We start from the raw sequence: 144179 nt of genomic DNA, 5'->3' as shown, positions 1-144179 counted from the left end.
ATTTTTTGTTTGAATCAGAGTGATTTTTTACAGAGTATGATTTATCCCTCCCTAAGACAAGATACTTGTATCTACGTTGGCCATTCTTTTTATGAAACAAAGCAGGACCAACTCTTTCAACTTTTAGTTTGGAATAGGGAATAATTGTGTAAAGTGTAGAAAAGTCAAATGTGTTAATACTATTGCAAGATGAAAGAGTCTTAGTTGTATGAAATCTAAAAGATCTTTGGAATTTTTTAGTTATCCACATTTGAATCACGCCACCGCTAGAATAGGTAGTTTCACAATAACTTTGAAACCCGGCTTTGATTGCTGATAAAATTGATGTTAACGATATAGAAAGAGGTTTCGTGGAGCACTTGAAAGACTCATTAAACTGTATGTACACGTAATTTACATGTTCATTACAAAGAATTGAATTGAAAATGTCTCTGTAAACTTTTGTATCAGTAAGGCGCAGAACAATTCATAATTTAAAATAAACAATTTGGGGGAAGGGGGTGGTATATTTATGGTTTAAATTTCATTTTTTTTAAAAAAGAAAAATATATTTATTTCAGGAGGGAAGTGAGAAAAATCGTCAGATTCCATTCAAAATTAAGGGCGGAGGACTCAAATATGGAGTTTAAAAATGTTCCTGTATGTTATTGAAACAAAATTGTTTGTTTTTTATTAAAGTAATAACAAAATTGGTTGTCTCACGAAGATGAATGGTCAGTATCTTAAGAACATCGTTCTATTGATTTGGAGAACTTTGAAAGTTTTTAAGATGACACTATTACGCAGCCTAATACAGCGTAAGAATAGGCGAAAAAAAGATTTTGAAGACGATTAGCTGATTGATTGTTGGTTACTGAACATCCAGTGGCAAATATTTCATGCATGTTCAAGACGAGAACAAATTCACAATAAATACATTAGGTAGGTCCTGAACTTGAGGTCGTCCGGCTAGAAGAAAAAGATGTACATGTGTGCAAAAAGTGAAATAATTTTTGCGCTAAATAGATAAGCCGTACACGTGTAAATTGAATATTGATTATTCCATCAGCAAAAAATCCCCCTCCCACTAAAAATCAAATGGTCAACTAATGCTATTTAAATCAAATCATGTTTAAAACTGAGCAATTTTTAAGGTTTTGTCGTATCGATTGGTAAATAACTAATTCATAATATTATTATAATCATTTTTATCCAATTTATGTAACTAATGTTAAATATTCATAATAAAATCCACGTTCTTAATATCTAGTTTTATGTACACTTTACCCACACATGGCCTATATTGACTATCGACTGCATCCAGTCAAAACCTGACTTAAACTACATGATTTTTATCAATAGGAACGTAATAGAGGTTAGCTTAAGTGTTGTGTACATTTACAACACATCGAGTTAATCTCAGTGTGAACACGCCTAATAGGCCACGTTCAGATAAACTGATGACAATATTCTTTCCCTCAATAACTCACAATTTAGTGATTGCTTGCATCTCGTATTTTCAAGATTTTGTAACGGTCACCATTAAGAATTGTTTGGCAGATACGATATGTCGGGTCTCGACTAACGAGAGACATGTCTTCGGTGGCATGGGTCTTAAGACAACCGGAATTAGTGTCCTATTTACTATGGTGATTACTGAGTCTAACTTCGCATTGTGGATGGTATAAGAATAGCAGGAGATGCTTCCAGCAGCGCCTGTATATACAGTATATATCTCCATATGTATACAATATTCCAGAACTTGCATTCCCTGTTATGATTTTCTTGACAGAGGGTTGCTGCTTACAAAGAAGTTTTTGAACCAAGAGTTCTAAGTGGTGAAGATGAAATCATCTCTTGAAAAAATTTATCGAACGAAATCAAGAGTTGGTTGACCGTTATGAAATATCTATTTTAAAGATGACAACGAATATGTTCCAATTGTCTTAACCATAATCCCGTCTTTTTTCCTCGAATGTGACCTACCGAATTAGACTTATCACCGACTCTGTACTCACATGAGCAACACGACGGGTGCCAGATGTGGAGCAGGATCTACTTACCCTTCTGGAGCACATGAGATCATCCCCTGTGTTTGGTGGTGTTTGTGTTGCTCAATCTTAAGTTTTCTATGTTTTGTTTTATATACTATTATTTCTCATTTGGTCGTTTTGTGTTTTTTGCCATGGCATTGTCAGTTCGTATTAAACTAATGAGTGGTATATTTCGCCTCTCTTTTATCATATTGACACAACCGACCTCGATCGATCTGGAATTTTGCGACTTCTTCGAGTTTTTATCTTAGTTATCAGCAATACCTGTGGATACAATTTTTCAGATACAATATTTTAAGTATTCAATCGTTAGTTGTATATACAGTAAAATATAATTAAAATGTTATTGTAAAGCACAATCGCGATCAGTTAATATGTATATATAACCTATTAACACATGGAAGAGTTATGTATTATTATTGTTTAAGTTATTATATGGTTAATTTATTTTACTTCTTTGGTATCTTTCGCCTCTCTTTTGTAACACAATTTCTGTAAACTGTGAAAGCCCAGACAGATCATGCGAAATCTGATTTCCGAAATTCAATATCAGACGTTCGAAATTCGAGATTGAATATATGAATTTCGATAATTAAGATTTGAAATTATATGGTTTTATATGGACTTCAGCGCAAGCAATTAGAATAAAGAGTCTATCTTATGAATGTATTTTATACCAATGAAATATCTTTTCACATAAATTATGCGGTTTCGCCCATTGTTGAGGGCCGTACGGTGACCTATTATAATTATCAACTTCTATGTTTGTTTATCTCTGGTGGAAGGTTGTCTCATTGGCAACCATACCAGATCTTCTAAATTATATATATATTAAACATCACAAAAAATACACTATTTACATGTAAAAAAAATTCTAATCAAGACACCGATGACCAACTTTTATGCGAAATCTGATCTTAATAGACCTCAGTTTTTTTCAAGGTTAAATAATTTTTTCCCTTTTTCAAGACAATGGTTTTACCAGTTTACATCCCAGCTTTCCACATGAACAATAATATGCTAGGAGATAAATTGATTAGTAGATATATTGCTCAACGGTAAACAAACAAGGACATTTCTCAAGTTCTGATGGCAGTACATAAAATATCGATAAGTATTTCGCAAATCAACGTATTTTGAGAAGTTTTGATTGAAACGCCGCAAAGTGAAAGGTCCACTCCTTGGCATTATTGGTACAATCTACAAGATAATATAAAAAAACACAATGGACAATGTCTAGGTTACCGTGCCGTTTGAAAAGGTTTTTTCTTCTGAATTAGGGTTTTGTTATTCCATGGAAAAGTGTAATAGTGTAATAGAACGTTTGCGTATGATAGATCCGGACAGTGTAACTAGAAGAATAAAAGGACGGTTAATAAGACGTCGATGTACGACACTTGGGCCAAACATCGTGTGGCATTTTGACGGCTGTTTGTCTTTTTCAATTTTTAGCCATGGCGTTGTCTTATGAATTGAATGTCCTTTTGGTATCCTTCGCCTCTATTTTTCTCACTCTCTTCTACGACAACCAATATATGGTGCAATTGATGGAATGAATTAGGTATTGTTTTATGTCTTTGAATCCTGTCAATTTTTGTTTTATTTGTTAGAGTGGGTTTCTGAAAAGATAACCAACTGCATAATCAATAGAAGGTGTCTGAGAAGATGATTCGGAAAATTATGGTGGCCATGTTTAATTTAGGATCGGTACCAAAAATCACAAACTCATTAAATGAGGTCAAACCATGCATTGATATTGTCAAATTCGGTTCTCATTACCCCTGTGGATTTATTTTAGAAGTATGTTAAATATAGGTATCACAAACTTGTCAAAACATTCACTACATTTTATCATCGGTGCAAGGACATCATTCGTAAATATAAATCAACGTGCAGACATCGTATACGTTCAGGTATTTCACATTCTATCTTTTATGGTAATATTCTTTACAAAGCACAAAAATTCTGTCATTCACCTCAAAAGCTAACCAAACCTTTAGACAGACTTATTCAGAAGGGATATAGTTACGATACTGTTGTCAGGTCATTAAAGATGGCACTTTTGGGAATTTACATTGATTCACTCATAGAGTCTTTGCATCGGAAATAAAAACATTTCTTCTAAAACCTGTTGTTGGCATGATACAGGTTATGTTCTTTATATTTTATGATGGTATGATACTAAACTCCTAACGGGAAGGAGTGTGCTTGATTTTCATATGATGAAGATATTATCTTTCGACCAGTTTAATTGAGGTCTGGAGCTGGCATGTCAGTAACTGCTAGTAGTCCTTAGTTAATTTATGATGGTCATAGTTATTTTGCTTAGTTTCTTCTGTTACCTATTCTAACATCGGACTCGGACTTCTTTTGAACTGAGTTTTACTGTGCGTATTGCTGTGTTTTTGTTTATTCAACATTGGCTAGAGATATAGGGGAGGGTTGAGATCTCACAAAATATATTTAACCCCGCCGGCATTTTTGCGCCTGTCCCAAGTTAGGAACCTCTGGCCTTTGTTAGTCTTGTATGTTTTTTTTTTAAGTTTGGTTCATTTATATGTTTCGGAGTTTAGTGTGACGTCCATTTTCGCTGAACTAGTATAAGTTATTGTTTAGGGGCCAACTGAAGCCCGTCTCCGAGTGCAGGATTTTCTCGCTGTTTTGAAGACCCATTGGTTGCCTTGGGCTGTTTTCTGTTTCTTGGCCGGGTTGTCTATTTGACTAAAATGTAAGTGTTTGCAAAATCAATTTTCTCAAATGAAAGATTATCACGACAGCCACGTGAAAGAAGAAATGGATACATTTAAGGAATTACTGTAATTTTGTTTTTCTTCATATGAAGAAATAACATAAAAAATGTGGTGCACACTGAATAACCCGCGTAGCGTGTTTTTTAAAAGTGTGCACCACATTTTTGAGGTTATTTTGAATAGACAATAAAAAATTTGAATAGACAGAAAAAAATATTACAGTCAGTCCTTATAATCTAATTCTAAATTCCATTTTTAAGGAGTAAATCATGAACAAATGTTGATGACGTCACGGTCACATGACAAAATTATGTCTATGAGCTGATAGACAAAAACCTTTCAGCCAATCAGAAGACGTGTTACATCTAAAATTAAATTATACAGAAATGGCTATAAAGCAGACACCAAGTGAGGGCAATGGCTTCATCTGATTCATCATTGTTTGTTAAAAATTAGTATAGCTTAATCATTGAAGTTGAATGATTAAAAAAAAATTCCTTACAAGTTCTAACAAAGAGGTGACCAGAAACACAATATGTTTTTCCCACAGAACATGTATACAAACTGTAAGTTAATAGAAGCACACAATGATGATTGATAAGATATGTTTAAAATTTAAGAAAAAAAATAGAAGCACACAAACATGTTTAACCACGCCATATTCTTAACGTGCCTGTCCCATGTCAGACGCCTGTAATTAAGTGGTTGTCTTTTCGTTCATATTTGTTTTTCGTAAATTGTAGTGTTATAAATGAGGCCGTTTGTTTTCTCGTTAGAATTGTTTCACATTTTTTATGTAGGGGCCTTTTATCTACGACTATACGGTATGGATTTTTCACATTGTTGAAGGCCGTACGGTGATCAATAATTGCTTATATTTAAGTAATTTGAACTCTGGTGGATAGTTGTCTCATCGGCAATCATAACACATCGCCTTATTTTTATGAAGACGAAAAATGTACGAAATTTCCAAAACTTTTATGGGATTTCAGTGATGACGAGTGAAGGGTATTTCTCAGTGTTATTTGCCCATCAACACCCCCCCCCCCCTCCCCCCCCCCCTCCCCTTTTGTGGTTAATGTTGATAAAAGCGGGATATCTATCAGTCGCTTCATTTTGTTAGCTTTTTTCTGTTAAATGATATTTTATTGGTCTTAAAATTTTCAAAAACTTAGAAGCTTTCAACTGAATAGTTCGTTGGATATAGAATTTCGAATCTCGGATCGCGAAATTATGTCGCATATTATCTTCATCAAACATCATAGTACGCTTAGCTATTGGAAGATTTTAGGTCAGATTTTATTTCAACTTAGAAATTAAAAGTAAATGTCAAAATGTATTTATGTAGACAGGAAGTACCATTCATTTATTAAATTACCATACATAATTTTGGATTGCTTTTTAAAAGAGGACATTAGATCCTATGTCACTTTGAGTTTAATGTCACACGTAAAGACAAATGTCAAAGGTCATTAGGAAGAGGAAAGTTTTTCCATCGCAGAGTTCAACCTAACACCAATCTTCATCATATTTCGTCTAATGGTTTTATAACGGCTGATCTAAAAAATGTCTAAAATTTGAGACCAAAGCTAAGAAAAACATTTTAAGTTCATATCGAAACTAATAGAAACCATAGAGCTCCATTTTTGTATCATATCAAAATATTTATAGACTGGAAAAAGCAATGTTCTCCTTCGCGCTATAGGAGCATAATAAAATGAACGATCCTCTTTGGTGTTAGGGCGTGATATTTTGAAATGCATATACATTGTATGGTGATTAATTATAACATAGCATCTATGAACTAAATAGGTGAATTTGCGGAATTCATTTCATGTAGTTAGTAAAAATAACATCACCTCGAATTCCTCTGTTCGGATATGGCTCCTCCAATATTTCCACATGTGATATGACTTTAGCATCATGCATTATTCTTAATCAAACAAACTTTGATGAGTTCTTTAACCAATGGCATATCTGAGTGAAAAATTCTTACTCTTACACTTTCAATGTTACATTAGAAACTTTTTAAAATAGATTCAAACTTTCTACATCATTATTCGTTGATACTATTCACTTTCAAATAGCACCAATTATCAAGTTGAGTTCTTTCACTACGTTTGATCCATATCATTTCCATTACCAGAAATACTTTAACTATACGCTGATTTCTCACGTCATTTAAACGTTTTATAGGCTAAATGGATCCCTGTATCTTTGAACTGATAAAGTAATTGTGACTGCTTGACAGTTTTCAAACACCGGTCTTTATTCTTATGTACATAATCCAACCCTGCATAATGAAATATATTAATTTTATCATTTAAAAACAGTTATCGAAGCAGTCATAAGGAAGTTATCCCCATTATCATACCTTACATTAAATAGTAATTATTTGATTGGCTAATACGGAATCACGTGTCATAGTTTAATTTCGATGTTTTTTCCAAAATTGGCAGGAGCGGTGAATAACCCCGACAAATTGAAGCCTCCATCGAACAACCCATTTTTTCCCCGGTGAATAACCTTTGTCGTCCCTAAATGATCACAAGTTTAAAACTCCCTTTAAAGTATGACGTCACTTAACGTCAGATACACAAAAGCAAGTATGGCAGCGTCCAGGTTAGGAGCCCATCAAGTGACGAAGAAACAAGATCAAACAAGGCTTGGAAATTCGTCTAGTGCCGAGGATATTTCTTGTACAAACGGCCCTTTTCAGGGCCATCTATATTTTACAGAAAGAGTCTACCTTTGTTGTACATACGAGAAATGTAATTGTTAGACACAAATTAGTTTTCTATTAATGTAAGTGTTTTGACAATCTGTTACAAGATTTTACACTGACTTGTTTGTTCGGTATAATAAAACATTTATGGGCCAAGTTGAGTCGGTGAATGTCCAAAATTGTCAACCCTAGTAAAGGTTATTCCCCTCGGGCTAAAGCCCTCGTGGAATAACCCCATAGCCAGAAATTAGTAGTACTTTTGCTAATTAATATTCATAATATGTAAATGAGAATTGTACCACGTGATAATAGTTTGAACTGGACTGGCTTGATATCATTAAAATCTTTAAAACACGGATATTATAAGTTGCCCGTCACAGAGTCCTTGTTTATAATCACTCTGATACTTCCGTAAAGTTGTCAGGCGGTCAAAATCAAAACAGTGAACGCGAATTTAGTGAATTTTTCGTATTTTCGTGAGTTTATTCTTCTTGAAATAGAGGCATTTTAACTTTACGTGGGAACCTAGAGTTCAACGACTACACATACAAGGTTTGGACTTGCTTATTCTTTGGACATTCAAGTTTCAAGTTTCACCCCGGCAACCTGTATTTCTTATGACCTTGTTAGCCAATTTTCAACACGAAGTTTCCAAATTTGACGTTTCAGCCATTTTAGCCTGTATTTTATACTGCAATGTTAAAAGCCTCTCGCTTCGATTTTTAAAATAGCTCAGGAACCTTGATTTTTGCAACGACAGTCATTATATTTTGTTTAAATGGTGTATATTGTTGTGTATATTTATTTTCTGCCCCGGCAACCTGTCTATCACTTAAATCAAAGTTAAAACAGACATTTTTTCAAAATTCCCTATCATTTCAATATAATTTCCGTGACCCGTATCCGATTTTTTTAGTATAATATTCAAATAAGCAAAGTGGCGTTGATTTCTGGATATGCTTACTCGGGTTGACAATTTTGGAGCCCGAGGGGAATAACCTTTACTCGGGTTGACAATTTTGGATATTCACCTCCTCAGCGGGCCATAATATTGTATATTAGAATATTCATCCCTTAGCTCAACGTACTGACGTCAGATTTTATGCCCAACAAACGCACAAATGACGTCAAATAACGTCACATAAAACTTAACACTTTGACGGAAAGATAAAGATTGGAATCAAGCGTATTCTTCAAAAAGAGAAATATTCACTTGTTCAATAACAATGATTGTGTTAACAAATCATAATTGTGATTCTCACTTATATGATCTTTAGGGACATTTGCCTGAATCAATAAGATCATTTGCTTATTAGTAGCCTCTATGATTTCTTGTTATTCCTACTATGGAAACCAAACATGATAAAAAAGAAGCGAATAAAAGCTCACATTGTCACGAAATAGAAGTTCCTTCGTAATATAAGCTCCAAGTGAAATAAATATTCTGTAATATTATTTCCACTGGAACAAATATTACAGTAGTTGTTCCTTACGGAATAAAAGGTATAGAATATTTTTTCCAACAGGAAGATATTATGGCATTGTTTATAAAAAAAAATCCGGGGGACTAATGTTAGTTTGAACAAATATACGTTGACAACATAAGCAGTTTTTTTAAACTCGATTAATTTTTTGTTGTTGTTTTGTGTTTTTAGGATGGTTGCTGTGTTGTTAGCTTGATTTCCTATCGATACCCAATATTGTCTTTTATTCATCAAGTTGTGATGATTTAATTAAAAAGTTGTTAATAGAATTTTTCTTGAATCGATAAACATCAATATAGCTTTCAATGCAACTGAATAAGTCGTTGAACATTGTTACATCTGTATTTAAATGAATGAACTTATTTCGTTCTACAATGCGTGTAGTAGTACAATGTAACATGCATCTCAAAAATGCTGACTTTAAGCGGAAACTATTAAGTCATTAAATTAAGTATGAATAAAAGTAGCTGAATGGTACAGCGCCACAACCCCAACAAAAACCATCCCCTAGATGTCAGCAGACGATCCTCAATAATTGACACGTGTCAATAACGCATGTCGAGCTCTAGGTCACCCCAATTATGAAAAAAAAAGTTGTGAATGTTATCAAAAGATCTACAATCAATACTTCATTCCTTAGTTCAATAAGGGACAAATCTTTCAGTTCAGTTATATTACCATCTTCAAAATGATTAACTTATTATCTGGTTTGATCCATATGACAATTTGAACCATAGTGATTACTTTGCGACCGTCAGCCCGCGTCATATTTTTTCATCTAAATTCCCCATTACGTTCCGGTCGGTTATAAGACATTGTCACGGTATGCAATCTTTGGTTCTAATTCCGAATTGGCAAAAGTCTTTTCTTCTTTAAGACTACAACATTAAATGCTTTGAAACTTGAGACTGACGATTGAAGACCCTTATTTAACAAACGATCCTCATTGTACCTTAATGGAGGAGAAATCTGTTAAGCCAAGCTTTGAAGCAATGATACATAAAATCCTCGTTTGAATCCATCTGGATGAAATACATTGCCGCCAGATTCTATATTTAATCAGCATTTCTTGATTTTGAAAAATCTTATCGTTCTGATTACATTGTGAAATGTATAAAAAAAAAGTCAAGGGGTTTGATAATGAAAGGAAACTATAAACGCATTTCATTTTAAAATGATTCGCTGGCAAACACCGCGGCAATGTTGTCAAATAAATCCCCTTAAAATCCTATTGGAAATAATATTTACACCTTCTGTGAAACTATATGCGTAGCAATTTTTAATTTTGACCAAACTTTTTATGAATGAATTATCGAGTCTTTACAAATGATTCTCGTTTGGTTTCGAATGGATAAGAAAAATGGCAATCAGATGCAATCTTTAATTCTGATTGGAAAATATAAAAAAAAGTCTCCTCTGGAACGACCGTGCAAAAAGTTATGAAACTTTAGAACTTTATTTTACAAGAACCACTGAACAGATAAATAGAAAATATCATATAGTTTGATATGGTGTGTGTTATTGATGCAACCAAATCATATGACATGTATTTCTTAAATAACCCAACAATTTACGCTCGAGACAAATAAGATAGTGCTAGTTTGTGTCAATACGTACGTCGATATCTATAATGTTGGAAAAACAGGAACATTCTACTACCTTATTACACAACGTAAATTGACATAAAAAAATTATACCTCTAATAATATATAGCATTTCAATATCTTTATCACATGCTGTAGAGAAAATGTTTCTATCATTGTAATTACAATATGACCTTTTTCATGTCATGATATTGTAAGAACAATTTGAGCTTGTCTAATGATTTAACAAGAGGAACAAAATTGGATGTCATTGTCATTACGGACATGGTATTACAAATATAATTATAACATAAAATATTGCTCAAGGTTTAGATAATTAATCCCTTGTCTTTCCATTTTTGAAAGAATTGTGTTATTTCCGTAACATAATAGTTTGTCTGATAAGTATGAAATATAACTGCAAATATTTAAAAAAAAATATTCTCAATGTAATATGTCTTATATATATATATAACATTTTTCACGAACAACAATCCTTACTTTCAAATGTAACGAATCTTTTTGAGAGAAATAGTATCTTCTTATTAGGTCTTTCCCCTTTTCCGTGGAAGAATCTTTAGATTTGGTTGTGATTATTATTCTTTGTTCTGCTTTTTTGTTTCTGAAATATCGCTTTTGTTTCGCAACATGTCGAAAGGTATTTTTTATATGATATCAAATAATTATTGCGCTTTTAAAATTCATGTTTTTTTAACCCAACGCTTTTCCATATGAGACTTATCTCCCCGTATACTGTTTTTCTTGTTACTGGCGTAAAAGATTTCGCTTAATTTATTTCTGAAAATGTTTGTTACTTGCTCAGGATGATCTGTAATATACCGGTCCGGTTACATGTAAATTGAGTTGTTTTACTTTTTTTGTTTTTCATGAGCGGTATATTGATGTAATTCGTAAACCATAAGTCATAGCGACCTAGAGGCTTTCAATATGATGTTCTTGTTACATAAGGGGGAAATTGAGGTCAAGGTCAGTAAAGACATGTTCAAAATTTAGAAATTTGTTTGTTATCGCAACTCATCGGAAACCGTAATATAGTTATCGATTTAAGTTTTTTTTTGGCAAATTGTAAGTTGACATGACTCAACCTTACGTACTTGGGGACAGGACAACTTTTTTGCCGTCCCCTTTTTTCCAAAATCCGTTATTTTTTCTGTTTTCCATTATTTTCAATTATTTTCGCGTTTTTCTGTATTATACGAACACAAATATACAACAAATAACTTGTATTTGCTATTTACTATCGATTCCAAGATTAAGATCCACAGCGGTCACTGATATATTATAAAGAGAGAGCTGCTTATCTCTCTCATTTCGAAGAAAAGAACAACTTACTACATATTTTTGGAATCTGTGCAAGATAAGTTAATATCTTCTGATACTGTTTTTTTTTTTTATTATATCGAAGGTTATTTTTTGGTAATGAACTAAAACGTTTTGCATATCTGTATGAAAGTTTATTTAAACATGAATTATCAACATGGGAGGTGGAAAGACCTTCAATTGTTATCTGAAAAGTTGTTTTTTTTTACATCATAGTTTATTTAAAATATGGTGTAACCAGATAGTCGCCACTCGACAACAAAGCAATAATACTATTTTCTGAGATAGCCTTTGAAAGTTCAATATATTTTATTGAAGATAAGGTTCCATTTGTTTCACCTGGTAGGCAAACCTGAACAATGAAACCAATGTAAATATTCAGAGGAATACAAGCCTTGTTTATTTACTTTAAGTTTATGAGTATCCAACTTTCAAATGTATACATTACAAGAGAAAGACCATGCAAATAATACCTTAGAATACAGATATTAATGGACTCTGTGAAAAATAAATAAATAAATTCACATGTTAATACAATATTCACGTATTCTCAAAAACCACTTACTTCACACCTGATCATACTTTTCCGTGTAAATCTATTCTAACATATATGACTCAATTAAGAGCACATCTCTATATACTTTACAATCAAATCAATTTGGGGCGAGTTATAATTGTTAGACTTTCTGGTTTTCTGGTGGTGATCATAATAATGTTTATTACATTGCTGTTTATCATTGAATTTTATAATTTTGAAACAAATCCCCACTTTGTGTAAAATTTCCTCACTGAATTCATAACTTCGCCTTTTGATTATTTTCAGAATGTTGAACGGCGTGTAAGGGCTGATATATATAGCATATTGTTTCTGAAGGCTGAAGATATCATACTCGCATTCAGACGCTCTACGACAATTTCTCACTCGTCGTTTAATGACAACAAAAAGAACTCTTATGAGCAGAATAGAAATTGCTACTCCAAAAAGTCCAAACACATTTGATTGGTAATAAGACCTTGTATATTTACACCATTATAATGTTCTGAAAAAGATTTAAACAACTCAATTATATAACATGTAAACACACAAATTCAATCATGATATATAAATAAAAGAAGATTCGAGCAAATCTCACTTAGATAGCCACCAAAAAACACAAATAAAAAAAATAAACATCTATGTTTAGTTATTAATTTTCTGATTAAAACAAACTGATATAATGTATAAGATTGTAGCGTAAACAGCCATGCAGTTGATTTGTTAAATTTCTTTTCTTCATAAGTTAACTGCTGTATCTACTTCGTCAAAACTTGGTTTTTACTCGAATGTAAAATGTACCGTTAAGTATGATATATTCAAATGTAAATGTCATTGAAATTAAATTTCAAATTCAAGATTTTGTATTTTTTTGTTTACAATACGTAAGAAATAAGGTTATGTTGTTTGATTGCAAAAGAGACAGAGGCAGAATTATAATGAAGAAGACAACTATACAGCAGAGTCCAAATGACGGGGATTTATGCAATTATAGGTCACAGTAAGGCCTTCAAGAATGAGAAAACCTTAAGCGTAAAGTCAGCTGTATAGAGCCCCGTCATTACAAAATATTAAACAATTAATACGAAAAAAAAAAAAAACAACAGCCTGATTTATGACAAAACAATAAACAAAATAAACAAGTATGACAGACCGTAATCAATGACAACCACTGAAGGCTCCAGACTTGGAATAGACACGTGTAGAATGTTATAACAGACATCAACCAATGACAACTACTGAATTAAAGGCTCCAGACTTGGAATAGACACGTGTAGAATGTTATAACAGACACCAACCAATGACAACTACTGAATTACAGGCTCCAGACTTGGAATAGACACTTATAGAATGTTATAACAGACATCAACCAATGACAACTACTGAATTACAGGCTCCAGACTTGGAATAGACACGTGTAGAATGTTATAACAGACACCAACCAATGACAACTACTGAATTACAGGCTCAAGACTTGGAATAGACACTTGTAGAATGTTATAACAGACATCAACCAATGACAACTACTGAATTGAAGGCTCTAGACTTGGAATAGACACGTGTAGAATGTTATAACAGACATCAACCAATGACAACTACTGAATTAAAGGCTCCAGACTTGGAATAGACACGTGTAGAATGTTATAACAGACACCAACCAATGACAACTACTGAATTACAGGCTCCAGACTTGGAATAGACACTTATAGAATGTTATAACAGACATCAACCAATGACAACTACTGAATTACAGGCTCCAGACTTGGAATAGACACGTGTAGAATGTTATAACAGACATCAACCAATGACAACTACTGAATTACAGGCTCCAGACTTGGAATAGACACTTGTAGAATGTTATAACAGACATCAACCAATGACAACTACTGAATTACAGGCTCCAGACTTGGAATAGACACTTGTAGAATGTTATAACAGACATCAACCAATGACAACTACTGAATTACAGGCTGCATACTTGGAATAGACACGTATAGAATATTATAACAGACACCAACCAATGACAACTACCGAATTACAGGCTCCAGACTTGGAATAGACACGTATAGAATGTTATAACAGACACCAACCAATGACAACTACTGAATTACAGGCTGCATACTTGGAATAGACACGTGTAGAATGTTATAACAGACAGCAACCAATGACAACTACTGAATTACAGGCTCCAGACTTGGAATAGACACGTGTAGAATGTTATAACAGACATCAACCAATGACAACTACTGAAGGCTCCAGACTTGGAATAGACACTTGTAGAATGTTATAACAGACACCAACCAATGACAACTACTGAATTACAGGCTCCAGACTTGGAATAGACACTTGTAGAATGTTATAACAGACATCAACCAATGACAACTACTGAATTACAGGCTCCAGACTTGGAATAGACACGTATAGAATGTTATAACAGACACCAACCAATGACAACTACTGAATTACAGGCTGCAGACTTGGAATAGACACGTGTAGAATGTTATAACAGACAGCAACCAATGACATCTACTGAATTACAGGCTCCAGACTTGGAATAGACACGTGTAGAATGTTATAACAGACATCAACCAATGACAACTACTGAAGGCTCCAGACTTGGAATAGACACTTGTAGAATGTTATAACAGACACCAACCAATGACAACTACTGAATTACAGGCTCCAGACTTGGAATAGACACTTGTAGAATGTTATAACAGACATCAACCAATGACAACTACTGAATTACAGGCTCCAGACTTGGAATAGACACTTGTAGAATGTTATAACAGACATCAACCAATGACAACTACTGAATTACAGGCTCCAGACTTGGAATTTACACGTGTAGAATGTTATAACAGACAGCAACCAATGACAACTACTGAATTACAGGCTCCAGACTTGAATAGACACGTGTAGAATGTTATAACAGACATCAACCAATGCGAACTACTGAATTATAGGCTCCAGACTTGGAATAGACACGTATAGAATGTTACGGGGTTAAACATGGCTGTGAACGCTCATCCCTCCCTGTAACCTAGAACAGGGAAGTTACAGCACAAAGTAACAACAAACTGTAAAATAAGTTGGAAATGGCTTGATTCGTCAGATTGGCACAAAGCACAAAAAAAAAACTAACATAGCAACGAAAGACACAAGGAACTGATCTAACAGTACTCCGACTTACTGAAAGTTTAGTAGTTAAATGATATTCTTACAATACGTATCTCCGAGTTTGGATTGAGCCCAAAAAAAGCATATAGATGTGTCAAACATTTTGTTTAGCTTTTTGCCCCTGTTCAATCATTATTATACAGCTACTCATAAACTGGAGTCAGAAATATAGAGATAGGTATCAAATGATTTTTGCAACCTTGAGATCGATGACTAGAATGTAGTTTTTCCTTCATAAATATTAGACAAAATAAAAAGCAAGATTATACAACGTTGGCTTCAATAGAAAGATGTTTCTAGCTCAGATTTTATTTCTATTATTTGGTCGTCATTTAAAGTTTTCCACGATACAACATTTATCATTGCAATCTGGGGGCAGCATATCAATCACACGGTCTTTGGCATTCTGATTATAATTATCTAACACTGATTTTCGCAAATCGTATACACTCTGACTCATATGACTCATGATTGTCACTTTTGTTCGCTACAGATTAACTGTAATACCTACTGCTGAACTCACTGTCACATGATTTGTTCTGTTTGTCATTATCGACCATTGTTATACTTTGCAGTAGATGGATGTTAGATATTCCTGGCTGATAGAACCTCCACACCTCCCCCTGTTCGTTGAAATGTTTTACAAAAACATGTAACATTTTCAATTGTGTATCAAAATCCCTTCAACAGCAATATTCTGTGCTGAATATCATTTTGATTTTTGATTTTTATGGAAAAATGTTAGATTGGTTCAAAATGATTTAAGTTTGTGATATAAACTCGTCTATACATACATTCCAGTAAGATTAAGTTTGTGATATAAACTCGTCTATACATACATTCCAGTAAGATTAAGTTTGTGATATACACTCGTCTATACATACATTCCAGTAAGATTAAGTTTGTGATATAAACTCGTTTCTCTAATTCTTCGGCAATTTATCCCTCTCTGCACCCATTGTATAAAAAAAAAATTTAATCAACGTGTGATTCGTTTGATCTCAGTTCTTCATTGGTTAAAATCCGATTATGACGTCGAATTTTCTTGCTTTCCTTGAAATGTCCTATTGTGACGGCATGAAAAAGGCGACCATGCCTGATGACGTCACATAGAAAGAACACATCTTTTTGCAGATCATTCGAAAAGAAGGAATAAATTTGCCTGCGTATTGTTTGAAAATCATTAGAGAAACAGATTCCACCACCAAATCTCGTGTAATACGATATTTATCCACTCTCGGCAATTAAATTTTAAATATTAAAAACGCTCGGCGAGCCTCGCGTTTTAAATTTGAAAATTTAACTGTCTCGAGTGGATAAATATCGTATCACACTCGATGCAGTGGTAGAATCTATATCTATACATACATTCCAGTAAGATTAAGTTTGTGATATAAACTCGTCTATACATACATTCCAGTAAGATTAAGTTTGTGATATAAACTCTTCTATACATACATTCCAGTAAGATTAAGTTTGTGATATAAACTTGTCTATACACAGAGGCGGATTTAGAGGGGGGCCCATGGGGCCCGCCCCCCCCCCCCCTCTTTTGTGGGAAAAAATTGGTTGATTATATAGGGAATCACTGAAGCATGACTTGAGCGGGGCCCCTCTTAGGCAGTCAGTGGGCCCCCACTTATGAAAATTTCTGGATCCGCCACTGATACATACATTCCAGTAAGATTAAGTTTGTGATATAAAACTCGTTTATACATTCATTCCAGTAAGATTAAGTTTGTGATATAAGCTCGTCTATACATACATTCCAGTTAGATTAAGTTTGTGATATAAACTCGTCTATTATACATACATTCCGGTAAGGTTAAGTTTGTGATATAAACTCGTCTTTACATACATTCCAGTAAGATTTGACAACTGTAAGATTAAGACCCTGTGAGTAAAACAATTACAGCTGAAATCCACCTACCAATAGGGGTTACAGATATGTATTGTTTATTTATTAATTTTATGCTTTCGTTTGTTTCGCTCTTCTTTCATTCTTTATTTCGGGGTGGGAAAAATAGGGGGGGTCCTTCCATCTTACATAAAACTAAATAAGTACCTACGATAAAGATACAATAATTTATCTGATAATTAACATACTACAAGTCTTATGGTTAGTTTTTCGTTGGACTACTGTTTTAGGTAAAATTCATGAACGTACATGTCCCAAATACCCTTTTCTTCGTGTACCTTAAACAATCGGCTTTAACCAGGCTGCAAATATTAAAGCAAATAATGTATAGCGAAAACTAAGTATATTACAATAACTGGTCACATATTGTTTATCTTAAAAGTGTCTTCAGGCTGCCGTTTCATAAAACAATCGTTAGCGTACGTTTAAACGTTAACCAAACGTAACGCTAAAATTCCGTTTCATAAAACAATCGTACTTTGCGATGGTCGTACATTGCGTGTGAATCGCGAACGTTATTTACGTGTGGTTAAACCTGTCGCAAAGCGATCTTTACATAAAAGATGGCCGTCGCCTTGCATACTTTGAGGCACAACCGACGCCGAATCTTTAGACGACACAGGGTTTTCAGGGAAGGATTGAAATCATGGACAATTTAAATGACACATATATCATATCTCGCTATACCGTCTTGGTAGATAGGGCATATTTGAGTTTTCAGATACACTTTTACCACGCCTTGAAAGGACGACTTTGATAAATATCTCAAAACCTCCGTTCACACAGACTTTCGGGTAAAGTAAAAGAGAATTTGCGTGCTATGTACTTACAATTTATATGTATAACAAGTTATTTCAACAAAACAATCAGAAATATCTGGACCAAACCATTTGTTGGTGATATATGAACAAAAACATGGATAAATTAAATTCTTATAAATGTTTACTGTTGACGCTACTAAAAGGTGTCTTCTGTCACGTCCGCGTTTTGGCAGGGAGTGCTTGTTTGTCCAATTATAATAACTCCGGTTGAAATATTAATAATATTTTGTTTTTAATTTTTATTCCACGAGGGCATTTGAAACTATCTAAATCTGTAGCTGTTAGCAAAAAAAAGCAGCACTCTTTCAAAAAGATATGGGAAGGGTATGAGGGTATATTTATAAAAAAAACAAACTGTGACAATGTCAGATATTTTGATACTGTGCGGGATTCAACATTATTCGTTGGATACCAATGTTCATGGCTTTTGTGGGTACAGGTGGACCAATAATTTAAGTCAACGAATTATTTTTTTTCTTTAGGGTTTGTATGCATAAATTGGCAAAACCACGAAATAAATATCAATAAAATGCATTTTTTCCTTAATCCACGAACATTGATAGCCACGAAAATAAATTAATCCACAGTAGTTGACCTTCCAAATGACAGAAACAAGTGCCTGTGATGTACACGGATATATTTGTTCCTTACCTACACAACAGACGAAAAATATAAATAAAATTGGAACTTGAACAATCAAATTTCGGGTGTGCAACAATACAGAACGGTACTAACTTCCCTTAAAATGGTTTCAATAGTTATATATAATAGAAAATAGCTTTTGCAAATGTTATTATTACTATGAAAATGAAATGGTAGTACTACGATAGCCAAAGAACCTTAATACTGGTGCCTTAAAGTTTTAAAACAATGAGAAAGGAACGATATAAATAATTTAAAGAAAGCCATTTAGTTTAAACATATCTTATCTGCAAAAGTAGCAAAATGGTTATAAATATGAACAAAGAAAAAATATTTTATAATGACGATAACCGAAAAGGAATACATGTTATCAAAAAATTCGGAACCCTTTGACTCGCGGTTTTATGCTGCTGTCAGCGTAAAAGTGTAATGTTAACTAAAAAAATAGTCCAATTATCAGTAAACTACAGAATTAAAAAAAAAATTCTAAGATGGATACTGTCGTTTGGTCATAAACAACCTTCTGTCCAATTTCATGAAATTATACGAAGGGTTGACAAAGTTATTGATGTCTCAAACAAACTTTAACCACAGAGGGTCCACAGACTGTACCGAAATGTTGACCCCGACGCCGACGACGTAATCTATTATCGGTATGTCCCGCTTTATAAATAAATTTCGCAGGCTTGACAAAAAGGGTGGAAATATGTACATGTAAAATGATAAGACTGGTCTGGATTGGAATGAGAGAAATTAAGAATTGATCATTTTAATTGCATGTTTTGAATCGTTGTGTAATTCTGACATAAGATTGTAGAGACTCAAAAATGTATACATATTTACAAGAGAGTTGTCTCATTGGCACTCGTACCACATCTTCTTATATCTATTTTGCTGAAATGTAAGGTCTCCATCAAAAGCCAAGTAAAGCTCAAATGATATAGTATACATTTGTACATCTGTCTAATTAATAAAATTTCTCTCGCTTCATTGTGAAAATGGAACTAAAAAATGTGAAAACATTATTCAGCCGGCGAAAGCCATGTAAAAGAGGGTCGTAATGGGGATACCTTCATTACGATTAATGGTAAAAAAATTGCATGACCATTTTCTTAATGACGATAAAAAAAAATCGACTGCTTTTGACAAATTTTTTTTCTCCAAAAATAACGGTAACAAATAATTATTTGAGATCTCTGAATCTCGAGAATACGGTGGCAATATGCGGCTATGAAAAAACGAGATAACTATCTTGTGGGAACGACGTATTATCTTGAGAGAACGAGATAACTATCTTGTGGACACGGCATATATCATCTTGAGGGAACGAGATAACTATCTTGTGAGAACGACATAATATCTTGAAGGAACGACATAATATCTTGAGGGAACGACATATCATCATGAGGGAACGAGATATCTATCTCATGGATACGACAAAACATCTTGAGGGAACGAGATAACTATCTGTGGAAACGATATAATATCTTGAGAGAACGATAGAACTTTCTTGTAGGAACGGCATAGCATCTTGAGGGAACGACATAACATCTAAGGGAACGAGATACCTATCTTGTGGTTACGACATAATATCTTGAGAGAACGATATAACTTTCTTGTGGGAACGGCATATCATATTGAGGGAACGACATAGCATCGTAAGGGAACGAGATAACTATATTGTGGTAACGACATAATATCTTGAGAGAACGATAAAAAAAACTTTCTTGTGGGAACGGCATAGCATCTTGAGGGAAAGACATAGCATCTTAAGGGAACGAGATAACTATCTTGTGGTAATGACATAATATCTTGAGAGAACGATAACACTTTCTTGTGGGAACGGCATAGCATCTTGAAGGAACGACAAAGTATCTTGAGGGAACAGTATTTGTTTCTTACATGGCAGCATTCTGCCACCGTACGATAAGGATATTTTGACGAATCACGATAAAACTTTAACCATTTTGTCGCTAACGCGACGTAAGCCGAAAATGACCGTTTGGCGCCTGACGGTAAAGTGCATCGCTACCCTCATTAAAGCCATCGATGTCATTAAAAAGGTATTAAAAATTTTTAAAAAAAGCTATAAATGTTTATGTTCTCTATTTAATAAACGCAATGTGGGAACGCAACTGTATGTTTTTTTTTATATTGTGGTCATTCGGGAGACTGTCAAGCGGGGCTCCGACATTCGAAATAATTTTCGGATACGTGTTTTTTTTTTCCATTATTATCTCTGGGGCTTACTTGTAATGTATATGAGAAAACTTTTGTATCTGTCATTAATATTCAAACATTGAGGGGTGCCGAACCCATTCTTAAAGCAAGAAAACAGGGGGGAAATTGAAATAAAACTAAGAGCTCCGACCCAAATTATGGAAATAGTTGTGTTCGTTCAGCTGAAGTTTTGACTTTTAATAAAAGAATTGTTTTCAAAATTTTTAAGGTGTTTAAAAAGAATTAATATATAGTTTTTCCTCAAATTTAACTTTAATATGTTTACACTCACAAATAGTTCTAAATCTTTAAAAACACATGTCACTAAATATTTTTCACTGTACGGTCACTTGTCGGTAAACAACTTTCGACTGTATTATCACTTTGATATGTAATGTCGATTGGGTGCAGAGTCATGATTTTGGATAGAGTATGCATGAAAAAAAAGTTACAAAACAGTACAACATAAGAATGAATTATAAAGATATATTGAAAATGGTTCAACTCAACAAGGCATAAAAAACCAACGATCAAAAAGATAAAGTACCGATTGATCATGACAGTTACTGAAACTAGTCTTACACCAATTATAACTTATAAAACTCACGTGTCCCCAGACTTTAATATCACTCAGTAATCATCAAATTATTCTGAAAATTGATATGTCAAAAATAGTCTAGATCGAAAAGATATTTAGTACTTGTTTTTTTGCAGCTTTAACATTTCACATACAGTCTAAAATAGGTTAGCCTATGTCATCACTTGACGTCCGTCGTCGTAAATTATTTTAAAATTCTTCTCCTCTGAAATAACTGTTCCAAATACATCCAACTTTAACTGGATGTTCTTTATAGTTGTGTCTAGTTTATAAATTCTATCCGGGGATTTCATACATAAAAAATTGCCACCATTGCCAAAAATTAAACATAAAAAGGGGGGGGGGGTGGTTTTTTGCTTATATCTCGAAACCTTAGCACTGCCATGAAATAAACAAAATATTTGAATCGCCGTGGATTCGATTCTCAACAAGTTGAAACCAAAGAAGAAAGTTGGTATTTGCTGGTTCTCCTATTAGTATGCAGCATGTGGGTGTATTAGTAAAGATTGGTAGGTCCATATATGTCGCCCTAGTAAATTTCGGGGTCAAGATTGATATCTCATAATTAAAGGTTCTAACCTGAACATGCACACCTCATGTTTTATCAAACATGAATAAAACTGAATCCTATCAGTTCCTTTTGTGGTATTCAAAATTCTTTGCGTGTATTATATCTGGAACACACATTCTAGGAGTTGCGAGGTGGTAAATTGCATGTGGCTTAATTACAATCAATTATAGTTCGAGTTCAAGTTCGAGATGATCTTCAAGTTATATTTCGAGTTACTTTCCAAGTTAAACTTCGAGTTCTAGTCAAAATTCCAGTATCAGCAACATTCGAGTCATCTTAAATTATGTTTGAATTCTTTACAAATTGTTGTTACAAATTAGCAAATACGTGATTGCAAGAATATATGGCCATATTAAATACATTTTATTGTTACATATGTAAATAGTTCTATCATGCCCACGGGGTATAACCGCCGTACGATTGATTCCGGAAGTTAATCGCTGCATCGCGAGGTTGGCAGATAGACCATCCTAAAATTTTCACCGAACTTCAAGACTAATTGACGTACTGTTCAGTTAAGTATTAAATTTTTATAAAAACATAGTTTGCTGATCCTGACAGCATTCTATATTACTAGAAGATGCCCGCAAAATCGCAGTACAATTAGGCAAGAGTTGAAACAAAGCAAAACTCAATTTTCGCGGGTAGTACGCCGACTGAGCATACACGAAAGCGTATAAGACACGGATTGATAAAGGTCTTCGAATTTTGATATTTACTAAATAAAATTGTCGTTTTCTGTAGAAAGAAGATTGTTTCAAAGAAAAATAAGTACTACAAAACACTATATGTATACGTCATGTCACAAATATTTCCGACTTTGTATGGTTTCAGAGGAGTTGCTGCTCAATGAAATCAGTCTCTTCCTTGAGTAGTATAGATTTATATTACACGAACACAATGTGACTTTTTTTAAATATTACTTGTAATGATCGTAGGCTATGCGTACCCGCAACCGATTTTAAATAAATCGTGTGTCATGCAAAAATAAATCGTGTGTCATGTGAAAATTTCCAATTAATCTAGGACTTGCATGAATTATTCTGTAATAAATAGGAAACAATTTTATTAAGTCTACCTCGTTGGAGGAAACATTTAAAATTGGAATTTCTTGTACTTGGAGTCTTTTTTAACTCTCAGTCGTTTACTAGCATACTTTTCTCCAACGACAAAGAGTGCGATATCCGGGGATTCCCGTTCTAAAAATAAATAGCGATTGTCTAACGATCGAAAAATCTAACGATTCGTCTACGTATGCTTTATGAAACGCACGTAAACGTAATCGTTATGTAGTCGTTAGTCGCACGCTAATATTAACGTTAGTCGTTATTAGCGATTGTTTTATGAAACGGCAGCCTGGTATACAACATACAACATACATAAAAGTAACACAAAAACATCGAAACAAATGACCGCCGGCGAGTTATTGGGTATACAGTATACGTAAGGGTGCAAACAAAAGTAGATTTTGTGAAAGTTGGGGAATTTGAAATTATAATTTGGGCGAAAAAATTCCCTTATAATTTGGCGAAAAAATGACGGTTTTAATTGTGATAAAAAACCCATGATTGAACAATGACTGAAAAAAATCAGATTGGATATTAATACAGCCAATCTGAGAGATGTCCGTTTAGAACACAGATTATATACATTTCCATTGTTTGGAGTTAGTTTGGAATAGCATTATTCTATTAATCCATCGTCAAAAAGAACCGTCTTTGTAATGACATACAACAGTGCGTGCATATTACGGGGAAACATGGCTGTTCGAATTTCATTTTTTTTTTTAATAACAGCATTCCATCATTCTCATGCAGGTTCACCAATAAGGGGGGATATGTTTAGGTCACACTTTTAATATTGGTTAATGAGTTCGTTGGCCCCCGATTTTTCATAAAATGGATACCAAAGATTTATAGTTTCCTTAGAAAAAGGGGAGGAATAATGATCATTGTAATCAGTGATCATTTGCAAAGGTTTTTTTTTTATTTTGCAATAAGTGGCCGTGAACGTTATCAGTGAGTACTATCTTCATTAAATTTTTCCGGTCGTTCTTAAAATCTTTGACAAATCATCATACTGTAGTGCAAGGTTATTTATCATGCATTGCATCATGTGCAAAAATAATATATGCAAGTGGCTGAAGTCAACGTTTATTCTATGTCTATAACATCCGTGCACATGTAGCACATATTTTCAGTGAAACCGAAAGAAAAGCGAGCTTAATTCTAATCGTGACGATTTCGTCATATAATAAAGTGCGAGCTTACAACGACAACATGTGTATATTGTGGACAATGGGAGGTAACTCATAAATTTTACATTAGTTATGTCCTCAACTAGAAATTCAGGAATTTAAATTCAAAATATTTTGATTGCTAATAGTTCGTCATGATACGCTACTTCATTTTAAGGTAATACAATTTTGTTTACTATGCAAAGGGATTCCGACCTTGTGCTCACTTAGTTTTATTATTGTCAAACTAACTATTCCGTGGAAGTTTTGTGAAAGTATGTTTTTTTTTGTCTTCAAAATAAACAATAATAAATATCATGCAAGCTAACAAATTAAAGAAAATGAAATCTGACTAATCTTGAATTTCTAGCAATAGCAAATGTAACCCCTTTTCAAGGTAAGCTGCCTAAAAAGTGGCGGTGATAAGAAACCAAGGGGTCATATAAAAACATAAGTCGAAGAAAAACAGAAAACGCTATTGCCAAATGAAAAACAACGAAGACATAAACAACAATCAACACAAAACACACATAAAATTAAGATTGTGCAACGGTCACCCCATCAAAAAGCGGGAGTGAACTCAGGTGCTCCGGGAGAGTAAGTAGTTTCTATTCCTTTAATTGTGTTCTTTATGGCAAGTATAATTTAATTCTTGTCTCATTTGTTGATGTTACAATCGAGGATTATAGGACGTGATTGTCGCTAAGACAAGATGAACATATCGTTGTCATCAACCAAAGAATTGTTGGTTTCACCTTTTCCATTAAGAACACTGAATTGGTTTAATAGTTTCCTTAAGCAGCAACCCTTTATATCAAGGAAAACGAAAGCTCTAGAATACCACAGGGAAATACATACACCATATGCAGGCGTTGCTAATTAAAATGTTGCTACATAGATATGGAAAGTGTGCAATAATATCTCTTATCTCGCCTACCACAATCTTGATAGTTCGCTTCTGTAAAAACAAATCTTAGTTCCTATCTAAAACAAATTATATATATACATATATATAAATATCAAAACAATTGAGGGAAGCATTTAATTATTTAATTGGGCGAGAAAAAAAAAACCCAAAAAATCAAAAGAAAAAAACTGATCTGAATATAATTTTGTTTGATTACAGAAATTCTCCTTGAACATTGTAATATCAAAAAAACTAGTAATTAACGTTTTAATAATTAAAAGTGAAATAGAAACTATCTTTCTATGTAAACCTAAACCAAACATGACATAAATGTGTCTTTATTTGCTTAAAATATCCAGGATTTTAAATATCAAAACGATAGAACAGAGGCGGATTCTTTTATGTTGGAGGGGGTGGGGTTATCGAAATATTCTTCTTGAGTGGGTGTGGCGAGAAATATTTTGTGGTAAAAGTAGCTAAAACCGCCTAAATCCACCCTGACAACAATCTACAATCACCATAATTCACAAGAAAACGAGATTGAACACGAAAACAAGTAGAACAGAGACAGATCTCTATCTGGTGTACACAAGCTGACCCTCCATATTAAAAAAGAAATCAAGCGAATGTTATGTCAACGGTTGCTGGGAAAACTGGTATTACATTCATATTAGTCAATCAAATATATTCATTTTCTTGGGATCCCATGTAATACGCGCGCGGTAGTACGGGTCGGGGGCCTTGACCGTTTATGCATACTTCGGCAAAATTAGGATTTCGAGCAGGATAAGTAAATTTCAAAGATGAAAGCACCCTGCTACATCCACTCAAATCATGGTTCAAAAATCTATTCACAGGTTTAAAAAGCACAACATTAAAATCCTTAAGAACGGAATACAATGAATAACCGGTATATATCTGGTCTTGCCAAGTATTTATATGCTACACATCTGATGTATTCCTTCCTTGTAATTTCATCTCTTCTATTTGTTGTAATTGCCAACTGTTGACGAAATCCATCTTTTCTTTCTCTGGTTTGCGTACAGACGTGGGCATTTCAAAAGTTCTACTGTTGACATTAGTAACGGTCTGGATTTTCTTGATGACATCCATAAAGACATATATGTTAGGGTGGTGCGAATAGATTCATCTGGGGGAAGGGATGGTAGCCCAAAATTTTACAATAGCCATTTACCAGGGTCACTTGATTTGTCTTTGGCACTCATACCACATCTTCTTAGATCTATTTATACTCTGTGCTTAGCCAAACAGACTGGATTTTACTCCTTATGTTTTGAGCAAGATCAAACCGACAACAATCTATTTGGAGGGGACAACAGTTATATACATGTTATAACCGACAATTCATAACATATATATGGCTAACGGAAAAGGTTTAGAATGATGAATAAAAAATAACATTCACATGAAATTCACCTGTACACAATCGGTACAAATGAAAAAAAATTGCGCAAATGAAAGATCGATTTTTTTTAAAAATCGGCGCAAATGTCATACGCCCATAGTCACCCTGTATAACCCCGATACAAATAAATCCGGACGTTGATGCGTTCGAAGTGATAATCAGTACAACAATTGGGATGACAACAATTTCGAATGCCTTTCTAGAACTTATGTGGGAATCTCTCAATGTGTCTATGTACATGGTAGTTTATCTAATCAATTATTATACAGTTGTTGCATGTTTCAGATTGTGTATAGAACGTTTGATAAAACTGCTAGACGCAAAACGCACAGACATGGTGCAATTTTCTAAGCTTTATGAGGAAAACAATGTTGAATATCTGTTCTTACATAAACTTTTGCGTAGCAATACTTTAAGCAATAATAAATAACTACACTTTAAATTACTAGGTGCATTCAACTGTTGTATATACACACAGAATATACACGATATCATACTAAAGTTTCCTCTTACTGTACCATTCGTTTCACGTGTGTCATGTTCGTTGCTCTTTTATAAATAATCAATGTACAATTCGTTGACAAAAACCGTCACAAATCCCTTACTTTTTAAGGTATTCGAGATGGCATCAGCGACCCTTTTTCTGTGTTTTATTGTAAATTTTATTTGTAAACTTTGTCGAAATAGTAGACAATAAAGTTATCAGTCTTTCAAGGCCAACATTGAAAAGCACACATCTGACGGCAATTTTTCAAATGAAGAACTAGGAATTTCAATGTTATTCCAGATGAAAAAAAAGTTTCAAGAAATATATAATAGCCAATAAAAGTTCTATAACTCTTACTTATCACAATTTTACTTTTCACAATTTGAGGCCCTTTCAAATGCAGATTTTGGTCGAAGTTAGCTAAAAAACGAAAGCAGACGTAGGATCTCGATGAATATTGTATGTCAAATGAATTAGATCATATTCCAACTGTTTTATTTATATATATATATATATAAAAATGTAGATGTGGTGTGATGACCAATGAGACAACTATCCACCAAAGTTGAAATGAAGTGGATGTAAGCAATCATAGTCCATCGTACGGCATTCAACAATGAGAAACCCTATACCGTATAGTCGGCTATAAAAGGCCCCGATATAAACAAAAAGTGAAACAACTAAAATGAGAAAACTAACGGCCTACTGTATAACTAAATAATTAACGAAAAACAAATATGACAGACATACCTTTGTACCACAGGCTCCTAACTTTGGAGAGGTAAATAAATAATGCGGCGGGGTTATACATGTGAACTCTCAACCCTCATTCTAACTCATTCTAACCTGGGACACTGGTGTAACTTCACAACATGATAAAAAAAACACTGCACAAATCAGTTGCAATTGGTTTGACTCAAAATTCGATACGAGGCACAAAAACATCTAATATAAAACAATACACATGAAGAACCGAAATAAGAGTACTTGTAGTTACTGATAGTTATTTCGGAGCCAATTACAACTAAAAGATCAATCATGTTCAAGACTAAAGTATCAATCAGTATATGTCCAATGGATTTAGACCAAAGACGTCATAGCAACGCATAAACTTTTGCAATGCCAAAAAAAAAAGTAAACAGTATCGAGAGGATGTACGAGCTCATGAGTTCTCATAAGAGTGCATATTTAGTAATATTTATTTAGTTATGCTTTGATTTTTCAAACACAAATTCAATGTTAGTACCGATAAAACTATATGTAAAGATTTTACTACTGTTGATAAACTTTCCTTTAAGAATATTCTAAAGATTAATTAGTTTACTCGGATCTTGTCTAAATTTACGGGCTATTTAAACAACATCTCCGTAAAAATTGGGGTATGATATTTCGTTTTTTAAGAAGTATTCGACAGGTACAACCAAACTTTCTTACCAAATCTTTATTATATATGAAAGAATTTGGTAAGGTCTATTCTCATCTTGTGTTTTAACACCACTGTCTTAGTTTAAGCAGATGATTGACTTGCAAACATGTTAAACCAACCGCATTATGTACTGATGACCACAAAGAATGAATTGGGAATACAGATATGGTCACTTTGGTCTTCTTCCGACCGGCAGGGAAATCCTCGTCAAGTTGTTCGTCAAGCTGTGCGAGATGTACAAGTACGCAGCATCGTCTAGTCAGAATGGGAATGTTATATATAATGCCTCGTGTAGAGAGAGTGCCACGCTCTCTGTACTTAAAGAACCCTTACAACAACTCTATGAGAGGTCCGAAGTGGCCTGTTGCAAGGCAAAATGTGTGTCTCTATCCAAAATACCCTCCTTTTATCCAGTGGCAGTCCAAACTTCCCGACGTAATTCTGGACAGCCCACCATTACAGAACCTATACCTAGTGTATACATTGTTAAATTGTGCTCATGTGGACGTTAAGCAACCAACAATTAACCATTACGTACCGGTGTCATTGACAAAGAGGGCTCCAGAAAATTTTCACCAATACGAACTTTGAAAACGTTTCATATCTTATTGATAATTATAAAGACATGATAGCATCAACAGACCAAATGTCTACGGTTAGGTAGATGATTGATGTTTTACCCAACCGCATTATGTACCGATGACCCCAAGGGTAACTGGGGAGCATGTATATCGGTAGTAAGACTCTCGCTCAAGTGTCGCGTCCGTTTGGTTGTGTTGAGTGTCTTAATTAGCGGTCATGCCGGTCAGATTTTGGACGTTTACTCCGATACCTCGTGTATAGAGTGCCATGCCGTCTGCACGTTATGAACCATTGCAACAACTCTTTGAGGGGCCCACAGGTGGCATTTTGCAAGGCTTAATTTTATTTTCCAATGCCAGTTTTAATCCGCCCCAACCACCACCACCACCTCATCCCAGGAACATATATATTGACATTAGATATACTGTTCCCAGCTCAACCCGATCAACCTTTATCATAGGACCTACATATTGTATTTATTGTTAATTAATAAAGTACATGCATGAAATATTTGCCATATGACGCTAGGAAACCAACAATTAATCATATTGCACGTGCATCAGTCAGTCCATTTAGTCATTTCTGTCCTATTTTTTAAGTTGAAAAAATATGTAGGAACTTGAGCTTCCTATTTAAATGCTAACATTCTTATCTTGCTGACAACTTTAAAAATGGCAAATGTTTGGAAAGTCACGTTTTGTGTTTCTAAATGCTTGTAGTTGCTAACTGTTGTAAAATTGAATTTGTATTTCACCACAAATACAACCACACTTTAGTTTTGAATGATAGTTCACTCGGACTAAACAAGTTCGGCTAACAAAAATCAAGAAATACTGAATTTGTCGGGGTTCTTGATATCCACATCCTAGAGAACAAAGCCCATTATAATGTTAGGCTATTAAGAGTCGTGGGTTCTTCAGATTGAAGCTGTTTTTGTGGGTTTTTTTTTTATGAAGATAAGAGTTTAAAAAGGATAAGAAATCAAAATTTGAATAAAATTCATATGGGTGGCTAAATATTTTAAGATGCTTATAATAATCAGAACGAGTGACAAATCATTTGGATATTGGTATCCCAGTAGTATTGCATGACCCCCTTGAATCTGCCTCTGAGATTCAGGCCACGAGACTGTGAACCATTGCAGGCGGAAACCCAGTTGAAATTAAACAAAAGAAATGGAACTCTTTGTTAGAGAAGGTAAAAAAAGAAAAAATGGTATATTTAAATTGTTTACATCTGTTTAGATGCATCATTTAGGATTTTATGCATCTAATATAAGTGTTTTTACTTGAATTATAATATTGAGCTTCGAGATATGTGTAAGGGAACGACCATTTAACATCCAGGTGGGGGGGGGGGGGGGGGGGTGGGGGTGAGGGGTTATGTTTTTTTTCTAAAAAAAAATATTCTGATCCCTAATTCGGTGAAAAAAATATTCTGGTCAAGCAGATGACAAAAAAATTTATTCTGAATGCAAATTCCCCCATATCTTATAGTGTTAAATTTTGAAAAAAAATAATCTGATTGATCGCGTCGAAAAACTAAATATATTTATTTCTGGTTTAATAAAAAAAAAAAAACCATAACCCCCCATCCCTTTTGAAGTTAAATGGTTGCTCCCTAAAGTTTTATATCATTGACAAATTTTAATTAAACAGGCGATTTTGGCAGGTTCAAATCGAAGTGGATCTATTTTGTGCATAAGCATAAATTTCGTCGAAAAAAATTCCTCAGAAAGATTATAGATTGATCTTTCTAAAGCATTAATTTGCATCTCTGCCCCCGGCGATAGATTTTTTTTGGAAAAAAATCCCCAAAATGGGCAATAATTGCATCGAAAAAAAGAAAGTCGGGTGCACCTTTTCATGTTCGGGCTTCTTTCTTGAAAACGTATAACGCAAAAATATTTGAAACATCATCTCGCTTCAGATTCTATTATTGTTATATATTTAGGCTACAGATTGTTTAAATAACATTAAAAATTCCCAGTAATAAAAAATAAAATATATGGGTCAAGTGAAGAGTCATAAAAACAGAGTAGGTGTGTTCGAATAACAATTTTTTACTAAAAGTACTTGACGTTGGACTTTTCAACTGGATCTTAAAAATGCATAACTTCAAAAAAACTTCATTTTATGTGTGTGTTTTCTACGGTTATTGGTCTTCAATCTCTGAAATTTTTTAGTCTGCCTTCCACGAAATATTTAATTAGAATTTTTTTAAATGTTTTTGAACTTTCGAAAATTCCACCAGACAACCGTTCAGACAATAGTTTTAAATAGATTGAATGCAGAAAAGTACATAAAATGATGCTCAGTAGCTAGTAGATACATTTGTCTTATAAAATACAACTGGCATACAAGGATCGTAATGGTGCTATGTGGATAAATTTATCGATTATCAAGAGCTAAATTGACAGCGCGTCATCCGTAGAATGGCTGCCAGTTTTGTAAAAATTGACTGGCGTGATGGGGAAATAATTTTGACGAAGTAGAATCCTGCCTGATTTGGTGTATTCAATTGCTGACCAGGAGGAAACCCAGTTGAAATCAAACAAAAGAAATGGAACTTTTTGTTAGAGAAGGAGAAAAAAGCCAAATTGGTATATTTGAATTGTTTACGTCTGTTTCTATGGGCTTTAAAAGTTTAATAAAAGTGCATAATTTAGGATTTTTTGCATCTTATATACATGTTTTGACTTAAATTATAGTATGGAGCTTCGAGACAAATTTTCATAAAACAGTCGATTTTGGTAGGTTCAAATCCAAGTGGATCTTTTTTGTGCATAAGCATAAATTCCGCCGAAAAAAATCCATAAATACTATTAAATAGATAATAGATTCATCTTTTTAAAGCATTAATTTGCATCTCTGCCCCCGGCGATAGTTGTTTGGGGAAAAATCCCCAAAATGGACAATAGTTGCATTAAAAAGAGAAAGTCGATTGCATCTTTTTATGTTTGGGCATGTTTGATTCAACTGTTATGTCTTGAAAACGTTTGAAGCAAAAATATTTGCTACATCATCTCGCTTCATATTCTATTATTTTTATATATTTAAGCTACAGGTTGATTTAATAAAATTTAAAATTCACAGTACTAAAGAATGAAATATATGGGTCAAGTGAAATACCTTTCTAATGAGTCATAACAACAGAGTAGGTTGGTTCGTATTACAAATTTTTAATAATAGTACTTGACGACAGACTTTACAACTGGATCTTAAAAATGCATAACTTCAAAAAACTTCATTTTTTGTGTGTGTTATCTAGGGTTATTAGTCTTCCGATCAGACAATAATTTTAAGTTGACTGAATGCAGAAAAGTACATTAAAAGATGCCCAATAGCTAGTAGATACATTTGTCTTTTAAAATACAACTGGCATATAAGGATCGTAATGGTGATATGTGGATAAATTTATTGGTTTTCAAGAGCTAAATTGGCAGCGCGTCATCCCTACATGTCCATTTTTACGATTTTAAAAATTGACTAGCGTAATGGGGAGATAATTTTGACGAAGTAGAATCCTCACTGTGACTGCCATGTTTTGCTTTTTTTCATTTCTTGTGGTAGTATAGATAAGATCTTTTGTTTTATTATTTTTTAAAAAGCTATCATATTTTTATCCTATACGTTCCTATAAGGTGTGGGATTTGCTCATTGTTAAATGTTTTTTGGTAAACATTTAGAAAAATGCTATCAAATTGGCAGTCGGACGCGTATATCTGTCGAGCAATTGTATTTTCCTACCAACTTGCCCTTCCAAATAGATAATGAAACTTCTTACGTGTACAAAATACCTCCAAGAGTATTTCAAAAAAACAACGGATAGTATATAATGCTTTATGCATGCTATGGTGGTAAATTAATTTTTTTAACTTGTATATATGTTAAAAACACATGAAAGCATACTTTAATACGTACAAAGTTCATTTAACAAATACAATATTGTCGCAGCGAATCGAACAGTACAAAACAGTGTAACGATAACGAACCGTACACAATATGAAAACAAAGACACGTTTAAACATGCATTTCTTTGTTTCTAGGTAACAAATAAACCTACGATCTTAATTAGTTTGTTAGTTTTAAACATGATATTTTTGAAAATGTATGTTTTAAAAAATATGAGGCACGAGAAACTTAAAATTTTGATCATCTAAAAATAGCAAGCATGCTTTTATCAGTGGCATGGTCGTGCGTTATTTAATATTTCCCTATAAAAATATCACATATTTGAAATACCTTGCAGTAAGTAATGAGGAGTATGGCAAAGAATATATTCGAGCAAATTATCCGAAGAATAGATATTGGACTTTCTTTAAAATTGTAAATTCTTCACTGTCTGAACTCAGTGGTACACGGTGTGTTCGATCCGACCGCGTCAACGTCCGGGTTCATTTGTATCGAGGTTATACGGGGTGATATTAGACAATGAAAAAATGTCCCAAATGTATCCGTTCGTTTGCAATTTTACTGCCACTGTTTCGTTAGTAGTGCGTAATTTGCATTGAAGCATTTTTTAAAGATGAATACCATGTATATTTTTTTTATAAATTTGATAGTTTATTCGCTAGTGTATAAAACCGTTGTGGTTAACTGTTCTTTTTTGTTGGATCTTTTTTTACTTCCTTTTTTTTTGGGGGGGGGGGGGGGGGGGGGGGGGTTGTATAGAGAGTACATAAGTTTAATTCATATAAATAGAAAAAAGTAAGCATCAGTAACGGGAATGAAATGATGAATTGTAAACAAAAGACACTTTTTAAAATATATAGAAAAGATAAGCAATTATTATCTACAAATTTGCATTAGCATGGAAAAGGATTCACCATATTGAACTAACGACACGAGAATTCACACAATCGAAGAAGTAATAAAACCATATCACATGTTCAATTGGAAAACAATTAATCGAACAATTTCACAATTTGAAGTAATTTTATGAGATTGGACATTGATACGAATCTATATCCGCTGCGATGACAATTTTATTTTTCTTACAGCTTGAAGACAGTTAATTGCTAAATGACTCTGCAGCTACGTAGTTTCAATAAGATTCAATTAGTAACAAAGAAAAGAATGTATATTATTTGACCAAATCTGTCTTTCAAGCTGAGAAACGGAGAGGAAATGGGGGTTATAAAACTGTCACATCTAACTAGGCTGCTGTTTTTTTCAAAGTTTGTGATAATCTCAAATGACGAAAGCTTAAAACTTTAAACTAGATTATTTCATATGATGCAATAGAACGATTAAACGTGAGGTTTTCATTTCTGTTTTAATGTATGTATAGCAATCATTAATATCTAATCTAGCTATTTTATACCAAAAAATATGTCTAAACTCCTCTCGAAATGTGATAGAAAAAAAAGATCTCCAATGAACACCAATTCTGAATAAATCAATACATCGAACAATTTATATGCTACTTTTTAATACTGAAATAGATAACAATACATTATATTAATGTCTTGAATATTTTAACAAACAAATTTTATAAATCTTTTAATATTTTTTTATAGGCAGTGGCTATTGTTACGGCTCTAGGTAAGCGGAAGTAATTTTTTACAGTAAAAATGATTTAGTTTACAGATATGCAATTCAAAGAACTGATTCTTATTTCAAAATCTACTTTAATTGAAATATTTTTGACTAATTTTGTTAGATTGTATCATGTGTTATCAAACTTATATGCAATGCGATTTTTAACTTCTATTTTTTTTTTTTACAATATACTGTTAAAAAATCTGAGATTTTATTTTTATGCATACATGTATCATTAGACAGTGACTGATTTTAGAAGTTATTTAGACATGAACTACATGTTTTTATACGATTTCACTGATACAAATCGATGCTCAATAATTTTATTTTTATTTCTTTTAACAATTTCCTTATTTCAAGCCGATCGTTCAAGACCCTCATGTGTAGTCAGGTCTTTAAAGCAATCAAGACAACCAAACCTTACGTTGGTTTTACCCGTGTATATTCAAGTAAGCATCTACGACTAGCTTGCATTTCAAATTGTAAATATCATCAATATTAAAGTCATTAAAAGACTATTTTCAGTTGTTGCATGTCGAATTATCATACAAAATAACAATGAAAATTCATTGCATCTCCAAAAATGATCGCATTTATAGTTAAAATGAATCGCCTTCAGTATTCAATATTATGGATTCAGTTGCTTTAATTAATTTTTGGACTGTGATCCTGTGATTATACATTAACAAGTTAAATTCAAAAAAAAAAATTGTGTTAAAATATACTTTCAAATCAATTATTTTGTATTTCCATTTTCCAAAAGTGAACAATCACAGTTTTTCCCATCATCCTTAATACAATAGACATACTCATGGCAAGCCGTTTTACTATTTATTCTAACTTCAAGATATCTCATAAACTTTATTAGATATCTTATATAATTTATAAGATATCTAATATAATTTATGATATATCTTATATAGTTTATAAGATATCTTATATATTTTATAAGAAATCTTATATAGTTTATAAGATATCTCATATAATTTTCTTTATAAGATATCTTATAAATTATATGAGATATCTTTTAAACTATATAAGATATCTTATGAATTATATAAGATATCTTATAAGGTATATAAGATATCTTATTGATTTATATATTATATAAGATATCTCACATAATTTATAAGATATCTTATATAAAATTGAGAATGGAAATGGGGAATGTGTCAAAGAGACAACAACCCGACCATAGAGCAGACAATAGCCGAAGGCCACCAATGGGTCTTCAATGCAGCGAGAAACTCCCGCACCGGAGGCGTCCTTCAGCTGGCCCCTAAACAAATATGTATACTAGTTCAGTGAAAATGGACGTTATACTAAACTCCAAATTATACACAAGAAACTAAAATTAAAAATGATACAAGACTAACAAAGGCCAGAGGCTCCTGACTTGGGACAGGCGCAAAAATGCGGCGGGGTTAAACATGTTTTTTGAGATCTCAACCCTCCCCCTATACTTCTAGCCAATGTAGAAAAGACAAACGTACAACAGTACGCACAGTAAAACTCAGTTTAAGAGAAGTCCGAGTCCGATGTCAGAATAGGAAAAAAAGAAAATAAACAAAATGACAATAATACATAAATAACAACAGACTACTAGCAGTTACTGACATGCCAGCTCCAGACCTCAATTAAACTGATTGAAAGATTATGTCTTCATCATATGAATATCAGGCACAATCCCTCCTGTTTTATAGTTTATAAGATATCATATAAATTTTATAAGATATCTTATATAGTTTATAAGATATCTCATATAGTTTATAAGATATCTCATATAGTTTATAAGATATCTCATATGATTTATAAGATATCTTATATAATTTTCTTTATAAGATATCTTATAACTATATAAGATATCTTATTAACTGTATAAGATATCTTATAAACTATTTTAAATATCTTATAAACTATATTAGATATCTTATAAAGAGTGTTATGAACGTTTAATTATACTTTCATAGTTTTGTTTAGCCGAATATATTGTTCCCGGCAAAATTGACAGTTTCCTATTTTGCGTTACGAAATTCCGCCAACATGTGGCATTCGAATAACATCTTTTGTTTTCCAGTTTGTTATTAAACATATTTATTCTATTCAATAGCTTTTCGAAATACCTTAGCCAGGTTTTCTAAATAAAATAACAACTAAGCTACTATTTCAAGATAGTTATTATTATTATTACTATAAATTACTACAAAGAATGAAAGTACAATATGTTTAACGGTTTTCTGTGATTTTCGTGCGTGAAGTATTTACCTATTAAGTTTCTGTAAAGATGAGTTCAAATTCGCTTTGCTATTCTGAAAATCCCCTTTTTATAATACTTAGCACGCCTTATCCTTGCGTGTAAGAAAATAGGTCGCTACCGGTCAAGGTTAACTGTGTGTATTAAAACTAGCGAGTACGTAAACATTATATTGAAGGAATGGACAATTTAATCCGACTTTACACAGATTTGGGAATAAAAAGCAGGTAAAATGCAGTTACTACGGAAATGTAGTATTAATAACAAACTAGAAAACAAAAGATGTTATTCGAATGCTACATGTTGGCGGAATTTCGTAACGCAAAATGAAAACTGTCAATTTTGCCGGGAACAATATTTTCGGCTAAACAAAACTATGATAGTATAATTAAACGTTCAAAACACTGTATATAAAATATCTTAAAAGTATATAAGATATCTTATATCATATGTAAGATATCTTATATAATTTATAAGATATCTCATTTAATATATAAGATATCTTATAAAAATCGAAATATATAAGATATCTTATATATAATATGAGATATCTTGAAATTCGAATAAAATAGTTAAACGGCTTGCCATACATACTCGCATACGACAGTGACGGTTCCTATGACTTTTCTTAAGTAATGACATGTTTGATAAACGCACTTATGACAAAGATACGTCCTATTAAAATGATGACCAAGTAAACTCAAGTAGACACAGGTAGATACTTTAATTTATTAAACTATCATTTTCGAACAGGATAAACCCCAGTGCATATAAATTGCGAATCCAGTTAGTTCATTTTCCTAATTTAGGACACATAAGTAGGTGTCTTAAGGTGGTCTTAGAATGGTCATAAACTTAAGGAAATATTTTATGATGATTAATTTGTAAACAAATACGACCGCCACCTATATATGGATCCCCATTTTTCTATATATTTGTCTATTTTCACTCATTTACTGTGTTTTTGCTTTTATTCAAAAGATATTTAAAAAATAGTATATACATGACACTCCTTGTTTGTGTGTGTGTGTGTTTGTTTGTTAGCGGCAATAAGTGAAATTAGGCATTAAGCTTAAATCCTAGGCAATAGGCTAACGCCTAGGCATTAAGTTTTTGCCTGAAATTTTCAGGCATTAAGCTTATTTCCTGAAATCTAATGAAGATTATTCAACCTATTGCCGAACGTCATTTCAGGCAATAATTAAGTTAAACTTGGGAATTTTGTTTTATTTTCCAAATACATGTACATTCGGTGAAATATACTTTATGTTTAATATTTTCAAAATCATATTTCCAAAATTGATATACATTCATTTTAAAGATCTTCAATTGTTAGTATTCAAAGCAGAACTAATATTTGTATTTCTTTGTGGTATTGCAAAAATAATAGTTTTAAACAAGTAATTACGTCTAATGGAAAAGGGGAAATTGAAAATTCTATCTGAAAGTCATTTCAAGAAAATTCGCTCTAAACTAATCGACCCGGTTGAGCTGGTTACAACTGTAGATATAAATTTTTGCCAGTCACATTATCTTTCCATCGGTTTTATTTAATATAAGTAAATTTTTTCAAATACCCATTTAGTATTTTTCAATTCTTGATCTGGATTATTAGCATTTATGGGATAACAAATTTCTTGAACCTTTGCGGAATATAAATTTGAATCGGGGAAATCAAAGATCATATGCTCAAGGCAATAGTACAATGATCATTTGGCAAATATTAAACTTTTGGCACCAGAAAAGAAGGCAGCTACAGACTATATATTACAACTAAAAATAGTACGAAATAGTTACCATAAGAGTAAACTAAAGTAAACAAGAATGATGAGGAAAATTGTATAGTTTATGTTTTTTCTAAAGGAGCTGTATGGTATTTTGGGAAAACACACAAAGAAAAAGGTAAAGAAAACCGCTAATAATTGCTTTGTAAACCATTTCCATGATTCCATTGTACTATTTCTTCCATTTTGTTAAAATTGTAACACGATTAAAAGTGCAAAGGGAAGGGGTAGTAGTAAAACCCATTTTATCTAAAGAGTTGTACGAGCGCATTGCATTTGCGCCAATTTTTACAAAATCCAATCTTTCATTTGCGCCACAAGGTTATATTTCATTTGCGCCAAAAAATATAGATAACATTTGCGCCATTTTACAGGTAACATATACAGCAAAAGTTTAAAGTATGTAAAACAGATTTTTTTAGAGTATTCCCCCTGTGTAACTAAGTAAGTTCATACTCATTTTTAATATGAAACTGAGAGTCACTTAGGTTTAAAACTATATAGTGTTCACGTGTTTAAGCTAGGTGTCAAGATGGAAATTGCCAATTCTGAGACAAGCAGGCCGTTAGTTTTCTCAATTGGATTGTTTCATTTTTTTCATGTCGGGGCTGTTTCTAGCCGACTATACGGTATGTTTTTTTTTCATTTTTGAAGGCCATACGGTTGCCTATCGTTGCTTTCATCCACTTCATTTTAACTTTGGTGGATAGTTGTCTCATTGGCAATCATACCACATCTCATTATTTGTATATAGAGAAAACACATTTTTATGACCACACATATCGGTTATCCAACGTAAAGGAGTACATCCGAGCCGTTTCTAACAAGTCTTGTGTCAGAACAAACTTTTGGTTTTATCCCAGTGTAAATAGTGCTTTCTTTTAGGTTTTATGATCTCGTGAATTTGTGTTCTAACATTATTATAAAAAGTCTTTTAAAAGAACGTTTCATTTTATATTGTTTTCATTATGGTTACGATAACTGATTTCGGATGAATATGTTTTATTATGCAATCAAAAACTGTGTTTTAAAGTTATTCTTAAAATTCTCTTGTGAATAAAACTATTTTTTCTACTATTTACCTGTATTTACCTTTATTATTGGCGCAATTGAATGTTTTTATTTTGGCGCATATAAAATATGGTTTGTGCCGCAAATGAAATAATATTTTGGCGCAAATGAAATGCCAATTGGCGCAAAAGCAAAGCACCGGAGTTATACAAAAGAGGATGGGTTGATTTAATGGATTTTCAATCAAAGTCATATGGAAACTATATTGTTTTATAGTGAACAAAGATCACATAACAAAATTTTATATTGTAAGAGCTCTTACAGAACGTCAAAATGTGCTTTTCAAAGGGAGCTTCTATTTTCTTTAATTGATGTTTCAACAATATTTGATGTGCAACATAAACAACAAAGTCATTAATTAAGGTCGTGAATTTACAGCTTTGGCTATATCCGAATTAATGCTAATAACAAATAAATTCCCAGACAATTTTCTATCCATATTAAAAAAAAAAGATGTGGTATGATTGCCCATGAAACAACTTTCCAACAAGTTTACATATATTTTAAGAGATTTATTCAATGACTTTTGTTATCAATATTTTACTGATGATTTTATTTCAAGTAATTGACATTTAAAAACTTTAGTTCTTATTATTTTATCATGTACCAAATGATTTTTACTTTTCATTAAATTTAACATTAATGCCTGGAAATCATTTTCAGGATTTAAGTTTAAATCCTCGGATTTAAGACTAATACCTAACATTTTTAGGCAATAGGCTTACTGCCTAGGCGTTAGCTTATTGCCTAGGATTTAAGCCTAATGCCTAATTTCACTTATTCCCGCTAACATATATATATATATATATATATAACACATTAAATAAATGGAAATTGTTAAATGTTAAAGAATATTTACTTTAAAAAAAAGTTCAGAAAAAGGGGTCCATTCTCCAAGCAGATGTGATCCGTAATGAAATAATTTATGTATTCCGTTTTTTTTTTATGAAAGATGCACGAGATTTGCCTTTGAACTCTGTAAAATATAAAACCGTGACATTTCGAATTAAACTCACTCAAAAATATATAATGATTGACACCGATTGTGTTTTATTCATTTTGACTGTTTAGGTGTCAGACCCCAAATTCACTCCCTTTAAAGTTGTTTCTGTGGTATTAAACATTAAAACAAAGCTTGTATACTACCCCCAAAAAATTGTCGCAATGAAGGTTTAATGAAATTATTTGATTTTTACCCGTTTTATCTTTGCATCATTCCATGTATGTGGTAAATACCATAGCCTAATGTAAATAGTGCATAAACACCCTAATCCCATAAATTGTCTTAAATGAAAGTTTTCTACTTAAAATTATTGACCGATATGTAATAAAAATTGTTTCATTGTCATAACTGAATTAATGATACATTAAAAGTCCATTACTGACACCTGATGAAAAAAGGGGGTCAAAATTCCTTGACACTTCAATACCTTTATTTTTTTATACTAAAGTCATTGTTAAGGTTGTGTAAAGTCTTTAAATCAGTAAAACAAACAAGGAAAAATCAACCAAAATTGATCTTGATTGAAAGTTTCTATTGCTGTAGTCTGATATTAATTTCGTGTATTTTCTATTAAAGTCAAACATTACAGCCAGTTTAAATTGAGCTGTCAAGTCGAATTATGCTCAGATAGTTTGTTTTTTAAACTACAAAATGACCAAGGATTAATAATAAAAAAAAAACAAAAGACTTCTGATAAACCGCCAATTCACGCTCCAATTTAGAACGTATGTAAAAGAAGCCCTACTCTGACACAAAATAGTGCTTTTGATGTCATTGTTTACTTAAATTGATCAACAAATTTGCAGAAATGAAACTTTTGTTGAAAGAGAAATATATATTTTAGACCATTTTGAGCAGAAATTACCTTGTCTATGAGTTTGGATAAAAAATTTAGGATCAATACGCATTACTTTTCATGGAACATCAGAATATATCCACGCTCAGGACGTTGGATGTGCCAATCTTCTATGACCATTATATGACTTTTTAGTGGCCATTAGAATTAATCCACGCTCAGAACGTTGGATGTACCAATCTTCTATGACCATTATATCACTTTTTAGTGACCATCAGAATTAATCCACGCTCAGGACGTTGGATGTGCCAATCTGCTATAACCATTATATGACTTTTTAGTGGACACCAGAATTAATCCACGCTCAGGACGTTGGATGTGCAAGTCTTCTATGACCATTATATGACTTTTTAGTGGCCATCAGAATTAATCCACGCTCAGGACGTTGGATGTGCCAATGTTCTATGACCATTATATGACTTTTTAGTGGACACCAGAATTAATCCACGCTCAGGACGTTGGATGTGCCAAATCTTCTATATCCATTATATGAATTTTCAGAGGCCATCAGAATTAATCCACGCTCAGGACGTTGGATGTGCCAATCTTCTATGACCATTATATCACTTTTTAGTGGCCATCAGAATTAATCCACGCTCAGGACGTTAGATGTGCCAAAAAACTATAACCATTATATGACTTTTTAGTGGCCATTAGAATAATCCACGCTCAGGACGTTGGATGTGCCAATGTTCTATGACCATTATATGACTTTTTAGTGGCCATTAGAATTAATCCACGCTCAGGACGTTGGATGTACCAATCTTCTATGATAATTATATGACTTTTTAGTGGACATCAGAATTAATCCACGCTCAAGACAATGGATGTGCCAATGTTCTATGACCATTATATGACTTTTTAGTGGACACCAGAATTAATCCACGCTCAGGACGTTGGATGTGCCAATCTTCTATGATAATTATATGACTTTTTATTGAACATCAGAATTAATCCACGCTCAGGACGTTGGATGTGCCAATCTTCTTTGACCATTATATGACTTTTTAGTGGACACCAGAATTAATCCATGCTCAGGACGTTGGATTTGCCAATCTTCTATCACCATTATATGACTTTTTAGTGGACATCAGAAATAATCCACGCTCAGGACGTTGGATGTGCCAATCTTCTATGATAACTATATGACTTTTTAGTGGCCATTAGAATTAATCCACGCTCAGGACGTTGGATGTGCCAATCTTCTTTCACCATTTTATGACTTTTCAGTGGCCATCAGAATTAATCCACGCTCAGGACATTGGATGTGCCAATCTTCTATGATAATTATATGACTTTTTAGTGGCCATTAGAATTAATCCACGCTCAGGACGTTGGATGTGCCAATCTTCTTTCACCATTTTATGACTTTTCAGTGGCCATCAGAATTAATCCACACTCAGGACATTGGATGTGCCAATCTTCTATGATAATTATATGACTTTTTAGTGGCCTTTAGAATTAATCCACGCTCAGGACGTTGGATGTGCCAATCTTCTTTCACCATTTTATGACTTTTCAGTGGCCATCAGAATTAATCCACGCTCAGGACATTGGATGTGCCAATCTTCTATGATAATTATATGACTTTTTAGTGGCCATTAGAATTAATCCACGCTCAGGACGTTGGATGTGCCAATCTTCTTTCACCATTTTATGACTTTTCAGTGGCCATCAGAATTAATCCACGCTCAGGACATTGGATGTGCCAATCTTCTATGATAATTATATGACTTTTTAGTGGCCATTAGAATTAATCCACGCTCAGGACGTTGGATGTGCCAATCTTCTACGATAACTATATGACTTTTTAGTGGCCATTAGAATTAATCCACGCTCAGGACGTTGGATGTGCCAATCTTCTATGATAACTATATGACTTTTTAGTGGCCATTAGAATTAATCCACGCTCAGGACGTTGGATGTGCCAATCTTCTATGATAACTATATGACTTTTTAGTGGCCATTAGAATTAATCCACGCTCAGGACGTTGGATGTGCCAATCTTCTATGATAACTATATGACTTTTTAGTGGCCATTAGAATTAATCCACGCTCAGGACGTTGGATGTGCCAATCTTCTTTCACCATTTTATGACTTTTTAGTGGCCATTAGAATTAATCCACGCTCAGGACGTTGGATGTGCCAATCTTCTATGATAACTATATGACTTTTTAGTGGCCATTAGAATTAATCCACGCTCAGGACGTTGGATGTGCCAATCTTCTTTCACCATTTTATGACTTTTCAGTGGCCATCAGAATTAATCCACGCTCAGGACATTGGATGTGCCAATCTTCTATGATAACTATATGACTTTTTAGTGGCCATTAGAATTAATCCACGCTCAGGACGTTGGATGTGCCAATCTTCTTTCACCATTTTATGACTTTTCAGTGGCCATCAGAATTAATCCACGCTCAGGACATTGGATGTGCCAATCTTCTATGATAATTATATGACTTTTTAGTGGCCATTAGAATTAATCCACGCTCAGGACGTTGAATGTGCCAATCTTCTTTCACCATTTTATGACTTTTCAGTGGCCATCAGAATTAATCCACGCTCAGGACATTGGATGTGCCAATCTTCTATGATAATTATATGACTTTTTAGTGGCCATTAGAATTAATCCACGCTCAGGACGTTGGATGTGCCAATCTTCTATGATAACTATATGACTTTTTAGTGGCCATTAGAATTAATCCACGCTCAGGACGTTGGATGTGCCAATCTTCTTTCACCATTTTATGACTTTTTAGTGGCCATTAGAATTAATCCACGCTCAGGACGTTGGATGTGCCAATCTTCTATGATAACTATATGACTTTTTAGTGGCCATTAGAATTAATCCACGCTCAGGACGTTGGATGTGCCAATCTTCTTTCACCATTTTATGACTTTTCAGTGGCCATCAGAATTAATCCACGCTCAGGACATTGGATGTGCCAATCTTCTATGATAATTATATGACTTTTTAGTGGCCATCAGAATTAATCCACGCTCAGGACGTTGGATGTGCCAATCTTCTATGACCATTATATGACTTTTTAGTGGCCATTAGAATTAATCCACGCTCAGGACATTGGATGTGCCAATCTTCTATGATAATTATATGACTTTTTAGTGGCCATTAGAATTAATCCACGCTCAGGACGTTGAATGTGCCAATCTTCTTTCACCATTTTATGACTTTTCAGTGGCCATCAGAATTAATCCACGCTCAGGACATTGGATGTGCCAATCTTCTATGATAATTATATGACTTTTTAGTGGCCATTAGAATTAATCCACGCTCAGGACGTTGGATGTGCCAATCTTCTATGATAACTATATGACTTTTTAGTGGCCATTAGAATTAATCCACGCTCAGGACGTTGGATGTGCCAATCTTCTTTCACCATTTTATGACTTTTTAGTGGCCATTAGAATTAATCCACGCTCAGGACGTTGGATGTGCCAATCTTCTATGATAACTATATGACTTTTTAGTGGCCATTAGAATTAATCCACGCTCAGGACGTTGGATGTGCCAATCTTCTTTCACCATTTTATGACTTTTCAGTGGCCATCAGAATTAATCCACGCTCAGGACATTGGATGTGCCAATCTTCTATGATAATTATATGACTTTTTAGTGGCCATCAGAATTAATCCACGCTCAGGACGTTGGATGTGCCAATCTTCTATGACCATTATATGACTTTTTAGTGGCCATTAGAATTAATCCACGCTCAGGACGTTGGATGTGCCAATCTTCTATGATAACTATATGACTTTTTAGTGGCCATTAGAATTAATCCACGCTCAGGACGTTGGATGTGCCAATCTTCTTTCACCATTTTATGACTTTTCAGTGGCCATCAGAATTAATCCACGCTCAGGACATTGGATGTGCCAATCTTCTATGATAATTATATGACTTTTTAGTGGCCATCAGAATTAATCCACGCTCAGGACGTTGGATGTGCCAATCTTCTATGACCATTATATGACTTTTTAGTGGCCATTAGAATTAATCCACGCTCAGGACGTTGGATGTGCCTATCTTCTATCACCATTATATGACTTTTTAGTGGCCATTAGAATTAATCCACGCTCAGGACGTTGGATGTGCCAATCTTCTATCACCATTATATGACTTTTTAGTGGACATCAGAATTAATCCACGCTCAGGACGTTGGATGTGCCAATCTTCTATGACCATTATATGACTTTTCAGTGGCCATCGGAATTAATCCACGCTCAGGACGTTGGATGTGCCAATGTTCTATGACCATTATATGACTTTTCAGTGGCCATCAGAATTAATCCACGCTCAGGACGTTGGATGTGCCAATTTTCTATCACCATTATATGACTTTTTAGTGGACATCAGAATTAATCCACGCTCAGGCTATCGTTTCACAAAGAATCGTACGATTTACCTTTACGATTAAACTTACGTTAAGCGTAAGATTTTACCTACGAGTGTTTCACAAAGGTGATTGTAAACGTAACGTAAACGTAACTTAAGGGCATACGATACAGCTTTGATCCCATTTTGAAATTTTGATGAAAATTTGCATATAGGCTATTTTTTACCTGATTAAATCAAATATGAAATAAAAAATATACCATCATGTGCTACTTTTTGAGTAAATTGAGGTTGAGATTTCAGATATTTCCTCAAAATTCGGATTTGTGGACGTATTTTTCCTTTCGACAGAAATACATAACTTTTTTGTTTAAAAAGATAAACACAAGCTGTTTTTTGTTAAATTATTTGTAATTTCTTTTTTATATAAATGTTCTATAAATTTGTACATTTTATTTTTACAATTAACTCATATTTATCAAATGTTCATGAATGTAGAAAAATAACGTCATTTTTTGCTGTATATTTATGAAATTTAAAAAAAATGCACTATTGACTTATTCATGAAAATTGGTATACATAATCTTCATACGTAATCAAACCAAATGTCACTTTAAAAAAGAGGGGTCCATGAACTCGTTTTCAAGTTAAATCAGTTTGAATGATAAAAATCAGTCGAAAACTGCATCTTTTCCCGATAAGTCACAGTTTGACGTCGCGAAAATTACAATTTACGTTAGCAACGTCATTACCTCCCCTGTAACTGTATCGTATGCCCTTAAACTTACGATTACAATGAAAATTGGGTGCTTTCTTCACAGCCGCGTTCATGTTTTAAAAAAAAGAATCGTTCTTTCAAAATCAGGAAGAAAATTCATATCATCGTAGTTTGAAATGGTTTGTTTGTATGGTAAATAGGTTTTGTGAGGTAAACATGGTAAGTATCTCGTCTAGTTTAAAGATGTTTTTTGCTTTGGTTTTATTAGAAAAAAATGACTGGTTGTGTTTTTTTTCAAGCCGAGCGTCTGTTTTTGATGTTGTTGAAGAATGATGAAGTCATAAAAAAAACCCAGACAAATTCATTAGGACTTCGACATTTCTTGAATCCAAATCAATATGAATTTCTAAATTGTTAACACGAAATTATAAGTATCTTCAAATGTTAATAATAAATGAACTGGTATAAAATTCGTTAAGCCTTGTGATTCTATTGCATGTCTAGCCTCTTTTAAAAGAGGAACATACTGACAAGACAACATTTAGACTTGTACATGTAAAAAGTATCTGCATATTTTCATTTCATCTATTATAATGCTATGTATTTACTACTGTGTCATCCAAAAATATGGTCATCAGAAAAAAAAAAAATTAAAGCGTTTGGTAAAGCATTTTATTTTTATTTTTATTATTTCCTATATTGTTCTATAAAAGAAACATTGTTCCTAAGTAATTCGATAAAAAAATATACATTAAAAAGTAAACGTTTTTTGAAACAGTAACAACACATTATTTACTAAAAGGATCTATTATATGTTCCTCTCTTGAACTCTGATTAAACACAAGATATAGATTAGGCCTTATTGAAACCTCCAATGACCATGGAGTCGATAAACTTTTATAACGGATAGTTAATTCAGCTAGGTCCTGAGGATTATGTTAATGTGTGATCAGTCAGGGGCGGATCCAGCCATTTATAAAAAGTGTGTGGGGGTCATAACCCAGGCTAAAGGGGGGTTCAAACTATATGTCCTCATTCAAATGCATTGATCGTCAGAAAAAAGGGGAGTTCCAATCCCCAGAACCCTCCCCTTGATCCAGCACTGTCAGTGAACTTGATTTTTTGAGTTACATATACAGAACATAAATTTGTTAAATGGTGGTAAAACATATTTGCATTTGTAATGCCCTTCTTTACTTAAAATATATTTTGAACCCCCTTGAAATATGTAAACTACTTATTTATGTGCCAAAAAATGATCCTCCCGCTTTAAATTTATAAAAAAAAATTGAACCCCCCTTTTCCACTTACAGAAAAAACTTGATTCCCCCTACATTTCGACCAGCCCCCCTCCAAGGTAAAAAAATGAAAAGTCCCTAAATGTCTACGTATTTTTTACTAATTTTTTTTTTGTATCTGGGGGTTGTAGTTTTCCAAGAATTTTTATTCATTCGAGTCATGTTAATTGATTTTTTTAATTTGTGTATCTATAAAAGGCGAAACTTAACTCCCGCTGATGCACACCCGTTTGCCTTAATTACTTTACGATTGTGCTATGGCCGTAATTCAATGTAACTATAAAAAGAGATATCAAGAATATAAAAGGGTCTTCGCGGGGTTTGACTTTCCTTCTCATCTGTTTTATTATTTTTTTTTTTTTTTTCTATATTCTTTTTAAATTTTGCACATTATTCTTAATTCTGTACATTATTCTCTGTCCTTATTATTCTGGCCTATTTTTCTCGATTCTTTATTTTCTTAATCCATTTTCTGTAATGTTAGCCCCTTATATTTTCTATTCTATAAAATCCATTCAGACCCTCTATAACTCTTTTTTAATTACAGAACCAGTCAGCAGTTTGTTGCTAATCATTAATATGAAATAAATAAATCGATGCATTAACAAGAAACGGTGCATGAATATGTGTCCATAGAACACCAATCCCCCATTCGCACTACACATATCCATGTTAAATTTGCATATTTTGTTAAACAGTTCTCTGCATCATGAGTTTCATTTTGATGTGATCTCATAGTAACTTAAACCCAAAATTTGACCTCACACACGCTTTAACTGACATTTTATTGTAAACAAAAACTGTCAATTTAAATCTTGGTCAATCCATAAGGACAAGTGGCGATAAGGGTCTTTTTTAGACTAGTCGCAATTTTCATTTAATTTTTCATGTTGTAACCGTCGGGAAATCGTGACACTCTTGAATTTATTTTATATAAAATTGAGAATAGAAACGGTATTCTGTTTGTAGCAAGATGTATAATGGGGGTGGGGGTGATAAAGGCGAATAGGACATGTACTTTTTAAGTATTACACAAACTTAAGTGCATACGTTTTGGAAATTGTTTTTATATTCTAATTATTTTTTCGAATCAAACTCGAAGGAAAATGTCAAAGATACACAAAATCTCGTAGTATTCAAGAGAATTTTGTAACGTAATAGGGGCCTAGATGGACGAGTTGTTTAAGTAGATCAACTACAATGTTCACTCTGAGCCTTTCAAGACTGCTTGTGGCTGTATTTTGACCTCAATTGACCTGGATTCGCACAGAGTAATAAAAGTGGCGTTAAACATCAAATAAATCAATCTCAATATAACGTAACGAACATAAGAATCTCTTATGGAATACGATATATATCCTTTGGTTTATTGAGAAATAGTTCATCATTATATTTGTTTCATAATCTCATACATCTACGCCATATCTAAATTCTTTAAATGATATTTACACATTTTGTCTCGTGCTATAGGTGGAGTCCATAAAATGATTTTTTTCCTGCATGAGGAGGGTACTTTTACATTTCTGTCTTAACAATTGTCGTATATGACAAATGTATGAACTAATATACGTTTTGTCTGTCAACCCCCAATGAATCGACTGCCGGTGTAGATAAGATTGAACTGCCTGATCCTCTCTCGTCAGGAAGTAAATCCCTCGCTGAAGTGGTCGTCAGTTCGGATGTGGTGGATGTATACATACGCAGTCATGTCTGCTTAATATGGAAAACGATGCCCCGTCACACAGTGCATACAAATTTCACACTCTCTGAACAGTTAAGATTCTTTGTTATTACACAATTATGGGTCTGTCGGTGGCAGAATGCAAGGCAAATTTTTTGTCCTATCTAATATTTGATCTTTTAAAGAAATGCATTTATACTTGCCAACATACCTTGCAAAATTGACATTTTTCCCGTATGCATGAAATTTTGCCATTGTACAATTTCCTGCCAAGTATTATAACAAAATATGTTGATGCAATTTACGGGATTATTTGTTAATATCTTTGTTTGTTATTTGTTGGCGTTCCCATCAATGTGTTTTTTTTATACATAGAAGAACAATTATCGACGATGTTAGGGACTGTCTTAAAATTGTCGAAAAATTTTTTGACAAAGACAACCATATTTTTATGTATAGGAACAGTGAAAAGGATAAATCGAGAGGAACATCATGTTGAATAACGGAAAACATACAACAATAGCGAAATGAATATTAGTTCGAGCTGTTATATAACTACTATATAATTACAAAGAGAGGGAAATTAGGGGCTGCCTTGGTAAATTATCAAGTTGCTTCATTTTGATTGGAGGCTGGTCATTTGTAACTGAAGAGTGAATAATAATAATAATTAGTATTGAGAACTTGATGAGGAGGGGTGAATTTTTATGTCTTTGAAAGTGGGGACTTGAATTTATTTTCTTTCATCAAGGTGGGAACTTGAAAAAATAGAGAAATTCCAATGTTTCCTTCCATCCACTTGAATGCTTAAAAATAATAATCTCGTCACCTTAACAAAAAAAAAAAACAAAAAAAAACAGATTTAGGATTTTAAAAAATCGGATTTTCATGCCTACAACATTCTTAATTTGAAAATAAAATTTTATAGGTATAAACAAAAGCAATCACATTATGGCAAAGTGAACGATCATAATTTTTTTCAATTAAAACTAGAATTATAGAAATGTGTTTAATCATAAAGAACCTAATTATTGAGTACGGGGTTGTAGCATACATTTTATACCTTTTAAAAAAACGCGAACCTGATAGAGCGCATGGCAACTGGTGTATTTACATTGAAACTATGGATTCATACCATTAAATTCATGTATTCAATTATTGTTTTCTCAATTTCTAAACTGTTATTTGTTTCAAATAATCGTAATGTATTTACAAAAAATTCTATTCAATAAAGGGCACCGTCAACCGCGGAAATAGTGTATAACCACAGGACCACAATAGATAGGGAATGATGGCAATTTTAGCTTAGCATAAATATTTATTGTTAACTTCATATAAACTCCGTGTAAAACGTGAGTGATAGTATGACATAGATTTGAGAACTAGTAAATAAGCGTTTCTAATTTTCTTGTGTGAGAATATTTTGTAGAAATTGTAGTACAGAGTTATGTGCATGCACGACGTATCCCTTCATGAGTTATTAAAACTGAAAGTACATTCATGTATCCCTGGCTGTATAGTGCTGTGCTAGCTCAATCACTTATAAGTTTTAATGGTCAATTATTTGGACTTTTGGAAGCAAGGACAAGGTGCTCGATCGTTTAATTTAAATGAAAAGAAACTCAAATGTAGAAATGGTTTTACGATTATTTCAGAAATTAAACAAATTCAGTTACTTATGATTGGGACAAAATAGTATGAATACATGTATTCTTGTTAACTAATGGAACTTAATTTTATATGAATTTGGTTAAATATACTTACCATGATTTACTATTATAAATATAGAATACGTTCTGCGTTTTAGTATGTTCCCAATCGCAAAAACATCGAGGAGACCGAGATCTTTAAACATCCGGTATGTTATGAAATCTACTCACTCGATTCAAGGTAAGTTCAGTTTTATTTTTTGCGTTCAAATGAACGGATGTTCTCATCGTAATTTAATATATAACTAGTATAACTTGTCAAAGTTTTATAATTACATCGTTTTCAACGATATGGACGGGTCTTCTTTGTACGAAGACACGCAGGAAAGTATTACTATGAAACCTGTTTCACCAAAGTCTGCAAGCACAAGCAAAGAGCCGGTGAAAACAACAGGTAAAAAGAAAAAGGTGTCAAAATCGGAAAAAATGCAGTCCGAATATGACAGAAAACTCCAAAGTATGGAGAAGAACTTTAATTGCAAGTTAGACAAACTTTTTGGTTTGTTAGCATCAAACAATCAGAATAGGGAATCATTGCTCAGATCTGATTTTGTGAATATGGGTAACCTCCCGTCTGGGGAGAGTAGGCCATTAATTTCACTAGAACCAAACTTGGACCAAAATCTGGGGTCGCCAAGAGTTTCTAGAAACCAAGATTTTGATAATAGATCAGAGATATCTATACATGTACACCAAACTGAAAGGCATGATTTAGATATGAGATCAGATTATGATAGTGGGTCTGGAGGTAGTCCAGTTAGACAACCCAATGATGAATTTATTTTACAAAATGACAATGTAAATAATCGTAAATGTGAACGATTTATTAAACATGTGCAAAACTCAAATGAAGGTTTTCCCCTGAATGAGAATGTTGAGTCTGAACAAGGGCAGGCAGTCAATAAGAATGTTAACTTTTTGCCAAAATATTTAAAGAAGATATTGCTAAAGAAAAATCTAGTCTTGGATTAGTGTTAGACCAGGCACAGGTACATATATTGGAAAATTCCTGGCGTTCTAAAAACCCAGAAAGAATTTCTGCTTACAAAGAGGAATACAAGAATGTTTTCCCTATTCATGATAGTTCGGTCGAATTTTTGCAAGTTGCAAAATTAGACGACTTATAATTACTTGAACCCATGTTGAGACAGACACATGGTGAAAAGGCTGTAAAATCTTGGGACAATCACAGGCAACTGTATTCACAACCACTCAAACAGATAGAGAAATTGGGTTTTCAGGGGCAATTGAGTGCAAGAATGAACATTATTTCTGTTCTCTATATGCAACAAGCTCTAGGTTCACTTTTACAAACTCTTGAGAGTGATGATTTTGAGAAAGATGAAGTTTGTCAAACTATTAAAGATGTTTTTGCCATGTCGACTAAAACACTTGACCAAGCAGGCCGTACAGGTGCCTTTTTACATTTGGTCCGTAGGCAAGCTGCAGCTCAGGATTCAGGCTTAACAGGGTTGAAAGATATGAACAGTAAATGCCAATATCTACCGCTTACAAATGATGGGGTATTTGGCAAAGGGCTTGAAATAGCTTTGGAAAAGCGCAAAGAGCAAAAAGAACAACTCTCTGATCTTTTACCAGAATTCAGTAGAAAGAGAAAGTTTGAAAATAATGCTCGTGAAAAGGGAAACAATAAGGTTTCCAGGTATTTAGTGTGTCAGGTGGGCAAAACATTAAGAACAATAATAATGTGAAATCAAATTCTAATGCTACTAGTACATTTCCCAACTATAGGAAACCTGCACAGAATTTTCAGAAAGACAAGACAGCATCAGCACCTAGACAGAGTGGACAAGATGCAAACAAGACCGGCTTTAAGTCTGGCAAGAGTGCTACACAGTCCTCATGGGGTTCTTTTCGGATCCCCAAGAGAAAGGATAGCTGACTCAGAAGTAAGTTTTTTAATGTGTCCAGAGATACCTGTAGGGGGTCGATTACAAAAATTTCTTCAAAATTGGGAGAAAATAACATCAGATCAGTGGGTTCTCTCAATTGTAAAAGAGGGATACAAACTAGAATTCATTCAAAAACCTCTTTGGACGGGGATAAAAAAGACATTTGTACAAAAAGACCATCTAGGTATTTTTATGCAAGAAATAAATGCTTTATTGGAAAAAGACGTAATAGAAAAGGTTCATTTTTCACATTATGTAAAAGGTTTTTACAGCACGTTATTTCTAGTCCCAAAGAAAAATGGGAAGTTAAGAATGGTGACAAATTTAAAGCCCCTAAACAGTTATCTCAAGAAAATTCATTTCAGAATGGACACTATGCCAAAAGTAATAAATTTAGTGAAACCAAACGATTGGGCAATATCTCTCGATCTATGGGATGCATATTTTCACGTCCCAATTTATTAATTTCACAGACAATACATGAGGTTCTGTGTTCAAAACCAATGTTATCAATGGAAAGCAATGTGTTTTGGTCCAACTTGTGCACCACGAATTTTCACAAAAATTGTATCAGTGGTGGCAGCATATCTCAGAGCTCAGAATGTGAGAATGGTGGTATATTTGGACGATTGGATGATAATCAATCAAGACAAAATTCAATTATTAAAAGATCGAGAGAAATGTCTCAATCTGATAGTCTCACTAGGTTTCATAATAAACAAAGAGAAATCAAGTTTAATATCAAGTCAATCAGTGACTTACCTAGGGGGAGTTTTTCATCTACAAAAGGGAATAGTAGTTCCTACATTAGAGAGAATTCAAAAATTACAAATGTTAATTCAGAACATGTAGAATGGGAAGACAATAGCTTTCGATTTTCTTCGGATTCTTGGTGTGATGGCATCATGTATAGAGTTGATTCCAAATGCACGTCTATACATGAGACCAATACAATTACACCTTTTAAGTTTTTGGAATCCAATTTGCAGAGATATGACATTGGAAATTCCATTTACTCAACATCTAAAATACCATCTATTATGGTGGACAAATTCAGTGAACACGCTGAAAGGCCGATCTTTAGTATCTCCAATATCCACTGTTACAGTCACGACAGATGCTTCCAAAAGCGGTTTTGGGGGTTATGTTGGGAATCAATTATTCCAAGGGGAATGGAGTCCACAACAGAAAGAGTGGCATATAAATTGCTTAGAAATGAAAGCAGTTTACTTGACAATGAAACATTTCATGAGTCTGTTAGAGAACAAGTGTGTTCTCATCAGAAGCGACAATACAAGTGTTGTCCAATATATCAATCGCCAGGGAGGGACAAAATCAACCAGTCTTTGTCTTTTAACTTGGGAATTATGGCAGATGGCCATTCAGAACAAGATAGTTTTGAAGGCAGCACATATAATGGGCAAGAAAAATGTGTTGGCAGATCAATTAAGTCGAATAAAAATACGACAAACAGAATGGACATTGAACAAGACAATTGTCAATCAAATATTTCATCATTGGGGTACTCCAGTGATAGATCTATTTGCGTCCTGGGAGAACAAACAGACAGAGGTTTTCTGTACATGGATTCCTCATCCCATTGCACTAGCTTTGGATGCATTAACAATTCCATGGGAGAACATGTTTGCCTATGTGTTCCCTCCAATTTGTCTGATTCCGAAGATATTAAGGTATATGAGGCAGTTCCATTGTCGGATTATCTTAATAGCACCTCAGTGGCCAAGGAGACAATGGTATCCGGACATTCTACAGTTATTGATAGCTCCTCCTATCAGACTTCCACAATGGGAGAATTTATTGACTCAGCCCAAAACCCAAATTTGCCATCCAAATCCTCAAATGTTGAATTTAACGGCATGGCTCCTTGACAGAAACTTCAAAGCAGGAGGATTTTCTGAATCGGCTAGAAACTTGCTCAATGCATCTTGGCGAAAGGGTACAAGAAAAGACTATATTACAAAATTCGAAAAGTACAATAGCTGGTGTGGTGAGAAACAAATTGATCCCTATACAGCTACTTTAAATGACAAATTAAAGGTCAAAGGTCATTCAACAAGAGCAATTGCTCCGAGTTGGGCTTTATATAAGGGAGCTTCTACAAGATCGATTTTAGATGCGGCAGATTGGTCATCTGAATCAACTTTTGTAAGATTCTATTTACGAGATATAGATTCTGACAAAGTATTACAATAGACTTGTTAATAGAACCTGTATCACAAAGAAATTATTGTATATAAAGATAAAAAAAGTTTTACATAATTTTATTTTATAAAATTGATATGATGTTGATACAGTTTTATTTATGGACAAATGTATATAGTGCATGTATACAAAGTATTACATAATGTTTATTATATAATTTTTTCAGGATGATGACTAGTAGTATCCTGTAAATTTGGTGGAAGTTTTTTATTGGGTGACAGTATTTTACATTTTAATGGAACTGTATTTTGGTGTGTTTCTTCTGAGGAATATTTCTTCCTATCCAAGAAATTTATCCGCCACCTGCTCAGCACTGCTTGTTAATCAGTGAGTATTCTATATTTATAATAGTAAATCATGGTAAGTATATTTAACCAAATTCATATAAAATGGTAATTTTTGAAATCTCAAGAAGAGATTTTATATGAATTTATAGGGTTAAATATACTTACCAGGAACCACCACCAACCCGATATAAATTTCTTTTTGGTGTATATTGGTTATCCAAATAAACGCCAATTAAAACTGAACTTACCTTGAATCGAGTGAGTAGATTTCATAACATACCGGATGTTTAAAGATCTCGGTCTCCTCGATGTTTTTGCGATTGGGAACATACTAAAACGCGGAACGTATTCTATATTTATAATAGTAAATCATGGTAAGTATATTTAACCCTATAAATTCATATAAAATCTCTTCTTGAGATTTCAAAAATTACCATTTTCTGTAAGAAAATTTGATGTTGTTGATTTTAACCAAATGCCAACAGGTTAAATCACTACGATTTGACTTACAACTGCCTGTTAACACTCGTAAGTTTACGATCAAACTTACGATAAAATTCTACTTACGATTATTTATGAAACGGTCAAAAACTTGCGATTTGACGTACGACCGACGTAAGATCTAAGATTGTCGTACGATTTTTTGTGAAACGATGGCCAGGACGTTGGATGTGCCAATCTTCTATGACCATTATATGACTTTTTAGTGGCCATCAGAATTAATCCACGCTCAGGACGTTGGATGTGCCAATCTTCTATTACCATTATATGACTTTTCAGTGGCCATCGGAATTAATCCACGCTCAGGACGTTGGATGTGCCAATGTTCTATGACAATTATATGACTTTTTAGTGGACACCAGAATTAATCAACGCTCAGGACGTTGGATGTGCCAATCTTCTATGAACATTATATGACTTTTTAGTGGCCATCAGAATTAATCCACGCTCAGGACGTTGGATGTGCCAATCTTCTATGACCATTATATGACTTTTCAGAGGCCACCGGAATTAATCCACGTTCAAGACGTTGGATGTGCCAATCTTCTATGACCATTATTTTATATGACTTTTTAGTGGACACCAGAATTAATCCACGCTCAGGACGTTGGATGTGCCAATCTGATATAACCATTATATGACTTTTTAGTGGACACCAGAATTAATCCACGCTCAGGACGTTGGATGTGCCAATGTTCTATGACCATTATATGACTTTTTAGTGGCCATCAGAATTAATCCACGCTCAGGACGATGGATGTGCCAATCTTCTATGACCATTATATGACTTTTTAGTGAACACCAGAATTAATCCACGCTCAGGACGTTGGATGTGCCAATGTTCTATGGCCATTATATAAATTTTCAGAGGCCACCAGAATTAATCCACGCTCAGGACGTTGGATGTGCCAATCTTCTATGACCATTATAAGACTTTTTAGTGGCCATCAGAATTAATCCACGCTCAGGACGTTGGATGTGCCAATCTGCTATAACCATTATATGACTTTTTAGTGGCCATTAGAATTAATCCACGCTCAGGACGTTGGATGTGCTAATCTTCTATGATAATTATATGACTGTTCAGTAGACATCAGAATTAATACACGCTCAGGACGTTGAATGTGCCAATGTTCTATGACCATTATATGACTTTTTACTGGACACCAAAATTAATCCATGCTCAGGACGTTGGGGGTGCCAATCTTCTATGACCATTATATGAATTTTCAGAGGCCATCAGAATTAATCCACGCTCAGGACGTTGGATGTGCCAATCTGCTATTACCATTATATGACTTTTTAGTGGCCATTAGAATTAATCCACGCTCAGGACGTTGAATGTGCCAATGTTCTATGACCATTATATGACTTTTTAGTGGACACCAGAATTAATCCACGCTCAGGACGTTGGATGTGCCAATCTTCTATGACCATTATATGACTTTTTAGTGGCCATCAGAATTAATCCACGCTCAGGACGTTGAATGTGTTAATGTTCTATGACCATTATATGACTTTTTAGTGGCCATCAGAATTAATCCACGCTCAGGACGTTGAATGTGTTAATGTTCTATGACCATTATATGACTTTTTAGTGGCCATCAGAATTAATCCACGCTCAGGACGTTGGATATGCCAATGTTCTACAACCATTATATAAATTTTCAGAGGCCACCGGAATTAATCCACGCTCAGGACGTTGGATGTGCCAATCTTCTATGACCATTATAAGACTTTTTAGTGGCCATCAGAATTAATCCACGCTCAGGACGTTGGATGTGCCAATCTGCTATAACCATTATATGACTTTTTAGTGGCCATTAGAATTAATCCACGCTCAGGACGTTGGATGTGCCAATCTTCTATGATAATTATATGACTGTTTAGTAGACATCAGAATTAATCCACGCTCAGGAGGTTGAATGTGCCAATGTTTTATGACCATTATATGACTTTTTAGTGGACACCAGAATTAATCCATGCTCAGGCCGTTGGATGTGCCAATCTTCTATGACCATTATATGAATTTTCAGACGCCATCAGAATTAATCCACGCTCAGGACGTTGGATGTTCCAATCTTCTATGACCATTATATCACTTTTAGGTGGCCATCAGAATTAATCCACACTCAGGACGTTGGATGTGCCAATCTGCTATAACCATTATATGACTTTTTAGTGGCCATTAGAATTAATCCACGCTCAGGACGTTGGATGTGCCAATCTTCTATGACCATTATATGACTTTTTAGTGGCCATCAGAATTAATCCACGCTCAGGACGTTGGATGTGCCAATCTGATATAACCATTATATCACTTTTTAGTGGCCATTAGAATTAATCCACGCTCAGGACATTGGATGTGCCAATCTTCTATGACTATCATATGACTTTTTAGTGGCCATAAAAATTAATCCACGCTCAGAACATTGGATGTGCCAATCTTCTATGATAATTATATGACTTTTTATTGAACATCAGAATTAATCCACGCTCAGGACGTTGGATGTGCCAATCTTCTATGACCATTATATGAATTTTCAGAGGCCATCAGAATTAATCCACGCTCAGGACGTTGGATGTCTTAATCTTCTATGACCATTATATCACTTTTAGGTGGCCATTAGATTTAATCCACACTCAGGACGTTGGATGTGCCAATCTGCTATAACCATTATATGACTTTTTAGTGGCCATTAGAATTAATCCACGCTCAGGACGTTGGATGTGCCAATGTTCTATGACCATTATATGACTTTTTAGTGAACACCAGAATTAATCCACGCTCAGGACGTTGGATGTGCCAATCTTCTATGACCATTATATGACTTTTTAGTGGCCATCAGAATTAATCCACGCTCAGGACGTTAGATGTGCCAATCTGCTATAACCATTATATCACTTTTTAGTGGCCATTAGAATTAATCCACGCTCAGGACATTGGATGTGCCAATCTTCTATGACTATCATATGACTTTTTAGTGGCCATTAGAATTAATCCACGCTCAGGACATTGGATGTGCCAATCTTCTATGATAATTATATGACTTTTTATTGAACATCAGAATTAATCCACGTTCAGGACGTTGGATGTGCCAATCTTCTATGACCATTATATGACTTTTTAGTAGACACAAGAATTAATCCACGCTCAGGACGTTGGATTTGCCAATCTTCTATCACCATTATATGACTATTTAGTGGACATCAGAATTAATCCACGCTCAGGACGTTGGATGTGCCAATCTTTTATGACCATTATATGACTTTTTAGTGGCCATCAGAATTAATCCACGCTCAGGACGTTGGATGTACCAATCTTCTATGACCATTATATGACTTTTCAGTGGCCATTGGAATTAATCCACGCTCAGGACGTTGGATGTGCCAATGTTCTATGATCATTATATGACTTTTTAGTGGACACCAGAATTAATCCACGCTCAGGACGTTGGATGTGCCAATCTTCTATGAACATTATATGACTTTTTAGTGGCCATCAGAATTAATCCACGCTCAGGCCGTTGGATGTGCCAATGTTCTATGACCATTATATGACTTTTTAGTGGCCATCAGAATTAATCCATGCTCAGGACGTTGGATGTGCCATTCTTCTATGACCATTATATGACTTTTTAGTGGCCATCAGAATTAATCCACGCTCAGGACGTTGGATGTGCCAATGTTCTATGACCATTATATGAATTTTCAGAGGCCACCAGAATTAATCCACTCTCAGGACGTTGGATGTGCCAATCTTCTATGACCATTATATGACTTTGTAGTGGACATCAAAATTAATCCACGCTCAGGACGTTGGATGTGTTAATCTTCTCTCACCATTATATGACTTTTAAGTGGACATCAGAATTAATCCACGCTCAGGACGTTGGATGTGCCAATCTTCTATGACCATTATATGACTTTTAAGTGGCCATCAGAATTAATCCACGCTCAGGACGTTGGATGTGCCAATCTTATATGACCATTATATGAATTTTCAGAGGCCATCAGAATTAATCCACGCTCAGGACGTTGGATGGGCCAATCTTCTATGACCATTATATGACTTTTTAGTGGCCATCAGAATTAATCCGCGCTCAGGACGTTGGATGTGCCAATCTGCTATAACCATTATATGACTTTTTAGTGGTCATTAGAATTAATCCACGCTCAGGACATTGGATGTGCCAATCTTCTATGACTATTATATGACTTTTTAGTGGCCATTAGAATTAATCCACGCTCAGGACATTGGATGTGCAAATCTTCTGTGATAATTATATGACTTTTTATTGAACATCAGAATTAATCCACACTCAGGACGTTGGATGTGCCAATCTTCTATCACCATTATATGACTTTGTAGTGGACACCAGAATTAATCCACGCTCAGGACGTTGGATGTGCCAATCTTCTATCACCATTATATGACTTTTTAGTGGACATCAGAATTAATCCACGCTTAGGACGTTGGATGTGCCAATCTTCTATGACCATCATATGACTTTTTAGTGGCCATCAGAATTAATCCACGCTCAGGACATAAGATGTGCAAATCTTTTGTGATAATTATATGACTTTTTATTGAACATCAGAATTAATCCACATTCAGGACGTTCGATGTGCCAATCTTCTATGACCATTATATGACTTTGTAGTGGACACCAGATTAATCCACGCTCAGGACGTTGGATGTGCCAATCTTCTATCACCATTATATGACTTTTTAGTGGACATCAGAATTAATCCACGCTCAGGACGTTGGATGTGCCAATCTGCTATAACCATTATATGACTTTTTAGTGGCCATTAGAATTAATCCACGCTCAGGACATTGGATGTGCCAATCTTCTATGACTATTATATGACTTTTTAGTGGCCATTAGAATAAATCCACGCTCAGGATATTGGATGTGCAAATCTTCTATGATAGTTATATGACTTTTTATTGAACATCAGAATTAATGCACGCTCAGGACGTTGGATGTGCCAATCTTCTATCACCATTATATGACTTTGTAGTGGACACCAGAATTAATCCACGCTCAGGACGTTGGATGTGCCAATCTTCTATCACCATTATATCACTTTTTAGCGGATATCAGCATTAATCCGTGCTCAGGACGTTGGATGTGCCAATCTTCTATGACCATTATATGAATTTTTAGTGGCCATCAGCATTAATCCGTGCTCAGGACGTTGGATGTGCCAATCTTCTATGACCATTATATGAATTTTCAGAGGCCATCAGAATTAATCCACGCTCAGGACGTTGGATGTTCCAATGTTCTATGACCATTATATGACTTTTTAGTGGACACCAGAATTAATCCACGCTCAGGACGTTGGATGTGCCAATCTTCTATGACCATTATATGACTTTTTAGTGGCCATCAGCATTAATCCGTGCTCAGGACGTTGGATGTGCCAATCTTCTATGACCATTATATGAATTTTCAGAGGCCATCAGAATTAATCCACGCTCAGGACGTTGAATGTTCCAATGTTCTATGACCATTATATGACTTTTTAGTGGACACCAGAATTAATCCACGCTCAGGACGTTGGATGTGCCAATCTTCTATGACCATTAGATGACTTTTTAGTGGCTATCAGAATTAATCCACGCTCAGGACATTGGATGTGCCAATCTTCTATCACCATTATATGATTTTTTAGTGAACACCAGAATTAATCCACGCTCAGGACATTGGATGTACCAATGTTCTATGACCATTACGTGAATTTTCAGAGGCCACCAGAATTAATCCACGCTCAGGATGTTGGATGTGCCAATCTTCTATGACTATTATATGACTTTTTAGTGGACATCAGAATTAATCCACGCTCAAGACGTTGGATGTGCCAATCTGCTATAACCATTATATGACTTTTTAGTGGCCATTAGAATTAATCCACGCTCAGGACATTGGATGTGTCAATGTTCTATGACTATTATATGACTTTTTAGTGGCCATAAGAATTAATCCACGCTCAGGACATTGGATGTGCAAATCTTCTGTGATAATTATATGACTTTTTATTGAACATCTGAATTAATCCACGCTCAGGACGTTGGATGTGCCAATCTTCTATGACCATTATATGACTTTGTAGTGGACACCAGAATTAATCCACGCTCAGGACGTTGGATGTGCCAATCTTCTATCACCATTATATGACTTTTTAGTGGACATCAGAATTAATCCACGCTCAGGACGTTGGATGTGCCAATCTTCTATGACCATTATATGACTTTGTAGTGGACACCAGAATTAATCCACGCTCAGGACGTTGGATGTGCCAATCTTCTATCACCATTATATGACTATTTAGTGGCCATCAGAATTAATCCACGCTCAGGATGTTGGATGTGCCAATATTCTATGACCATTATATGAATTTTCAGAGGCCATAAGATTAATCCACGCTCAGGACGTTGGATGTGCCAATCTTCTATGACCATTATATGACTTTTCAGTGGCCATCGGAATTAATCCACGCTCAGGACGTTGGATGTGCCAATATTCTATGACCATTATATGACTTTTTAGTGGACACTAGAATTAATCCACGCTCAGGACGTTGGATGTGCCAATGTTCTATGACCATTATATGACTTTTCAGAGGCCATTAGAATAAATCCACGCTCAGGATATTGGATGTGCAAATCTTCTATGATAGTTATATGACTTTTTATTGAACATCAGAATTTATCCACGCTCAGGACGTTGGATGTGCCAATCTTCTATCACCATTATATGACTTTGTAGTGGACACCAGAATTAATCCACGCTCAGGACGTTGGATGTGCCAATCTTCTATCACCATTATATCACTTTTTAGCGGATATCAGAATTAATCCACGCTCGGGACGTTGGATGTGCCAATCTTCTATGACCATTATATGACTTTTTAGTGGCCATCAGCATTAATCCGTGCTCAGGGCGTTGGATGTGCCAATCTTCTATGACCATTATATGAATTTTCAGAGGCCATCAGAATTAATCCACGCTCAGGACGTTGGATGTTCCAATATTCTATGACCATTATATGACTTTTTAGTGGACACCAGAATTAATCCACGCTCAGGACGTTGGATGTGCCAATATTCTATGACCATTATATGACTTTTTAGTGGACACCAGAATTAATCCACGCTCAGGACGTTGGATGTGCCAATGTTCTATGACCATTATATGACTTTTCAGAGGCCACCGGAATTAATCCACACTTAGGACGTTGGATGTGCCAATCTTCTTTGACCATTATATGACTTTTTAGTGGCCCTGAGAATTAATCCACGCTCAGGACGTTGGATGTGCCAATCTGCTATAACCATTATATGACTTTTTAGTGGCCATTAGAATTAATCCACGCTCAGGACGTTGGATGTGCCAATCTTCTGTGACCATTATATGACATTTCAGTGGCCACTGGATTTAATCCACGCTCAGGACGTTGGATGTGATAATGTTCTATGACCATTATATGACTTTTAAGTGAACACCAGAAATAATCCACGCTCAGGACGTTGGATGTGCCAATCTGATATAACTATTATATGACTTTTTAGTGGCCATTAGAATTAATCCACGCTCAGGACGTTGGATGTGCCAATCTGATATAACCATTATATGACTTTTTAGTGGCCATTAGAATTAATCCACGCTCAGGACGTTGGATGTGCCAATCTTCTATGATAATTATATGACTTTTTAGTAGACATCAGAATTAATCCACGCTCAGGACGTTGAATGTGCCAATGTTCTATGACCATTATATGACTTTTCAGTGGACACCAGAATTAATCCATGCTCAGGACGTTGGATGTGCCAATCTTCTATGACCATTATATGAATTTTCAGAGGCCATCAGAATTAATCTACGCTCAGGACGTTGGATGTGCCAATCTTCTATGACCATTATATCACTTGAAGGTGGCCATCAGAATTAATCCACACTCAGGACGTTGGATGTGCCAATCTGCTATAACCATTTTATGACTTTTTAGTGGCCATTAGAATTAATCCACGCTCAGGACATTGGATGTGCCAATCTTCTATGACTATTAAATGACTTTTTAGTGGCCATTACAATTAATCCACGCTCAGGACATTGGGATGTGCCAATCTTCTATGACCATTATATGACATTTTAGTGGACACCAGAATTAATCCACGCTCAGGATGTTGGATGTGCCAATCTTCTATTACCATTATATGACTTTTTAGTGGCCATCAGAATTAATCCACGCTCAGGACGTTGGATGTGTTAATGTTCTATGACCATTATATGACTTTTTAGTGAACACCAGAATTAATCCACGCTCAGGACGTTGGGTGTGCCAATCTGCTATAACCATTATATGACTTTTTAGTGGCCATTAGAATTAATCCACGCTCAGGACGTTGAATGTGCCAATGTTCTATGACAATTATATGACTTTTCAGTGGACACCACAATTAATCCATACTCAGGATGTTGGATGTGCCAATCTTCTATGAACATTATATGAATTTTCAGAGGCCATCAGAATTAATCCACGCTCAGGACGTTGGATGTGCCAATCTTTTATGACCATTATATCACTTTAAGGTGGCCATCAGAATTAATCCACACTCAGGACGTTGGATGTGCCAATCTGCTATAACCATTATATGACTTTTTAGTGGCCATTAGAATTAATCCACGCTCAGGACATTGGATGTGCCAATCTTCCATGACTATTATATGACTTTTTAGTGGCCATGCATTAGAATTAATCCACGCTCAGGACATTGGATGTGCAAATCTTCTATGATAATTATATGACTTTTTATTGAACATCAGAATTAATCCACGCTCAGGACGTTGGATGTGCCAATCTTCTATCACCATTATATGACTTTGTAGTGGACACTAGAATTAATCCACGCTCAGGACGTTGGATGTGCCAATCTTCTATGACCATTATATGAATTTTCAGAGGCCATCAGAATTAATCCACGCTCAGGACGTTGGATGTGCCAATCTTCTATGACCATTATACGACTTTTCAGTGGCCATTGGAATTAAGCCACGCTCAGGACGTTGGATGTGCAAATGTTCTATGACCATTATATGACTTTTTAGTGGACACCAGAATTAATCCACGCTCAGGACGTTGGATGTGCCAATCTTCTATGACCATTATATGACTTTTTAGTGGCTATCAGAATTAATCCACGCTCAGGACGTTGGATGTGCCAATCTTCTATGACCATTATATGACTTTTTAGTGAACACCAGAATTAATCCACGCTCAGGACATTGGATGTGCCAATGTTCTATGACCATTATATGAATTTTCAGAGACCACCAGAATTAATCCACGCTCAGGACGTTGGATGTGCCAATCTTCTATGACTATTATATGACTTTTTAGTGGACATCAGAATTAATCCACGCTCAGGACGTTGGATGTGCCAATCTGTTATAACCATTATATGACTTTTTAGTGGCCATTAGAATTAATCCACGCTCAGGACATTGGATGTGTCAATCTTCTATGACTATTATATGACTTTTTAGTGGCCATTAGAATTAATCCACGCTCAGGACATTGGATGTGCAAATCTTCTGTGATAATTATATGAATTTTTATTGAACATCAGAATTAATCCACGCTCAGGACATTGGATGTGCCAATCTTCTATCACCATTATGTGACTTTGTAGTGGACACCAGAATTAATCCACGCTCAGGACGTTGGATGTGCCAATTTTCTATCACCATACTATGACTTTTTAGCGGACATCAGAATTAATCCACGCTCAGGACGTTGGATGTGCCAATCTTCTATGACCATTATATGACTTTTTAGTGGCCATGAGATTTAATCCACGCTGAGGACGTTGGATGTGCCAATCTTCTATGACCATTATATGAATTTTCAGAGGCCATCAGAATTAATCCACGCTCAGGACGTTGGATGTGCCAATCTTCAATGACCATTATACGACTTTTCAGTGGCCATTGGAATTAATCCACGCTCAGGACGTTGGATGTGCCAATGTTCTATGACCATTATATGACTTTTTAGTGGACACCAGAATTAATCCACGCTCAGGACGTTGGATGTGCCAATCTTCTATGACCATTATATGACTTTTTAGTGGCTATCAGAATTAATCCACGCTCAGGACGTCGGATGTGCCAATCTTCTATGACCATTATATGACTTTTTAGTGAACACCAGAATTAATCCACGCTCAGGACATTGGATGTGCCAATGTTCTATGACCATTATATGAATTTTCAGAGGCCACCAGAATTAATCCACGCTCAGGACGTTGGATGTGCCAATCTTCTATGACTATTATATGACTTTTTAGTGGACATCAGAATTAATCCATGCTCAGGACGTTGGATGTGCCAATCTGCTATTACCATTATATGACTTTTTAGTGGCCATTAGAATTAATCCACGCTCAGGACATTGGATGTGTCAATCTTCTATGACTATTATATGACTTTTTAGTGGCTATTAGAATTAATCCACGCTCAGGACATTGGATGTGTCAATCTCCTATGACTATTATATGACTTTTTAGTGGCCATTAGAATTAATCCACGCTCAGGACATTGGATGTGTCAATCTTCTATGACCATTATAAGACTTTTCAGAGGCTACCGGAATTAATCCACACTTAGGACGTTGGATGTGCCAATCTTCTATGACCATTATATGACTTTTTAGTGGCCATGAGAATTAATCCACGCTCTGGACGTTGGATGTGCCAATCTGCTATAACCATTATAATTATGACTTTTTAGTGGCCATTAGAATTAATTAACGCGCAGGACGTTGGATGTGCCAATCTTCTATGACCATTATATGACATTTTAGTGGACACCAGAATTAATCCACGCTCAGGACGTTGGATGTGCCAATCTTCTATTACCATTATATGACTTTTTAGTGGCCATCAGAATTAATCCACGCTCAGGACGTTGGATGTGTTAATGTTCTATGACCATTATATGACTTTTTAGTGAACACCAGAATTAATCCACGCTCAGGACGTTGGATGTGCCAATCTGATAGAACCATTATATGACTTTTTAGTGGCCATTAGAATTAATCCACGCTCAGGACGTTGGATGTGCCAATCTTCTTTGATAATTATATGACTTTTTAGTAGACATCAGAATTAATCCACGCTCAGGACGTTGAATGTGCCAATGTTCTATGACCATTATATGACTTTTCAGTGGACACTAGAATTAATCCATGCTCAGGACGTTGGATGTGCCAATCTTCTATGACCATTATATGAATTTTCAGAGGCCATCAGAATTAATCCACGCTCAGGACGTTGGATGTGCCAATCTTCTGTGACCATTATATCACTTTAAGGTGGCCATCAGAATTAATCCACACTCAGGACGTTGGATGTGCCAATCTGCTATAACCATTATATGACTTTTTAGAGGCTATTAGAATTAATCCACGCTCAGGACATTGGATGTGCCAATCTTCTATGACTATCATATGACTTTTTAGTGGCCATTGTATTAATCCACGCTCAGGACATTGGATGTGCCAATCTTCAATGATAATTATATGACTTTTTATTGAACATCAGAATTAAATCACGCTCAGGACGTTGGATGTGCCAATCTTCTATGACCATTATATGACTTTTTAGTGGCCATCAGAATAAATCCACGCTCAGGACGTTGGATGTGCCAATCTTTAATGACCATTATATGAATTAACAGAGGCCATCAGAATTAATCCACGCTCAGGACGTTGGATGTGCCAATCTTCTATGACCATTATATGACTTTTCAGTGGCCATCGGAATTAATCCACGCTCAGAACGGTGGATGTGCCAATGTTCTATGACCATTATATGACTTTTTAGTGGACACCAGAAATAATCCACACTCAGGACGTTGGATGTGCCAATGTTCTATGACCATTATATGACTTTTTAGTGGACACCAGAATTAATCCGGGCTCAGGACGTTGGATGTGCCAATCTTCTATGACCATTATATTACTTTTTAGTGGCCATCAGAATAAATCCACGCTCAGGACGTTGGATGTGCCAATCTTCTATGACCATTAAATGAATTAACAGAGGCCACCAGAATTAATCCACGCTCAGGACGTTGGATGTGCCAATCTTCTATGACCATTATATGACTTTTCAGTGGCCATCGGAATTAATCCACGCTCAGGACGGTGGATGTGCCAATGTTCTATGACCATTATATGACTTTTTAGTGGCCATTAGAATTAATCCACGCTCAGGACGTTGAATGTACCAATGTTCTATGACCATTATATGACTTTTTAGTGGACACCAGAATTAATCCATGCTCAGGACGTTGGATGTGCCAATCGTCTATGACCATTATATGAATTTTCAGAAGCCATCAGAATTAATCCACGCTCAGGACATTGGATATGCCAATCTTCTATGACCATTATATGACTTTTTAGTGGCGATCAGAATTAATCCACGCTCAGGACGTTGGATGTGCCAATCTGCTATAACCATTATATGACTTTTTAGTGGCCATTAGAATTAATCAACGCTCAGGACGTTGGATGTGCCAATTTTCTATGACTATTATATGACTTTTTAGTGGACACCAGAATTAATCCACGCTCAGGACGTTGGATGTGCCAATCTTCTATGACCATTATATGACTTTTTAGTGGCCATCAGAATTAATCCACGCTCAGGACGTTGGATGTGTTAATGTTCTATGACCATTATATGACTTTTTAGTGAACACCAGAATTAATCCACGCTCAGGACGTTGGATGGGCCAATGTTCTATAACCATTATATGAATTTTCAGAGGCCACCAGAATTAATCCACGCTCAGGACGTTGGATGTGCCAATCTGCTATGACCATTATATGACTTTTTAGTGGCCATCAGAATTAATCCACGCTCAGGACGTTGGATGTGCCAATCTGCTATAACCATTATATGACTTTTTAGTGGCCATTAGAATTAATACACGCTCAGGACGTTTGATGTGCCAATCTTCTATGATAATTATATGACTTTTTAGTAGAATCAGAATTAATCCACGCTCAGGACGTTGAATGTGCCAATGTTCTATGACCATTATATGACTTTTTAGTGGACACCAGAATTAATCCATGCTCAGGACGTTGGATGTGCCAATCTTCTATGACCATTATATGAATTTTCAAAGGCCATTAAAATTAATCCACGCTCAGGACGTTGGATGTGCCAATCTTCTATGACCATTATATGACATTTTAGTGGACACCAGAATTAATCCACGCTCAGGACGTTGGATGTGCCAATCTTCTATGACCATTTTTTGAATTTTCAGAGGCCATAAGAATTAATCCACGCTCAGAACGTTGGATGTGCCAATCAGCTTTAACCATTATATGACTTTTTAGTGGCCATTAGAATTAATCCACGCTCAGGACGTTGGATGTGCCAATGTTCAATGACCATTATATGACTTTTTAGTGGACACCAGAATTAATCCACGCTCAGGACGTTGGATGTGCCAATCGTCTATGACCATTATATGAATTTTCAGAGGCCATCAGAATTAATCCACGCTCTGGACGTTGGATGTGCCAATCTTCTATGACCATTATATGACTTTATTGGCCATCAGAATTAATCCACCCTCAGGACGTTGGATATGCCAATCTTCTATGACTATTATATGCCTTTTTAGTGGCCATTAGAATTAATCCACTCTCAGGACATTGGATGTGCCAATCTTCTATGACCATTATATGAATTTTCAGAGGCCATCAGAATTAATCCACGCTCAGGACGTTGGATGTGCCAATCTTCAATGACCATTATACGACTTTTCAGTGGCCATTGGAATTAATCCACGCTCAGAACGTTGGATGTGCCAATGTTCTATGACCATTATATGACTTTTTAGTGGACACCAGAATTAATCCACGCTCAGGACGTTGGATGTGCCAATCTTCTATGACCATTATATGATTTTTTAGTGGCTATCAGAATTAATCCACGCTCAGGACGTCGCATGTGCCAATCTTCTATGACCATTATATGACTTTTTAGTGAACACCAGAATTAATCCACGCTCAGGACATTGGATGTGCCAATGTTCTATGACCATTATATGAATTTTCAGAGGCCACCAGAATTAATCCACGCTCAGGACGTTGGATGTGCCAATCTTCTATGACTATTATATGACTTTTTAGTGGACATCAGAATTAATCCATGCTCAGGACGATGGATGTGCCAATCTGCTATTACCATTATATGACTTTTTAGTGGCCATTAGAATTAATCCACGCTCAGGACATTGGATGTGTCAATCTTCTATGACTATTATATGACTTTTTAGTGGCCATTAGAATTAATCCACGCTCAGGACATTAGATGTGTCAATCTTCTATGACTATTATATGACTTTTTAGTGGCCATTAGAATTAATCCACGCTCAGGACGTTGGATGTGCCAATGTTCTATGACCATTATAGGACTTTTCAGAGGCTACCGGAATTAATCCACACTTAGGACGTTGGATGTGCCAATCTTCTATGACCATTATATGACTTTTTAGTGGCCATGAGAATTAATCCACGCTCTGGACGTTGGATGTGCCAATCTGCTATAACCATTATAATTATGACTTTTTAGTGGCCATTAGAATTAATTAACGCTCAGGACGTTGGATGTGCCAATCTTCTATGACCATTATATGACATTTTAGTGGACACCAGAATTAATCCACGCTCAGGACGTTGGATGTGCCAATCTTCTATTACCATTATATGACTTTTTAGTGGCCATCAGAATTAATCCACGCTCAGGACGTTGGATGTGTTAATGTTCTATGACCATTATATGACTTTTTAGTGAACACCAGAATTAATCCACGCTCAGGACGTTGGATGTGCCAATCTGAAATAACCATTATATGACTTTTTAGTGGCCATTAGAATTAATCCACGCTCAGGACGTTGGATGTGCCAATCTTCTATGATAATTATATGACTTTTAAGTAGACATCAGAATTAATCCACGCTCAGGACGTTGAATGTGCCAATGTTCTATGACCATTATATGACTTTTCAGTGGACACCAGAATTAATCCATGCTCAGGACGTTGGATGTGCCAATCTTCTAAGACCATTATATGAATTTTCAGAGGCCATCAGAATTAATCCACGCTCAGGACGTTGGATGTGCCAATCTTCTGTGACCATTATATCACTTTAAGGTGGCCATCAGAATTAATCCACACTCAGGACGTTGGATGTGCCAATCTGCTATAACCATTATATGACTTTTTAGAGGCCATTAGAATTAATCCACGCTCAGGACATTGGATGTGCCAATCTTCAATGATAATTATATGACTTTTTATTGAACATCAGAATTAATCCACGCTCAGGACGTTGGATGTGCCAATCTTCTATGACCATTATATGACTTTTTAGTGGCCATCAGAAAAAATCCACGCTCAGGACGTTGGATGTGCCAATCTTCAATGACCATTATATGAATTAACAGAGGCCATCAGAATTAATCCACGCTCAGGACGTTGGATGTGCCAATCTTCTATGACCATTATATGACTTTTCAGTGGCCATCGGAATTAATCCACGCTCAGAACGGTGGATGTGCCAATGTTCTATGACCATTATATGACTTTTTAGTGGACACCAGAAATAATCCACTCTCAGGACGTTGGATGTGCCAATCTTCTATGACCATTATATGACTTTTTAGTGGCCATTAGAATTAATCCACGCTCAGGACGTTGAATGTGCCAATGTTCTATGACCATTATATGACTTTTTAGTGGACACCAGAATTAATCCATGCTCAGGACGTTGGATGTGCCAATCTTCTATCACCATTATATGACTTTTTAGTGGACATCAGAATTAATCCGGGCTCAGGACGTTGGATGTGCCAATCTTCTATGACCATTATATTACTTTTTAGTGGCCATCAGAATAAATCCACACTCAGGACGTTGGATGTGCCAATCTTCTATGACCATTAAATGAATTAACAGAGGCCACCAGAATTAATCCACGCTCAGGACGTTGGATGTGCCAATCTTCTATGACCATTATATGACTTTTCAGTGGCCATCGGAATTAATCCACGCTCAGGACGGTGGATGTGCCAATGTTCTATGACCATTATATGACTTTTTAGTGGCCATCAGAATTAATCCACGCTCAGGACGTTGGATGTGCCAATCTGCTATAACCATTATATGACTTTTTAGTGGCCATTAGAATTAATACACGCTCAGGACGTTTGATGTGCCAATCTTCTATGATAATTATATGACTTTTTAGTAGAATCAGAATTAATCCACGCTCAGGACGTTGAATGTGCCAATGTTCTATGACCATTATATGACTTTTTAGTGGACACCAGAATTAATCCATGCTCAGGACGTTGGATGTGCCAATCTTCTATGACCATTATATGAATTTTCAAAGGCCATTAAAATTAATCCACGCTCAGGACGTTGGATGTGCCAATCTTCTATGACCATTATATGACATTTTAGTGGACACCAGAATTAATCCACGCTCAGGACGTTGGATGTGCCAATCTTCTATGACCATTTTTTGAATTTTCAGAGGCCATAAGAATTAATCCACGCTCAGAACGTTGGATGTGCCAATCAGCTTTAACCATTATATGACTTTTTAGTGGCCATTAGAATTAATCCACGCTCAGGACGTTGGATGTGCCAATGTTCAATGACCATTATATGACTTTTTAGTGGACACCAGAATTAATCCACGCTCAGGACGTTGGATGTGCCAATCGTCTATGACCATTATATGAATTTTCAGAGGCCATCAGAATTAATCCACGCTCTGGACGTTGGATGTGCCAATCTTCTATGACCATTATATGACTTTATTGGCCATCAGAATTAATCCACCCTCAGGACGTTGGATATGCCAATCTTCTATGACTATTATATGCCTTTTTAGTGGCCATTAGAATTAATCCACTCTCAGGACATTGGATGTGCCAATCTTCTATGACCATTATATGAATTTTCAGAGGCCATCAGAATTAATCCACGCTCAGGACGTTGGATGTGCCAATCTTCAATGACCATTATACGACTTTTCAGTGGCCATTGGAATTAATCCACGCTCAGAACGTTGGATGTGCCAATGTTCTATGACCATTATATGACTTTTTAGTGGACACCAGAATTAATCCACGCTCAGGACGTTGGATGTGCCAATCTTCTATGACCATTATATGATTTTTTAGTGGCTATCAGAATTAATCCACGCTCAGGACGTCGCATGTGCCAATCTTCTATGACCATTATATGACTTTTTAGTGAACACCAGAATTAATCCACGCTCAGGACATTGGATGTGCCAATGTTCTATGACCATTATATGAATTTTCAGAGGCCACCAGAATTAATCCACGCTCAGGACGTTGGATGTGCCAATCTTCTATGACTATTATATGACTTTTTAGTGGACATCAGAATTAATCCATGCTCAGGACGTTGGATGTGCCAATCTGCTATTACCATTATATGACTTTTTAGTGGCCATTAGAATTAATCCACGCTCAGGACATTGGATGTGTCAATCTTCTATGACTATTATATGACTTTTTAGTGGCCATTAGAATTAATCCACGCTCAGGACATTAGATGTGTCAATCTTCTATGACTATTATATGACTTTTTAGTGGCCATTAGAATTAATCCACGCTCAGGACGTTGGATGTGCCAATCTTCTATGACCATTATATGACTTTTTAGTGGCCATGAGAATTAATCCACGCTCTGGACGTTGGATGTGCCAATCTGCTATAACCATTATAATTATGACTTTTTAGTGGCCATTAGAATTAATTAACGCTCAGGACGTTGGATGTGCCAATCTTCTATGACCATTATATGACATTTTAGTGGACACCAGAATTAATCCACGCTCAGGACGTTGGATGTGCCAATCTTCTATTACCATTATATGACCTTTTAGTGGCCATCAGAATTAATCCACGCTCAGGACGTTGGATGTGTTAATGTTCTATGACCATTATATGACTTTTTAGTGAACACCAGAATTAATCCACGCTCAGGACGTTGGATGTGCCAATCTGAAATAACCATTATATGACTTTTTAGTGGCCATTAGAATTAATCCACGCTCAGGACGTTGGATGTGCCAATCTTCTATGATAATTATATGACTTTTTAGTAGACATCAGAATTAATCCACGCTCAGGACGTTGATAGTGCCAATGTTCTATGACCATTATATGACTTTTCAGTGGACACCAGAATTAATCCATGCTCAGGACGTTGGATGTGCCAATCTTCTATGACCATTATATGAATTTTCAGAGGCCATCAGAATTAATCCACGCTCAGGACGTTGGATGTGCCAATCTTCTGTGACCATTATATCACTTTAAGGTGGCCATCAGAATTAATCCACACTCAGGACGTTGGATGTGCCAATCTGCTATAACCATTATATGACTTTTTAGAGGCCATTAGAATTAATCCACGCTCAGGACATTGGATGTGCCAATCTTCAATGATAATTATATGACTTTTTATTGAACATCAGAATTAATCCACGCTCAGGACGTTGGATGTGCCAATCTTCTATGACCATTATATGACTTTTTAGTGGCCATCAGAATAAATCCACGCTCAGGACGTTGGATGTGCCAATCTTCAATGACCATTATATGAATTAACAGAGGCCATCAGAATTAATCCACGCTCAGGACGTTGGATGTGCCAATCTTCTATGACCATTATATGACTTTTCAGTGGCCATCGGAATTAATCCACGCTCAGAACGGTGGATGTGCCAATGTTCTATGACCATTATATGACTTTTTAGTGGACACCAGAAATAATCCACGCTCAAGACGTTGGATGTGCCAATCTTCTATGACCATTATATGACTTTTTAGTGGCCATTAGAATTAATCCACGCTCAGGACGTTGAATGTGCCAATGTTCTATGACCATTATATGACTTTTTAGTGGACACCAGAATTAATCCATGCTCAGGACGTTGGATGTGCCAATCTTCTATCACCATTATATGACTTTTTAGTGGACATCAGAATTAATCCGGGCTCAGGATGTTGGATGTGCCAATCTTCTATGACCATTATATTACTTTTTAGTGGCCATCAGAATAAATCCACACTCAGGACGTTGGATGTGCCAATCTTCTATGACCATTAAATGAATTAACAGAGGCCACCAGAATTAATCCACGCTCAGGACGTTGGATGTGCCAATCTTCTATGACCATTATATGACTTTTCAGTGGCCATCGGAATTAATCCACGCTCAGGACGGTGGATGTGCCAATGTTCTATGACCATTATATGACTTTTTAGTGGACACCAGAATTAATCCACGCTCAGGACGTTGGATGTGCCAATCTTCTATGACCATTATATGACTTTTTAGTGGCCATTAGAATTAATCCACGCTCAGGACGTTGAATGTGCCAATGTTCTATGACCATTATATGACTTTTTAGTGGACACCAGAATTAATCCATGCTCAGGACGTTGGATGTGCCAATCGTCTATGACCATTATATGAATTTTCAGAAGCCATCAGAATTAATCCACGCTCAGGACGTTGGATATGCCAATCTTCTATGACCATTATATGACTTTTTAGTGGCCATCAGAATTAATCCACGCTCAGGACGTTGGATGTGCCAATCTGCTATAACCATTATATGACTGTTTAGTGGCCATTAGAATTAATCAACGCTCAGGACGTTGGATGTGCCAATTTTCTATGACTATTATATGACTTTTTAGTGGACACCAGAATTAATCCACGCTCAGGACGTTGGATGTGCCAATCTTCTATGACCATTATATGACTTTTTAGTGGCCATCAGAATTAATCCACGCTCAGGACGTTGGATGTGTTAATGTTCTATGACCATTATATGACTTTTTAGTGAACACCAGAATTAATCCACGCTCAGGACGTTGGATGGGCCAATGTTCTATAACCATTATATGAATTTTCAGAGGCCACCAGAATTAATCCACGCTCAGGACGTTGGATGTGCCAATCTTCTATGACCATTATATGACTTTTTAGTGGCCATCAGAATTAATCCACGCTCAGGACGTTGGATGTGCCAATCTGCTATAACCATTATATGACTTTTTAGTGGCCATTAGAATTAATACACGCTCAGGACGTTTGATGTGCCAATCTTCTATGATAATTATATGACTTTTTAGTAGAATCAGAATTAATCCACGCTCAGGACGTTGAATGTGCCAATGTTCTATGACCATTATATGACTTTTTAGTGGACACCAGAATTAATCCATGCTCAGGACGTTGGATGTGCCAATCTTCTATGACCATTATATGAATTTTCAAAGGCCATTAAAATTAATCCACGCTCAGGACGTTGGATGTGCCAATGTTCTATGACCATTATATGACTTTTTAGTGGACACCAGAATTAATCCACGCTCAGGACGTTGGATGTGCCAATCTTCTATGACCATTTTTTGAATTTTCAGAGGCCATAAGAATTAATCCACGCTCAGAACGTTGGATGTGCCAATCAGCTTTAACCATTATATGACTTTTTAGTGGCCATTAGAATTAATCCACGCTCAGGACGTTGGATGTGCCAATGTTCAATGACCATTATATGACTTTTTAGTGGTCACCAGAATTAATCCACGCTCAGGACGTTGGATGTGCCAATCGTCTATGACCATTATATGAATTTTCAGAGGCCATCAGAATTAATCCACGCTCTGGACGTTGGATGTGCCAATCTTCTATGACCATTATATGACTTTATTGGCCATCAGAATTAATCCACCCTCAGGACGTTGGATATGCCAATCTTCTATGACTATTATATGCCTTTTTAGTGGCCATTAGAATTAATCCACTCTCAGGACATTGGATGTGCCAATCTTCTATGATAATTATATGACTTTTTATTGGACATCAGAATTAATCCACGCTCAGGACGTTGGATGTGCCAATCTTCTATGACCATTATATGACTTTTTAGTTGACACCAGAATTTATCCACGCTCAGAAGTTGGAGGTGCCAATCTTATTTAACGATTATATGACCTTTTAGTGGCCATCAGAATTAATTCACGCTGAGGACGTTGGGTGTGCCAATCTTCTATGACCATTATATGACTTTTTAGTGGCCATCAGAATTGATCCACGCTCAGGACGTTGGATGTGCCAATCTGCTATGACCATTTTATGTCTTTTTAGTGGCCATCAGAATTAATTCACGCTCAGGACGTTGGATGTGCCAATGTTCTATGACCATTATATGACTTTTTAGTGGACATCAGAATTAATGCACGCTCAAGACGATGGGTGTGCCAATCTTTGACTATTATATTAGTTTACTTTTCAATGTACACCAGAATTAATCCATGTTCAGGACGTTGGATGTGCCAATCGTCTATGACCATTAAATGAATTTTCAGAAGCCATCAGAATTAATCCACGCTCAGGACGTTGGATGTGCCAATCTTCTATGACCATTATATGACTTTTTAGTGGCCATCAGAATTAATCCATGCTCAGGACGTTGGATGTGCCAATCTGCTTTAACCATTATATGACTTTTTAGTGGCCATTAGAATTAATCCACGCTCAGGACGTTGGATGTGCCAATTTTCTATGACCATTATATGACTTTTTAGTGGCCATTAGAATTAATCCACGCTCAGGACGTTGGATGTGCCAATCTTCTATGACCATTATATGACTTTTTAGTGGCCACCAGAATTAATCCACGCTCAGGACGTTGGATGTGCCAATCGTCTATGACCATTATATGAATTTTCAGAGGCCATCAGAATTAATCCACGCTCAGGACGTTGGATATGCCAATCTTCTATGACTATTATATGCCTTTTTAATGGCCATTAGAATTAATCCACGCTCAGGACATTGGATGTGCCAATCTTCTATGATAATTATATGACTTTTTATTGGACATCAGAATTAATCCACGCTCAGGACGTTGGATGGGCCAATCTTCTATGACCATTATATGACTTTTTAGTGGACACCAGAATTAATCCACACTCAGAAGTTGGAGGTGCCAATCTTATTTAACCATTATATGACCTTTTAGTGGCCATCAGAATTAATTCACGCTGAGGACGTTGGATGTGCCAATCTTCTATGACCATTATATGACTTTTTAGTGGCCATCAGAATTAATCCACGCTCAGGACGTTGGATGTGCCAATCTGCTATGACAGTTTTATGTCTTTTTAGTGGCCATCAGAATTAATTCACGCTCAGGACGTTGGATGTGCCAATGTTCTATGACCATTATATGACTTTTTAGTGGACAACAGAATTAATGCATGCTCAAGACGATGGGTGTGTCAATCTTTGACTATTATATTAGTTTACTTTTCAATGTACATCAGAATATATCCACGCTCAGGACGTTGGATGTGCCAATCTTCTATAACCATTATATGACTTTTTAGAGGCCATCAGAATTAATCCACGCTCAGGACGTTGGATTTGTCAATCTTCTATGACCATTATATGACTTTTTAGTGGACATCAGAATTAATCCACGCTGAGGACGTTGGATGTGCCAATCTTCTATGACCATTATATGAATTTTAAGTGGCCTTCAAAATTAATCCACGCTCAGGACGTTGGATGAGCCAATCTGCTATAACCATTATATGACTTTTTAGTGGCCATTAGAATTAATCCACGCTCAGGACGTTGGATGTGCCAATCTTCTATGACCATTATATGAATTTTCAGAGGCCATCAGAATGAATCCACGCTCAGGACGTTGGATGTGCCAATCTTCTATGACCATTATATGACTTTTTAGTGGACATCAGAATTAATCCAGGCTCAAGACGTTGAATGTGCCAATCTTCTATGACTATTATATGACTTTTTAGTGGACATCAGAATTAATCCACGCTCAGGACGTTGGATGTGCCCATCTTCTATGACCATTATATGACTTTTTAGTGGACACCAGAATTAATCCACGCTCAGGACGTTGGATGTGCCAATCTTCTATGACCATTATATGAATTTTCAGAGGCTACCAAAAATAATCCACGCTCAGGACATTGGATGTGCCAATCTTCTATGACCATTATATGACTTTTTGGTGGCCATCAGAATTAATCCACGCTCAGGACGTTGGTTGTGCCAATCTGCTATAACCATTTTATGACTTTTAAGTGGCCATTAGAATTAATCCACGCTCAGGACGTTGGATGTGCTAATCTTCTATGATAATTACATGACTTTTTAGTGGACATCAGAATTAATCCACGCTCAGGACGTTGGATGTGCCAATCTTCTCTGTCCATTATATGAATTTTCAGAGGCCATTAGATTTAATCCACGTTCAGGACGTTGGATGTGCCAATCTTCTATGACCATTATATGACTTTTTAGTGGACATCAGAATTAATCCACGCTCAGGACGTTGGATGTGCCAATCTTCTATGACCATTATATGACTTTTTAGAGGACATCAAAATTAATCCACGCTCAGGACGTTCGATTTGCCAATCTTTTATGACCACCATATGACTTTTAGTGGACATCAGAATTAATCTACGCCCAGGACGTTAAATGTTCCAATCTTCTATGACCATTATATGACTTTTTACTGGACATCAGAATCAATCCAAGGTTAGGACTTTTGATATACATACCTTGTATGAGCATATTAATACGACTTTTCGATAACAAAATAAATCCACACTCAGGACATTGGTTGTGTATATTTTCTATGACCATATCATACTTACCAGTCGATAACAGAATCTCTTTGCACATGAATTAGGCCGTTAGTTTTCTCGTTTGAATTGTTTTACATTTGTGATTTCGGGGCCTTTTATAGCTGACTATGCGGTATGGGCTTTTTCTCATTGTTTAAGGCTTTACGATGACCTATAGCTGTTAATTCCTATGTCATTTTGGTCTCTTTTGGAGAGTTGTCTCATTGGCAATCATACCTCATCTTCTTTTTTTATTCACAGTATATGACTTTATAGTCAATTTTTAAAGTACATCAGAATAAATCCAAGCTCAGGACGTTGGAAAGGCGCACCTTTTATGGTCATAACAGGACTTTTCAGTGGACATCAGAAAAATCAAAACTCAGGATGTTGAATATGCATCCCTGCTATGAACATTCTATTACTTAAAATTATAACAAATAAACAGTAGTCCTCTCAATAAATCCACCCTCAGGACGTTTGGATAGTATACATATGATGAACATTTATGGAGTGTTTAGTGAAAATCAAAATAAATCCATGCTGAAGACGTTGGTTATACCTTCTATTAGCGGTATTGACCTTTCAGTCGAAATTTAAAAAAAACCAAATCAAGCTCAGGAATGTTTCAAATACTTGTAGAAAAAAGTCATAATTTTGTCTACCCTGATTGATTTTTTTGGCATAGAAAATAGATGATCGAGAAGGTATAGTTGTTTGTACATTGTATATGGTATATGAGGACATACTATAAGATTGTTCAGATATTTTTGCCAAAGGACGATTTCAAAATATACATTTAAAAATTATATTGAAATTTATAATTGTTTTAGAAGAAGAAGAAGATTTACAAAGGCTTGCATATTTATGCTGAAATCGCTGTCAAGTCACGGTATTTAATACAGTATATATTTGTTTTCTTTCTTTGTAATTTTAAATATTACATAACATCTTTTTCGATTACAGTTTGGTTGCTGTCTCATGGAAACTTTATTTAGAGAGTTATTTAAAAAAAAATTATAAAACCTCATGTTACTTCACACATGTTAAAATCTCTTGTTATAAGCCGTCAACCTAAAACTTATCTAAAGCGAGATAACTATGACACATCTCAAATATATAATACAGACACAGTTATCTCTCCTTGGCGTCCTCTCCGTGGACTAACGTGCTCAGCGATGACGACACGTCCCCAGCGATGATTAGCTGTTGACCCCTTATCCTTATTTTGCTTAACTAACATTTAAACAAGTTCAAGTGTAAGATAAAGATTTGAGTGAATACGTCGCACACATTGCAATCGATATAGTGACCACGGAGCCGAAAGTGACAATAATGGCCGATCTTGTAAGACCCGACCTACAGAACTATTCTCCAGCGTCAAATCTGTCTTTAAATGAAGAAATTCGGAAAAGATTAGCTGCAGGAGAAACCATATACCACTTTGCTTTCGGTCAGTCACCATTTCCTGTCATTGAAACAGCTGTTGAGGCCCTGAAGGAGTACGCAGGAGAAAATGCTTATTTGCCAGTTGCAGGTAAAATTGATTTTTATATTTTTATTAGACGTGTTAGGAAAGTCAATACGATTTTGACGCTGATGTTAAATACCAATACCACTACAGGCTATTGTGGGGACCATCTCAAAAAGCCCAGGTAGTCATCCATTAAGGTTACCTGTATGGGTTTGTTTGATAATTCTGAGATGATTTTTATACAACTAGATAATACATTTTTGTAACAATTTACACCGAGGAGGATCCAGCACAAAACAACACGATAATTATTAATATTATCATAAAATTGCCTTGATTAGTAATAATGATCGAATACGTTTAAGATCGTTGTTCCCCCATTTCTTACTATGTTGATGAACGACTACAAGAAAAATCTGCAAAGTGATCAAAATAAATGAATAAAAAAAACACTGTAATCAAATCACATCCGAATCCGATGTTTACTCTACGTCAATCTTTGTTCAAAATGGTCGCTTATTTGAAATTTATTTAAGATATACCTTTCAAAGCATTTATACGGGATCTTGCTCCTTTTTTTCTTTTTTTTTTTTTTTTTTGGGGGGGGGGGGGGGGGGAGGGGGGCATACGGTGACCTCTAGCGGCAAAAATTTGCGTCATTTGGTAGATAGTTGCCTACTTTGGCAATCATACCACATCTCCTTAGTTTACATCATTTTCCAGTTTAGAGAAATGTGTAGCTTAAAATTCTAATAAAAAACCTAGAAATTTGTGTACTTGACAATTAAAAACAAGAATGTGTCCAGAGTACACGGATGCCCCACTCGCACTATCATTTTCTATGTTCAGTGGACCGTGAAATTGGGGTCAAAACTCTAATTTTGCATTAAAATTAGAAAGATCATATCATAGGGAACATGTGTACTAAGTTTCAAGTTGATTGGACTTCAACTTCATCAAAAACTACCTTGACCAAAAACTTTAACCTGAAGCGGGACAGACGGACGTACGGACGGACGAACGAACGAACGGACGAACGAACGAACGAACGAACGAACGAACGAACGAACGGACGCACTGACAGAAAAACATAATGCCTTTCTACTATCGTAGGTGGGGCATAAAATAAAGGAATGAAACAAAAGCTATTTCAATTTGATAATCTTTATCTTTTTATTCTATCTAGAAAGGTCACTCTGGCAATTTAATGTAATGCTAAAAGCGACAATACCTAAAACAAAACCCGTTAAAATGTGTGAATTAATTATTCTTATTCACATTTTAACTGACATTTTCTTTCAATTAACTTTTGTCAGTTAGTTTTTCGGACAGAAGAGGTTATAGCATGTTAAATTTACGTTTCGGTGAAGGGTCGGAATTTTTTTTTCTTGGTAACACAGCTTCCTCCACCAAAAAAACAGAATACCACGATTAAATTGAGATATTGTTGAAAATGGCTTTCATGAAGAAGTTAATTTTATTATCTTTGGGTCTGAAGGATATTTTGATAATGGAATATTCGTTTTCACCTCTTGCAAAGCCTGCTAAATTATATGTCGGGCAATTTTTTTTTCGAATTCCATCATTTTGTTCTACCTAATATTCACTATACTCTCCGCTTTCTAAATTGGACCGTATATAGTGATGGTTGGATGGGTCCATCCGTCCATTCTTTTTTCCTTCTGTATTGCATTCATACCGGAGATAGTAGTAAGCAATACGAATCAATTACGGCTCGTGGAAAGTGGTTTTTTAAAACGATGCTCAGCAAGACAACCTTACATATTCTACTCATATTACTTAATGTATATATTTGCACTTGTGGCCGTAAAATCCGCCATTTCCATTCTTGACCCTTACATATTTTTTTTAAAGTTTTGTTTTGCACTCCCAAATCAAACAAATACAAATGAATGTATGAAGATCTACGTAAGGTCAATGCACTTCTTAAAAAAATTGGAGTCGACGTTAAAGCTAAACTATTATACAACTCAGGGATACCTTTCAATGCAATTGCACTTTGAGAAAGTCCACACTTAAATCTTGTATCGGTATTGGTATTTAACATCAGCGCAGTATTTAAATCCCTTTCCTAACACGTCTATTAAAAACTTATGTGATGAAATTTTCTTTCTTACATTGAGGCGCATAATTTTAGCCGGTATATACATTACTTGCCTTATTGCATATTTAATGAGTATGTCGCTTCTATTATTAGAATATTATTCTCGTTATCAAAAGTACTTAAAGGGGCAGTTAGCTGTCAAACTCATGTTCACCGATTTGACTCAAATTCTCATATTTGATTTATAACCATGTAAAACATTTATCCAAATTATAAAAAGTCTAAAATAAACAAATTACAGGGCATCGATAAAATGTAGCTTCGTTTCGTATGTATTTTAGTCTTGACGCCATCTAATTAACTATAGAGTTGACGAATACCTCCGATGGTCATATAAGCGATATAAACATAAATATACTAAGATATAAATAGAAAGTGAACTCGTGTTACTGTATTTTTCTAGGTCTGTTTAATTTCATATTATAGATTAAAAATATATGTTAATCATCGTTTTTACCTGTGTAAGAATGATTTTTTTGTGGATCGAATCAGTAAATCAAATGATTTACCTTTGTTTCACTTTCAATGTTGACATTCTTTTCCTTTAAATAACTTAACATGCACAATGCATGCGTTATCCATCTCTAGCTAAGGGGTTAAATTGAAGTTCACATGAATACGGATTCAATGAGGTCGAATTATTCACTTGCAAGTGAATAATTCATCATCAATGTTTCTTAGCTTATTTTGACCAAATTGAACCATACTGGCTGCTAAAAGCGAATTATTATTTCACTTTTTCACTTTCATTAATGATTGAACAAAAAAAAATCATACTTTAGATTTTTTATATATCTCGTAGCTAGTGCTCCTTTAAAACTAACAATTGGCAAATGTTTTTTCTATATACGCATGTGTATTCTTTTTCTTCTTCCAGGTAAGGAACCGGATTCAAAATTGAATGTTATTGGATCCGCGCGAAAACTTTACGCAGTGTCGGGCAACACAAAAAGTTCTCTCTTGGCTATTTACAAATTACATTTAAAACGTTCGCAATATTATACAATTAAAAATTATGTACAACTGGTGTTTCCTACTTCCTTTCAGAGCATGCCTTAAGGGCAGCTCTGAATCCCTCAACGGTGTTGGCCGATGAAACTGATGTTGGTAAGTTGTTCCAATCCCTGATGGTCCTCGGGAAGAAAGATTGGCCGTAGGCGTCTGTACTTGTTCTTTCTTGGTAGAAGCGGTTTTTACCTCTGGTCCGGTTATCATTTGGGGTTAAATATTGGTGACGGTCTATAAGATCATGCTGGATCTTGAATAGCATGCATAGTCTGTTTGTTTTCCTCCGTTCTTCTAAGCTTTCCCATTTTAGATTTTTGACCATATTTGTGACACAGCCAGGTGTTCGGTCTGTGTAGTTGTTATTCACAAATCGTGCTGCTCTTTTCTGTACCTGTTCAATTGCCTTGATTTTATGTTGGGTTGTTGGGTCCCATACTGTGCATGCATATTCCACTGCAGGTCTTACCATGGATACATATGCAGCTGCCTTTACAGGTTTTGTACAGCCTTTGAGATTTCTACGTATAAATCCCAACGTTCTATTACCTTTGCCTACTGTATTGTCTATGTGTTTGTCCCAGGTTAGGTTGTTGCTGGTGGTTACTCCAAGATATTTGCTCGCTTCCACTGTGTCTAGAGTATGACCGTGTAGTTGGTATGATGTTTGTATCACTGGTCGATTTTTTGGTGATATTCTAATGACAAGGCATTTTTTGCCATTGAAACTCATCTGCCATTTGTTTTCCCAGTCTTCCAATGCTGATAATAAGTCTTTCTGGAGAAATTCACTGTCTGCTTGGTTGGTGATGGTACGAAAGAGAAGGCTGTCATCCGCGAATAATTTGGTTTCTGATGTATATGCTGTTTCTGGCATGTCGTTAATGTAGGCCAGGAACAGTAATGGACCAAGGACTGTGCCTTTGGGTACACCAGAGAGTACTGGTACTTGTGTGGAGACGGCTCCCTCAAGTATTACGCTCTGCTTTCTGTTATGTAGGAAAGAGCGAATCCATTTGTTGGTTTTGGGGTTGACGCCATAGTATGCCAGCTTGTGTAGTAGGCGGTGATGTGGTACCTTGTCAAATGCTTTTGCAAAGTCTAGCAGGATGATGTCTACTTGGCTGCTGCTTTTTAATTTTGATGCAATGTCGTTGATGGTTATGATGAGTTGGGATTCACATGATCGTCTTTTGCGGAATCCGTGTTGTGCATCAGTTAGTATTTTATTTTTGTCAAAGTGGTCCATGATGTTGCTATGTACAATATGTTCTAAGACTTTACATGTGATGGAAGTTAGAGATACTGGTCTGTAATTAGATGCTAAGTGCCTTTCGTCTTTTTTGAAAAGTGGAACTACATGGGCATCTCTCCAATCTTGCGGGACTTCGCCAGTGTTCAGTGATGCTTGGTATAGGTCTGTGAGTATAGGAGCAAGTTGTTCTGCTACTGCTTTAAGTATAAAGGATGGTATTGAGTCAGGACCAGTAGCTTTGTGAGGTTTCAGGTTTTTTAACAATTTGTGGACTCCGTTGGTGCTAATTTTTATGTCCTTCATGGTGGAGTATGGACTTCTTCCTTTATCTGGGAAGTTATTTAGGTTTTCTTTGGTAAATACTGACTGGAATTGGTCGTTTAGAATGTCAGCTTTGCTCTTGTTGTCACTTTGCAGAAATCCCATTTTGTTTTTTAACGGTGCCACTCCTGTCCATTCTTGACCTTTGCTCTTGGTGTAAGACCAGAATTTCTTTGCGTTATCTTTATAGTCGGAGCTGACTTCTTCCATATATTTCTTGTTGGCTTGCCGGACTTCCCACTGAATTTCTTGTTGTAGTCTTTTATACCTATCCTTGTCTCTTTTCTTTTTAGTTTTCCTAGCCTTCTTGTGTGCTTTTTGTTTTTGGTTAATTTTGCGTCTAATGGTTGTATTAATCAATGGATGAGTGTTTCTTCCTTGAGTCATTTTTGGTGGTACTCTTTTCTCTATGCTGGTTTGTACAGCTGTTTTGAATGCCTGCCATAATGACTCAACGCTTCTATCTTTGATATTTTTGAAAGTAGTTATGAAGTTTTGTAGGTCTTCCTTTATTTTATGTATTTCAGCTTTTTTCCATAGGAATATTTTTCTTCTGACTGGTTTAGGTTTAAGTGGTTTGCAAGCCATATCTAGGACGATGTCATGGTCGCTGTTTCCTATTGATGGTAATGGTTTGCATCTTAATTTAAATGATGGATGAGAGGTAAGCAATAAATCTAAGGTGTTCTCTTTGCGTGTTGGAAAGTCCACAATTTGTTCTAGCCCGTTGTCCGCTACAAGTTCTAAGAAAGCCTGGTTGGTTCTGGTAGGATACTGTCGATGTTCTATAGTTTGTTCCGCCCAGTTAATATCTGGTAAGTTGAAATCACCACCAATAAGGAATATATCTTTTTGATGTTTTGCTCTGATGTTATTTATTTCTTCTTTCATTTTATTCGATAGGTGTCGTCTGTTTTATCAGGTGGTCGATAAAATGCGCCTATAAGTATTTTCTTTTTTTCCTTCTAAGTTAATAGTGCCAGTCAGTAGTTCTATATCTGTGCTTTTTATGATGTTACCCAGCTGTAATGTTTGTTTAGCTGCTATCATTACCCCTCCGTGGGAGTCTTTTGGGCGATCTCGGCGTTCCGTGTCATAGTGGAAGTAGTCTGGTATGATCTCACTTGATTTGATGTTTGGATCAAGCCATGTTTCCGTGCCTATTATTACGTCTGGCTCAGTTGACTCGATAATTGCTTCAAGTAGTTTACCCTTTTTTCTGAGACTTTGAAAATTGATGTTTAATATTCTTAACTGCTTTTTAATGGCTGGCTTGGTTTTAGTTGGTTTTGGTGATGATGTCATGATCGGTATATCTGTGCTGAAAGATGTTGTGTTGAATGATGGTGAATTAATGCTTGATCCTGATGTTGATGGTATTGATGCTTCTGATATACTGTCTGCCATTAATGGATTGGTTGATATATTTAGTGTTGAGTGCTTGCTGTCATCTCCATTTGGTAAAAGATATATTTTTGTTGAAGAATTGTTTGGTTTGCAGCAAGATGGGCAAGTCCATGTGTCTTCGCTTTTGCCTAGGTTGCTGTATTCCGATGTTGACATACTAATGCAGTTTCTGTGTGTCCACTTGTCGCAGTCGTCACAAGCTATGGATTCTATTTTACATGCTTTTTGGCATATCGTGCATTGTAATAGTAAATGGTTTTTTTTTTTTTCTATATACGCATGTATTTAGTTAATATATGGTGAATTGGTAAAACACATATTTATTTGAAATGTCTTTGGTGTAGACGGTAATAATTTGTTAAAAATGAACTACAAAGAAGAAAAAATTATACGATTGTTAAAATTGTACCCAGTAACCGAGTACTTGTGAACTGAATAGCCAACTCTTAGTTACCATTACATATACAGCTTATCAGCTTTTTTATACCATATACACTGCATTTTACCTATCTGTGTCTTTTGTACAAAAGTCAATATTTTTATCACGTTTGGGTTTATTACGTTTGTTTAAAATGTCCTTGTCGTTAATCGGATACACATATTGAATTAAACACAGATATCAGATTGAATACAGGCTTAAGAAATAGTTATCAACTGGTATCCATAAGAAAGTAAATACGCGTAAAAATTTGTGTGATCACATGTGGAAGTAAGAATCAGTTACTAACATATACTGTACGCATATGAAATAAAATGCTGTTTTGCCGGCGTAAACACATGATAAAAAATAAATAATACAAAACAACGTGTCAAGAAATAACAGTATTTACCAAAAAAAATTGACCATGCAACAAACCACACCATCCACAAAAGAAACACCGGACTGCTCCGGAAAAAAAAAGACGTAAAATCACATGGTCCAAATATAAAAATAAGATGTGTTACATGATTGCCAATGAGACAACACTCCACCAGACACCAAAATACATAGAAGTTAATAACTATAGGTCACCGTTCGGCCTTCAACAATGAGCGAAACTCATACCGCATAAAAGACCCCGAAATGACATTTATTAAAACAATTCATAGAGAAAACTAGTGGCCTAATTAATGTATAATACATTAAACGGAAAACAAATAAGATATACAGCAACAAACGACAGGCTTCTGATTTTGGACTGGTACATATAAATGTGGCGGGGTTAAACATGTTTGAAGATGCCAACCCTCTCCTGACCTGGAACAGTGATGTGCACAGTACAATATAAGAACAAACTATAAATATCAGTTGAAAAGGGCTTAACTCATCAGATCAATACAAAGCATATATAAACACAAACAAAAACACAAAAGACACAAAGTACAGACCTGAGAGTACTCGCAGTTACTGAAAGCTAGTTTAAAGCCAATAACAACTGATTAAAAATCATGTGTCTTAGACTAAAATAGATCTATTAATCAGTACACATCTTACATCCAATAGATTTAGTGTATAATAAAGACGTCATTAACATTCGGAGAAGAACACGACCTTGTATCGACATATTGTAGCCTGTTTTGGTACATATAAATAAAGTTACGGTAAAGTTCAAAACGGACTTCAAATGGGCCCAGTAATCCTTTATTCTTATGTCATTAATAACTGTCCATTTTGTGGAAGCATGAAAAACGATAATGACCTGCACGTTTTATGATTTTAATTTCAGGAACATTGGAACTTCGGCAATCGATAGCGAAATTCCATAAACACTTCGAAGATTTAGATATCGATCCAGACACTATTATAGTAGCCCCTGGTAGTAAAGAACTTATATTTCTCCTGTTACAGATTTTTAATGGAGGTAGGATAGTGATTAAAAGTTGAATTTTGTAATTTGTATCAACAAATTTAGTTTATTATGCAATGGAACGACTACTAGTATTTCACTTTAAAAGTGGAGAATGGACTATTTTTCAGACGGAATACTTTTTCCCTCTCTCCCAAAGTACAAATCGGAGAAGTGTTTTTATATTGCGACAATCCGATTTAAAAAAAAAGATGGCAACGGTACTGTTATTCCTATTTAAATGCAATACTCTAAAAATAAAAAAAAATAAACATTTGTAACATCCCGGAAATGTCTATTATATAAAGTATCATTGAGATGTGTTATGAGTGACAATTACACAACTGTCCAAATGACGTGGCTATAATCATCTATATAGGAAACCAACCGTATGACCTTCAGCAATAGGCAACACCACACCGTATAGTCAGCTATAGTCAGCTAGTAATGGCCCCGGGATGGCAAAATGTCGGAAACAATTCAAACGAGAAAACCAACGGCCCGATTTGTTACAAAACATTTAACGAGAGACAGTAACCAACGACAACCACTGAATTACCAGGCTCCTGATATGCACATTAATAGTTTGTCAAGATAAGCTAAATTCTGAGCGCTCAAACCTCCCCAACCATTGGACAGCGTTGTAACAGCACAACCTAAGAACAAAGTGTTAAAATCAGTTGGAAATGGCTTAATCTAACAGATCAATTAACATAAAAACCAAAGACAAAAGCAATTTCAAGCTAGTTCAAAGCCAATTACACAACTAACAAAGAAATAATTTTATCCAAGACTAAAGTATCAATCAGTACACATTCAATGAATTAAGTGTAAAGACGCCATAAGCTGTATGAGAAAAGCATGACTTTATCATCCATCTAAATTGTAACTGAAGAGATTGAAGTGACTGTCATCATGAAGGATGACACTATTTTTGCAGCTCTCTTTCTTTTAAATAATTCATTTCATTTGTCACATTCATTCCTAACAACGGGAACACTTTTAAAATAAAGTAAAAATTACAATTTGTATCGAATCAAGAGATCACGCTGAAGAATTTATATGAAGAAGACTCTTTTATTATTTTATTGTTCAAATACCAAATAAAAAAGGCAAATCTAGTAAATTGTATTATTGATTACGCAAGACGTAGTTTAAGTTAGTATTAAATTTTTGTAACCAGTATAAATGTTCAACCTTAAATTTAAGATATTTATGCAGAATGCATTTTTAGATACTAAAAACATACAAAACAAAAACCAATCTAATTAAAATTAAATCTCCGCACTCGCTCACAAAAGAACAATATCGATCTTCACATTCATCATTAGCCATTTTAATGTTAATGCAATCATAGAATCCTAAAAAAGTAAAATAACAAAAATACCGAACTCCGAGGAAAATTCAAAACGGAAAGTCCCCAACCAAACGGCAAAATCAAAAGCTCAAACATATCAGACAAATGGATAACAACTGTCATATTCCTGACTTTGTACAGGCATTTTCTAATGTAGAAAATGGTGGATTAAACCTGGTTTTATAGCTAGCTAAACCTCTCACTTGTATGACAGTCGCATTAAATGCCATTATATTGACTATGATGTGTGAACAAAACAAACAGACATAATAGGTAAAAATGTCAAATATAGGGGTACAAAAGTCAACATTGTGTTATAATCTTAATCGCTATGAAAACAAACAAATATGTAACAAATAAACACAAAAAGGCATATAGACAAAGCAAAATAAGCAAAAATGAAAGACAAGAATACAAAAATTTACCATAGCACAATAACACAACGACGGGATGTATAAGTACCGAGCCACGTCAAATGAATAACACCAAAAATAGACTAAACAGTAAAAGTAATATTCAAAAAGACAAATAAAAGAATACTATAACACGTTATTAAGATGATAAACAACGTCAGTACCCAGAATCTATACTCCAAGACCATCGTGTATTATTTGTGAAGTTGATACGGAATATTTATCATCAAAGTCTTGGTACCTTCCGATGAACTTATTTTAGAAAAAGGACGAGACGTTCTTTGACATACCCCTGGTTCATCAACTTTCTGCTCAGACACTGGTGACGTTTTACAAAGTCTGAGTAGCAGCTGCAAGCTCTTGAATACCGAATAAGTTGGGAAATGTATATCCCATATGCAGGTGTAGTTGGTATATTGCTACTAAGGTGGGGGAAATAGATAACTTCAAAATTAAAATCGTCTCGTTTGTCATAGATTCTGGTACTGAGATGACCGTGTATGTCAAATTCGAGGTATAAGTCTAAAAATGAGGCGGAGGAAGCCGTGTCTGTTGTTTCTTTAATTTCTAGTTCTGGGGGATATATTAATGGAACCCAATCAGAAAATTTGGATTGTTAATGGAAAGAACATCATCAATATATCTGAATGTGAAATTAAATTACCTGGCTTCTTTGATCTTCTTGTTTTTGACAACTGTCTGAAGGAACTCCGACTTATATGAAAATAAGAAGAGGTCGGCAAGGAGAGGCGCACAGTTCGTCCCATAGGAATGACGACAATTTGTTAAAAAAGTCTACCTCCAAATTCAACAAATATGTTGTCAATAAGAAACTCCAGCATACTGAGCACTTGTTCCTCTGTGTAGCATGTTTTACCTTTTTGTTCACTATTAACAAAATATGCCGTATGGTATCCCAAAGTAATAAATTTATAGTGTATGCTACCATTTTTATGTTGAAAAGCATTGAGGATTATTTCTTTCAGACGATTTTTCAATTTCACATGGGGAATGGTGGTATACAGAATTGAAAAATCAAAAGTTTTCAGAAAAAGATCGAGATTTAAAATTATCCAGAAGTTCTTTCGAGTTTTTTAGAATCCACATATGGTTAATACCACTACACGAATAAACAGTTTCACGATATTTCTGAAGACCCTCTTTCACTGCGGACAGAATTTTTGTTAATCTAATGGACAATTCTTTAGTCGAACATGCAGATGAGCCAGCAATGTACCGTTGTTTGTACGGAATTTTGTGAAGCTTAGGTATCCAATACAAACAAGGTAAGTCCTCCGATTTGCTGTTCAATGTAATGTTCATTGAAGCCATGAAGGACTTATGATTCGCCAAAATCTCATCCTTGTCAAATGATATGTTTTTGTATGTGGAATTACCTGAGTGCTCATTTATTCCTAATTCTTTTACAAGACACTCGTAGTAGTACGATTTACATACAAAGACAATATTATTTGAAGCTTTGTCCGCAGGAACAACAACATACTTATCGTGAAGAGATAATAGACATTTCACAGCCTCTTTGTCTCTGAAAACGGACTTTGGTTGATCATTCACACAGTTTTTCAACTTATGAATGCGAGGTTTTATCAGAGACCTGATTGTTTTGACCCATTCTGACAAAGTGTCCAGTTCAACTTCTTCTCGTTTAGTCCATGCTCTGGCGTAGTCCTCAATGGATTCCATAATTATTTTGAAGTTATGGTTCCAATTGATGTGTTGGGGTTCTCTAAACTTAGGACCATGAGATATCACCTTTCGAAGATGTTCATGTTGAATAATGTTTAGATCCCCAGTAATAACAATGGTCAGAGGGGCTGTAAATATAAGGCGAGAGGGAACAGTCACATGTCAGTGGTTTTTTTTAGGTATTGTTCTAAATCAATGTCCTGCAATGCTTGTTTATTGTTAAATACTTTGGGTGCAATGGTTTTGGTGTATCTGTAGGATACAATAGGAACAGACTGATTTTGAAAATAAAGTGGAATTTTAGATGTTACCTCCTTGTGATGTAGAACGTTGCTGATGTTGATTGTATCAATTCCTCTATTTGTAAACTGAACAGGAAGGAATTTCTAAAAAAGATTTTATATTTATAGACGTATTGATAATATCACCATCTTGGACAACATACCATCCCCAAGCAAGACTGTCTCACCATAAACCAATCATTGTTAACACAACACTAGACAAAGAATGGAAGATAACACCAGAGGATATCGAAAAGGTATCAATAGAAACTATAATCATGTGTAGATAAATATAATATCTTTATAAAATATGAAACACCGTACATTATTTTGTATATTCGATTTTAAGAATAATTTACCCAGATACATGTAGCCTGGTGTAGACTTTTTTTTTTGTTTTTTTTTTTGTAAATTGTAAATAAATTATATATCAGTTAATACTACATGTATATGTATAACACCCATACAGATATACAAATACAAAGGCTTTCTTTCAAAGTAAAATTAATACATTTCCACTATATACAACACAAGCTTTACTAAGCGATTACACCGATAGAAAGTTTTAATCTGTATTACTTCCCTAACAAATGATAACATAATAATCTATAAGATAATATATTTACAAGTCGTATAGTAGTTTGGATGTAAGAAGCATTTAAAGTAATCATATTTGAATTTTCATCACGTTAATCTCATTATTTTAGAAATGCCGCCTATAATTTAACACATGAAATTTTGAATTTTTTAGTCTCCGAAAAACTTAAATATTTAAAATCTTTAGAGCTATTTTCCTAATGCTTGTTGTTTAAAAGTTTGGTTGCTTGCTTGCTTAGTTTGTATAAATGTTTGCTCAAGCATTGTAATTAAGATTGACATCTGCAATCAATAGATAGGCGGGGCTTCAGCTTGTTTACATTATACTTAACATCCATTAACATTATACATTATACATTATGTCAATCTTAATTACAATGCTTGAGCAAACATTTATACAAACAAAGGAAGCAAGCCAATCAAACCTTTAAACAACAAGCATTAGGAAAGTAGCTATAAAAGAAAAATAGTATGCAAGGCTGAAGGGTGATCTAGATTACTCTGCATTAACTATCATGCGAATTTTTCATTAAAATATTGACTTCGCTTCTCATGTTAATCGTTAAAGTGTTATGTCAGGAAATCGTTAAAGTGTTATGTCAGGAAATCGTTAAAGTGTTATGTCAGGAAATCGTTAAAGTGATATATCAGGAAATCGTTAAAGTGATATGTCAAGATCGTTAAAGTGTTATGTCACATAGGCGGATCCAGGGGGGGGGGGGGGGGGGCTGTGTGGCCCGCCCCCCCCCCCCCCCCCTTTTCGTGGGAAAATTTGGTTGATTATATAGGGAATCACTGGAGCGTGACTGGAGCGCCCCCCCCCCCCCCCCCTTAGGTCAGTCAGCGGGCCCCCCCTTACAAAAAGTTCTGGATCCGCCACTGTGTCAGGAAATCGTTAAAGTGTTATGTCAGGAAAAGAAACAATCTGATTGAAATACAGATCCTGTGTCCACGCTTCGCTTTTTACAAAACATTTCTGATAAAATACCGCAGATAATAGAAAGAAATCCTAAATATTATAAATTCTAATGTTAACATTACAGTATAGAAGACACTGCATCGAGTGTAATACGACATTTCAACTTTCAAGATGGTAATTTTGTTTTAAATTTAAACAGCGAGGCTTGCCTAGTTCTCTTATGATCTTTAGACGATTTGTAGGCACAAGTCATCTTTTATTTTACCAATCTGCAAAAACACCGGCCGTGTTTTCATTTGCGACGTCATTGTAGCGAAATCTAAGAAAATGCAAGAATATTTGACGTTATTAAATAAATACTGACCACGAACAAGTGACACCTAGCGAACAAAACGTTGATTGTAAAGAAAATATAACTCTTTGGGGAAAGTATTAACCACCTAAGAGTCAGACAATGTTGTTGCACAAAAAGATTCAAAATTAAACAAGCATTTATTTTGTCCCAATGTGTTGAGTGTTTTTTATCTGGTTAATGTCTCCTTTAAACTTAATACACAGTTAAACGACAGACAGTTTAACTTGTGATCGTCTACTTAACTGTATATTCTCTGCATTTTTAGGTCGTTAGAGAGAATGAAATTCACAAAAATAGAATAATCATAATGAACAATCCAGATAATCCATGTAAGTCAACATCTTAGTAGATTACACATTTTTGAGATAATCCATGTAAGTCAACATCTTAGTAGATTACACATCTTTTGAGATAATCCATGTAAGTCAACATCTTAATAGATTACACATCTTTTGAGATAATCCTTGTAAGTCAACATCTTAATAGATTAAACATCTTTTGAGATAATCCATGTAAGTCAACATCTTAGTAGATTACACATCTTTTGAGATAATCCATGTAAGTCAACATCTTAATAGATTACACATCTTTTGAGATAATCCTTATAAGTTAACATCTTAATAGATAACACATCTTTTGAAATAATCCATGTAAGTCAACATCTTAGTAGATTACACATCTTTTGTTAACTTTGAACCTAATAGCAACCAACCGATTTTACGGACGCCCATTTATAACCTCCCAAAAATATATATTTGAATTTGAAATCACGAATTTAAATCGTTATCACAAATTGAAGAATTCGTTATAACAGAATAAATTTGTGATAACGAATTTCCGGAATAAGGTTTTTGTAAATCGTAATTACGAATTAAATTCATAATTACATTTTTTTTTGTAATTCGTGATAACGGATTAAAATCGTAGTAATGAATTTTATAAATCGTGGTAAAGAATTGTATTAATTGTTATAACGGATTGAATTCGTTATCACGAGTTCGTAGAGAATAGTAATCACATTTTTTTTTGTAAATCGTGATAATGGATTAAAATCGTACAAACGAATTTTATGAATCGTGATAACGAATTGTATAAATCGTTATAACGAATTGATTTTGTTATAACAAATTCGTACAAATAATTATCACGATTTCAATCATTAATCACGAATTCGTAGAAAAGGTTATAACGAATTTAATCCGTGATCACGAATTACAAAAATCTGTGATAACGAATTTAATCAGTAATCAAGAATTACAAAAAAAAACTGTGATAACAAATTACACACATTTGTGAGAACTAATTTAATCCGTGATAACGAATTATACAAATTGTTATCACGTTTTTAATCCGTTATCACAAATTATAAAAAATGTTATATAGATATAATAAGATGTGGTATGAGTGCCAATGAGACAACTCTCCATCCAAGTCACAATTTGTAAAAGTAAACCATTATAGGTCAAAGTACGGCCTTCAACACGGAACCTTGGCTCACACCGAACAGCAAGATAGATATATAAAGGGCCCCAAAATTGACTAGTGTTAAACCATTCAAACAGGAAAACCAACGGTCTAATCTATATAAAAAACGAGAAACGAGTAACACTTATGAACTACATCAACAAACGACAACCACTGAACATCAGGTTCCTGACTAAGGACAGGTGCAAACAAATGCAGCGGGTTTAAACGTTTTAATAGGCACCAACCTTCACCCTACCTGAAACAATAGTGTAACATCACAACATAGAAAGACACACTATAAAATATCAATTGAAATGGCTCAACTCAATCAAAAGACATATTAAAGGGAAAGTCCGCGATTTTTTACTTATCATCTAAATATGTTCATCTTAACATAAAAAACACATTCACAAAGTTTTAAATTTATATTCTTTCTAATAACGGAGAAAATCAAGTATTTGTAACTTTTTTTGGTAGACCTACGTCACTGGGTTGTGACGTTTTAACCCGATTTGTTGAATCATGGGAAAAAATAAAATCTGTTAAAGTCTTAATTGCTTATCAGAATTTTACGTAATTAAAAGCGCACAGATGACCGTTGGTCGTAGTTAATAACCACAATATAAGAATGAAAGAAAATGAATATGTGTGTACCGTTTTGTAATGATTGAATAAAACTTCCTATATATGAAGTTATCTAAATATAAATATTTTCGAATAAATTTCATAAATTATTGAGATTTTTTCATAAAATATCTATAGAACATTTTTACTGATATTGAACTGAAAATATTTTAAGTTTTATTTACCGTTATAACTTTGAGTACCATTTCAATGCAAAATATTTGTGAACAGAGTGTGTATATTATTTTGTAAAGTCATTATTTATTTCTCGATTTGGGGAGCATTCGTTTGAACTTTACCTTGCAGCAATTTAGCCTCAGGCGTACACAGGTGTGAATTCAAGCGAACACAGGTGTGAATATTGTCATTTAGAATGGATTAACAGAAAGAGTATAGCGTGTTTAATATACCCAGATGAAATACCCGATAACAATAGAGAAACAATAAATAAATTGTATAAATTAATTGAAAATGAACATTCAACTTTTTAATTCCGGAAGTGTTACAATATTAAAATGGAACAATTTTCGGTTACGTTCTATGCAATTAGCATAAAGTTAAGATATGAAGTTAAAAGAATAGTACTTTTAATCTTAAAAATTAAATGTTACATTTCCCAATTAATAATCATTGCACATCAGTTTAATTTGCTTTACCGGAATTCTTTAACTTGTATTTAAATCTGGCGATGTTTAAATGCTATAACAATCGTAAAACTATCGCAATTTTAAAGTTTTTAATTGAAAAAATACAACAGTACAACATGCATGATTTTTTTTAATTTTCTAATTAACATTTCATTCTTACATAATTAATTCATTTGACAATCCCTTAGACAAATGATTTGTGAAAAGAATACCAATTATCGTTTATTTCATTAATGAATATACATACATTATAAATCTAAGCTAATACATTAATTTGTTTGAGGATTTTTTTTAGGATAGCCGTCATTAATCCAAATTAGTAATACAGTTGTTGTAATTAAAGGCATATCTTAGTAATGTATTACTGATATTGACGATTTTAGAACAGTTCGTCCCAACCTCGTTGTTCTTGAAAAAATCTTTACTAGTATCCTTGTAAGTTTCCTGACGTATATGCGCCATTGAGGATGAGCTCCAGAGATAGCAGACTGGTAGCGTATTTGTTTGTTGGGGCAGGAGAGGCCATGCAACCACTTGTACAGATAAACAAGCTTATGTTGTCAACACTACCAGAAAGAGTTCCCATCGTCGGATGGGGTATATGAAGGTTCCAAGAATGAACTATTGACATGTCTGACTCTGAACAGTTAGTAAACGGACTTAACAATGATTTATAGACATCGATCGCTTGTTCTTGATATTTGAAACTGCATGCATATATACGTTTATGAGAGTGATTATTTATCTTGTGACTGACGAAAACTAAATGCCTGCATGGTTATATCTTGCCATACGTTTGTGTTGGTTTGGTGGGTGTTCACTCAAAATCGTAATTCAAAAATTGTGTTTGTGAGATGTAGATTCACTTCAATACCGAATTTCGTCTATATATTTCACACGGAAAAGATCTGAAGGTATATTACTCCCATTTTGTTTGGGCGTGAACCATCGATGTTTACAGCAATATTTAATGAATAAGATGATGATGGTAGAAAGAACTATGAGCGTCATGTGGCAAATATTACATGCATGTCGGACCATGAGTTGTCAATCTGTATGAAAAGATTTCCAATACAACCATATTGAGTAGGAATTTTTACATGCTATACTCTCGTACTAGTATTACAGGGTTCTTGTGTCGTTTAACTCGGACACACATCTTTTACTTTAAGATGTATGAAAGGTTCTAAATATATATATATATATCTTAAATGTAACAATAATCAAACGCCTATAGGCAATCACTAAAATGGTATGAAGTTTTTATACAGATTTATTCTTATTTACACAATCATTAACAAACTAAATAAATTTAACAAAGTAACACCGTGACACTACGATATAACAAATGGGATACTAATTATTTTTAACCATGCTATGCAGAAACTTTACACATCAAGCAGGAACATATATATTAATATACTGTTCCCAGTATCAAGTTAGTGCACGTGAATACCAATGAGGTACACGATGTGTGATTTTGTATAACTAAAAATATCAAAGCGAGCAATAACTTTGTCAAGCAAACATTTTTTTCACCATGCCTCTCTTTATCTCCGCTCCTTTACAATAACTATTTCGCTTTTCGTCGATCATTCTCTATATTGTTCTCTATTCGGTTATTTTTTTTTCACTATGCCACTCTATCTCCGCTCCTTTTTCCCATGTCGTCCTAATCCTTATAAAGATAGAGACATTAGACATAGAAGGGGCTCTCTTATCTTCAATGAATTAATTTTGATAGTGACTATAAGTGCTGCATTACTTTATATATCTGCATGTTTGCCAATCGACAAAAGCTTGTATTTGCGTGAAGAATTTTTTTTTCTCAAAAATATGGTCCAGAATCATGACAAAACAATATTCATTTCAAATGTTCAAAGGTCATGTTTATAATTTTTTTAAACTTATTATCAGCAAAAATAGTGGATAATATTATTATCAGAACATCATTCATTAAAAGGTGGAATTATAATTTCAAACACACACAAGATAAACAACGTTAGACACAAATATATGGTTCAATAAATGTTACCTGTGCACACCGGGTACCTCAATAAAGAGGCCATGCATGAACCTGTATTATATAATTGTGTAATACGAATTTTTAGTTGACAGGATGTCACTGGAATACCCAGGGACGTGTATCTAATATACGTCCTTGGAATACCTAACTGAATGTGTCGCTCTGACACGACATCTATCAATAATTCTGACATACCTATTATCAATTCGGGAGGAAGCCAAAATATAATAAGATAACGTAAATATAATTTAAAAAGAAAAAAAACTATAAATTTTTCACCGAACATACCAGATAGAGTCACACATTTAACTGTAAAGCTAAGTGTCTTTATAAGTGACCGTTCCGAATAGATCCCGTATCAATTTGATATAATTTAAAGATTAGTTAAAAAAAAAACACTTTTAATAAAAAAAATTGAGATGTCCGATATTTCGATATTTACATATCTATAACCTGGGAATATTATACTATATCAACATATTATGTCCCAGCTAAAACATCTTCCTAACATTGCTCCTTGTCAATAGCCGTTAAATATCATAATTAAAAAAAATTTATTTTATATCGTATAACTTTATTAATTGAAAAATTATCTTGTCTAAATACGGAACTATTCTTTATACAAATCAATGCACTTTATATAAAAGAGGCATACTAATGAATCTTCTGTAAATCAGTGATTGTTACAAGAACATTTGTCTTTCTTATAATTGAAACTGTTCTTCCTCATCAAATCTATAATTTATTTTTTTTATTAAAAAAGGATAAATACCATCGAATCTCCCTCGAAACAATATTGTTCAAAATGGTCTTCACACACCAACTTGTGCTTGCTATAGATGCAACTATTTGCTGTTAATTTAAGGTTGTACAACCATGTCTGATACAATTCTTTCATTTTTTGTGGGATTGGGAAAACTATGTAGACTTTTGTCATAACCTTGTCTGACAGAACAACCGTACGCTTGACAAGACATTTGACACCGAATAACCGTCTACGGTAATCCCCAATTCACGAATTGATGATGGGAGTTTTTAACGCACGGTCGGTAAATCCCCGATTCTTTTTGTTCTTTGTGGTTTATAGATATCACGTGACTTTTTAGATCGAACATGCCGACAAGATGGCGATATGTCGAGAACTGATAGTGAATTTCAAAAATCGATTTTGATCTCTTTACATAGAGAATAAAAGTTTTTTATTTATGAACATGTGGTTTTTTATGCTTAAAGAACAAAATATCAATTTTTCATTTTTTTGCGGAGTTTCCCTTTAACAAAAACAAGTGAACATACACTGAACGAATAAATTTGATCTTTGACACAATGTAAATACAAAATTAATAAAACAAGGGGGTTCGATGTAAAACATTATCAGAAAGACAACCATAACCGTGGACAAAATGCCGCCAAATAAAATAACGTACAGGTAAATAATAACGTACAGGTAAATAAAAATAATTTTGTTGTAAGGTTTACATGGAGTACGGAAATAATCTTCACAAAATAAATAATTTTGTTGTTCCTAGTACGAGAACAAAAGTGAAAAATTATCGTCATATGTTATAACTAATTCCATTAAATCGTAATAACGAATTTAATCTGTGATAACGAATTCTTTAATTCGTGATAACGGTTTTAATTCTTGATATCAAATTCAAATTATAGTTTTGGGAGTTCGGCTTCCGTATTATTTCAGATTATATTCACATTTTGTTTTCTTTAAAATATCAAATCGACTATCAAATATAAAATTCACACTTTCACTTCAAGAAAATATTATTGTATACTCAATCTTTTAATATTTGCGTTAAAATGGAAAGGAAAGTATTTTAAAGCTGTTTGGTACAACTGTAAGATTCATCTTTCGCTCAAATGCTTGCTGCCAAATTTTCAAGAGATGCATTTCTCATCGAAGTTCGTTCTATATCTCTTACTTACGGAAGCCCATTTAGGACCTCCAAAAAATGTAATTTGAATTCGATATTACGAATTTAAATTGTTATCACGAATTCTAGAATTCGTTATCACAGATTTAATTCGTTATCACGATTTTATGGAATTAGTTATAACGGTTTTGTAAGTCCTAATAACGGACTAAATTCGTTATCACAATTTTTTGTAATTCGTGATAACGGATTAAAAACGTGATAACGAACTTTGTTATTCGTTATTACGGATTAAAATCGTTCTCACGAATTTGTGTAATTTGTTTTCACAATTTTTTATTGTAATTCGTGATTACTGATTAAATTCGTTATCACAGATTATTGTAATTCGTGATAACGGTTTAAAATCTTATAACAAATTGTATAATTTTTGATAACGGATTAAATTCGTTATTAACTATTTCTACGAATTTGTGATAACAAATTTTGTCCATTATAACTATTTATGAAATTCATTATAAAGATTTTAATCCGTTATCACGAATTACCAAAAAAATGTGATAACAAATTCTACGAATTCGTGATAACGAATTCAATCCGTTATAACGATTTATACAATTCGTTATCACGATTTATAAAATTCATTATTACGATTTTAATCCGTTATCTCGAATTACAAAAAATTGTGATAACGATTTCGAATTCTAATATATATTTTTAGGAGGTCCTAAATGGGCTTCCGTAAGCTCTATACATTTTTTGAAATTCCGTAAATAAATGGTTGATACTCGTCGATATCATCGTCACATTATGAATGTCATTTCCTTCAAAATCTGTGCTTTCTTGTAAGATATATCTTTACACATGAAAAAAAAAAGTATCAACTATTATTATTGTAAAAACCATGTTTCAGTGAAAATATCGATGTCAGCAACGAAGTAAGCTGGTACTTGAACAGTAAATTAGTAAATTTATTAAAAGCCAATACAACCAGACATTTTTCTGTGGCAGAGGCGTGAAATAGTTTTATGAGGACATGCGGACACAGGCGTACCGATAAGATACAGCCGGTCATTTAGTACCATAGTGTCTGTATGATTTTTCATCATTTCTAAAAAGAAGTTTACGATTTCCCTCATGTGGAACCTTGTGTTTTGTTCGTTTGTCTATCATTTTCTGTAGATTTTATTGTTTTATTTTTGTTTTTATTCATAGTTTTTATTCTTCAAATGGGTCTTTTGATTGCGAGTGTTATCAATGATTGTCGTTTCGATAAACCATCGACATATCCTGAATACATGTAGGTGTCCACACGATATATGCAAAATAACGGTTGTTTGAATCATGTGTGTTTTTATATCTGTTTTCTTGTGCGTAAATCTGATCTTTCATATTTTAGCAGGAACCAGTTATACAAGAGAAGAACTAAAAAAATTAAGGTAGGTATTTTTGCAAAAAGAGAAAGAAGGTAGTATTATAATGGACCGATGTAACAAAAATATCCTTTATATTGATACTTTAAAAACAAAAGACAGGCGGATAGTGGAGTCGTACAGATAGTTATAACAATTTGGTCTACGTCGAATCGATCTTTACAAAAGTTCGTCACATTTATGCAAATTTGCCTATAACTAATAGAAAGATACAATGTAAATTTATTTAATTTAAGGTCAAGATACAGTAAATGGCCTTTTTTTTAGCTTGCTATGCGGTATGGATTTTGATCACTGTTGAGCGTACGGTGACCAATAGTTGCTGATCTTGTACGTCATTTTGTCTTTGATGGAGAGTTGTGTTATTGGTAATCATACAACATCTTCTAAATTTTAGATGTCACAGATTTTGGTAAAATTTGTCAAACAACGTTGGCTTGTTGAACTATGGATGAAAATAAAGAGATAAATAAATTTTGATTTCAGTTATAGTTCAACAAGCCAAAGATGTATGCAAAATTTTACCAAAATCTGTGATATAGCCCATTTACTGTTCCTTAACCTAAAGGTAAGACATTAATCGATTATGTTTTCAGTTGGTTGTGATTGTTCAGTTTCCGGTAATCAAAGTGTTTAAAGTCATCTATACACGGGTACAAAGAACAACACTGTATCAGCACTGCTGAATGGTCTGACATTTTAATACTTAACGTTTTAGAGAGGTCGCACGCAGAAGGCCGACGCATTTGTAAAGTTTCGGTAAAAACATGATTTTTGTTTCATATTTTACACTAAACTTTTCTGTTTAAAGCGTATTCATGAGGAAAACCCTTTATCATAATCTGCATGATACTATTAAAATAAGGAGAAGTGGTAAGACTTCCAATGAGATAATTACCAACAAGAATCCAAAAATGACGTGGATGTAATCAACTATAGGTCTCCGAACGACCTTCAACAAAGAACAAAACGTATACTGTTTAGTTAGCTTTAAAGAGGCCCAACATTGAAAAATATGATGCAGTTCAAGACAAAATTAACGGCATGATTTATAGCAAAACAATTAACGAAAAACAAATATGACAGGCTTGAACCAGCAACAACCACTGAATGACAGGCCACTGACCTGGCTTATAAATGTTTTAGCACTCAACCACCCCTTTTCAAACATGGGACAGTGGTGCAATAGTTAAAAAATAAGAAAACAAAAACGTAAAAACACCCAAGAGTGATTGGGGAATAGAAATATGGTATTTTTTGGCTTCTTCTGACCAACAAGAAAACTCTTGCCAAGTAAGATCTCCGTTTGGTTGTGTGGGATGTATAAAATTGCAGCAATGTCTGATCAGAATGGGGACGTAACGTTACATCCGATACCTCGTGTAGAGAGAGATAGCCGCACTCTATACACGTTAAGAACCCTTTGAGGGGTCCATACGTGGCCAGTTGCAGGGCTAAATCTATGTCCCTATCCAATATACCCTAATGTTTTAAGTGGCATTTCAAATTTTTTTCCGCCGTTAATTCTGGTCGTTCCTTATTGCAGGACTTACTTATTGTATCCATTGTTAATTTTTCTCCTCCTGAAGATGCATGAAATATTTGCCACTGTACGTTAAGGAATCAAAAATATATCAATCGATTAAAAAAATTGGAAATGACTATATTCAAAGGATTGGTACGAAGCACAAACAATCTAACATAACAATGAAAGACACAAAGTACCGATTGAAGAATACTCAGAGTAACCGAAGACTTGTAGTTCAAAGGGAACAATCACAAATAAATAAATCATGTTCTCCCAGACTTATGATACGATAAGTACTTCTTTGACTTTGAAAAGTAAAATTCAAGCACTTCATTAATTATTGTGCACATGTCATCTTTTTGCATTTATTACAGTGATTGTTTCCGGTTACACAATATACTTGTGTTGAGTGATGAAATTTACGGTCGACTTCATTATGATCAAGATCATTCATCCATTTTAAAGGTAGGCATTTACTACTGTGTCTAACGTGCTTTACAAAAATCTTATGTCACAGTGACCTGTAAATAGTTTTAAAGGTATATTTCAACTGTCAAAAGATCTACATATACTTCTTTCCTATTTTGGTTTCACTTGGTTACGATGCGCTAACGTCATTCCTTTGAACAAAACCATAAAAAAATTTCCATTCGATTTATACTTAAAAAACAAGAAGGAAATGTGTAAACCTTGACTAATGTTTATTTTTCAGTATTATCCCGAGGGTACAATATTAAGTACGGGTTTATCCAAATGGGCCAGTGCTGGAGGATGGCGTGTAAGTTGACCCGTATATAAAAGTATGTATTCAAATCACGGATTACACTATATTTTGTAAGGATGGTCTGTCAAAATGTTCTGAAATCAAGAAACACACGGATTGTTTTTATTCATACAATTAAACAAAAAGAATTGATGATTTTTAAATACAAGTTTATACATTGTACATACCGGTTAGTCATGGTCAGTCATGGTCATGAAGGTTGACAGCCTTACCTAATTTTTTTAAGTTTACTTGTAAGGTTACGTTTTTGATTCCCTGATACACGCATTAAATACAATCTAAAGCAGAAGACAAAGGCGACACAAACATAAAATAAAATCTCTGTACCAAAGACAAAGTGAGACTGTAACAAAAAAGTTTCACAGAAGTGATTATAAAATGCTATTCCTCACAATTTGTATTCATTACGGCTTATATCAAAGACAGAAATGTAGTTAGATGAACCATACCAAGTTAATTTACAATGTATTTATAAAGATAAAACCAAAGTGAAAGATCTTAAACATATATTAGATTGTATGCCTTTCGTAGGTTGGTTATCATGTCTTCCCTACAGAGCTTTCATCCTTGAAGAAAGCTGTGCGTAGTGCTGCCAGCCATACATACAGCTGCTGCCCGGCTCCAATGCAGTATGCTATTACAAAGGTATTATATCTATTTCTCATAAACAATGAAGATACAATTAGTTAACTCATGTTCGTAAAACTAGCATATGAATTTAACTGTTTTGTAATGATTGATTTGCAGCAAAGTGAAGAAGTAATTTTAACCGAGTTTATGGGGAAAATGTGTGCAGGAAAATAGTTTTTATCTGAATGTTACCGACTGTCTTGATGTTGACGGCTATGTCATACCTTGCAGCATAAGAAAGCAAAAAGTCAACTATTTTTTGTTTTAAAATGAAATGCAGTCTTTAAGAAGTTTTTCCAGTTAATTGCTGGTCTTTGCCATCTATATAATAGCATAACTTACCTGTGTGTGGTTACATTTGTAGTATCATAAAATGGTCTGTAAGAAATGAAGCTGTACATTCTCATTGAATTGTTTCATATTTTTTTTATTTTTCATGTCGGGGTCTATTGTAACAGACTATACGATATGGGTTTTTCTAATTGTTGAAGACCGTACGATTGTCTATTATTGCTCTCATCCACTTCATGTGAACATTGGTGTACAGTGTCTCATACATTGGCAATCATACACTTAATCTTAATTTTTATCTCATACATTGGCAATAATACACTGAATCTTTATTTTTATATAATTGGTAATATCATTTCATTTCATAGTAGATTATATAAGATGTATATCCTTACTTTACCAGTTTGTTTAAATATGAAGAACACAATGCACGTATTTTATATTCTTTTGTGTATGTATAAAGGCACGCAAAATGTCCCATTGTGAGTTGCCATGAACCTAAGGCCAACAAAAGTAGAAATAGCAGAGAGAATTGAAAGAGTATACAGATCATGCATGCTACAGTGTACGCACGAACAGATCATGCATGCTACAGTGTACACACGAACATAATCTATGTATGTTTTGGTACAATTTGTATTTAACGGCAGCTGATTATGACATTGAACTTAACTACCTACATTATATACAACCTATCCTAAATTAGATGGATTTAGCTAATTTTGTAGGTCCTTTTTGGTAATATAGCTCTTCAACTGTTTCGGGGTTTTTTTTACATCCTTAGTTTTCAAATTTTCGGCTTTGAGCGTTCCTGATGAAGGTAAATCCAAAAAGGCGCTTCGGACGCATGAAATTTATGACGTGTTGATTTCTTTATTTTTTTTCTATCAATTGAAAACAACGACCATGAAAGAATTTTATTTTAAATTTTAATGTTTTAAATCCAATGATTGTTGTAATCTATGATTATCAGCTGAGTCACAGCTAAGAAACATAATCTTGTGATTAGGGCTTATTTTTGTCGAGTATAAGAAAAACAGTTTTGTGGTACATGATGCATTTTCATGTTGACGAATATTCATATGAAAATACCACAAAAATGTTATTTGTTTCTAAATATCCAAACATTCAATAGTATATCTATTGAGTACCACCCAAGAAAAGACTGCGTCTAAGATTTATGCTTTAAAACATTTGCGGTTGTATAGTTAACAACGATTATATTGCACTGCTAAGATTTTTCTTATATACTAATACTTCGGAAAACATTTCAATGCGTAGAACAATTGGACAAATATTGAACTATTCATGACTTAGTACAGAAAAGTAACGAGTTTAACCAGGCACTATAATGGAAATATTTAGACAGATGCATCCGTTAAAATGCCATAAAAGCCATAATATTGAAAATTTATAAAATCTACTCTAACCATCCTTAAGTCTAAGTGAAATAATTACACTATATTCTAACTGAGCTGGTTTAAATATAAAGCAATCTTCTACATGGGTACTTCAGTTGTTAGGATATTCTAAGTTAAAGTGACATCAGATAATCAAATAATGGTAGATTGAATGTTGTTTGCTTAACGTTGGAAGTATGAACAAAAGATTTGAATAGATTTATTTTATCCTGAACATTCCTGTCATTCATATGGTTAAGGTTTGAGCGTTCCTGTTGAAGATAAATCCAGAGAAGCGTTTTGGACGCACGAAATATATAAAGTGTTATTATCATTTACTAGCACTGAGTTTATATCACTGCTGATGGACTGAAGTCCCGGGTTGGAGTGTGGGGGGGGGGGATGGTAGGGGTATCACCTTAGTAGTCAGTGCTTCGGTACTGATATGATTTATAACCTACATTTCTAGTAGTTAAATTTGGCTATTCTTTTTATGTCCTTTAGTCATATATAACTCCCAATGTTTCTACGTATGTGTACACTCCTAGCTTCCAAATGGTTAGTTTAAGGTAAATCCAAGAAGCGCGTCAGACACACGAAATTTATATTGTTTTTCTTTTTTGATTTGTCGTTTAAATAAATCACTTTATTTTTCGTGGCGGCCAGTTTTTATTGGTGGAGGAAGCCGGAGCGCCCGGAGAAAACCACCGACCTTCGATAGGAAAACTGACAATCCTAGTCAATTAAGATTGGAGTCGAGTGCACCCGCACGAGCGGGGTTCGAACTCACAACCTCAGTGTTGACTGGCTAGTGATTACAGTAGTAACTACTTAGACCACTCGGCCAACGAGGCCCCCAATATAAATCACTTTAAAATACATATTTACTGTCAATTTCTCTCTATCATTATATTTGACAAATTTCAGTAATTTATCAATATTTCATTTCGTTCATTTTGGCTTGAACACGCGTCAATCTAATGGTTTACTAAACTGATATCGAAATGTACCATAAAAAGTAAAATAACAAAATACCGAACTCCAAGGAAAATTCAAACGGAAAGTCCTTTATCAAATGACAATATCAAAAGCTCAAACACATAAAACGAATGGAAAACAACTGTCATATTCCTTACTTGGTACAGGCATTTCCTTATGTAGAAAATGGTGGATTGAATTTGGTTTTATAGCTTACTTAACCTCTCACTTGTATGACAGTCGCATAAAATTCCATTATATTAACAACATGTGTGAGCAAAACAAACAAACAGATATAATAAGTAAACATGTTGGGGTACAGTAGTCAACATTGTTTTATGATATGCCATTAATCTGCTATATGAGACGTAGAAAGAAATCAAGTTCCTGTCAAGAATATTTTTATATTGTTTGAAGAGTACAATGAAGTCAATTTCTTTTTTTCTTCAAATTTTAGATGTTTCAAGATCTTGATGCGATAGACAGTTACACGAAGCATTGTTCTAGGATTATGATGGCAGTAGGAAACTATTGTCAATGGTAAATTTAGCATTGTAGTAAGATATTTTTGACATTGAGGTTTACCCAAGTAACTGGGGCAAGGAAATCAAACTTCTGTTACAATCAGATATCCATCTTTTAAAATAGATTGAAAACAGAAATCTGATGTATCATTTTTCCATTATGTAGGTCAAGTGTATAGACATGGTAACTACAGAAATGACCATGTCTCTACACGCGATGGTAATTGACCCATTGATAAAGTGTTTGTATTGTAAGATAACAATATGACGGCAGACAAACCACACTTAATTTCTACAAACCCTCAGTTGAATAACTTCCTTTTAAGTATCAACCATCTATCGAGGACATTATGATTGGCAATGCATTAGAATATTGAATCATTTTGGAGATACACATTAAAACGGAACACTTACGATGATTACATCGAATTCTTCACTTCTATCGCAAAGTTTGTTTTTCAGCCTAAGTGTAAGATAAGATATGAAGCTTATTTAATGTTATCTTTGGTATCTTTATTTCATGTTTAATAAGAATAGTCATTACATTTTACAAAATTCAGCGAGTGCACGTCATCTCTATAGCGGTATGTATATTTCAAACAATATGAAATGTCAAAGACAAGGCATAAATGAGATGCAACTACATACCACATATATAACTGTTACGTGGAACAATTTAGAAATCAAAAACCTTTGTGTAATAAACAGCTGCGCCATGAGCGCATGATACGCCCGTCGTCTTGTGTGTTGATTTTTATGCAATAATCATAAATAGTTTCTGACATACGGCGCGACATGCGAAAACCCCCCTTTTTTTTTACAAAAAACTCAATATCTCTAAAATAAAATTTTGAATCAAAACCAAAAAGTATACAGATCTTTAGATTAATATAACTAAGAAGTGTGTAAATTTTAAGCAATAATCATAAATCGTTTTTGAAATACGGCGCAACATGTGATAACCCGGTTTTACCGCAAACTGCAACATTGAGCGGATTCATAAGCTGCAAAAGCGCACAGCAAGATTAATTTTGAATAAACCTTTTGATTATCCATCAATATCAATGTTTAAAGAACTTAATTGGATGACCATTTTTACACGGATAAAATATTTTCAAGCCATTTTAATGTTTAAATGTATGAATGGACTAGCGCCAGATTATCTTGCTAGTAAATTTACTGCGTGCAGTGATCTATATAGTTATTCTCTTAGGTCAACAACATCTGGACATCTTCATTTACCAAGGCCAAAGTCTGAATACTTCAAAAAGACTTTTCAATATTCTGGTCTAATTATTTGGAATAGTTTGCCAAATGTTATAAAGGATTCAAGTCATATCGAAAGCTTTAAGGTGAAATGTGCTAATCTTTTTTTCACAAAACAAAATTAGTAGACAAACTTTTTTTTTTTTTTTTTTTCTTAGGACATTCTTGCCATGCTAGTTCTACAGTCTGTTTTCATGCTTGTGTATATAAATTTGTAATTGTGTACATCTCTATTGATTATTGTGTTATATGCATTGATTGTTATATGTATTAATTGTTCATTTTAATGTATGAAGGCCTCGTGTGAGATTAACAATTGTATGTTAAATGAGTTACCTTCGTTAAATAAAGAATTTATTATTATTATTATTATTACCCCCCTTTAAAAAAAAAAAAATCAATATCTCTAAAAGAAAATTTTGAATCAAAACCAAAAAGTGTACAGATCTTTAGATTAATATAACTAAGAAGTGTGTAAAATTTTAAGCAATAATCATAAATCGTTTTTGAGATACGGTGCGACATGTGAAAAACCCCTCCCCCTTTTTTTTTTACAAAATACTCAATAACTCAAAAATAAAATTTTGAACCATCACTAAAAAGTATACAGATCTTAAGATTTATATAACTAAGAAGTGTGTAAAGTTAAGCAATAATCATAAATTGTTTTTGAGATACGGCGCGACATGTGAAAAAAAACCACACACCAGTTTTAGTTACTAAGTCCCGTAACTCAAAACGTTTTAATCTTATTTTCACCAAAAAAGTATACAGATCGTTTGATCATAATAAGAAACAACTATGTTAAGTTTCATGAAATTTGGATAAGTCGTTCTCATGTTACGGTGCGACATGTTTACGCCGGACAGACAGACAGACAGACGGACAGACGACATTTGTATACCATAATTACGTCCCGTCAAAATTTTGACGGGCGTATAAAAAGTACTAGTAGAATTCAAATTCTTTAAATGACCTGATAGTAAAAATGAAGGTAAAGGAAAGAAAGAACACCTACATTCAAGTTATGCATTTACATCCAAAATATAACATTAAGGGGGAAGTCTGGCATAGTTCTGTGTTTAGCTAACTATATAAAATTAAAGAGATGTGGTATGATTGCCAATGCGACAACTATCCACCAAATGTCTGCTTTGATACATTTTGTATATGAGCTGGCGATTTTAAAATTAACAGAAATTTGCGTATCAATAGAACATTAACCACCAAATATGAAAATAAGGAGATGTTTGAAAGCCTATTTGTAGCTCTTATCTGATGTATGGGTTTAAAGGTAATACCAACAAAGCAAAATATTGAAGTTATAATAACCAATTAATGTCCTGAACTAATGATGTCCAAAATCAGGTGACCAGTAATCACATCATAATTTGCAAACGGAGTCTTTTTAAATGTTCAGTGGTCAACAGCAGTTATAGATCAAACCCTAAAAACACGTGAAAACTGTGTGTCTTTGATTATTTTAAAGATAGACCCGCCAAAGAAAATTCAACCAGTCTTCAAAAAGCTTTTAATGTTTATAATGATTGTGGAAATGCCTTCCACACTTGCCTTGTGGGTTTCAACTGTTATTTATCTTCTTAATAGACGTGTTAGGAAAGTCAATACGATTTTGACGCTGATGTTAAATACCAATACCACCACAGGCTATAGTGGGGACCATCTCAAAAAGCACAGATTATCATTCATTATAGTTACCTGTAAGTGTTTGTTTGATAATGTTGAGATGTTTTTAAACAATAAAATAGTAACAATTTGTTCCGCAATACACAGAAGAGGATCAAGCAAAACAACACGATCATTATTCTTGCATTGTGTCATAGTAGGGATCGATTAAGTTTAAGATCGTTGTTCCCCCATTTCTTACTATTTTGTTGAACGACTACAAGGAAAATCTACAAAGTGATCAGAATAAATGAATAGAAAAAAAGACACTGGAATCAAATCACATTCAATCCGATTATTTACTCTACATCAATCTTTGTTCAAAATGTTCGTTTATTTGAAATTTATTTAAAAAATAATTGTCATGTCGGGGCCTTTCTTAGCTTTTATATGCGGGAATGTTTTTGCTCCTTGTTGGGGGTCTGTCATACGGTGATCTATAGTTGCAAACATTTACGTCATTTGGTCTCTGGTAGATAGTTGTCTATTTTGGCAATCATACCGCATCTCCTTATTTTATATCATTTTCTAGAATAGAGAAATGTGTTACACAGTAGCGTAAAATTCTAAAAATAAACAAAACTAGAAATTTGTGTACTTGACAATTAAAAAAAAGACTGAAACAAAAGCGTTTTCAATTTGATTATCTTTATATTTTTATTTTATCTAGAAAGGTCACTGACAATTTTATATAATGTTAAATGAATTAATTCTTATTCACATAAAACATTTTTCCCTGACATTTTCCTTCTATCAACTTTTATCAGTTAGTTTTTCGGAAAAGAGAGGTTATCGAATTAAGTATTAAAAGATTACAACGTTTGGACATTAGCAAGCATGTTAAATTTACGTTTCGGTGAAGGGTCGGGAGTTGTTTTTTTTTCTTGTTACCACGGCAGCCTCCACCAACAAAACAGAACACCACGATTAAATTGAGATATTGTTGAAAGTGGCGTTAAACTTTCATATGGAGAAGTTAATATTAGTATATTTGGGTCAGGAGGTTATTTGGAAAATGGAATATTAATTCTCACCTCTTTCAAAACAAAGTCTGCTAAATTATATGTCGGGCATTTTTTTTTTTTTTTTATTTGCTTCTTTTTGTTTTGCCTTAGATTCACTATACACTCCGCTTTCTAAATTTGACGGTATATAGTGATGGGTGAATTGGTCCATACGTCCGTTCTTTCGCCCCTCTATCCATTCATTGCATTCATACCCAGAAAGTAGTAGACAATACGAATCACATATAGCTCATGGAAAGTGGTTTTTTTGAACTTTAAAACGATGCGCAGCAAGACAACCTTCTTCTGTAGCCCCTGCTTCTTAAAGTTTTATATAGAAATAGCACTGTATCCACTTGTGTCCACTTTTTATTTACTTTTTTATATAAAGATATAACGATGTGTTCAGATCAGTACTGATTTGTTTAAGCCACACATGTATACGCGTCCCTGTATCCCTGGACACAAAATGCATGCTAACTATATTGTGCAACGGAAATAGGACATATCTATTGTGGAGAGACAAACTGAGTTATTTAACTATCAAACATATTCTAATCATCTCACTTAATACATATATTTGGACCTTTGGCCGTGAAATCCGTCATTCCCATTCTTGACTCTTACATATATTTTTGTTAAGTTTTGTTTTGCACTATTAAATCAAACAAATACCAATTAATAGATATAAGAAGATGTGGTATGAGTGCCAATGAGACAACTCTCCATCCAAGTCAAAATTTATAAAAGTAAACGATAAAAGGTCAAAGTACGGTCTTCAACACGGAGCCTTGGCTCACACCGAACAGCAAGCATATCTACGTAAGGCCAATGCACGTCTTAAAATTTGGAGTCGACGTTAACTTTTCGCTTCATGTTGTATCAAACACACCACAAAGGTAAACTATTATACTACGCCGGGATACTTTTCAGTGCAATTGCATTTTGAGAAAGTCCACACTTAAATCTTGTATCGGTATTGGTATTTAACATCAGCGCAGTATTTAAACACCTTTCCTAACACGTCTAATGGATTTATGATATTCGAACATCGCTGAACTGCTGTTAATTTACATATTGTTGAATTATGATGTGTTTGATTTATAGTATCTATTCAAATACTAATTTTTAAGGGAATTAACATATGTTGGCGTGAGATGCGTCGTGCCTAAAAGTGGATACTACATATTCCCTGATTTTGAAATTATGCGACCTATGTTGAATAAACGTGGAATAACGACATGTGAACAGATGTGTCTAGCTATGACTGATGAATGTTCTGTTGTGGTAAGTCAATTTTAGTGACAAATCTTATTTTTTAAATGCTATTTTTATTCAAACTAAAGATTCATTGCTTCTTATTTTCTTCTCATTTGAACAAATTGTACTTTTTCAAAGAAAAAGTCACTATCAAACAGTTATCAACTATACATTCCACAAAACAAATGTACTATCACTAAGTGAAGTTGGTTTTATAATGTTGTTTGAAACTTTAAGTTTGGGATACCACTTAACAGTTAGGTATGACCATTCCTTGGCCTACTCGTTAATAATGGAAGTAATGGCCGGCAGAGAACCAACTTATCGGATAAAAGTTTCAATTTGTCTCGTTGCTAATTTTACATTCTCATATACTAACATTCCAGAAGCACCTGTATATAGAATATGTATCTATTATTTGATACGACATTGAAGAGCTTGTATTTTCTTTAGGATTTTAGGTAACTATCTGCAAAATATATAACTCTTCTAATGTTAAAGGTTAAGTCATCTCTTCACGATCCTCGCCTGTCATCATAACAAAGCATAATACACTCGCAATGATATAGATATAAGAAGATGTGGTATGAGTGCCAATGATGACAACTCTCCATCCAAGTCAAAATTTATAAAAGTAAACCATTATAGGTCAAAGTACGGTCTTCAACACGGAGCCTTGGCTCACATCGAACAGCAAGCTATAAAAGGCCCCAAAAATTACTAGTGTAAAACCATTCAAACGGGAAAACCAACGGTCTAATCTATATAAAAAACGAGAAACGAGAAACACTTATGAACCACATCAACAAACGACAACTACTGAACATCAGATTCCTGACTTAGGACAGGTGCAAACAATTGCAGCGGGTTTAAACGTTTTAATGGTACCAAACCTTCACCCTTTTTCTGAAACAATACTGTAACATCACAACAAGGAAAGACACACTATAAAATATCAACTGAAATGGCTTAACTCAATCAAAGGACATATAAACACCAGTGAACATACACTGAACAAATAAATTTGACCTATGATACAATGTCAATACAAAATAAATAAACTAAGGGAAGAATAATAAAATTAACATGTTATACCGCTATGAAATGATATGTATGTTTTACTTGTTACAATCACGAGTTCCGAAATGAATACTTCATTGTCTCGCCTGCGACGAAAGACTATCCGGCTGCGGTGGCGGTGGCGTAATCTATTTGTATAAAGCTTTATATTTCAGAAGGTAAAAGACCTGGATGCTTCATATCTTGTATGCAGATACCTTATGCTACGAAGTTTCCGTCAATCAAATGTTCATTGTCCTTGACCTCATTTTCATGGTTCAGCGACTGCTTGAAAAAAATTTGAATTTTTTGTTCATGTGAATTTCTCACTTATTATGAGTAATAAGATAAATATATTTTGTATATGGGTTCCTTGCAACGTCTACATGACTGTCAGACAGAGTTCACTTGACCTCAACCTCATTTCATGGATAAGTGATCAAGGTTAAAGTTGTATGATTAGCTCCGTTTCTCAATTACTATAAACAGTAGGTCAACTATATTTGATGTATAAAATGATTGTAATAGGTACATGTCAGTCTGGCAGTTTTCATCCGACCTTGACCTCATTTTTATGGTTCATTGGTCAATGTTAAGTTTTTGTGTTTTTGTCTGTTTTTCAAGTCCTATAAGAACTAGGTCAACTATATTTGGTGTATGGAATGATTGTAAAGTGTACAAGTCTGTCTGGCAGATATCATCTGACCATGACCTCATTTTCATGGTTCATTGGTCAATGTTAAGTTTTTGTGTTTTTGTCTCTTTTTCAAGTACTATAAGCAATAGGTCAACTATATTTGATGTACCAAAATGATTGTAAGGTGTACATGTTTGCCTGGTAGGTATCATCTGACCTTGACCTCATTTTTATGGTTTAGTGGTCAATGTTAAGTTTTTGTGTTTTTATCTGTTTTTCAAATACTAATAGCAATAGGTCAGCTATATTAGGTGTATGGAATGATTGTAAGGTGCTTATGTCTGTCTGGAAGGTATTATCTGACCTTGACCTGATTTTCATGGTTAAATGGTCAATGTTAAGTTTTTGTGTTTTGTCTGTTTTTTAATTAGCATACGCAATAGGTCAACTATATTTGGTGTATAAAAAAATGTAAGGTGTATATGTCTGTCTAACACGATTTATCTGACCTTGACCTCAATGTCATAGATCTTTAAAAATGTTAAGTTTCTGTAATGCTTTTTTAAAAACTTTCATCTTTAAGACTTTCATCATAGAATCAATGGTCAGTAAAGCAGGCGAGACATTTCAGCGTGTGCACTCTTGTATTAAAAGTATGATCAATGACGGGGAGAAAACACCAAGGGGGCAATCAAAAACTTAAGTTCAAATAAACAAGGAAAGCAGAATGCCAAGAGAAAACGGACGAAAAGAAGAACAACCACACACTTATTGTGAATGAACTCGTGTTCTCTGGAATTGTAAGGAGTTCTTGTGTCACTAATGGAACCTTTCGTGTTGCTCAAGTCATGTAAAGGGCAGATGCTTACCACAACTGGAATCCATTTTTGTCACATAATGTTATGCTTTTATCGTACCTTTCTTTGATTTAAACTTGACGATACTATTATAAGCAAACTATCTGTTAATCATAATATAATATAACTTGATTAAATGTTGATCTAGGTAATGGCTGGTGGTCCAGCTTTTCTGCGACCAGTGGAAGAGCTAACGACAAGACTTTGCTATGTACCATTTGATGGTAAAGGAGCGTTACAGGCTAGTAGAAAAATAGGTCTGGACAAACCACTTCCGAACACGTTTGTGCAGGAGTATTGCACACCTGTTTATGATGGAATACAAGTAAGGATAAAACACTGTTACAGCCCGGAGAACGTAGTATTAATTTAATTGTTTAATTTTTCACTACCAAAAATAATATCCGAGATAATAATATTTACATTGAAATAAGAGGGTTTTTATTTTCACAAGAACAAAGCAAAACAAAAGTAAAAAAAATCTATTATCACATAGCTGAAATTGGACAGTTAATGAATACACATGTCATACACGGGGTATACTTTTCAAGAGGTAACGGAATATTGCATTAAATTCATAAAAAAAAAACATTTACTGTCATGACAGTTTAGTGTTTCTGTAGAACAATCTTTTAGAATGTGGAAAAGACTGGTGAATTATGAAAGTACATGGTATTTCACTGGTGTATTAAGTCACTTCGTACAAATGTCTTCATCGTTCGATCCCCTCTGGTATAAATTGAAAACTTTTAAAACTGACGACATAACTAAATATGATTAATAAGTATTTTAATTTTCATTAACCAGACTTTTTTAAATGGCAAATGTTATTTTTTGTATTATTGTACATTTAAAAAACACTTTCATGTCTTTGATGATTTTTTTTTTTATCTATGAAGACTCATACTATTTACTCTTTAGTATATGTCAATATTTCTCTTTATAGGCTTTGAAGAACTGGGTTATGAAACATACCGAACAACAAATCAACAATATACGATGATTTTTTATGCATTTCCTTTAAATAATTCCGAATAAATATTGTTTCTGCTTGAAGACGGATCAAACAAAACAATACCGAGATGTTTATATTTATACAATTGTTTAAGATTATACATTTAATCTTTGTGTAATAAATGTTCGACGTGTAGTTATTAATACCCTTCTCCTTTGGTCTTTTGTCTCATTGGCAATCATCTGGTACTTCCTTGTTATTATAAATCGTTTGATTGTAGTGCGCACTAATAATAAATCTGACTTTTTGCATTACATGACAGGAATGCAAACTTTTCTTATTTTGCCCAATAAAAACTTATGATATATCAAAAAGGAAATTTGATCACTTTTATAAATACATGTGTGCGCTTAGTTTGTGTTTACACAATAATATGAGGCAACAAAATGTTACAGAAATGTCTCATATCTCTTAACTGTACTGTCTTGAAACCGGTTCCAAACTCCATAGGAGGGTTTTATTCTGAAGAATAATGACAAAATCCGCATTTTTATCAAATTGAAACAAGATGCTCCAAAAGAATTTTAAGTCCTCACATATTTGTTCACAAATCTGATTGAAAAGGTCATAATTGTGGTCAGATAATCCCCAAAACATTCCTAGCACGATTGCTCAAACTAGCCAAGTAATTTCCGACGAGAAGTCAAAAATGTATCCACGAATCAGATTCTGAAATTGCAATGCTTTGTTAGCAGAGGACATTGCAAGAACAACTCATCAACATAGTGACCCAATGGCCTTTACTAGTAATGATGCAAGAAACAGGTTATTGTTTTTATTTTATCTTATCTTTGATCAGTTTCTATATTAATCTATAACAAAGTATATCACATTATGACGACTCATGTTTGTACCTATGATACACAAACTATACAGTATACATGCATGTAATATTAATGCGTTTTACTAATATTTATCTTAAGCTGTGTGATCAGTAAATTATGCAATCCAAACACGAATGAGTTTTACATGAAGTTCAAGCATCTAAATCAATGCTTCTAATGATGACCAAAACTTAAGTTTCATTGTATTAGTAAAATAAAAAAAATACATAATGAAACTATACATCTATACATTCAGATCCAAATATTTGGAATGTAAGAAATGTAGTTTTTACAAACGCTACCGACAATGCACAAACACAAATGACATACAAACTCTATTGATTAATAACATAACATTGTATAAAAAATGTATGCTGACTAAAAAGATAAACACATACTCTTAAATATACACCAATAAACATTTGCAAAGAGAACACCGGTCAATGAATCCAACTCTTCAATACTATATTAACTATCATATACATAATCCGGGCAAGAAATCTATGGCGCGTGTTCCTCTGTTATTGACTATAGTTAGTTGGGATAAAGATCAGATTACATCCATAGAATAAATTCTCCAGTGTCGTCCGTCTTCGACGACACCAAAACCCGTTCATAGTTCTGTTGTCATTCTATTCGATCTCATTGGTATATCAAAGTCATTGCTTTCATCGATATTGTCATTAGTGCCCTGTATGCTGTCATTTTCAATATGTGTGCGCGACTGACTATTGTCGCTATAATTGTCACTGGAGAATTGTGTTTGGCATACATTATTAACAGCTTCGGAATTGGTGTTTGTAGGAGCATTGGAGACATCGTCGTTAGTACCATCATTATCATTTGAAGATTGAACAGTAAAATCAGTGTCAGCAATGTAATTCAAATACGCCTCGTTCACCGACACGTCATTTCCAGTCGATGTCGTCTGTTGTGACACATTTCCTGTAGATGGGTGATAATGTGTTATTCTACAAGCCTGGCTGTATGTCGGAGGTAGTGTGCGAATGGATATCTGTGAATAGTTTGGAGGTGGGGCTTCTTGTACTGTGCATCTGCTGTTGTTTCCCCCTTAAATATATCACAATAATTTATATGATACACAATGGTCGACACCACTGCACTATCTGTCGAGAAGGCGGTGATTCGGTACATAGAGGGAATGACATGATGCAAGCTAAATTTTAATTTTATTTTTAGAAAACATATTTAATTTATTTGTTTAGATTGGCTTTAAGCTGGCATACAGTAACTGCAATACCCTTGTGTTCTTTGGTTTGTTTGTTATTTTTTCAAGTCTTTTCAAACTGTTTGTTCTTATTCCGTGCTGTTACACTACTGTCCAAGATGAGGGGAGGGTCGAGCACTCACAAATATGTTCAACCCCGCCACATTCTGTAAGTATCTGTCCTTGTCAGGAATTTGTCGTTGGTGTTTTCTACATAAGACGGTTATGGCTGTTCAAGACTTGTTTTATGTTCCGGGCGTATAAGGAGATGAGACCAGGATAAGTTTACCAGGTATTAACGTCCATTATGTACTAGTATACGCAAAAATATGAAAAGTAAGACAAGAAAACTAGAGGTAAGATATTTGAATTCTTGATACAGATATTAAATACAATTATTCTGCTTTCAGCGTTTGCTTAGTTTCTAAAGCGATATGCTTTCTTAAAATATACATTTCATTGTAATACTAGCGCTTTTATTAGAGAAACGACGGTTTAAAAGACTTACAGAAAGGCACTCCTTCATTATTTCGTCGTCGAATTCTATGGATAATGGATATGATCAGCCGAATGAATAAAATAATCAAAGCTAAGCCGGAAGCTCCCCAAAGGACAAAATTAATAGCTTCCTGTGATGATCTATCAATCGCAGAGGAACCTGGTGCTTGAGTATCTGAAAACATTTGAACTCAAGATTAGGCATTGCGAAGAATCTTCGGTCACACGCGGAATTTTATTGGGTACATGGTGCTTTATATTTTTTGGTAAAGTGTTTTCAGATTGTTGTTTGTTTATGAAAATAAGGAGATGTAGTATGAATGACAAGGAGACAACTATCCATCAATGTCCAAATGAAGTGGATGTAAGCAATTCTAGGTATCCGTACGGCCTTCAACAATGAGAAAAACCCATACTATATAGTCGGCTATAAAAAGGCCGCGACATGAAAACAAATGTCATGAATTGACCCTCTTGAGTTATTGTCATTATTTTCTCCTTTTTATCGTCTTTTCATTTTTAACAGTTGTTAATCATATACATCAGTGATGGCTCTCTTTTGTGATCAAGTCTGATATGCTGGTTCGCAGCATCGACGGTGCTTTGGTTATGTTTTCGAGTTTTAATGGAAAAGACTGAATTATTAACGTTTCTTTTAATCTTAATACAGAGATATTGTATATACTGTACAGTAGAAAATTCCGTTGGTTCAGCAATGAACAGAAAACATTTGGTAAGTTGCTAAGTTTCACTCATAATGATTATCATTTGATAAGAAAATCTTGTATATTTTCCATTTGGGTTGATTTAAATTTGAAAGGTGAAGATAAAAAAAAACCTGTATGTAAAGTGTCATATGAAAGTATTTGCTCAGACATTTAATAATGTAATATCTTATTAAAAGATATAGATAATTGAAACAAGGTTACGATAGCAATACAAATATTCGGCCTTGAGCTATCCTGATGAAGGAAAATCCAGAAAAGCGCTTCGGACGCATGAAATTTATAACGTCTTGTTTTCATTTTGTACCAACTCCCTGTTGTATATTTAGACAAATGGATGAAAAGGTGTGAAAACTTTTAAAATTTATCAGAAACTTCCATAGACTTATCATCGTGTTTGTATTTACATGAGCAACACGACGGGTGCCACCTGTGGAGCAGAATCTGCTAACCCTTCCGGTGGGGTTCTTGTTGGTCAGTCTTTAGTTTTCTATATTGTGTTTTATGTACTGTGTTGTCTTTTTGTGTTTTTATTTTTATGTCATGGCGTTGTCAGTTTATTTTCGACTTATGAGTTTGAATGTCCCTTTGGTATCTTTCGCCTCTCTCTTATATAGTATGTTGTTCTCCTTGCTTATTGTTTGGACGAAAATATTAATACTTTATAATAAATTTGTATTTATTTCCTTACTTAGTTTCATTATTACTATTTACGAGGACGTTTTCACTGTAAGTTTAAAAACAGCATTGATACCCGATTAAAATTTAGTACACCAGACGCGCGTATCGTCTACATTGACGCTCGAATAAAAAGTGTTCTTGCATAGTACGTGCAAAATATTTAACCATTGAAGGAAAATTGAATTCACACGACTTAAATTGTCTTAATGTAAAACATGTTACGTATTATTTGATTTATCAGTTACATATTTTGAGATGAAATTTTTCATGCAATTGTGTGGGAATATAGAATACATAGTAAGTTATAGACAACTTTTATAAAACTTAACAATCGTGCTGCCCAAATAACAAGTAGTTTCAATCTGTCATATTGTAAAAGGATAACAAAAATAGTGAGAATAAACCACTTAATAATATGTAATTTTCGTTCAACTTGTAACTCAATGTGGACACTCAATTTTATTTTAGCTTTGGTTTGTTTCATATGTAATCGCCTAGTATTTTACCTTGAACACCTCGATACGTACTTAGTGGTGGTGCGCGTGCAGTAGTCGTTTGAGCAGTTATATTTTCTAATGGCATGATCTTTCAACCTCGGAGGCACCATTTTGTCTAATATTTGACAAATTTATACCATTTCCGGATATCTGTTTAAGACGAAAGTGAAATATTAAAAAATAAATAGAGTCTTTGAAACATCGGGTTTTCCTTGTAAAAATTAATAGACAAATCTTAACCTTCAAACCCCTCGAAAGCATGGAAAGAATATAATTGTATTGCCATGTATTTATACATTCAGATTAACATTCATTAATATATTAAGGTCTTTTTACATACAATAATACAATAGGATAATTTTTCACATATATTTCAGATAAGATGTATGTGCCACATGCATGTATTCATTAGTACAAACCATTACCAACATGAACTTTTCTTTATACTGTCGTTTCAATTATCAATAGTCTCAATCTACTCACTAATTTTTAAAACGTAAATACACAAGGAACATCTCCCTGTTTTTTTTCTTTTGGAAATTTTGTTTCAAAATTTGGATTTAGAATATACAATCTCATATCGTAGTAACAGCTTTAATCATTACTTAATATCGACATAGAATAACGGAAATGGCAATGGTATTCAAATATAAAGAGAAAACATAAATAACACTCAGTCAAAAGTATACAGTTTTTGTGTAACTTTGTACTTAGATATTCATCTGGAAATATGTAAGACAGTTAGATGTTTAAAAAATCAAATAAGTAGTATTACGATATAAAAAAATATGATTGTATCACTAACCTCTCAAAGGCATAATTTTGGAAGTTGTCTACCGGACACGGAAAACGGTTTTAAGTAATATTTGGGTCTTTGAAGTTAGGTGCTGCATAAGTGTTCATAGACCCGTTTAGTTGTATTAGGACGAACATTATTAACGTATTATTCTATGTTAATGAAGCAATTTCAAAACTTTATTACCACTTTAGCTCAAGTTTTAAAAAAGTTAGACTCTGTATGAATGAATTCAAAGCCCTTCCAACATTTCAATTTACATTTCATCGCATATTAGAAAAGAAACTTACCCCGAAGTAGAATAAACAAAATGTACTTCCCTTCTGATTAAGTTATTCGGTTCACTTTAAATGTCATACATTGTTTGTAATAAACAAAACATGAAAAAGAGTTATGTCTTTCCTATGTGTGGAATATCATAACTGTTTCACACAGAACAAATTGTTTTTCATTAGATTTAAGCTCTAATTTACCAAACAATGTAACTTAATTGATAATTATTTGTTTATGTACGATTTGTAAATAACACCGGAAATGACGTTTTGTTTTGATGGTATTCCACCTCAAATCGAATAATTCTTCTTAGTATCTGTATCTGTATGAATACGTTGTGGATACCAATACTGGTTTTAATACAACGGTTGAGAGTGCGCCGTCGATTTATTGACGGTGCGCGAGAGCAGTTTTGAAGCTCTCAACGCTTGGTGCGGGCACTACAGTGTCTTCAAGGTGGTTCCACTCGACCACTGTTTTTACGAAAAATGAGTTAGAATATTGTGGTGTTTTGCTCGTTGGAATCTCAAAACACATTGTATTGTTCTTGACTTGTTTTTCCACAATATTTATTGTCTGGTAATTGTCAAATTCCTTGGCAGTAATTGTTCTTTTTGGACGTGCTTTTTTTTAAATATTCGTCTGGTTCTATAGCAGAAACCACATTGTACAGAAATATTAGCTTCTGGCTTGAGCGTCTTGTCTGTAGATCTTGTAGTTACAGTTTGGCGAGCATATTTGAGACGCAACCATCATCTCTGGATTTGTAGTCTCCCGTTATAAATTCGCAGCTTGTCGTTGTATTTCATCAAACTTGTTGATTTTCGTAGATGTGTAGTGGTCCCATACTATTGCTCCATACTACATTGTTGACCTGACCAGTGAAATATATGCTGTTTTCTTGCATTCTGGTGGGCAGTATCTCAAATTCCGTTTCAGAAAGCCTTGTGTTGAGTTTGCATTTTTCGCTACGTTGGAAAAATGCGTAGTCCATTTTAGGTCCTCTGAAATTTGTAGGCCCAAGTATGGGTTATGCTGGACTTGTTGTAGAATATGTCCGTTTAAACTATAAAATATTTAGCTCATGTTTTTTATGCTTAGAATGTAGCATTTCTATGTTGCGTTGAACCTTATTCCCCAGTTATTTGCTCGTACTTCTAGGTCATTGAGATCTTCTTGGAGGATGTCATGATCTTTCTGTGCCTTTATCGATCTGTAGAGTAGGCAGTTATCTGCGAAAAATCTGACTGAAGATCTGACTGCGTCTGGGAGGTCATTTATATGACAAAGGAAGAGTAACGGTCCTAGGACTGTGCCTTGTGGTACACCAGAGTCGACTTACTTCTTTAGATTGTTCTCCTTCTACTACTACTTTCATGAAGTCGTTTAGTGTGACTAATAATTGTGTTTCGCATGAATAGCCAGATTCGGATTAATGGTTTTAAAACTTTGTGCTTTTATAGAAAATGGACGAAAGATACAAGAGGGACAGTCAAACTCATAGATCGAAAACAAACTGACAACGCCATGGCCAAAAACAAAAAGACAAACAGACAAATAATAGTACAGATGACACAACATAGAAAACTAAAGACTAAGCAAAACGAACCCCACCAAAAAACTGGGGGTGATCTCAGGTGATCCGGAAGGGTAAGCAGATCCATCTCCACATGTGGCACCCGTCGTGTTGCTTATGTTATTACAAATCCGGTAAATAGTCTAATTCGGTAGGTCACATTTGTGAAAAGGGAAGGGTATTGTAGTTACGACATAAGGAACATATCCGATATCATCTGTGAAACGGTTATTCCATAGCGGTCAACCAACTCGTGATGGCGTCCGTAAAATTTACGAAGGGATAATTTCAACTTCACCATTTGGAACTCTTGGTTTAATAGCTTCCTTGTGAGCAGCAATCCTCTATCAAGGAAATCTTGATAGGAAATACAAGCCCGGGAATATCGTATCAATTGGGAGATATATACTCCGTATGCAGGCGCTGCTAGAATGTTGCTACATAGAAATGGAAAGTTCACAATTGGGAAGCTGAAATCATTTCTTTTGTCGTAAAGTTTTGATTTCAACCGACCCTCATTGTCAATTGCTAGATGTAAGTCAAGATATGAGGCAGGCTTAACTGTAACTGTAGTATCCTTTATCTCTAGTTCGAGGGATAGATTCGTTCAACATAGTTACCAAATTTTGTATCATTTAGTGAGAGAACATCATCTATATAGCGGAACGTAAAGTTAAAGGATATTGCTAACTTCTTATCTTTCTTCCTAAGAAGTTCCTGTATGAAATCAGCCTCATAATAATAAAGAAACAAGTCGGTAAGAAGAGGGGCACAATTGGTTCCCATTGGAATGCCGACAGTCGGTTGAAAAACACGTCCTCCAAACGTAACAAATATGTTGTCAATCAACAAATCAAGCATCTTGATAATGTCAGTTTCAGAGAATTTTTTGTTTGAATCAGAGTGATTCTTTACAAAGTAGGATTTATCCCTCCCCAAGAAAAGATACTTGTATCTTCGTTCGTCATTCTTTTTATAGATGTTTCATTATTCAAGGATTTTACATGGAACTGGTGTTAGTGAAACTGGTCTGTAGTTTTCGGCACCATATTTATCTCCTTTTTTGAATACGTAAGATATGTTCGCATTTAGCCAGTCCTGTGGTAGGGTTCCAGTGTCTACAGATTTGAAATATGAAGTAGTAATATGAACAACATCGCAACTTTTTAAAATGTCTGTCGTTGATGGAATATGTTCGTTGTTGTTCTGCGGTTTGCATGTTGTGTCGACTATTATATTATTTGTTTGTGCGTTTTTCTGTGTTTTAAATGTTCTAAGATATAGGAAGATGTGGTATGAGTGCCAATGAGACAACTCTCAATCCAAGTAACAATTTATTAAAGTAAACCATTATAGGTCAAGGTACGGCCTTCAACACGGAGCATTTTTTCACACCGAACAGCAAGCTATAAAGGGCCCCAAAAATTACTAGTGTAAAACCATTCAAACGGGAAAACCAACGGTCCTATATATATAAAAACGAGAAACGAGAAACACGTATGAACTTCATAAACAGACGACAACTACTGTACATCAGATTCCCGACTTAGGACAGGTGCAAACATTTGCAGCGGGATTAAACGTTTTAATGGTACCAAACAATCTCCCTTATGCATGTGTTTGTGCTATATTTCTGTCACGTAGTGAGGTCATTTTAGCGATAATTTTTTTAACATTGTCATAAAGCGGGAGGTTTGGCTAGCCATTTAACCAGCTTCAACCCACCATTTTTTCTTAAAATGTCCTGTACCAAGTCAGGAATATGGCAGTTGTTATCAAATAGTTCGTTTCTATGTATGTTGGCGTTTGTTTTTGTTGCACTTCGGTGTTCCTGTTGTTCCTTTGTTTTCCTCTTATAGTTGATGTGTTTCCCTCGGTTTTAGTTTGTAACCCAGATTTGTTTTCTCTCAATCGATTTGTGACTTTTGAACACCGGTATACTACTGCTGCCTTTATTTAATCGGGGAAAGTATCAACGTCTTTTCTTATATGTTATGCATACCAATAGTCGTGCATAATGCTCAAAAGAAACCATGTATATGGCAAGCCGTTTTTACATTTATTCAATTTCCAGATAACTAAGAAAGTAAAGAAGATATCTAATAAAGTATATAAGATATCTGGTATTCTTTATGAGATATCTTATTAAATTTGAAGTTAATAAGACATCTTATATACTTTATAAGATATCTTATCAACTTAAAAAGATATATTTTAAGCTAAATAAGATATCTTATATAGTTTTTAAGATATCTTATATCTTTTTAAAGATATCTTATATCTTTTTAAAGATATTTTATATCTTTTTAAAGATATTTTATATCTTTTTAAAGATATTTGATATATTTCAAAAGATATCTTTTAAACAAATACTTTATAAGATTTATTGTATAGTTTATAAGATGTCTTTAAAAGTATAAAAGATATACTATTTACTTTATAAGATATCTTATCAACTTAATAAGACATCTTATAAGCAATACAAGATATCTTATAAGTAATACAAGATATATTATATAGTTTATTTATAAGATAACTTATTTGGTTTATAAGATATCTTATTTAGTATATGAGATATCTTATTTAGTATATGAGATATCTTATTTAATATATAACATATCTTATCTAATTTAAAGATATCTTATTCAGTTATAAAGATATCTTATCTAGGTAAAAAGATATCTTATCTATTTTTAAAGATATCTCTATTAGTTTTATAAGATATCTATTTTAGTTCATAAGATATCTTATTTGATTTTAAAGTATATTTGTTCAAAGCTGACAAGTCGTTTGAGAAAATACAAATCAAGGGAAATTTGAGAGAATGGTATTAACTGCAAAAGGAACGAGACCAGGAGCTGCGACAGGGTAAGCGTCTCCTGGTAAACATGGATCACCCGCAATGCAAATCAACACTTCGTCAAAATATCACAAACGGGAATTGGAACAATGTGTAAAATTAAAGACCAGGCTACTTATCTGGTATCTAAAGACATAAGACCTCGAAAACATTAAATTCGTTCAGATACAGACACATATAATCGGTGTATGTATATATCACGCTACATGGGCTTCATTGACACAGGATGTGTCTCCTCATTGACACAGGATGTGTCTCCTGACACAAAAACTGCAACAACAGAGTTATAAGAACACTACATAAGTTTTACCATTACCTTCCCGAACGAATTGACCGATATGATGTGTCTATGTTCAAAAATGACAAGCAACATGTAAATGTACCGATTTTGTCGTATTTCATATTGTGATATTTCGACTGAGTGTGGATTTGCATGGCGGATGATGCAAGCATAGCTGTACAAGCTTATCCTGTCGATACACCCAGTCTCACCGCTTTTGGAATTCTTGCAATTCCCTCAGTTTTTGTGTCTTACCTTGATTAGTATCTTCGTAATGGATTTTTGAATTTGAACATCGGTATAATCTACTGTTATCCCTAATTTACTCTATATGCATGATGTTGAATGATGCTACTAAGAAATGGAAAGTTCACGATGAGAACATTTAAATCATCAATTTGTAATAAAGTTGGTTCTAAACTACCTTAAATGTCAATTTGAGGATGTAAGTCAAGATATGAGGCGGACTTAACTGTTTCTGTTGTATCCTTCATTGGGATAGATGGAGTCAACATAGTCAACACACATTGTTTTATTCTGTCAAAGGACACCGTCTATTTAGCAGAAGTAAAGCTAAAGGTAATGCAATTTTCATATGTTTAAGCATCTGTATGAAGTTTGCTTAATTAGAATAAAGAAACAAATTGGTTAGCAGAGGAACACAAGTGGTTCCCATAGGAATGTCTATTGTCTATGTTGCAAAAGTGCCTCCAAACGTATTAAATATGTTATCAATACAAATATTCAACATTTTGACTATATCAATTTCAGTGAACTTTTTGTTCGATACACAGTGTATTTATTTACGGCAATATGTTTTATAAAACAAAGTTGGACTAATTCTTTTAATCCGTCTGTAAGCTTACTAAGGAATACTAGTGTAAAGAAGTAGAAATTCAAACGGTTTAATACTGTTACATCAGGATATGGACTTAGAATGTAAGTTCTCTAACAGTTCTTTAGAAGTATCTACATCTGATTTACACTACCCGTACAGTTTCACAGAAACTATGAAGCCGGTTTTGATTGCTGATAAAATAGATAATAAAATAATTAGGAAAGAGGTTTCGTGAAGCATTTTATAGACCTTTGGGTATCCAGTAGAGTGAAGAAATTTTCAGTTATTCATCTTTGTGAATTGTCAATATCTAATAAAAAGCCTATATAAATCTATAGGGCATGACTATATACGCATGAGATTGAAACGAAGCACAAAAACAACTAGCATAAATACAAGAGACACATAGTACCGATATAAGAGTACTCGTGAATAGTGACAGCTAGTTCAAAGCCAATAACAACTAATGAATTGACCAAATTGCAACGTAGGTATAAATCAAAACACATTCAATATATTTAGACGAAAGCAACGATTACAAACTGTCTGGGAAAAGCATGACCTTGTGTTGTGCCAAAATATAAGTACATAATCAGTGGCGTATGAGTAGACTGAAAAGTTTGAAATAAAAATAAAGTTAAATTGTCTAATCGTTTAGAAGTTAGTCAGTGTCCTCTTTCATTCTCATTTTTTTATTTTCAATATTGTTAATGGCCGAAATAAGGATGTTGGATAACAAGTTTTAGTTACAGTGTATCAATTCATACTTAAATATGTTTTAATATGTCAAAAACAGAAGATCATATATCATCTCGCTTCAGATTCCCTAGCTGTATTGCATATGGAGAAATATGGACAATGACATGTACAAATGAAGTATAATGAATTCGAGAATGAAACATATATATATCAATATCACATAATTTTGTGGAAATAACAAGGAAAGTCTATAAATATTAAAAGAAAATCATTACAAGTTGAAATAACTACTAGTATACATTCCTTTTGAAATAAAGGTTTTTTGAATGAACACATTTTGAGACTATTTGACATGACGTCGAGGCTAGATAAATTCGGAAACTAGAAAAATAACGGTGAATCGAGGGAAGGGTAAATATATAAAAGTATAAAAGAAGAAACGAAATCCATGTGCAAGAAACTACCCTTCTTGAGATGAAAATCATATTTGAAGCAATTCCTTAGCCCGCTATTTTCTTGTACTACATGTAAGCTATATAGACATTTACACTGCGTATCGACATATCCATTGCGTTATTGTTTATTTACATAAACAAAAATAAACCGAGATGTGTATTGCAGTTCACGTTTAAATGTTTACATATTGTTTCGTGATAATAATATATATATTTAAACATGCATGTGTTTTAATAACATATTAATCGATATAAAGCTGTATAAAGCCACTTCTGTTTTATAAATAAATCAAATATTTACTACCAACACACACTCGTATAGAAAAAAAATAGAAATAGGTCACTACATATTTTGTATTATATTACAATAAACAAACAGAAACTTACCTGGTTAAACAATGAAGTCGGTCATTACATCTTTTGTAGCTTTATCAGCTATCCATCCACCTTATCGGTCACTGAAACTGGACAAAGAAGAGTGATCAAATCAAAACTAATGACGCACACTGAATCGGGCAAAATGAATAGGATGACGTACCCTTTGTATCCGTGTCAGATAATGTATTTTAGACGTTCTAATTCCTATCATTCCCTCTACAGGTAAACTATATGTTTTAAGGGTTTAACGAAGTTACATTATATTTTATTTACGAGCATATTTTTTAAATTTGTCCAACCCTCTAATAACACACAGATTGCACTATCCAGAAACTAATACAAAAAATGACATACAGCTATCTTACATCAGTATAGCATTTAGCAAAACTAGAAAAGGTGGTTGTTGTTTTTTTAAATCATTTTTTTTTATTTCGTATTTCTTATTTATGCTCAATTTTAATTTTTTTTATTTTCTTTTTCAAAAGGGTTTGTCGGATTACGCTATCCTACAATTATTAACTGCTGGATTGCCTATGCAACATGCAACATATACAATGAAAAGATACGTTTTGGATACGTTTAAGAAATGGTAAGTATATTGTACCTAATGTTCAATGCAATAAAAAAAAACTCTTTTTATTTTTCTGTCACAATCAAGCTGATTTAGAGTCATGAATAAGCATTTCAGGTGTAAACTTTGCTGAGAATAAAATGTCTACAAAATCTTTATATCAAAGTATATCAAATATAATGTATACAACCAAGTCTTAATTGAAAACAACGTTCAAACCTATGATTGCGTTGGATAAAAACCGCAATTTTTATACGTGTGCACGCAAAACAAATTTCTTGGTAGAGGGGTCTAAATACAGCACAAACAACATTTTCCAAAAGACCAAAAAAGTGAAAAAGTATGTTTTAACAAAACGCTTTGACTAGCAGGTCGAACAACGGATGTTTTTTAACCCTGCTGACTGCCATTGGCGATTGCCAAATAAACGGATCACCAGATGTAACAAAATGGATCTTAACTATTAATTTAATACCAAACAGAAAACAATAAACTTGCGGTAAAGATGGAATACCGCAAAAAAGAAGATGCAATATAATGTATGTACTTGTCGATGAGAATGTTGCTTCTGTCGGGTATCATGCATTGCGCACAGAATAAGGGTATTGATTTGTGTCATTCGTATATATAAATATATAAGTACGTCTGAACCAGTGACAACTCTACAATCCCGGCGAGGGAAGAACAAAAAATTTGCGAAAGCAAATTTACAAATCTAACATTGTTGGGCTGATGTTTAGACGAGTTGTAAATATATATATATATATATATATATAAGTCTGTTCTTGTAATTCACACAATTTTTAGAGAAATATCTAAAGCTATGACACCAATTGAATATACACATCTATTAGAATACAACTTGATTATTGTGCGTTTTTAAATTAAGCCTGATACAAAATGACAAAATACATATCATGTACAATACTACAAAAGAACTAAAAATGTGTATATGGTATAATATCAAACAAGTTTTTTTTAATTTCATTTGTTGTAGAATTTCATTAAATTCTTGTGAGGCTAAAATTTACTGAATTTGTATCGCAAATTACAACAGGTGTTGTGTTGTGTTGTAGTTTTATCTATGTTAATATCAAAACAATGACCAGATAAAGTCCCAAACAACATTGTGTGTGTATGGCATATCACATTACATAAACTATTTGAAAACAGAATTAGGTATTGACAATTCACTTGGGAACACAACATATACCCCCACGACACTTACCAAAGAGGAAATTCTTAATAAACACAGGTCTGTTATGTGTTTCTTCAGAGTTTCAACAAAAGATAAAGAACTGGGGCTTCCTTCACTGTATTGGATACCTAAATAACACATGTGTCCTTACCACCAGTGATATATTGCTGGGTCTTCCAAGTGCTCCATAAGATCTCTTTCTAAATTATGAACATCAATGTTATCAGCAATTACAGACGGGCTTCAGACTTATTGTGAAACTACTTGTTATAGTACATAAAATCTGTGCCATCTTCTAATCAAATTGTTTCTTTACTCAAACGAGTCAAACTTAGTACAGGTGTTTCTTATGAAGATTGAAAAAAAGCTACCATTATTCTTCAATTACACATTCCGCTATATAAATGACGTCCTCTCACTAGATAATTCAAAAGTTTAGTGGTTTTGTAGAAATAATTTATCCCGTCAAACTTGAAATAAGGATACAACAGATACAATTAAGTCTGCCTCATATATTGACTTTCATCTAGAAATTGTCAATGAGGGTCAGTTGAGAGCAAACTTTACATTTCTATGTAGCAACATATCAGCTGCGCTTGCAATTGCATATTGAGTATACATCTCCCGTTTAAAACTATATTCCAGAGCTTGTATTACCTATTTTGATTTCCGTGATAGAGGGTAACTACCCGAGTTAGAATTATCACCGCAGGATATTTGTTTACCTTTTTGGAGCACCTGAGGTTTTTGGTTGGTTCTTGTTGCTCAGTCCTTAGTTTTTATGTTTTGTTTTGTAGACTGTTGTTTGTCTTTTGGTTACTTTTTTTGCCACGGCATTTTTAGTTCGTTTTTGACCTATTGAGTTTCAATATCCTTTTGATATCTCCCGTCTCTCTTTTTTCTCTTCTCCTTCAGACATTTCATCAATTTTTGCTTGGCCAAAGCGCTTACTGATACCTGTATAGGTCTTATCATCTCAAACTCAATCCAAGTATCAGTAATTTTTTTAGATGCAATAATCATGCGCGAGCGCCACAAAGTACCGTCACGTGTAATCGGAATGAGCGGAACATGAATTAATTATGCGTGTTACTATATTTAATGAATAACTGCATCTTTAGTAAACTGGTTCACATAGAACTTAAATGCTTATAATTGCACAATTAAAGTGAAATTGTTTTTAGATTTTAAAATATATGAGAACAAGTCTTAAACTTCCGACAGGAGGATCTTCGACTGAAAACAGACTTCTAACAACTGCATACGTATAAACGAAATATTAAAAATTGATGAACAAACAATCCAAGCACTTTCAGCTTTCATTTGATACCAAGTTTACTAGTATAGGCTTTATCAAGAGGAAGTATTTCAGGTATTTTCACAAGCCTGGCCTGGTGCAAGGTTTTACACTTTGAATAACCCCCCTTTGTACATTTATCCTGCATTTGTTTTCAAAATTATGACTATTGAGTGATGAAGTTTAAACATTACATTATTGTATACTTTAGTACAAGGTTTACTATTAAATGGACATGCAAATTTACTGGTTAGAAACAAATTTAGTATAACATATTAAGTAACTGCTGACTGAATGTTTAATACCACAACCAATTCAGGTTTAAGTTACTTTTCTTTTGTTAGCTTGTATTGAAAGTTAATCTGTAAAATATCATTATACATATATATTTTTAAGACCGATCCTCAACAATATCGGATCTTTCACTCCTTTCATCCGTTACATACAAAACGAAATATACCGTCCATTTCGATTAACTAGTATACACTGTTGTTTGGAAGCAAGCTTAAGCCCGCTTCCGGTGCGGGATTTTTCTCGCTGCGTTGAAGACACATCGGTGGCCTTTCGGATGTTTTCTACTCTTTGGTTGGGTTGTTGTCTCTTTGACACATTCCCCATTTCTATTGCCTATGGTATTGTATGGCAAAAATAGGATGTGCGAATTGAGTTTGAAAAGGTTCTTGCTAAGAGATAAATTTGATACGAAAGGCTTTTTCAGTTAAAATTTGTGGTGACACTAGACGCTGAGTATGTTCCAAAGAATAGAATTACCTTGAAACTGGCAGCGTAAAATATTTCCACAATGAACATTAATGCATAGTGAATGCAAACACGTTACTTTATTTAACGCCATTTTTGTCCTAGGTTAAAGTTGTCTTTTTTGACATTGAAACATCTTTTTTATTTATATTGTGTCATAGATCAAACTTATTCGTTCAGTGTATATTTACTTGTTTTTTGTGTATTGTCTTTTTGTTCGAGTTAAGCCATTCCAATTGGTATTTTATTGTGTGTCTTTTTATGTTTTAATGTTATACCACTGTTTCAGGTTAGGGTTAAGGTTGGCGCCTATTAAACGTTTAAACCCGCTGCATTTTTATGCACCTGTCCTAAGTCAGGAGCCTGTTGTTCAGTGGTTGTCGTTTGTTGGTGTGGTTCATAAGTGTTTCTCGTTTCTCGTTTTTTATCTAGATGTAGCAATGGAAAATTTAAAATATTTTCATTTTTCAAGTGTAACAAGGGGTACAAAATGTATCGCCATGAAATGGAACAACATTTCATAAAATACTGTAAACGCCTAATGCATTAGTTATAGAACTGAACGAAGTAGTCTAATCTACGGCGACGTTTCTTTTATCAACTTTGCCGGAATATTGATAGGTCCCTATAGAAGGATGAAGGCGATACAGGAAAAAAATTCTAATCTATTTTTTTTCTTAAATATATATTTCTGCGCTCGACATAATTTTTTCATTCATATATATTCATGTAAAAATCTCAATTGCAAACCGCGCAAGTTCATATATATATATAGGAAATATTAAAAGAAGAAAATGCATATAAATCGTTGTATTTAAAATCGTTTACATAATTTCTACCAGTTTCACTCCTTTCATACGGAAGATATTCTTGGTAAACATACATAGTAAACAAAATGACAATATAAAAACTGACATTGGTAACGTCACGTTACAAACATACTAACACAAGGAAAGTAACGTTTAAAGACCAAACAGCCTATTGTTGATGCGCATCAACTAACGCAACTTGGTAGTGACATAAAAGCTCTATGACGTTGTTTCTAGCCATGAAAAAAACGTCAAATTATAACGTCCTATTTCGCGTTTTTCACGGATTCCAACATGGTGTACGCTTAAAATTACGTCTTCCAAGAAAAGTGGAATTAAGCGTCGCACTGATACCTAGTGGAAATTAAACACAAATGGACACAAAAGATACTACACTATCTGTAACCTCCGTTCTAATAAAAATAATAATAAAAATATAAATTTTGAACTCGGCTTTTTGCATTTGCGCCGATCTGCATTTCACTTTTTTTCTTTCACTTGCGCCGATTTTGTCTTTCATTTGCGCCAATTGTGTACAGGTAAATTTTAGGTGAAAGTTATTTTTTTATTTATCATATAAACCTCTTCCGTTAGCCAGTTGTACATATGTTATGAATTGTCAATTATAACATGTATATAACTGTTGTCCCCTGCTCACAAAGGGGAGGTGGGAGTAGAATTTCGAGCAGGATAAGTCAATTTAAAAGATATTTGTGCACTCTGTTTACATCCACTAAAATCACGGAGTAAAATTCTATTTACAGCATTTCAAAGCACCACAATAAAATCCATAAAAATGTAATACTAGTACAATGAATTACTAGTATTATCTTGCCGAGAATTTATATGCCACACATCTGATATATTCCTTTCTTGTCATTTTATCTTTTCTATACTTGTTGTACTTGCCAATAACGAAGTCCATCTTTTCTTTCTCGTGTCAAAACGAAGTACTCGAACAATATGACCAAATTTTATCTTAAACATAAGGGAACACTATTTATATCCATATATTACCATGCAATATACATTCTAGGTTTACTACATGTACATGTATTTACTTGTATAGCAAATAAAGTATCGGGGCTAGTAATAAAAAAAAAAATAGGCGCTAATGAAAGAATCAAATCGGCGCAAATTAATTAAAATATAAAAGATCGAATTTTTTTTTAAATCGGCGCAAATCTCGTACGCCCGTGTAACTTTACACTGGTAAATTTATATGACTTACGCTTAGAATTTTAACTTCATATGTGATTTTCAAAACTGAGTTCTCAGAAAGTTAGGCCGATAAACAATACTTTCTAGAAGTTTCGATATACTGGCAACGTATGCATGTTGAGATTAACTTGTTTCTTTAAGATTCTCGTGAAATAATGGTGATCTTGCAATGAAGTTAAATTTTATCTATACTGCTTAATTGACAAAATCTTATAGTAAAAATAAAAATGATAAAGGTTCATTGTCTTTTGTCATTTGTTTCATTTCAAATTGTCTCAAGGAGAAATGATAAAGATTTCGCCTGATCTCACAGAAGCTTAAGGCAAAAAATATAAGAAATTAATATACTCAGTGAATGTGAATTAACATAAAAATTTACGGTTTTTAAAACTAAACTTGTTGTAAATTTAACTTATGACAAAAACAATTGTTTCAAGAATAAGATCCAACATAAAATTTCTCACTTTCAAAAAGCTACAATGACCGGAAAGATTGAAAACAAATTTCAATTTTCAATGCCGGAAATCTATACATACAACCTTGTCTTTGTTTTAATTTCCAAAATGAGCTATTTAGATTCATAATATTTCATCCTGTTTTGAGAAATACTTTAAAGTTTTCAACGGGAAATTATTTCTTAGATTCTAAATCAATTTTTGAATTAAAAACTTATTTGTATTTTATATTTACTGTCTCGTTTATTCAAAACACGTGAGGTAGTAATAACGGGGATCGTATTTTATGATAGGTTAAATGGATTTAAAACGTTTTAGAATCAAAAACTTTAATTCATATATTATACCTATTATTTTCATTTTCTTATATTTTAAATATTCAGAAATAACGAATCCACAAACTAGATGGAATAATTTGTATACGCTCGTCTTAGTCGGGACACATAATGGTATAAAGAAGTTCGTCCGTGCTAATGTCTGTCCGTCTGTCAACAGTAGCGAAAGAGTGCGCTAGGGCGAAGTTCTGAAATTGACGCGACAAAAAACCCACACATCTAGTCTAATATAGTCAAATAGTCTGTAAGTTAGCCATTGTCATCTTTCATTTCTCTTTTTATTTTCAATGATTTTGCTAATGAGAGGGAGAGGACAAAAACAGACTTTCCTTTCTAAAGCGTCGTAAAAGGTTATTTCGAACAATTTTTCATTCCGACGGATGGTGTTTCTGAAGGTTAATTTTGTGCGGCAACAACATCATGAGATCTTATACTGATACATACATGAGTTCTCTTGTATTACCGGATAATAAAGTAGGTGAATATAGTTGTTATTCTTGATTCTTGAAAATTTAAATGTGGGTTTCAAACGTCCAATTTGCATTTTTTTTTTCAAACAGTGCACCAGCAAGGAAAACTTGTACTATGACGTCAGATTCAATGTTCAGAAGAAAGACAACTCTTTTCTTCAAAACGAACGAGAAAAAGACCTGAAAATTAATCATAACTTTTTTGAAAGGTCGGTGACATATACATTTTTTTGCTTTATTTTGAAGAGTACACATGGCACTTTCCTTCTTGAATTTTTTATGAAAAAATCACTGGTAGATATTTTTTAATACTTGAAACGTTTTTCATTCTTGCGTTTTATTTTTGGCGGGAATGAAATAAATCATATTTTTTAAGATCAAAACAATAAGAGTCTTAAACTCTTGAACCTGTATTTGATAGACACAAATCTTCTGTTTAACATGAAACAAAAATTATCCTTGTAGGTTTGCTATAATGGGTTTTTTTGAGAGTTTAAATAACAAGCAAATATCATGTTAATATTCGGGAAAACACGAAACTGAGGTTGCTATAGTGACAAAACTAAGTCGGTGACCCCCAATTTTTTTTATCATATTTTGTTCCTCAAATCATGAAATACCTTCACACAAAATTTTAAGGAAAAATCACTGGTAGAACTGAATAGGCTGTTTGGTCTTTAAAACAAGTGTTCTCATTTAGACGTGACAAAAGAGGTGATTTCAGCTTCCAAGTTATGAACTTTACATTTCTAGGTATCAACACTCCAGCAACGCTTGCATATGTATATATATCTACCAGTTGATACAATAGTCGAGAACTTGCATTCATATCATGATTTCCTTTGATAGACGGTTGCTGCTTACAAGGACGATATTAAACATAGACTTCCAAGTGAAGTTGAAATCATCCTTTCGAAAAACTTTACGGACGTCATTACGAGTTGGTTGACCATTTTGTAATATGTGCTTCAAAGATGTCGACGGATATGTTCCCATTGTCGTAACCACAATCCCGTCCTCTGTTCCACGAATGTAACTTACCGAATTAGACTTATCACCGGTATTGTACTTACATGAGCAACACGACGGGTGACACTTGATATCGCCCTTCGTTTTGTTTAAAAAGGGTTCGGGTTACTCTTGCTTTAGTTTTAAGTGTTGTTCTTTTTGCTTTTTAATTGTTCAGTGTCTGTTTTGTTTATGTTTATATCGGTAACAGTCTCGTCTATCTTTTGTCATGAAAAACGTTTTTCCATTTCAAATGTTTACAGTCGGTCAAGTTTTGGTGTTAGAACATTTACCGATGATTTATTAATTTGGCGATGTCTTAGGGTTATGTCAGAGTCAGTTACCAATCTGCTAATGTTTGATAACTTATCATGCAACGTATTTCATAGGAGTAACACGATGGGTGTCACATGTGGAGCAGGATCTTTTTACCCTTTCTAAGCACCTGAGATCCCCCCGGTTTTAAGTAGGGTTCGTGTTGCTCAGTATTTTGTTTTCTATGTTGTATTTGTGTACTTTTGTTTTTCTTTTGGTCGTTTTTCTTTTCTTGCCATGGCATTATCAGTTTGTTTCGACTTATAAGTTTGAATATCCCTTTAGTATATTTCGCTTCACTTTTAGAATGTTAAAATATGTCCATTATTTAGAAAAAAAACAATTATCTGTTTTATTAAATTCGGTTTATATTTATGCATGAAAAATGTCTCTTTGTGAATTCTCTGTGGTTCTGTTGTTCATTCGGCACATTGATAGAATGCAAATATTTCATTAACAATGTAAACACTATTCGTATAGTGTAGGAAAATACAAAATTTATATGACGAGCTCAAGAAACAGAGAGAATTGCGAGGCTCGTCGAGCTTTTCTCTTGTTTCGTATAGGATAACAGGAGACTGTAAGCGTCTAGTATTCATGTATCGCTTTGTGTTATCTATACACCTGTATTTGTAAGGTAGAAAGGCCGATTGCAGGATAAAATTGTATTCATGCTAGCTCAAACATGTAAGTGTTCACTTAGTGGTGTCGGTGTATAAATCGGTTGACGTTTTATTTTGTCGGTGAACTGTCATTGTTTTTCGAAGTGACATTCCTGTTTGCCAAACGTAATCTTCTTCACAACCATCACATGTCATTATGTACAGATTTTTAGAAACGCACTTAAAGTTACGTGCGCTTCTGAAAATCTTCTGTACTAGTCTTTATATGACCCTAAACGGAAAATGCAAACGAATGAACAAACCAACAAATTGACGGATGTACGGAACGCTTAATTTATATCCCAACTCTACTTGGTGTAACATTTTATTCACGTATTCATGCAGTGCAGCATGCTAAACATTTTTACAAAATGTTGTACTAAATATAAAAAAAGAAACTAAAATCGCTGAACCACAGGAATGAGTCTGTATTAGTACACTAGAATTATAACATATTTGATCTTGGATCTTGTCTGGACCGTGGCGCTTGGGGGAAAAAATCCCCAATAATATTGAGAGCCATGTTTTATTATGTACCCAGATAATTACACTATTCCTTGTGCCCGGGAAGTGTTAGCAGATCCTGTGACACTGGTGTGCTTTCAAGTCAAGTAAAGAAACTAACACAGATATAACATTTTGGATATCCAAGTCATGATGGGATCCGTAAATATTTCGAAGGGACGACTTCAACTTTACTAAAAGGAACCATTGGTTCAACAACTTTGTTATTTGTAGCAACCATGTATCAAGATTAGCTCGAGCTCCTGAATATCAAATCACTTGGGAGATAAATACTCCATATACATGCGCTGTTGGAATGTTGCTATATAAAATCTGAATATTCACGATTGGAAAGCTGGAATACCCTCTGTTTTTTAGTTCTAAACCGACAATCATTTCCAATTCTAGATGTAAGTGAAGTTTGAAGTAGACTTAACCATATAGACGGTACGTTTTATTTATGGTTTGATTGTACAGATTCGTAAATTTTGAATTATTTAGTCAGAGAACGTTATCTTTTTTATAGCGGAACGTGAAGTTAATAGATAACGTTGACTTCTTCTTCTTCTTTTTGAGAAGAACCTAAATTAATATAGCCTCATATAAATAGAGGAGCAGGTTGACAAGAAGAGGAGTATGATAATTTCAATAGGAATGCCGAGTATCTGTTAAACACACCCTCTATACGTAACAAGTTTATTGTCAATAAAAAATCAAGAATATTGATGATGTCAATTTCAGAAAACTTCTCTTGTTTGAATCAGAGTGGCTTTTTTGCTTTTTATAAAGTATGATTTACTTGTTCCTTAAACACGATATATGTAACTACGCTCACTATCCTTTTGTATGGACTTATTCTTTCAAATATATCTTTGAGTTCAGAAATTGAAGAATACTAGTAAAAAGGATAGATACGTCAAATGGCTTCATTCTTTTTCACGAGAAAGAGACATACATGTAGAATGGGTGTACTCTATACGATCTTTTGAAGTTTCTAATATCAACATCTGATTCACACCGCTATGTGAGTAAATATCTTCACAGTATCTCTGAATCCTTATTTTGATTGTTTATAAACTGGATATTAATGATTTTGAAAACGAAGTAATACAACGTTGTTGTAATGTTACTTCTTTAATTATGTGTCCAATACAATCTTTTTGTATTGAACATATATATCATGTTAAGGAGGGGTATTTGCGAAAAATACCAGTCGAGAGAATGTTAAATTTCGCGAGCCGTAAGGCGATGGAAATTCATTCTCAAGACTGGTATTTTTCGCAAATACCCCTCAAGAACATGCTATATCTGTTTAATTACACCGAATGTTAACGTACAAAACGCATTGATGATCGTGACATAAAACGCATTGATAATCGTGACATTACAAGCGTCCAGTCGGATAGAGTATTTTTTGGCAAATACCACGGCAGAGAGGGTAAAAAAGGCATATCCTTTTTGCATATACCCCGGCGCTGTTTAAAAATGAACGATATTCATTTGATAAAAGTAAATTGGTGAAAAATACACTGGCTATCAACCAATCAAAACCCAGGATTCTTACATAAGGTGTAATTATGGTTTAAATTCAATAGGGATATAGAACAGACTTATGATTTCTCCGGATTTTATTCATTGGTAAGTGTTGTGGGAGTATATATTTGGTTTAAAATTGAATTGTCAATATCTAGTTCCTTTATCAATATTTAGATATGAGTCAATGCTTTATCATAAAATATTTTGCTACAAGCTGTATTTAACAAAGATGCAAATGTGTGTAAAAGATACTTTTGGGAAAGGCCTCGGCTCGTTTTCAGCTCGACAAAAAATTGAACAATACATGATAAGAATTAAAAACCAATTGTTCAGAGAACAATTGAAGGTCTTTCCAAAGCAATTTTAAAATTTATTGAAAAGAAGCTATAGTTCGTGTTTACTCAAAGTTAAAATTGGCATCTTATCATCAGTTTCTTCATACTGATGCGATAAATAAGTGGTTTCTATATACTTCTGAGTGAAATAAGGGAGATAATTAGCTACTTCAAGTGAAATAAATGTCACTTCCGGTCTCATATAAAAGTTTCTTTCACACTGGTTCTAAAAATATATAGTTTCTATTTACTTTTGCCTGTAAACCAGAAGATAATTGGCCACATCCGGTTTATCGAAAGTCATTTCTAGTCTTCAGTGATAAGTTAGTGTATTAAAATTACAAAATATATGGATTCCGAGTACTTTTCCATGAAGAAAGTGCAAAAATGGCCACTTCCGGTTTTCTCAAGGTCACTTCCGGTTGTCATTTTTCAAGGTCATATGTCATCCAACCTTTTGTATAAGGTCATATGGCTTATTATGAACAAAGTTGAAGTAATAATCAATTAACCTTATAATTGGACATTTCAGGGACACTAACTCCTATAAGATGCCATTAGATTGTTTCAGACCAAATGTAACATATCTTCATTACAATAAAGCAAACATTTTGCATTTGTTGTTTCATATATATCTTTAAAAGTGTTTGAGAAAATGCAAAAAACAAGGAAAAGTCAAAATTGAGAACTTGACCTTGACCTTTGACCTTGACCTCATTTTCTAAGTTAGGACCTAGTGACCTCAAATAAAAAGATTCCAGGGTTATACGGTTAACGGTTTATGAGTTAAAAAAACATACCGACAAGTTTTTTGGTAAAGGTAGATAACTCCTTTAAAATTTCATCGAATCGCTTCGATCCAAATTAGCTGAGGATGTAACGAACAATTTAGAAAAAGAATTTTGTCGATATCTTTTTTTGTTACGAAGGAGATGCACAAACTTGATAAACAGTGAATAGGGAGATAACTCTTACAAAGAAAATTGTTCGGCTTATAATGGGTGAAAATAAAAAGCGCATAAATTGTATGATACTATATAAGAAATATCTTAGCGACATATTGCGTAACAAAAATTTTACGCGATAACAAAATTTGGCGGAAGAAAAAAATAATAATAATCAGAACAAATACAATAGGTCTTTCCACAGAAAAGTGGAAAGACCTTATAAGCACTAAGCATTGCAAAGAAGATCGATCGGGATGAATGTGTAAGTAATGCCTTTCTAAAAAGAACAAAATCTTAGAGTGCCTATTGTGATGAATAGCATTTAGCTTTTAAGAACTTATTACAATCAATCATGGAAAATTCGAGAGACATTTCAAACTTAAATATTTCCATTCAAGACCTCTTGCTTCAGTTTTCATGGAAATATAATCAAATGGATAAACTGGAGAGGTCTTTGTTTACAAAGACGTTCTAGAAGATGACAGAACAAACGCTGTCAGCGCTTTCGTCACGAGACACGACCTTTAACCAATGAACCCACTTGGATTATCTGCAGTACATTCAATGATATAAAACTGTTATGTTTTGTGATCTGGAAAATGTG

The 144179-nt window shown here is 34.2% G+C and overlaps 1 protein-coding gene and 1 long non-coding RNA gene across 3 annotated transcripts; one reads left to right on the top strand and one right to left on the bottom strand.

Annotated features, from left to right (window-relative positions):
• The first annotated feature begins 81634 nt into the window (after positions 1-81634).
• Positions 81635-119196, top strand: LOC127730850 (aspartate aminotransferase-like). The gene is made up of 12 exons (XM_052239454.1): positions 81635-82035; positions 89792-89926; positions 93799-93926; positions 95806-95869; positions 103593-103632; positions 105529-105619; positions 105867-105932; positions 106470-106583; positions 109695-109777; positions 114851-115004; positions 117679-117855; positions 118477-119196. The coding sequence occupies exons 1-12, from the start codon at positions 81834-81836 to the stop codon at positions 118531-118533; spliced, it is 1311 nt and encodes a 436-aa protein (XP_052095414.1). The 5' UTR covers positions 81635-81833; the 3' UTR covers positions 118534-119196.
• Positions 119197-119305: 109 nt separating this feature from the next.
• Positions 119306-131439, bottom strand: LOC127730851 (uncharacterized). Of its 2 annotated transcripts, none has more exons than XR_007995325.1 (4): positions 131163-131439; positions 123008-123148; positions 121106-121270; positions 119306-120440 (listed from the first exon to the last, which is right to left on the bottom strand). It is a non-coding gene; the product is annotated as an uncharacterized LOC127730851 (long non-coding RNA). The 2 variants fall into 2 exon arrangements; XR_007995324.1 differs by having other exon boundaries at positions 123029-123148; positions 131163-131417.
• Between the last annotated feature and the right edge of the window lie 12740 nt (positions 131440-144179).

The sequence above is a fragment of the Mytilus californianus genome, unplaced genomic scaffold, assembly GCF_021869535.1.
Source record: "Mytilus californianus isolate M0D057914Y unplaced genomic scaffold, xbMytCali1.0.p SCAF_2, whole genome shotgun sequence".
NCBI classification, from domain to species: domain Eukaryota; kingdom Metazoa; phylum Mollusca; class Bivalvia; order Mytilida; family Mytilidae; genus Mytilus; species Mytilus californianus.
The sequence above is the reverse complement of the archived record's forward strand: the minus strand, read 5'-3'. Positions and strand labels throughout refer to the sequence as shown.

What these genes read in the sequence shown, in the direction of transcription:
- LOC127730850 (XM_052239454.1), top strand. Translation starts at nt 81,834, where the DNA reads ATGGCCGATCTTGTAAGACCCGACCTACAGAACTATTCTCCAGCGTCA. An exon ending in GTTACAGATTTTTAATGGAG is followed by an intron (nt 89,927 to 93,798) that starts GTAGGATAGTGA and finishes TTATATTTATAG; the next exon opens with ACGTATTGATAATATCACCA. An exon ending in GTAGGAAACTATTGTCAATG is followed by an intron (nt 109,778 to 114,850) that starts GTAAATTTAGCA and finishes CTAATTTTTAAG; the next exon opens with GGAATTAACATATGTTGGCG.